The 144,179-nt window shown below is 37.7% G+C and overlaps 5 protein-coding genes and 2 pseudogenes across 5 annotated transcripts; 2 read left to right on the top strand and 5 right to left on the bottom strand.

The window, feature by feature from the left end:
• Positions 1-7,626: 7,626 nt before the first annotated feature.
• On the bottom strand, positions 7,627-8,565 carry LOC103230954 (olfactory receptor 2L8). Its single transcript, XM_007990099.3, is given in 1 exon segment — positions 7,627-8,565. A coding segment is annotated over 1 exon segment (939 nt).
• Positions 8,566-29,966: 21,401 nt separating this feature from the next.
• On the bottom strand, positions 29,967-30,905 carry LOC119622882 (olfactory receptor 2L2). Its single transcript, XM_037995556.2, has one exon. It carries the CDS (start codon positions 30,903-30,905, stop codon positions 29,967-29,969), a length of 939 nt encoding a protein of 312 aa, XP_037851484.2.
• A 9,649-nt stretch (positions 30,906-40,554) lies between these two features.
• LOC103230955 (olfactory receptor 2L5) lies at positions 40,555-52,780 on the bottom strand. The gene is made up of 2 exons (XM_073011441.1): positions 52,702-52,780; positions 40,555-42,882 (listed from the first exon to the last, which is right to left on the bottom strand). Exon 2 carries the CDS (start codon positions 42,859-42,861, stop codon positions 41,923-41,925), a length of 939 nt encoding a protein of 312 aa, XP_072867542.1. The 5' UTR covers positions 42,862-42,882; positions 52,702-52,780; the 3' UTR covers positions 40,555-41,922.
• A 20,526-nt stretch (positions 52,781-73,306) lies between these two features.
• LOC103230957 (olfactory receptor 2L13-like) lies at positions 73,307-75,222 on the top strand (annotated as a pseudogene).
• Positions 75,223-83,163: 7,941 nt separating this feature from the next.
• LOC103230958 (olfactory receptor 2L13-like) lies at positions 83,164-84,244 on the top strand. The gene has a single exon (XM_037986133.2). It carries the CDS (start codon positions 83,188-83,190, stop codon positions 84,124-84,126), a length of 939 nt encoding a protein of 312 aa, XP_037842061.1. The 5' UTR covers positions 83,164-83,187; the 3' UTR covers positions 84,127-84,244.
• Positions 84,245-102,806: 18,562 nt separating this feature from the next.
• On the bottom strand, positions 102,807-103,887 carry LOC103230959 (olfactory receptor 2L8-like). Its single transcript, XM_007990102.3, has one exon. The coding sequence runs from the start codon at positions 103,743-103,745 to the stop codon at positions 102,807-102,809; it is 939 nt and encodes a 312-aa protein (XP_007988293.2). The 5' UTR covers positions 103,746-103,887.
• A 21,565-nt stretch (positions 103,888-125,452) lies between these two features.
• LOC103230960 (bromodomain-containing protein 2-like) lies at positions 125,453-129,046 on the bottom strand (annotated as a pseudogene).
• Positions 129,047-144,179: the final 15,133 nt, after the last annotated feature.

Here is a 144,179-nt window from a genome sequence, read left to right as displayed (position 1 = left end):
ATTTATTATTATTAAACTTCAAGTTGTAGGGTACATGTGCATAACGTGCAGATTTGTTACATATGTATACTTGTGCCATGTTGGTGTGCTGCACCCATCAACTCGTCATGTACATCAGGTATAACTCCCAGTGCAATCCCTCCCCCCTCCCCCCTCCCCATGATAGGCCCCGGTGTGTGATGTTCCCCTTCCCGAGTCCAAGTGATCTCATTGTTCAGTCCCACCTATTAGTGAGAACATGCGGTGTTTGGTTTTCTGTTCTTGTGATAGTTTGCTAAGAATGAGGGTTTCCAGCTGCATCCATGTCCCTACAAAGGACACAAACTCATCCTATTTTATGGCTGCATAGTATTCCATGGTGTATATGTGCCACATTTTCTTAATCCAATCTGTCACTGATGGACATTTGGGTTGATTCCAAGTCTTTGCTATTGTGAATAGTGCTGTGATAAACATACGTGTGCATGTGTTCTTTATAGCAGCATAATTTATAATCCTTTGGGTATATACCCAGTAATGGGATGGCTGGGTCATATGGTGCATCTAGTTCTAGATCCTTGAGGAATCGCCATACTGTTTTCCATAATGGTTGAACTAGTTTACAATCCCACCAACAGTGTAAAAGTGTTCCTATTTCTCCACATCCTCTCCAGCACCTGTTGTTTCCTGACTTTTGAATGATCGCCATTCTAACTGGTGTGAGATGGTATCTCATTGTGGTTTTGATTTGCATTTCTCTGATGGCCAGTGATGATCAGCATTTTTTCATGTGTCTGTTGGCTGTATGAATGTCTTCTTTTGAGAAATGTCTGTTCATATCCTTTGCCCACTTTTTGATGGGGTTGTTTTTTTCTTGTAAATTTGTTTGAGTTCTTTGTAGGTTCTGGATATTAGCCCTTTGTCAGATGAGTATATTGCAAAAATTTTCTCCCATTCTGTAGGTTGCCTGTTCACTCTGATGGTAGTTTCTTTTGCTGTGCAGAAGCTCTTTAGTTTAATGAGATCCCATTTGTCAATTTTGGCTTTTGCTGCTGTTGCTTTTGGTGTTTTAGACATGAAGTCTTTGCCCATGCCTATGTCCTGAATGGTACTACCTAGGTTTTCCTCTAGGATTTTTATGGTATTAGGTCTAACATTTAAGTCTCTAATCCATCTTGAATTAATTTTCGTATAAGGAGTAAGGAAAGGATCCAGTTTCAGCTTTCTACTTATGGCTAGCCAATTATCCCAGCACCATTTATTAAATAGGGAATCCTTTCCCCATTTCTTGTTTCTCTCAGGTTTGTCAAAGATCAGATGGCTGTAGATGTGTGGTATTATTTCTGAGGACTCTGTTCTGTTCCATTGGTCTATATCTCTGTTTTGGTACCAGTACCATGCTGTTTTGGTTACTGTAGCCTTGTAGTATAGTTTGAAGTCAGGTAGCGTGATGCCTCCAGCTTTGTTCTTTTGACTTAGGATTCTCTTGGAGTTGCGGGCTCTTTTTTGGTTCCATATGAACTTTAAAGCAGTTTTTTCCAATTCTGTGAAGAAGCTCATTGGTAGCTTGATGGGAATGGCATTGAATCTATAAATTACCTTGGGCAGTATGGCCATTTTCACGATATTGATTCTTCCTATCCATGAGCATGGTATGTTCTTCCATTTGTTTGTGTCCTCTTTTATTTCACTGAGCAGCGGTTTGTAGTTCTCCTTGAAGAGGTCCTTTACATCCCTTGTAAGTTGGATTCCTAGGTATTTTATTCTCTTTGAAGCAATTGTGAATGGAAGTTCATTCCTGATTTGGCTCTCTGTTTGTCTGTTACTGGTGTATAAGAATGCTTGTAATTTTTGCACATTAATTTTGTATCCTGAGACTTTGCTGAAGTTGCTTATCAGCTTAAGGAGATTTTGGGCTGAGACAATGGGGTTTTCTAAATAAACAATCATGTCATCTGCAAACAGGGACAATTTGACTTCTTCTTTTCCTAACTGAATCCCCTTGATTTCCTTCTCTTGCCTGATTGCCCTAGCCAGAAATTCCAACACTATATTGAATAGGAGTGGTGAGAGAGGGCATCCCTGTCTTGTGCCAGTTTTCAAAGGGAATTTTTCCAGTTTTTGCCCATTCAGTATGATATTGGCTGTGGGTTTGTCATAAATAGCTCTTATGATTTTGAGGTACGTTCCATCAATACCGAATTTATTGAGCGTTTTTAGCATGAAGGGCTGTTGAATTTTGTCAAAAGCCTTTTCTGCATCTATTGAGATAATGATGTGGTTCTTGTCTTTGGTTCTGTTTATATGCTGGATTATGTTTATTGATTTGCGAATGTTGAACCAGCCTTGCATCCCAGGGATGAAGCCCACTTGATCATGGTGGATAAGCTTTTTGATGTGTTGCTGAATCCGGTTTGCCAGTATTTTATTGAGGATTTTTGCATCGATGTTCATCAGGGATATTGGTCTAAAATTCTCTTTTTTTGTTGTGTCTCTGCCAGGCTTTGGTATCAGGATGATGTTGGCCTCATAAAATGAGTTAGGGAGGATTCCCTCTTTTTCTATTGATTGGAATAGTTTCAGAAGGAATGGTACCAACTCCTCCTTGTACATCTGGTAGAATTCAGCTGTGAATCCATCTGGTCCTGGACTTTTTTTGGTTGGTAGGCTATTAATTATTGCCTCAATTTCAGAGCCTGCTATTGGTCTATTCAGGGATTCAACTTCTTCCTGGTTTAGTCTTGGGAGAGTGTAAGTGTCCAGGAAATTATCCATTTCTTCTAGATTTTCCAGTTTATTTGCGTAGAGGTGTTTATAGTATTCTCTGATGGTAGTTTGTATTTCTGTGGGGTCGGTGGTGATATCCCCTTTATCATTTTTAATTGCGTCGATTTGATTCTTCTCTCTTTTCTTCTTTATTAGTCTTGCTAGTGGTCTGTCAATTTTGTTGATCTTTTCAAAAAACCAACTCCTGGATTCATTGATTTTTTGGAGGGTTTTTTGTGTCTCTATCTCCTTCAGTTCTGCTCTGATCTTAGTTATTTCTTGCCTTCTGCTAGCTTTCGAATGTGTTTGCTCTTGCTTCTCTAGTTCTTTTAATTGCGATGTTAGAGTGTCAATTTTAGATCTTTCCTGCTTTCTCTTGTGGGCATTTAGTGCTATAAATTTCCCTCTACACACTGCTTTAAATGTGTCCCAGAGATTCTGGTATGTTGTATCTTTGTTCTCATTGGTTTCAAAGAACATCTTTATTTCTGCCTTCATTTCGTTATGTACCCAGTAGTCATTCAGGAGCAGGTTGTTCAGTTTCCATGTAGTTGAGCGGTTTTGATTGAGTTTCTTAGTCCTGAGTTCTAGTTTGATTGCACTGTGGTCTGAGAGACAGTTTGTTATAATTTCTGTTCTTGTACATTTGCTGAGGAGTGCTTTACTTCCAATTACGTGGTCAATTTTGGAGTAAGTACGATGTGGTACTGAGAAGAATGTATATTCTGTTGATTTGGGGTGGAGAGTTCTATAGATGTCTATTAGGTCTGCTTGCTGCAGAGATGAGTTCAATTCCTGGATATCCTTGTTAACTTTCTGTCTCGTTGATCTATCTAATGTTGACAGTGGAGTGTTGAAGTCTCCCATTATTATTATATGGGAGTCTAAGTCTCTTTGTAAGTCTCTAAGGACTTGCTTTATGAATCTGGGTGCTCCTGTATTGGGTGCATATATATTTAGGATAGTTAGCTCTTCCTGTTGAATTGATCCCTTTACCATTATGTAATGGCCTTCTTTGTCTCTTTTGATCTTTGATGGTTTAAAGTCTGTTTTATCAGAGACTAGTATTGCAACCCCCGCTTTTTTTTGTTCTCCATTTGCTTGGTAAATCTTCCTCCATCCCTTTATTTTGAGCCTATGTATGTCTCTACGTGTGAGGTGGGTCTCCTGAATACAGCAGACTGATGGGTCTTGACTCTTTATCCAGCTTGCCAGTCTGTGTCTTTTAATTGGAGCATTTAGTCCATTTACATTTAAGGTTAAGATTGTTATATGTGAACTTGATCCTGCCATTATGATATTAACTGGTTATTTTGCTTGTTAGTTGATGCAGTTTCTTCCTAGCCTTGATAGTCTTTACATTTTGGCATGTTTTTGCAATGGCTGGTACCGGTTGTTCCTTTCCATGTTTAGTGCTTCCTTCAGGGTCTCTTGTAAGGCAGGCCTAGTGGTGACAAAATCTCTAAGCATTTGCTTATCTGTAAAGGATTTTATTTCTCCTTCACTTATGAAACTTAGTTTGGCTGGATATAAAATTCTGGGTTTAAAATTCTTTTCTTTAAGAATGTTGAATATTGGCCCCCACTCTCTTCTGGCTTGAAGAGTTTCTGCCGAGAGATCTGCTGTTAGTCTGATGGGCTTCCCTTTGTGGGTAACCCGACCTTTCTCTCTGGCTGCCCTTAAGATATTTTCCTTCATTTCAACTTTGGTGAATCTGGCAATTATGTGTCTTGGAGTTGCTCTTCTCGAGGAGTATCTTTGTGGCGTTCTCTGTATTTCCTGGATTTGAATGTTGGCCTGCCCTACTAGGTTGAGGAAGTTCTCCTGGATGATATCCTGAAGAGTGTTTTCCAACTTGGTTCCATTTTCCCCCTCACTTTCAGGCATCCCAATCAGACGTAGATTTGGTCTTTTTACATAATCCCATACTTCTTGCAGGCTTTGTTCATTTCTTTTTCTTCCTTTTTCTTTTGGTTTCTCTTCTCGCTTCATTTCATTCATTTGATCCTCAATCGCTGACATTCTTTCTTCCAGTTGATCGAGTCGGTTACTGAAGCTTGTGCATTTGTCACGTATTTCTCGTGCCATGGTTTTCGTCTCTTTCATTTTGTTTGTGAGCTTCTCTGCACTAATTACTCTAGCCATCAATTCTTCCACTTTTTTTTCAAGATTTTTAGTTTCTTTGCGCTGGGTACGTAATTCCTCCTTTAGCTCTGAGAAATTTGATGGACTGAAGCCTTCTTCTCTCATCTCGTCGAAGTCATTCTCCGTCCAGCTTTGATCCGTTGCTGGCGATGAGCTGCGCTCCTTTGCCGGGGGAGATGCGCTCTTATTTCTTGAATTTCCAGCTTTTCTGCCCTGCTTTTTCCCCATCTTTGTGGTTTTATCTGCCTCTGGTCTTTGATGATGGTGATGTACTGATGGGGTTTTGGTGTAGGTGTCCTTCCTGTTTGATAGTTTTCCTTCTAACAGTCAGGACCCTCAGCTGTAGGTCTGTTGGAGATTGCTTGAGGTCCACTCCAGACCCTGTTTGCCTGGGTATCAGCAGCAGAGGCTGCAGAAGATAGAATATTTCTGAACAGCGAGTGTACCTGTCTGATTCTTGCTTTGGAAGCTTCCTCTCAGGGGTGTACTCCACCCTGTGAGGTGTGGGGTGTCAGACTGTCCCTAGTGGGGGATGTCTACTAGTTAGGCTACTCCGGGGTCAGGGACCCACTTGAGCAGGGAGTCTGTCCCTTCTCAGATCTCAACCTCCGTGTTGGGAGATCCACTGCTCTCTTCAAAGCTGTCAGACAGAGTCGTTTGCGTCTGCAGAGCTTTCTGCTGCGTTTGTTATTGTTTACTGTGCCCTGTCCCCAGAGGCGGAGTCTACAGAGACAGGCAGGTTTCCTTGAGCTGCTGTGAGCTCCACCCAGTTCGAGCTTCCCAGCAGCTTTGTTTAGCTACTTAAGCCTCAGCAATGGCGGGTGCCCCTCCCCCAGCCTCGCTGCTGCCTTGCTGGTAGATCACAGACTGCTGTGCTAGCATTGAGGGAGGCCCCGTGGGTGTGGGACCCTCCCAGCCAGGTGTGGGATATGATCTCCTGGTGTGCCTGTTTGCTTAAAGCGCAGTATTGGGGTGGGAGTTGCCCGATTTTCCAGGTGTTGTGTGTCTCAGTTCCCCTGGCTAGGAAAAGGGATTCCCTTCCCCCTTTCGCTTTCCAGGTGAGGCAATGCCTCGCCCTGCTTCAGCTCTCGCTGGTTGGGCTGCAGCAGCTGACCAGCACCGATCCTCTGGCACTCCCCAGTGAGATGAACCCAGTACCTCAGTTGAAAATGCAGAAATCACCGGTCTTCTGTGTTGCTCGCGCTGGGAGTTGGAGACTCTATTAAAGATTTCTATCGAACTATTGTATGGAACCCAAATAGTCAAAGCATTCTAGAATGAAAAGAAAAAAACTGGAACCATAATAGTACCAAACTTCAACTATACTACAAACAAGTAATAACCAAAACAGAATGGCAATGGCATAAAAACAGACACATAAAACAGTGAAACAGAACAGAGAACGCAGAAATAAATCCATGTATCTACAGCTAACTGTTTTTTTTATTTTAATTACTGTGGATACTTAATAGTAATACATAATTTTGGAGTATATGTGATGTTTTGATAAAGACATACAATGCATAATGATCAAATTGGGGTAATTATGGTAACCACCTCAAATATGTCTTGTTTCTTTGTGTTGGGAACATTCTAATTGCACACTTTCAGTTATTATTTAATACGTACAATAAATTCTACAATAAATTATTGTTTACTATAGTTACTCTATTGTGCTACCAAATACTGATTCTTATTCATTCTATCTAATTATATTTTTGCAACTATAACCATCCCCACTTTATCACCCCTCACCTGTACCGTTCCTACCCTCTGGTGACCATCAGTCTTTTATCTATTTCCACTAGTTCAATTTTTTACAATTTTAGATCCCTCATAGGAGTGAGAACACACAAAACCTTTCTGTGTAACTGATTTTTGACAGCAGTACCAAGAACATTCATTGGGAAAAAGACAGTGTCTTCAATATACGGTGCTGGGAAAACTGGATATTTTTAGACAGAAAAATGAAACTAAACTCCCCGTCCTTACACTATACCAAAATCAACCCAAAACAGGTTAAAGGCCTAAAGGTAACCATTTTTATTACTGCTGGCACATTCCAGTCCTTGTTGTTGATCAAAATATACCTAATGTTAAATCATTTCCCGGGATTCATTCCCCTATAAAGAACATAATCTTGTCATAGGCCATCCAGAGTGGTATCAGGACTTAAGAATCCCTGATGAGCTCTCTGCTAAATTGTGTAAAAACAACTCTAAATTGAAAGAATGGGTAACTGGTATGTTAAGTGTCTAAGATAAGAAAGATAAGACATCTTACAGCTTTCAATTAGATACACCAAGTCAAGAGACTTATTTTTTGTTTTGTTTTAGACATAAACAAAAAAGTAAATTTAAAATTACTGGAAAACAAATTGACCATAATGAAATTGTTATGCTGAGTGCCAAATTTAGACAAATTTCATTTCCATTTCTGCATGACCAAAACCAAAAATTCTCATTGACAACATATTAGCAAAAGTAGGTGCTTTCAAAATTTATGGAAACAATGCCATGAAGAAAAAAGGTTGTTTAGAATTATGTGTGTGTGTGTGTGTGTGTGTGTGTGTGTGTGTGTGTGTATAACAATTTTGTCCAGAAATCAGTGATTTTTTTTTCTCTTACCTTGATTACTTTTAGCTCCTGAACTCTAGGATTGAAATAATGTTTTAATTACTATACACTGCTGGATGGATGTGTATCTGAGTCCTGGAGCCTTAAATAGAAAATGTTTCTACATTTTCACAGAGCAGAGTCTCTGACTCACTCGTGTCAGGGCCCCCATCACCTCCTTGTTTCTCAGGCTGTAGATGATGGGGTTGAGCATTGGGGTGAGGATGGTGTAGAAAACAGCCAGAACCTTGTCCTCTGTTGGAGATCACAGGGATCTTGGACGCAGATAGGTGTAGAGAAAAGGTGCATAGTAGAAAGTTACTACAGTGAGGTGGGTGCTGCAGGTCAGGTAGGCCTTCTTCCTCCCTTCTGCAGATTTCATGCGGTAGACAGCAAGGAGAACCCGGCCATAGGAACATGAAATACCAATGAAGGGAAACACCAGAAAGATGGTGGTGCTCAGAAACACTGTGCCCTCATAGACCCAGGTGTCCATGCAGGCCAGAGTCACCATGGCTGGGACATCACAGAAGAAATGATTGATGGCCCTGGATCGGCAATAAGGAATATGGAGAATATATACAGTGTGAGCACAAGCATTGATAGAGCCTATGATCCAAGATCCTGTTATCATCAGCGCACACACTCTTTTGCTCATGCGGATGAGATAGTGAAGAGGAAAGCAAATAGCAATGTAACGATCATAGGCCATAGATGCCAAAAGTAGTGCTTCTGCACCTCCTAATGCCAAGAAGAAGAAACTCTGAATCCCACACCCAGTGAAGGAGATGGACTTGTTTCCATGCAGAAAATCAGAAGCCATCTTAGGAACAATGGTGGAGATGTAACTTAGGTCAATGAGGGAGAGCTGACTAAGTAGGAAATACATGGGTGTGTGGAGGTGGGTGTCCAAGGAGATGAGAAGAATCATGGATAGGTTTCCAAATAGAGCCATTAGGAAAATGAGAACAATGACGATGAAGAGCAAAAGGCCAATTCTTGATGGCGGGAACAACCCCAATAAGATGAAATCAGTTGATGTTTGATTGTAATTTTCCATGGGGTTTTCATATGCTCTTTCCTGAAGGGAGACACAAGGGTAAGTTAAGCACAGAAATCCATCTTTATCTGCAGGGGATGCATTTGAAGCCCCCCAGTAAATTCTTGAGACTGGGGTTGACACTGAGCCCTATATATATTATTTTGTGTCCATACATACTTCTGATAAAGTTTAATTTTTAAATAAGACAAGTAAGAGATAAACAAGAGTAACTTATAATAAAATAGAACGAGTATACAGTATAGTATAATACAAATTATCTGAATACGGTCTCTTTCTCTCTCAAAATGTTTTATTGTACTCAGCCTTCTTTGATCTGATTTTATACCTGTTTTGAAAAAGAAATCTTGTTTTTTTACCTAGAGTTTCACATTTGATGAGACCAACATTTGTTACCAGATTTTTTTTCTGAGAAATATATAAACTTATAAGAAAGATATCTCAATTACAACTTCAATAGAATAATGTTTTACGGCCTGACACTAACTCAGATATAATCAGTCAGATGTTATATTGAATACATATGCATAGAAAGTCAATATAAATGCATACATTTAGATTTATATTTGAAAAAAATAGTATTATCTTTATAGGAAGATCTCTTATCTTTCCATATTTATACTTTTATTTTTTTGAGTGACAGGGTCTCTCTCTGTTACCCAGGCAGGAGTGAAGTGGCAATACCATTGCTCACTGCATCCTTGACATTCTGGCTCAAGCGATCCACCTGCCTCAGCCTCCTGAGTAGCTGAGACTACAACCATGTGCCACCATACCTAGTTTTTTTTTTTTTTTTTTTTTTTTTGTAGACATGAAGTCTTGCTATGTTGCCCAGGCTGGTTTTGAACTCTTGGCCTCACCAATACTCCTGTCTCGGCCTTGCAAATGCTGGGAGTGCAATCATGAGCTGCCCCACCCAACCCATGTTTATTCTGCCAGATTTACTTCTAAAACTGCAGCAGCCTCTCTATCATTTTGAGAAACTTGAATGATGTTTGTACAATAATGCCAGTTATCAATTATTTCATCAGTTATCATTATTTGGTTCATTTATTTAGAAATCCAGAATAAATCCTTATTGCTATGTCCTTTTAACCAAAGCCATGTTAATTCACACTCTTGATTTTCAACATTCATCATTATCCATTTTCTTTTGCCTCCTTGCCTAATTTCAAAATTCTCTAGTGAAAGCAGACCCCTTACCAAATAGGTTACACATTTTGTCTTTTCCTTCTCTAGTGCTTAGATAACATTATAGATTGCTTTATGGACCCTTCAAAAGAATGAATTTTGAGGAAAGTTCTATCTCCTAAATAAAAAGAGAAACTAGAATTCTGGCAAACTTCTGGATAGAGGTGTGCTAGAAACTCTACTCCAGATAGAAGACATCAGAGAACAACTTTGCACAGTATGCCTAAAAGGACTGGAGATTTTTAGCTTAAATATTAGTCTAGAGTCAAATACCACCAGAATTTTGAGCTAGGATAGCCACATATACGACTAACATTCACACAGCATGCATATGCATGGAAATATGCATAATCACACATGATCATACTCATAAATACACTGAGATTATGATTTAAAAATGCAGAATTGTTGTGATCAGAATTCATTATCTTCAGAGACGTATGATATGTTATGAAATCCATGAAATAAATATCATTTGCTATCTAAAAGGATGCAACAGGTAACAATAAAGGACCGTTGAAAAGTAAAAATATAATAATTGATTAAAAAAATTAAGTGAAAGTTTCAAAAGGCAAAGTAAGAAAAATCTGTTAGAAGGTAAACAAAAGCAACAACAATATGAAAATATTGTTATTTGCAAACAGGGACAATTTGACTTCTTCTTTTCCTAACTGAATCCCCTTGATTTCTTTCTCTTGCCTGATTGCCCTAGTCAGAACTTCCAACACTATGTTGAATAGGAGTGGTGAGAGAGGGCATCCCTGTCTTGTGCCTGTTTTCAAAGGGAATTTTTCCAGTTTTTGCCCATTCAGTATGATATTGGCTGTGGGTTTGTCATAAATAGCTCTTATAATTTTGAGGTACGTTCCATCAATACCGAATTTATTGAGCGTTTTTAGCATGAAGGGCTGTTGAATTTTGTCAAAAGCCTTTTCTGCATCTATTGAGATAATGATGTGGTTCTTGTCTTTGGTTCTGTTTATATGCTGGATTATGTTTATTGATTTGCGAATGTTGAACCAGCCTTGCATCCCAGGGATGAAGCCCACTTGATCATGCTGGATAAGCTTTTTGATGTGTTGCTGAATCCGGTTTGCCAGTATTTTATTGAGGATTTTTGCATCGATGTTCATCAGGGATATTGGTCTAAAATTCTCTTTTTTTGTTGTGTCTCTGCCAGGCTTTGGTTTCAGGATGATGTTGGCCTCATAAAATGAGTTAGGGAGGATTCCCTCTTTTTCTATTGATTGGAATAGTTTCAGAAGGAATGGTACCAACTCCTCCTTGTACCTCTGGTAGAATTCAGCTGTGAATCCATCTGGTCCTGGACTTTTTTTGGTTGGTAGGCTATTAATTATTGCCTCAATTTCAGAGCCTGCTATTGTCGGGAAGGGGAACATCACACACCGGGGCCTATCATGGGGAGGGGGGAGGGGGGAGGGATTGCATTGGGAGTTATACCTGATGTAAATGACGAGTTGATGGGTGCTGACGAGTTGATGGGTGCAGCACAGCAACATGGCACAAGTATACACATGTAACAACCCTGCACGTTATGCACATGTACCCTACAACTTAAAGTATAATAATAATAAATAAATTAAAAAAAAAAAAAGAAAATATTGTTATTGACGAAAGATTTTAAAAAGTAGGGAAATCATATTAGAGGAACAATAGGTGCTTAAGGACTTTCTTAGAAATGCATACAGTAAAATAAGTTAATATTCTTAAAAAATTTTCTCTGAAATGAAATATGTTAACTATCATATTCAAATGGCATGCAAATTCACAAAAATAAGTGAGAAATACTTTCCTGAAAAATATTATTTAAAAATTCTATTTCCTTGGAAAAATTTCCTAAAAATTCTAAATATTACACACAAGACAAAATTCTAAAGCTTTTGAAATGAAAGTAATAAATATTAGAAGAAATATAGATAGATATAGATTTATCTATATATATCTCAAACAAGGTTTTACAGTAGTTTATATTTTTTTGTATTGTAGCAATAAATTCTATAAGATGAAATGATGTTGTCAACCCCTCAGTGCAGACATAAAGTGGAATGCAGTTCTGCTGTGACAGTGGGAGGAGTGTAAGGAACCTGGGGGTGATGATGGAGGAGGGAGCAGGCCACTATCCGTGGGAGCTTGTATCATGGATCAAGGAATGGAATTTGAGATACAGAAAATCAAGCATTAGCAGATGAATGTATTGTCTGAAAATACATGGACAAATATGAGGGAAAACTGGAAAGATAATTTGATGTCCTTGTCTTTGGGGTCAGCAAGAGTTTGTTATGTTTCTAACATTTTACCCTGTGGTCTGTTGAGACCATGTCTATTCATTTGTTGCATAAAATATTAAAGTGATATAAAAATTATGTCACAGATGGGATTTTAACCCACAGCTTCATCATAATAATGAAAGGCTGGCAGCTTTGACTCTAAGATTTGCAACAAGATACGGAAGTCCACTTTCTCTGCATCTACTTAACACATTACTGAAAGTTCAGTCAAAACAATTAAACAAGAAAAGAAATAAAAATTATCTCAATTCAAAAGAAAGAACTAAAATTATTTCTATTTGCATATGACATAATTATATATGTAGAAAACTTAGGATAAATAATAAATAAAATTAGCAAAATTACAGGATGCAACATTAATAACCAGAACCTGTTGTAATTCTATACACTAACAAAGAATAATCTGAAAATTATACTCTGATTTTATTTACAGTAGTAACACAAAGAAATAAAACACTTAAGAATAAACCTAACCAAGGAGTTAAAAACTTTATACATTGAAAATGAGAAAATGCTGACTAGAGCTATTAAAGAAGACAAAAATAAATGGGAATGCATCCTATATATTTATCAATTGGAAGGCTTAATACTGCTAAGGTGTCAACAATGCCCAAAGTCACCCATCAGTGTGCTATATTCAAGAGACACGTCTCATGTGCAAAAACGCACATAGACTCGAAATAAAGGAATAGAGAAAAAGTTACCAAGCAAAAGGAAAAAAGGAAAAAGCAGGGGTAGCAATCCTAATTTCTGACAAAATAGACTTTAAACCAACAAAGGTCAAAAAAGACAAAGAAGGGTATTACATAATGTAAAAGAGTTCAATTCAACAAAAATTTCTAACCGTTGTAAGTATTTATGAAACCAATACAGAAGCATCCAGATTCATAAAACAAGTTCCTAGAGACCTACAAAGAGACTTAGACCCCCAAACAATAATAGTGGGAGACTTTAATACCCCACTATCACTATTAGACAGATAATTGAGACAGAAAATTAACAAAGATATTCAGGACTTGAACTCAGCTCTAGATCAGGTAGACTTGATAGATATCTACAGAACTCTCCATCCCAAAACAACAAAATACACATTTTTTCTTGGCATCATATGGCACTTACTCTAAAACTGATCACATAATTGGAAGTAAAACTCTCCTCAGCAAATACAAAAGAACTGAAATCATAACGAACAGTCTCTCCGACCATTCAAATTGTAACTCAAGGTTAAAGCCCCCTTAAGGCCAGGCAAGGTGGCTAATAACTGTAATCCCAGCACTTTGGGAGGCCGAGGTGGGCAGATTGCCTGAGCTCAGGAGTTTCTGACCAGCCTGGGCAACATGGTGAAACCCTGTGTCTACTAAAATCCAAAAAAATTTAGTCGAGCATGTTGGCGCGCACCTGCAGTCCCAGCTACTTGGGAGGCTGAGGCAGGAGAATTGCTTGAACCCAAGAGGCAGAGGTTCCAGAGAGGAACTCCAGCCATCAAAAAAAAAAAAAAAAAAAAAAAAAAAAAAAAAAAAAAAAAAGCCTCTCGAAACCACACAACTACAGGGAAATAGAACAACCTGCTCCTGAATGACTCCTGGATAAATAATGAAATTAAGGCAGAAATCAAGAAGTTCTTTGAGACCAAAGAAAGCAAACAGACAACTCATCAGAATCTCTGGGATGCAGATAAATCAATGTTAAGAGGGAACTTTATAGTACTAAAGGCACAAAGCAGAAAGCTAGAATGATCTCAAATTGACACCCTAACATCACAACTAAAAGAACTAGAGAAACAAGAGCAAACAAACCCAATAACTAACAGAAGATAAAAAATAACCAAGATTGGAGTGGAAATGAAGGAGATGGAGACTCAAAAAACCCTTCAAAAAATTAACGAATCCAGGAGCTGGTTTTTGAATAAAATTCAATAAGCTTGATAGACTGTTATCAAGAATAATAAAGGAGAAAAGAGAGAAGATTCCAATGAACACAATCAGAAACAATAAGGTAAATACTACTACTAACCCCACAGAAATATAAACAACCATCAGAGAATACTAACAGCACCTCTATGCAAATAAACTGGAAAATCTAGAAGAAATTGATAAATTTCTGGACACATAAACCCTCCCAAGACTGAACCAGGAAGAATTTGAAACCCTGGATAGACCAATAACAAATTCTGAAATTGAGGCAATAATAGCTTACCAACCCAAAAAAGCCCAGGCCCAGATGGATTACAGCTGAATTCTACCAGAGGTACAAAGTGGAGCTGTTACCATTTTTTCTGTAACTGTTCGAAACAATTGATGGCGATTCCTCAAGGATCTAGAACTAGATGTACCATATGACCCAGCCATCCCATTACTAGGTATATACCCAAAGGATTATAAATTATGCTGCTATAAAGACACATGCACACGTATGTTTATTGCAGCACTATTCACAATAGCAAAGACTTGGAATCAACCCAAATGTCCATCAGTGACAGATTGGATTAAGAAAATGTGGCACATATACACCATGGAATACTATGCAGCCATAAAAAAGGATGAGTTTGTGTCCTTTGTAGGGACATGGATGCAGCTGGAAACCATCATTCTCAGCAAACTATCACAAGAACAGAAAACCAAACACCGCATGTTCTCACTCATAGGCGGGAACTGAACAATGGGATCACTTGGACTAGGGAAGGGGAACATCACACACCGGGGCCTATCATGGGGAGGGGGGAGGGGGGAGGGATTGCATTGGGAGTTATACCTGATGTAAATGACGAGTTGATGGGTGCAGCACACCAACATGGCACAAGTATACATATGTAGCAAACCTGCACGTTGTGCACATGTACCCTACAACTTGAAGTTTAATAATAATAAATAAATTTAAAAAAAAAAAAAGTTCCAAACAATTGAAACAATTGGTGAAAAGGACTCCACCCTAACTCTTTTTTTTTTTTTCTTTTTTGAGATGGAGCCTCACTGTCACCCAGGCTGGAGTGCAGTGGCACAATCTCAGCTCGCTGCAACCTTCAAATCCCAGGTTGAAGTGATTCTCGTGCCTCAGCCTCCAGAGTAGCTGGGACAACAGGTGTGCAGCACCACACCTGGCTAACTTTTTGTACTTTTAGTAGAGATGGGGTTTCACCATGTTGCCCCGGCGGGTCTCAAACGCCTCACCTCTGGTGATCCACCTGCCTTGGCCTTCCAAAGTGCTGGGATTACAGATGTGAGACAACATGCCCAGCCTAGGCTAATTCATTGTATGAGGCCAGCATCATCCCGATACCAAAACCTGGCAGAGACACAAAAAAAGAAAACTTCCTGTAATATCCCTGATGAACAATGTGATGCAAACATACTCAATATAATACTGAAAAATTGCATCCAGCAGCACATCAAAAAGCTTATCCACCACAATCAAGTCAGCTTCATCCCCTGGATACAGAACTGGTTGTACATACAAAATCAATGAATGTAATCAATCACATAAACAGAACTAAAGACAAAAACTACATGATTATCTCAATAGACACAGAAAAGGCTTTGGATAAAATTCAACTTCCCTTCATGTTAAAAACTCTCAATAAACTAAGTATTGAAGGAACATACTTCAAAATAATAATAGCCAGTTATGACAAAGCCACAACCAATATCATACTGAATGGGCAAAAGCTGGAAACATTCCCTTTGAAAACTAGCACAAGACAAGGAGGCCATCTCTCATGACTGTTATTCAACGTAGTGTTGGAAGGTATGATCAGGGCAACCAATCGAGAAAAAAAGAAAGGGTATTCAATTAGGAAGAAAGGAAGTCAAATTATCTTTGTTTTCAGATGACATGATTCTATCCAGAAAACCCAATTGACTCTTCCCAAAGCCTTCTTAAGCTGATAAGCAAATTCATCAAACTCTCAGGATACAAAATCAATGTGCAGAAATCTCAAGCAATCCTACATTCCAGCAAGAGACAGACAGAAAGCCCAATCATGAATGGGCTACAAATCATTGCTCAAGGAAATCACAGAGGATACAAGCAGAAGGAAAAACATTCCATACTCATGGATAGGAAGAATCAATATTGTGAAAATGGCCATATTGCCCAAAGCAATTTAGAGATACAATGCTATTCCACTTAAACTACCATTGATATTCTCCACAAAATTAGGGAAAAAAATAACTATTTTAAAATGATATGGAACCAAAAAATGGCTTGCATAACCAAAGAACAAAGCTGGAGACATCAGGCTACCCGATTGCAAACTATACTACAAAGCTACAGTAACAGAAACATATGGTACTGGTACAAAAACAAGCACATAGACCTATGGAATAGAATGGAAAACTCAGAAATAAGACTGCACATCTACAACCATCTGATCTTCAACAAACCAGACAAAAACAAGCAATGGGGAAAGGATTCCCTATTTAATAAATGGTGCTGGGAGAACTTGCTAGCCATATGCAGAAAATTGAAACTGGATTCCTTCCTTACACATTATACAAAAATTAACTCAAGATGGATTAAAGACTGGAATGTAAAACTCAAAACTATAAAAGCCCTAAAAGAAAATATAGGCAATATCATCCGGGAAATAGGCATGGGCAAGGATTTTATGACAAACACTCTAAAAGCAATTGCAACAATAGCAAAAATTGACAAATGGGATCTAACTAAACTAAGGAGCTTCTACACAACAATCAAAGCTATCGCCAGAATGAACAACCTACAGAATGGGAGAAAATTATTATCTATCCATCTGACAATGGTCTAATATCCAGAATCTACAAGGAACTTAAGCAAATTTACAAGAAAAAAAAACCCATTAAAAAGTGAGGAAAGGATATGAGCAGACGCTTCTCAAAGACATATGTGCAGCCAACAAACATATTTTAAAAAGCACAACATCACTGATCATTAGAGAAATGCAAATTAAAACCATAATTAGATACCATCTCCTGCCAATCAGAATGTCAATTATTAAGAAGTCAAGAAACAACAGATGCTGGTGAGGCTTTGAAATAGGAATAGGAATGCTTTTACACTGTTGATGGGAATGTAAATTAGTTCACCTATCGTTGAAGACAGTGTGGCAATTCCTCAGAGACTTAGAACTGGAAATACCATTTGATCCAGCATTCCCATTACTGGGTGTATACCCAAAGGAATATAAATTATTCTATTATAAAGGTACCAGCATGTATATGTTCATTGCAGCACTATCCACAACAGCAAAAACATAGAATCATCCCAAATGCCCATTAATGATAGACTGGATAAAGAAACTGTGGTACATATACACAGCGGAATACTATATAGCCATAAAAAAGAACAATATCATGTCCTTTGCAAGGACCTGGATGAAACTGAAAGGCATTATCCTCAGCAAACTGATGCAGGAACAAAAAACTAAATATCGTGTATTTTCACACAGAAGTGGGAGCTGAACAATGAGAACACACTGACACAGGAAGGGAACAACACTTACTGGGGCCCATTGTGGAGGGCAGTGGAGGGGAGAGCATTAGGGTAAAGAGTTAATGCAAGCTGGGTTTAATACCTAGGTGATGGATTGATAGGTGCAGCAAACCACCATGGCACACGTTTACCCATGAAATAAAACTGCTCTTCCTGCACATATACCCTGGAACTTAAAAACAAACAATAAAATAATTATTAAAAATAATAATAAAGTACACAAAGCCAAAAACAAGTGGAATCTCTATCAAAATTAAAATGATAAATCTTTTTTTTTTTTTCAGAAACAGGAAAGCCCATTCTAAAATTTACATGAATCTTAAAGGATCTTCAGTAGTCAAAAAATCTTGATTTTTTTTGGAAAAAGAACAAAATTTAAAGACTCACACAATCTAATTTTTTTTTCTTTTGAGATGGAGTCTTGCTCTGTCACCCAGGCTAGAGTGCAGTGGCACCATCTCAGGTGACTGCAAGCTCCACCTCCCGGATTCACGCCATTCTCCTTCATCAGGCTCCTGAGTAGCTGGGACTACAGGCGCCCGCCACCATGCCCAGCTAAATTTTTTTGTACTTTTAGTAGAGACAGGGTTTCACCATGTTAGCCAGGATGGTCTCAATCTCCTTACTTCAGTATCTGCCCCCCTCGCCCTCCCAAAGTGCTGGGATTACGGGCGTGAGCCACTGCGCCCAGACATATACTTTCTGATTTTAAAACTTACTCAAAGCTATAGTAATCAAAACAATGTGGCAATGGCACAAAGCCAGACATATGCTCAACGGGATAAAACAGAGTCAAGAAATAACCTCTCACATACATGGTAACCTTTTTTCAAAAAGGAACTAAGTCCACTCAGTGGAGATGGAACAGTCTTTTCAATAAACGGTGTTTGGAAAAATGGATATTTACATGTAACATATTGAATTTGGATGTTTACTCTATACCATACTGAAAAATTAAGTCAAAATGAATAAAAAACCTAAATGCAAGAGATAGAACTATAAAGAATAGTTGGTGAAAATGTCAAATAATAAAGGCACTCTGGAAAATGAGTGCTTCTCAGTTTGCAGTGGAGTCTCACCTTTATAAACCCACCGTAAGTTGAAAAAATTGTAAGTAAAAATGCATTTAGTATCCGGAGAAACTCATCATAATGCATTTAGTATCTGGATAAATGCATTTAGTATCCGGATAAACTCATCATAATGTCAAAAATTGTAAGTCAAAGCATCGTATGTCCAGGTATTCCTCAACTTACAATGTGGTTATGTTCCTATAAACTCATCATAAAGTCAAAAATCATCAAATTATTGTAAACCTGGAACCAACTGCATAGTAATTCCTCCAAAATTTAAACAAAGAATGAGTTTAAACAATTTCAGTTCTGAATGAAATAAATAAAATAATAAATAAATTAATTAAATAAAAGCAGACACCTGAACAGATATTTTTGTTTTTGTTTTTGTTTTTATTCAGTAAGTACATTCGTGGTTTGTTACATGGATATCCTGTGTGATGCTGAGGTTTGGGCTTCTGTTGAATCCTTCTCCAAAATAATGAACACAGCGTAGATAGGTAGCTTTTCAACACTTGCCTCCTCCCTCACTCTCCTCTTTTGGAGTCCCCAGTGTCTACTGTTCCCATCTTTATGTCCGTGTGTACCCAATGTTTAGCTCCCACTTATACCTGAGAACATGCAGTATTTGTTATTCTGTTTTTGCATCAAACAAATATTTCTATTCCCACGTTCATAGCAACACTATTCACAATAGCCCAAAGGCAGACGCAAAGCAAGTGATCATCTACAGAGAAATCAATATAAATATAGTATGTATATAGTTTTTAAAAGCGAAGAAATTTTGACACAAGCTACATGGATGAAGCTTGAATACATTATGCTAAGAGAAATAAGCCCGTCACAAAAAGACAAATACTGTATGAATTCACTTACATGAAGTGTCCAGAATAGTGAAATTCACAGAGACAGAAGTGGAATGGTGGACTCCGGAGGATGGGGGAAGGGAGAGAAGGAGAGTAATTGTTTAACAAGAACAAAGTGTGAGTTGGAGACAATGAAATGGTTTTGGAGACAGGTTCATGGTAGTGATGGTTACACAACAATATATGTACTTAATGACACAGAACTCTACACTTAAAAAGGTTAAAATGGTGTTTCTCTTATGCATATTTAAATCGCTTAATAAAATCACCTAATAAAAAAACACTTAACATGTACTGAAACTATTCCAATTTGGATTTCCAAATAAATTTTTTAAACATCTTGGCAGGTTTCTAAGCCACAGCAGAGCAATTTATTTTCAATTATTTTATGACACTGGTAATTTCTGAAAGAAAATTTAGAAGAGCAAATTATTTTCATAAATGTCATTTGGAATCAAGAGGAGATTGGCATTAAGACTATTCCAATACTTAACAATTGGATTAAGACTAATCCAATACTCTGTAATTTATATTACTAGTGTAATTATTGGTAAGTAGAACATGTAATATTTGAAATTGTTAACACAATTAACATTTCAAACAATTGTATCATTTGTATTCTACATAGGACTCTCTATGACAAACTGTCCAAGAGATAGTTAACATAATATTCTAAAGAGAAGAAAAAATAACACAGAACAGCATAATAAATGGCACATCCGATCTGATAGTTAATGCCATGTTTTATGACTGCCAATGTATCATCTTTTTATTATCCATGTTCCAGGGTTCTAATATTCTAATGTCCCATTACATAATATTATTTAAATAAAATTAGAGGCTGGTTCCTGACAGGAAAGCAGCCTCAGCCATGATGTTCTTGTTTCAATAATGTGAAGAAGATATTTTTTCTTATGTAGAAATAAATACAAATGGATTATTTCTGGTTCTTTCATTTTTGTATTAACAGAAATAGCTATAAGGAAGGTATTTTAGCCTACTAAGAAACATCTTCACTTGCTTTTACTTATTTTTCCACTAAAAGTTCTGTATGCAGTCATCAGCATTAATGACAGAATACACAGGAGGAAAGAACAAGCAGAAAAAGTTCTGGTCAAGATTTCAGAGTTAATAGGACCCACAAACCTCAAACCTGAACTACGTCTCACATGAAAGGAAGGAGGGAGGCATGAACTTTCACGGACTATCTCCACACATTGGCACCTAGAATGTCACAGGATTCATTCCTTGATTCTGCTGGAGTTCATCAAACTAACTCTTCAGATTGGTATCACCACTGATATTTTATAGATGACAAAACTGAGATTCAGAGATTTTCAGTAAACTTCTCTAGATTCACAAACACACATACATATATGCATATATACATATGTACACACATATCTACGAATAAATGTGACATCTAGATAAATAAACATGCATTAATATAAGCCTTTTAAAAAATGTGTGGTGTAGTTCATTCCTCAAAAAATTTTGGCAGTAAATTTGAAATAAGGCTGGTTCAGTTTTTATTCCGCCAAGACAAAAATAAAAGAAAAAAATTAAATGTATTAAAACAAAAACTCCATATAAGTATTAAATAATTGAGAAAGTATAATAAATGTAAAACAAGTAGGATTTTGTGATGATTAATATTTACTCATTACAAATCTTTTTCTGTTTCCTCGTATTACTGTACTTTCACTTCACCTGGCAACTATTATGTAGATTCACAGAAAAAAATGGTTTCTCAGAAACTCTAAATGAAAGACATTTTCTATTTTGTTCCCAATGTAAAAGTTTCCCTACTGGAAGAATTCAGTTACCAAAAAACACCCATATAATCTCCTGTGTAAATCAATTTGAGGATGTACATATTCAGCATAATAATTACAATTCTCCAAATGCTGCCCACGTTTCAAATGAAGTACCTATGACTAACTATTGAAGTCAAAAAGCATCATTGCGTTGCATGGATCTCTTTCCTATCCTTCAATTTAGAGTTGAAAGTGAGATGAAGACAGTAGCCTAATTTAGTGATTCATATATTCAGAGGAGACAAAGACTTTTCAAACATAGTCTCATTATCACAAGGAAGAAAAGCTGAATCACAAGATTTGAAGACAGTTATTCATGACGGTGTAACGACCTAGTGACGGACTTGGGAACCAAGGAGGACGGTCCTCTTGAGTCCAGATGCTGCAGTTTTCCACAGAGGCACAGATTTTACTCCCTATACTTTCCTCAGCTTTGATCAAAGCTATTCTCAAACAAAAATTATTATTCATCACAAAATAAGGCTGGTCTCCTTAAAGTTGGTATGATCATTTGCATAGATGCAGAAAACGTGAAGATTTACCAAAAGAAAAGAGAGAGGAAAGAAAAGAAAAAGCTGGGGAGGTAGGAGCACAAGTTGGCTTTGCTTGAAGTTTTATAAGAAATCAGATTGAAGTTTTAAAAGTCTCCAATATCCAAGATATTCTTTATGGAGTTTCCCAGAATCTGGATTACTTCCTCTCTTCTGAAGCGATATCTGAAATATACTAAAGTTCTGAATCTCTGAAAATTCCAGAAAGTGATCTCCCTTACACATAGGGCTGGGAAACAGTAAAACAAGTGACAGGGTCAGTTTCACTGCAACGGCTGAGAACTCATTGACTCCATGAGTCAGCCTGAATTCCCTAACACAAGCTGTCTGTACCTGAATCTGCAGGTCTATAGTAAGAATTATTTCACATTGATAACACTTGTGTAGAATGTCAATCAGATGACACAGAAGAGTGTCCTCTGGGGTCTAAACAAGGACGGCTCTCCACAGCATCCTGACATGGAATCCTAAAGGAGATTCCTCCTTCCTTCAAGTTCCTCCACAATGGATTCTCCTAAGAAGAGACACAGTACATAATGTTGTACTTAACTGACTTAGGAATAACTGATCTTATTTAATATTTACACAATGTGTATTTGTAATTGTTGAGAAGGGTATGAAGTTGGAGAACCAGAACTCTTTGAGGTGTAAAGGAGTAAAGAATGTAAAGTGAATATTTGCTTGTGTGTACGTGTGCTTCCAAGTCACAACCTGCCATTGAGGTCCACGATGGTGCATCAGCTCTCATAGATAGATACACAGGTAAATGGGCAGACAGACATTTCCGTGGCTAGATAGAAAGTGAATATGAAAGTGAGGATGAAGTATCCTTTGACAGTTGTTTTGGAATGAGGATGTGCTTACTCTGCTTCACTGTGTAAGTTCAAGGGACAGAGGCTCCATTTAAAAGTAAATCGAATTCTACCTCTTACAATTACTAGAAATGTAAGCTGTTGTTGATGAACATCTGGCCCTGTATGTTATAATTACAACAGGGAGAAGAATCCATGGGTTGTTAGGAGCTGTCTGTGAGACAGTGACTGTGTATTACTTGACTGGGTGTATCACTGAAGAGAACCTGCAGGTTTCAGCATCTTCATCATTGTCATTTCCCTCATCATCAACATAATCACTATCGCTTACAGTCACACACTTGGTATCCGCCATGACTGTAGAGTAGTACAGCCTGCACATTGTTTCCACATACTATGCTCATTGGCTTCTCACAAAAACTCTGCATGGTTGTTCAGGCAGATAGGTCTATAATTTCACTGGAAGTTTACCTTGTGTCCTGAGAGAAAATAAATACACTGTGAAAGTTAAAAGCACAAAAAACTACAATTTGACACAAATTGGCTGTAAAAACAAAATCTGGATAACCACAGCACAGCTACTAATCATACGGTTACCTTCATTATTGCTTTCCAGAAGAACGTCCTCCTTTTAAAAAAATATATCATTGCACTGCAGACCAGTGATTTTTTTTTTAAATTATACTTTATGTTCTAGGGTACATGAGCACAACGTGCGGGTTTGTTACATATGTATACATGTGCCATGCTGGTGTGCTGCACCCGTTAACTCGTCATTTACGTTAGGTGTATCTCCTAATGCGATCCCTCCCCCCTCCCCCTCCCCGCAACAGGCCCAGGTGTGTGATGTTCCCCTTACCAGACCAGTGATTTTAACCATTCTCGTTGTACCTTTACTTTAATGCCCCTTTAACATTTTTAGGCAAAAACAACACTAATACTTTCCAGGTATTTCATTAGAAAGATTGGATTCATGTAAGGTAAAATACCAAGTGAGAAGCAGCAATAGGATTATAATGAGCGTCATATAATCACTCATCATTCATGGCAAAAGATATCAAACCAAAATAGCACAAGACACCAGCCAAGTAGGAACGAGGAAATGCTGCCTCCTACGATCATTATTGTGAATGTGGATTCTTTAATTTCACTGGAGCCCATAAAAGCATAGTCTAATATAATCTATCCCTGTCTCTTCCATTGACCATCATTTCCCTTCCCATCCAGAAAACACATTTATGAATTAGCTTCAAAATCACTTTTGGTTGTCTGCATTTCATACTCCAAGATTTCTGCTGAATGGTGTTACAGAAAGTACAGTCATTAGTGCTGAAATTCACCTCAATTCTATTTCTGAACAACGTTCTCTCAAGCACTTGCCAGAGTTCCTTCTTCCCTGTTATCAATAAAAATTTTAAAATACAGTTATAATTAGTACCTTTATTATTTCCTCATTTCCAAATATTCACTGCCTTTGCTTAGCTGACAGCAGTCCTACAGTCATCATAGAAACAAATTCATGGTTTTTAAAGAAATGTATACGCTGGTTTTTCATCCCTACACGTGAGATTGCAGAGACCTCCATGGGGATTCAGCAGTAATCATGCATCCACTCCTTCTTTACCTGGAGAGTGAGATTAACAGTTGTTTTGCTGGTATTCACTGGGGACTGTCCAGTGAGACTTTGGACATTCTAGGCTGAGTCACTGATACAGAGGATGGCCTTAGTCCAACGTTCAGAAATGAATTCTGATCATGTATTTAGATGTTTCAATGCATGTCAAAGGTAAACTCAGTGGAGAAGGAAACAAATATATTTATTCACATTATGTCAATGTTATTGTGTTTCTAAATTTTATGAAACCCTAAAGTTTGAATGTTGCTATTCAGGCATCGACAATAACAATGTGTCTGCCTACATTAATTTCTTTCTCAGTTTGGTTTATATTGGGAATTAGATTTAAACCGCTAAAATAGAATGAGGTTAATTTAATAGAAACACGTAAGTGGTAATTATTAAAATATCACATACATGGCAGGTATCTTTTAACATATTTTGGGTAATTATACATGTTTGAATTGTTTCTTTTCATTTGGAAATGCTCATTAAATTATAAAGCTATTTTATCCTATTAGATGACCTAATGATATTACTACTGTTTTTTAATATTTAGAAAATATTTATTAATTGAATTTTTATTCAGTAGAGTGCTTTAAATGTTCTCAAATTTCTTATGGTTTCTAGCAAATGAATTAATTATACCATCTACCTGAGAAAAGTGATATTGGTTCGTTTTAATTTTTTTGAGTTTTAAAAATATTTTTTAAAACATGTATTAATTGATAAATTATACTTTGACATATATTGATATATATTTTGTCTTATATTTATTGTGATATATATTTTGATATGTATAGGCTAGTCAGGTGAAGCAGTGGGAGTGGAGAAAGAACCAAGAAACCTGTAACTGGTTGTGATCAATTAGTTGTAAACACCACTACACTCCGACCAGACAATTTAATTTACTGATGCATGTATATGTATTATAATTATCCAATCAGCATAGTTAGTGTACAGTCCTGGCAAAGACAATTTCCTGAAAGTCAAAATGTGCAGATGTTTCAATATTCCTGCATTTGAAAAGCTGAAGAATTCCTTTGTTAAGTTTACAACCATGACTTTTAACATAATAGTAGGAGCCATATCTAGTGCAAGCAGGGAACTGTTTTAACATCTTCAAAAGACAGAAGACAAAACTTATTTGTGCTGAAAGAGGAGGTAACACTCCTTATTTGATGTGGTAAGACAGACTTCAAGGGAATTTCTGTGAAAGGAAAGACTTTTAGGTTTACCTGAAAACTACCCACTAGGGTCAAGTACGCAAATATGGTGGATGTGAGTCAGCAACGTCCTCTTGAAATACCCCAGATCTCCCTGAGCGTGTTCTGGAAGCAGGAACTGACTATTTCACACTTCTCCAGTAGAAAGCACAAAACCAAGCGTAGAGTAGGTCAAAACTTGGTTATTCTGAAAGAAGAGATTAGAATGAGGAACGTAAATAAAACTGAGCTGCTTATTTTACATTTTTAAATGTCTGTGTTCAGCATATTTGAATTATTCATGAAATCACATAGATCTTTAATTTCATAATCATATTTACTTAATAAGAAGCCCCATTCTATGTCCCAAAGATACAAGATTCAGATGATAACCATTTATGTCAAATCTTTTGTAGAAGAGCAAGAGACAGTGGCAGAGGCCTGTAATTCCACCTATGGGGAGACTGAGGCAGGAGGACTGTCACAGGCCCACAGGGTTCAATTGCCCATGGAGTGTTATCAGACCAAAACACCAAAACAGCAGGGGTTGCAGCAGAGAAAGTTAATAATCATAGGTCAGCTGAAGGAGGAAGAGAAAGGGAGCCTCAAATCAGCCTTCTGGAGACGCTTCGGGATGGCATTTTTAAGGGGTCTGGATGCGTGATGAGCTAAAGTGTGGGGCTTGCTGATCGGTGGAGAAGTGGGTGGCGACGTCATGACAGAGGGAGATGAGGACGCTGCATCCTGTGCTGAGTCCGTTTCTTAGACAAGTTAACTTTGAGCAACCACCGTTCTACTCTCTGTTTCTATGTATTCCGTTTATTTTTAGGCCCAATATATAGGTGAGATCAGGTAGTATTTTTCTTTTTGTGTCTGAAAGCCAGTCTGGATTGAAGGACAGAAAAAAGAGAAACTGAGATTTGCACTGGGAGGCTACAATCTTGGTAACATAATTATTGTCCACTCGTTTTGTCAGAGGCTTTTGAACCACAGCGACTCCACCTTGAGGGAGGGCTGGAAAATTAGCCTGGGACTTGCTGGGCTGCATTCCCAGAAAGATTGGGATTCCTAGAAAGTTTGGGATTCCTAGAAAGTTTGGTATTTCTGGCCTCTAGATGTTTACAGTTAAAGAAACAGGTTGACAATGTTTACTAAACAGACCCAGACTTGGGAGTGTCCAGATATCCCGATATCTTAAGAAAGAAGGCATTCTTAATTTTTCTTTAAAGATAATAATATTGATTCTTGAAAAATATACTAATTAAGAAAATTAATCCTTTAACACAAACCCTTGTAGCAGAGCGCATCTTCCCATGATATTTTTTATTCTGTATTTAAACAAGTATTGTACCTAGGGTGGACACGTTCCTCCTCTTACTTTCGGGAATGCCCTACTCTGTCTATGGCATTGCTGTTCTTTCACCACTTTTCCTTCTTAATAAACTTGTTTTTGCTTTGCCCTGCGGACCTGCCCTGAATTCTTCCTGGCGCGAATTCCACGAACCTTCTTTTGGGGTCTGGATCGGGACCCCTTTGCAGCAAGTTTCACTCTTCATGGAAGAGTTTCTTCCATGTCAAGTCTATCTGCCTCTCTTGAGACTCCATTCAATGTCTGTCCAAATAGGGCCACTGGAATTTGTTAGCCTACTTGAGAAATACAAAACAAATCATGTCTACTCTTTTCTTCTCCCCTGGATATTTCTCAAAGTATCATGCATATAACAAACTTCTCACATATTCTATATCTCCTTCATATTGGCCCATGTAAAGAGATAAAACTGTGGCTGTGAGACTGTTGGCTCAACATATAGTGTAGAATTTATTTACCCTTCTTTATGTATCTGAACTCTCTTTTGACATGCCTCAGAGAGCAAACATTTCACTGTCTCTGCTAGAACTCAAACACTTACTTCCCTACCTGACTTTCAGCTATGGCTACAGTATATAGGTGGAGAGTCTACATTGGATTTTTTGATCCCAGATTTTAACATGGGAATGGGTAGCTCAAAGCAGCAGGGCAGGTGCAAATCCTGTAAGGCTACAAAGACACCACAGAAACAAATTCACTGAGTTTGTAGGGCTGTGAATGGCACCCAGAAGGAGCAAGAGTCGTGACCTCACAGAACTCATTATCAAGCACATTGGAAACTGCTCATGCTGGCAGATTTTCAGACCTTACTCATGTCCATTTTTTTGGAGATTTGGCAATGCTTCACTTTTTAAAAAAATACTGTATTTTCAGTTTAAATTACACTGATTTTGTTGTTTTTAGTTAAGAATCTTAGCCAGTAATATCAAATTTCAAATTCTATTTTGATTTAATTTGAAAAACTTTAGTGAAGAGAAGATGAGGAGCTGGAGTAAGGTGGTGATTATAATATATGGGAAAGAGAGCTTTAAAATATTAATGTGGACAAGATTGATAAAATATTATGATTAGTTGTATTCATTACAATAAAAGAACAAAAGGCCTAAGTTAACTTGCAGTTGCCATATTGTCTCATCATTTTATGTGACATGTGATTGTCTGTGTCCCTCACAGTGGAGTAAGTGCTTGGTAAGTACTTATCTTTTATTTTATTTTATTTTATTTATGTGACATTAGGAAAATCTTTCAACATCAGGCAACTACTACCCTTTCTCATATTATTATGACATTCTCATGCAGTCCTAATGATGAGAAAATTCTACTTAATTTAAATTAGGGGAGAAGAAAAGTCATATACATTTGCCATTCTGTAAGTCAAAATGTAAATTATTCAGTACTCCAGTAAACTTTAAATGCTTAATTGGTATGAGTATATCCAGATCCATATTTGTACCTCCTATTCAAATGTTAATGTTCTTGTTTGAAAATGATTATTCCAATTGTAATACAGATGACTCTAGGACAACATAGAAATTAGGGTCACTGACCCCCAGGCAGTAGAATATGCATATAAATTTGAACTTCCCAAAACTTAACTACTGATATCCTACTGTTGACAGGAAGCCTTATAAATAACATAAACATTCAATTAACTCATATTTTGTATCTTATATGTCTTATATACTCTATTCTTACAGTAAAGTGAGCTAGAAAAAGAATATCTTATTGAGAAAATCATCAGAAAGAGAAAATATGTTTACTATTTATTTAGGGAAAGAGGTTTGTCATAAAGTTCTTCATCATTGTTGTCTTCACGTTGAGTGGGCTGAGGAGGAGGAAGAGGAGGAGAGGTTGTTCTTCTTGTCTCAGGAGTGGTGGAGGCAGAACAAAATCCACAAGTAAGTGGACCTGCACAGTTCAAATCTGTGTTTCTCAAGGACCAACTGCATATCAGTCATTCACCACTGCTATCACTTGGATAATATGAGGCTCTTCTTACTTGCTCATTCTACCTTCCTTCTTGCCTCTTCTCCTCAAAGACAAAAGAGTTTCTCAGGAATGGGCTCTTCTGGAGAGCAATGGCCTTTCACTCAGAGAATGGACCTAAGCAGGTAACCTTTATGAAATAATGGTGATCCTTTTAGGCACATGCCTAAGCAGGTATAAAAATAGTGGAGCAGAGAAGCTGATCCCAATTCAAGCTGAATAGTCCTGTTGATTTATGAGAAGAGTAAGTGGAAATAAAATTGTACAGAAGACAATGTCTTGTACGAAAATACCCATGGCTACAGAGGAGGCAAATCTTGAGTGTGTTGTGATGTGACTGGGGAATGGTTCAAATAACCTACTCTACAATCAACTAAGTCAATTATAGTCTAAGAGGGTCTATAGACTGTAACTTCTATAGAATTTCTTATAGAGAAACTCTTGTTTTTCTAAAGCCAAACTGGCTGCTCCGCAAACATAATTATTTATCCTCAGGTAAACTTATTAGTAAAACATTAGGAAAAAGAAGACATACACACCAGTTGAGAGTAAATAAAGACTACTTGATATTCAATGAGATTCAGTGATCGTAAATAATTTGTTATATTTGTCTTTTAATAATAAGGAGATTAACAACTATTATATAATTATTATGCTGAATAATATGATTAGTTTGGATCTTTATTGTTTTGATTTCTACATGTTAATGAAACCCTGTTGCCCACATTTGGTAGAAAATATATGACCTATATTTGATTAAAAAAAAAAAAAAAAAAGCAGGGCGTGGTGGCTCATGCCTGTAATCCCAACTGACTCAGGAGTTTAGGCAGGAGAGTTGCTTGAGCCCGGGAGGCGGAAGTTGTGGTGAGCTGAGATTGCGCCATTGCACTCAAGCCTGAGAAACAAGAGCCAAAACCCATTAAAAACAAACAAATAAAGAAACCAAAAAAACACACAAACAAAATCAAAAATAGATGTCTTAGAATATGCATTATAATGTGGTCAAGACTAAATTAAAAGACAAATGTTCTAGATTAATCTCTGTTTGATACACTGGGCATGTAATAATGTTTTTCTTCACTGCTGTACATGGCTAAGTTGATATGAACCTTGTGCTTTGACTCTAAGACAGAACGTTTCTCTATATTTTCATGGAGAAGATTTTCTGAATCATTTGTGTCAGGGCCCCCATCACCTCCTTGTTTCTCAGGCTGTAGATGATGGGGTTGAGCACTGGGGTGAGGATGGTGTAGAAGACAGCCAGAACTTTGTCCTCTGTTGGAGATCGCAGGGATCTTGGACGTAGATAGGTATAAGCAAAGGGTGCATAGTAGAAAGTCACTACAGTGAGGTGGGTGCTGCAGGTCGAATAGGCCTTCTTCCTCCCTTCTGCAGAGTGCATGCGGTAGACAGCGAGGAGAATTCGGCCATAGGAACACATAATACCAATGAAAGGAAACACAAGAAAGATGGTGCTGCTCAAAAACACTGTGCACTCATAGACCCAGGTATCCGTGCAGGCTAGGGTCAACATAGCTGGAACATCACAGAAAAAATGATTGATGGCTCTGGACTTGCAATATGGGATATGGAGAGCATATACCGTGTGACCACAAGAGTTGATGGAGCCTATCATCCAAGATCCTGTTATCATCAGCACACATACTCTTTTGCTCATACGGATGGGATAGTGGAGAGGAAAGGAAATAGCCACATAACGATCGTAGGCCATTGATGTCAGGAGTAGCGCTTCTGCAACTGCTAAAGTCAAGAAGAAGAAACTCTGAATCCCACATCCAATGAAGGAGATAGACATGTTTCCATACAGAAAATCAGAAACCATCTTAGGAACAATGGTAGAGATGTAATTTAGGTCAATGAGTGAGAGCTGACTAAGTAGGAAATACATGGGTGTGTGGAGATGGGTGTCCAAAAAGATGAGAAGAATCATGGATAGGTTTCCAATTAGAGCCATTAGGAAAATGAGAACAATGAGGATGAAGAGGAAAAGGCCAATTCTTGATGGTGGGAACAGCCCCAACAAGATGAAATCAGTTGATGTTTGATTGTAATTTTCCATAGGGCATTCCTACAATCCATCCTGAAGGGAGACACAAGGGTAAATTAAGTACAGTAATTCACTTTTATCCACAGCAGTGCATTCCAAGACCCCCAGTGGGTGCCTGAAACTGGAGTTGATACTGAACCCTATATACACTATTTTTATATCCATAAATATGTATTATACACTTTAATTTATAAATTAGGCAAGGAAGAGATTAACAAAAATCACTACAAATAAAATAGAAAAATTATAACTATATAATGTAATAAAACTTATGTGAATGCAATCTGTATTTTTCTTTCAAACCATCTTATTGAAAAAGTGTTCATTTTTCTTGTGATGACAAAATGCTTCATGGGAAGACAAAATGTCTACATGATGAGATACAGTGAGGGGAATAATGTAGGCACTGTGATGCAACATTGGGCTATGATTGAAAACCAATTTAAAATTTATGAACTGTTCATTTGTGGACTTTTCCATGCAATATTGTCAGACCGCATTTGATCACAGGAGAAACCATGGAAAGAAAAACAGTGGATAAGAGGGGACTACTTACAGAATAGTAAGCCAATTGTTTTTAAAAATCCTTACTTTAGTTAGACTGTGAATTACTTATACAATTTTATAACTCTTAAATGATGAACTAATCTTTCCTTTTAGAAAATAATCGTATTTTCTATCCAGAGATTAATATTTGATGAGACAAATATTTATAACCAAAATTTTTTCTAAGAAATATATACATTTATAGGAAAAATCATTTGTCTTACAACTTCAAAAGGATATGAATGTTTGATGCCCAACACAAACTCAGATGCCATTAAGATCATATGCTATGCTTAAAACATACACATGGAAAGGTAAATTAAATGCATATGCTATGGATCTGTATTATGAATAAATTAGCATTACTTTTTCTGGATGATTGGTTTTTCTAAATTTATTCTTTAAGACTTACTTCTGAAACTGCTGTATCCTATGACTCATTTGGAGAAACTTATGTTTCCTTCTTGAATTGTCTTTGCATAATTCCAAGCCAAACTTTCTCAAAGTCAGACATCATTATTTGGTTCTTCTATTTGAAAATGTAGAATGAATTGTTATTTTAAGTACCTTTTTCATGAAATGTAATTCATAGCCTTGATTTTGAATGTCCACCACCATCAAATGTCCATTTTCTTTTGCCTCCTCATCCAATTTCTGAATTCTCAAGTTAATGTAGACACTCTATCTCAATATCTATATGCCAAGTTCATTTTAGCTTCCATGTCTCTGCTCAAGGTCTCCCTAGATATGATGTATATTCTGTGTCTTTGCTTCCCTCATGCTTAGATTACGTAGACTTTATGGATCCTCCCATTCATATGAAGGGATTATATTTATCAATTTTTTGGAAGGATCCATAAAGTGTAATGTAATCTAAGCATTAGGGAAGCAAAGACAATAAATCACTTTATGTCTTCAAAAGACAGGATTTGGAGAAATGACCATCCACTGAAATGGAAAAAAGGAAACAGCAACCTGACAGTTTTCTGGGTAGAGGTGGTTCGAGCATTCTTCTCCAGATAGAAGACATCAGTGGACAACTTTGCACAGAATGCATAAGAGGAATGAAGTTTTTAGGCTTGAAAAATATTTTAGAGCCAAAAGTCAGCAGACCTTTGAGGAAGTGTAACAATATGAAAGAGTAAGAGCCACACAGTGTGCAAACTCACATCTATACACGCACACACAAAGATGCACACTCACTTAAGGATCAATACACATATATGCACACTGAGTTAAAACTATCACAAACCTGCAAAAAGAATGAGTTTTTAAAATTAAGAATTCCTATCTTCAGGAATGAAGATGTCTATGATATGTTATAAAATCCACCAAATAAATATCATTTGCTATATACAAGGATGTGAAAAGCAACAATAAACGACTCTTGGAAATTAAAGATACAATAATTCTACCTATCCGTTAGCATGATATGTGTTTCCATAGGTTTGTTTCGTCTATGATTTCTTTCAGCAGTGTTTTGTAGTTTTCCTTACAGAGTTCTCTTACCTCCTTGGTTAGGTATATTCCTAAGTGGTTTAATATTTGCAGCTGATTTGTGTACATTAATTTTGTATCATGAAATTTTGCTGAATTATTTTATCAGTTTTAGAAGTTTTCTGGAGAAAGCTTTAGAGTTTTCTAGGTAAACAATCATATAATCAGCAAAGAGGGACAGTTTGGCTTCCTCTTTACTGATGTGGATAACTTTATTTCTTTCTCTTTCTGATGGCTCTAGCCAGGACTTCAGATACTATGTTGAAGAGGTGAGAATGGGCATTCTTGAATTTTTCCAATTCCAAAAACTACAGAAATCAAAACAGTATGGCATTGGTATAAAGCCAGACATGTATACCAATAGAAGAAAGAGAGGACAGGTGTGGTGGCTCACACCTGTAATCCCAGCACTTCAGGAGGTTGAGGCAGGCAGATTTTTTGAGCTCAGAACATCGAGACCAGCCAGTGAAACATGGTAAAATTCTGTCTCTACAAAAAAAAAAAAAAAAATTAGCCAGGTGTGGTGGCTCGCACCAGTAGTCCCATCTACTTGGGGTCTTGAGGTGGGAGGGTTGCTTGAGCCCAGGAGGCAGAGGTTGCAGTGAGCCAAGATCACACCAGCACATTCCAAGCTGTGTGACAGAGTGAGACCCTGTTTCAAAAAAAAAGGAAGGACAAGAAGAAGAAAGAGGAAACAGAGTAACAGAGTCAAGAAATAGACTGTCATATACACAGCAGTATTTTTTTTGGCAAGCAAACCAAGTTTACTCAATGTGGAAAGGACAGTCTTTTCAATAAACAGAGTTTGAAAAACTAGATATCTACATTCGAAATGTTGAAATTGGATGCTCATTTTACACCATATAGAAAAATTAAGTCAAAATAAATCAAAGACCTAAGTGTAAGAGGTAAAACCATGAAAGTATAGTCAGCGGCAAAATGAGATTGTACAGACTCTGTGGAAAATGATTGAGAGGCTTCTCGATTTATGATGGGTTTCATCCTGAAAAACCCATTATGAGTTGAAAATATTGTAAGTAAAATAGACATTTACTATCGTGAAAAAGTCATCTCAATGTTAAAATATTGTTTAAGTCAAACCATTGTAATTTCAGATGCTCCTTGACTTACAATAGAGTTTTATGTTTTTATAAATGCATAGTAAAGACAAAAAATGGTCAAATTATTGTGTTTCTGGACCATCTGTATAGTAATTTCTTCAAAAATTAAACAGAATTAGTATAGGTTCCAACTATTTCACTTCTGAACATGAACTCAAAGAAACGAGACACACAAAAATCTACTTTTATGCCCACGTTCACAGCAGCAGTATTCATAACACCCCAGTGGCAGAGACAACGTCAGTGTCCATCCACAGAGAAATCAATAAAAAATGTAGTGAGTACATACAATGGAATATTATTCAGTTTTTAAAATGAAAGAAATTTTGACATATGCCACAACATAGACGAAACTTGATTACATTATGCAAAGTGAAATAAGCCAGAAACAGGCAAATATTGCATGAATTTACTTTCATGAAGTACCCAGAGTAGTCAAATTCACAGAGACAGAAAGTGGAATGCTGGACCCCGGGGGATGGGGGAAGGGAGTCAAGGAGAATAACTGTGTAGAGAACAAAATTTTAGTTGGAGACAATGAAACTATTCTGGAGGTGAATGGTGGGGATGGTTGCAGAACAATATAAATATACTTAGTGCCACAGACCTGAACAGTTAAAATAGTTTAAATGGTGCAGTTTATCTTATATATATTTAATACATGAGATAATATGTAGTATCTCATGTATGAAATAAGAAATAAAAATAATAAAAACATTTAAATGTACTGAAATTATTTCATATTTGGATGTCCAAATACATTTTAAGAAAATTCTGGCAAGTTTCTGAGCCACTACAGAGCAATTTATTTTCAATTATTTTATGACCTCTGCTTATTTGTGAAGGACAATTTAGAAGGACAAATTATTTTTTATATGTATCATTTGGAAACAAGATGAGACCAGCATTAAGACTGATGCAACAGTTTGTAATTTACATTAGTAGTTTAAGTATTGGCAATTAGAACATGTACCATTTGAAATTACTAACACAATTAACATTCCAAACATTTCTATTATTTGTATTTTATATAGGGCAGTCAATGATAAACTTTCTGTGAGAGTTATTATCCTAATTTTAAAAAGAAGAAAAGTGACATACATCAGAATATTAAATGGCACATCAGATCTCATATGTGATGCCATGTTGTAACTGAGTACCCTATTTTTAAAAAAGAAATGTAACAAATTTATTTTTCCAATCTCCCCCTACCTTCTGCTTAACCGTTTAGGAATGGAAATCTATCCTTTACACTCTCCACCAGACACGTTCTACAAGGCAAGCTTATATGACTTTGTGTTTACTTAAAAGTTCTAGAGAAGGAGCCTTGAAGAAAATCAGGCACCCCCAAAACTCCCTCCCACTAGGAGCTTGCCTCAATTTACAACCAAACTCTGCCTGAGACGGTGCCAGCCAGACCACTGGATAGAAAACACATCAGAAGCAAGTCACTGGACCCCCCATCTCCTCACCCCCTGCATGCCATTCAAGCCAACATCCCTTTAAAAGACCCTGTCTACTGCCCTGAAAGGGGAAGCACTTCCCATTCAATCAGAAGCTTGTCCTGCTTCCCCTCAGCTAAGCTTGGAATAAAAAGTCTCTTTCTTTCTACCAGACCTTGCTCTTGTTAATAGGACTTCACAAGTGGTGAGGGGCAGGAGATGTGTTCTCTGATGTTACAATATCTCATGAACACCAATGTAGCATCTCTGATTATTCATTTTCCAGGGTTCTAATTCTATCATATATTGTTTAAAAAAAAAAATAGAGCCCTGTCCCTAACGAGAAAGCAGTCTCAGCCGTTATATATCTGTTTCAGTAATGTGAAGAGGATATGTTTTTCTTATGCAAAAATAAATCCACGTGGGTTCTGTCCCTTAGTTTTTTATCCACCCAAATAGCAATAAATATTTTAAGCCTATTTAAAAACATTTCCACTTGCTTTTATTTTTGTAACTCTCCTAAAATATATACACCTAGGCATGAGCATTAATGGTGTTATACACAGGAGGAAAACGTGAGCAGAAAAATTTCTGATGATATGTTCATTGCAAGTAGAAAAACCAACCTTCAACCCCAGTGATGTACTGCATGAAAGGAAGGATACCAGCATGAACTTTTATTAACTATCTCCATACACTGGCACTTGCAATATGTCGGGATTTGTCCTGTGATTCCATTGGTTTTAATCCTAGTAAAAAGCTCTTTACCTGGACATCACCACCAGCATCTTAGATGACAAACATTGAGATTCAGAGGTTGTAAGTGAACTTCTCTAGATCACAAAGTAAGAAGCAGCATTAAGATTATAATGAGCATCATACAATCACTTGTCACTCATGGCAAAATAAATCAAAGCAAAACAAAACAAAACACCAACCAAGTAGGTACAAGGAAATGTTGCCCCCTACAATCATTATTGTGAATTTGGGTTCTTTAATTTCACTGGAGCCCATAAAAGCATAGTCTAATATAATCTATCCCTGTCTCCTCCATTGACCATCATTTCCCTTCCCGACCAGAAAACACATTTATGAATTAACTGCAAAACCACTTTAGGTTGTCTGCATTTCATACTCCAAGATTTCCACTGAATAGTGTTACAGAAAGCACAGTCACTCGTGCTCAGATTCACCTCAATTCTATGTCTGAAACAAAGTCCTCTTAAGCCCTTGCCAGAGTCCCTTCTTCCCTGTGATCAATAAAAATTTTAAAATACAATTATGATTAGTACCTTTCTTATTTCCTCATTTCCAAACACTCACGACCTTTGCTTAGCTGACAGCAGTCCTACAGTCATCATAGAAACAAATTCATTTTTCTGAGTAAGCCTAAAGAATATTGTTTAAAGAAATGCATATATTCGTTTTTCTTCCCTACAGGAGATTTCAGAGACCTTCATGCGGATTCAGTAGCAACCATGATTCCACTCCTTCTTTACCTGGAGAATGAGATTAACAGTTGTTTTGCTGGTATTCACTAGGGATTGTCCACTGAGACTTTGAACATTCTAGGCTGAGTCACTAATAACAGAGGATGGCCTTAGTCCAAGGGTCAGAAATTAGTTCTGATTATGTATTTAGATGTTTCAAGGCATGTCAAAGGTAAACTCAATGGAGGAAGAAACAAACAGATTTATTCAGATTATGTAAATGTTTTTATGTTTCTAAACTTTATGAAAACCTATAGTTTGAATGTTGTTATTCAGGCATCCACAGTAATAATGAATCTGCATACATTAATTTCTTTCTGAGTTTGATTTATATTGGCAATAAGATTTAAGCCACTAAAATAGAATGAGGTTAATTTAATAAAAACACATAAGTAGAAATTATTAAGCTATCACATACATGGGAGTTATCTTTTAACATATTTTAGGTGCTATGCATGTTCACATTGGTTCTTTACATTTGGAAATGCTCATTAAATTATACAGGGATTTTCTCCCATTAAAACAGATAATAAAATGTTGTTACTACTCTCTTTGGTTTATTAATATTTAGAAAATATTTATATTTAATTTAAGTAATTTAACTAAATTTTTATTCAGTAGAGTGCTTTAAATGTTATCAAATTTATTTTTTTACTAAATGAATTAATAATACAATCTACCTGAGAAAACTAATATTTCTTCATTTTTAATTCTGTTGAGTTTTAAAAGTATTTGAATTTTTCCACGTGTATTTGATAAATTATTATTTGACACATTTTGATATGTATTTTTATTTATATTTATTTTGATATATTTTGATAGGTATAGACTAGTTAGATGAAGCAGTGGGAGTGGAGAAGGAACCAAGAAACATGTAACTGGTTGTGATCAATTAGTTGTAAACATTACTGCACTTGGACCAGCCAATTTGATCTGATGTATATGTGTGTTGTATAATGATCCAGTCAGGGTAGTCAGTGTACATTCCTGGCAAGGACAGTTTCCTGAAAGTCCAAGTGTAGAGATGTTTCAATATCCCTGCATTTGAAAAGCTGAAGAATTTTTTTGTCAAGTTTAAAACTTTGGCTGTTAACATAATAGTAGGTGCCATGTCTAGTGCAACCAGGGAACTGTTTTCACATCTTCAAAAGACAGAAGACAAAACCTATTTGAGCTGAAAGATGAGGTAACACTCCTTATTTGATGTGGGAAGACAGACTTCAAGGGAATTTCTGTAAAAGAGAAAGACTTTTAGATATACCTCAAAACTACCCACTAGGGTCACATCACATATGCAAACATGGGGGATATGAGTCAACAACTTACTCCTGAAATACTCCAGATCTCCTGAGAGTTTTCGTGATGTAGAAATTGACTATTTCACACTTCTGCAATAGAAACGACAAAACTAAGCAGATAGTAGGCCACGACTTGGTTTATTCTGAAAGAAGAGATTAGAATAAGAAATATAAATAAAACTGAGCTGCTTATTTTACATTTTTCCATGTCTGTATTCAGTCCATTTGAATTATTCATTAAATCCATACTCATATTTACTTAATAAGAAACCCCACTCTATATCCCAAAGATACAAGATTCAGATGATAACCATTTATGTCAAATCTTTTGTAAAAGAGCAAGAGACAGTGGCAGAGGCCTGTAATTCCACCTATGGGGAGACTGAGGCAGGAGGATTGTCACAGGCCCACAGGGTTCAATTGCCCATGGAGTGTTATCAGACCAAAACACCAAAACAGTGGGAGTTGCAGGAGAGAAGGTTTAATAATCGTAGGCCAGCTGAAGGAGGAAGAGAAAGGGAGCCTCAAATCAGCCTTCTGGAGAGACTTGGGGATGGTGTTTTTTTTTTTAATTTTTTTTTATTTTTTATTTTTTATTTTTTATTATACTTTAAGTTCTAGGGTACATGTGCATAACGTGCAGGTTTGTTACATATGTATATTTGTGCCATCTTGCTGTGCTGCACCCATCAACTCGTCATTTACATCAGGTATAACTCCCAATGCAATCCCTCCCCCCTCCCCCCTCCCCATGATAGGCCCCGGTGTGTGATGTTCCCCTTCCCGAGTCCAAGTGATCCCATTGTTCAGTTCCCGCCTATGAGTGAGAACATGCGGTGTTTGGTTTTCTGTTCTTGTGATAGTTTGCTAAGAATGATGGTTTCCAGCTGCATCCATGTCCCTACAAAGGACACAAACTCATCCTTTTTTATGGCTGCATAGTATTCCATGGTGTATATGTGCCACATTTTCTTAATCCAATCTGTCACTGATGGACATTTGGGTTGATTCCAAGTCTTTGCTATTGTGAATAGTGCTGCAATAAACATACATGTGCATGTGTCCTTATAGCAGCATAATTTATAATCCTTTGGGTATATACCCAGTAATGGGATGGCTGGGTCATATGGTACATCTAGTTCTAGATCCTTGAGGAATCGCCATACTGTTTTCCATAATGGTTGAACTAGTTTACAATCCCACCAACAGTGTAAAAGTGTTCCTATTTCTCCACATCCTCTCCAGCACCTGTTGTTTCCTGACTTTTTAATGATTGCCATTCTAACTGGTGTGAGATGGTATCTCATTGTGGTTTTGATTTGCATTTCTCTGATGGCCAGTGATGATGAGCATTTTTTCATGTGTCTGTTGGCTGTATGAATGTTTTTAAGGAGTCTGGTTGCCTGACGAGCTAACGTGTGGCGATTGCTGATTGGTGGAGAGTGAGTGGTGACCTCATGAGACAGTGAGATGACGACACTGCATCCTGCACCGAGTCAGTTTCTCAGACAAGCTAACTTTGAGTAACCACCATTCTACTCTCTGTTTCTCTGTATTCAGTTTATTTTTAGGCCCAATATATAAGTGAGATCATGAAGTATTTTTCTTTTTGTGTCTGAAAGCCAGTCTGGATTGAAGGACAGAAAGAAATGAAACTGGGACTTTCACTGGAAGGCTACAATCATAGTAACATAATCATTCCCAGTTTTTCGCAGCTTGTGAGAACCAATGTGAACCATGCTTGGGATTCTCTTCAGGAAAGTTCTATGTGAAAAATATGAAACATTCAGGACCTTTGAATGACCTTCGAAGAGGAGGAGAGGTTGATCTTGCTGTCTCAGGAGTGGCGGAGGCAGAAGGAAATCCATGTGTAAGTGGCCTGCACAGTTCAAGTCTGCATTGTTCAAGGGTCAACTGCAGATCAGGCATTCATCACTGCTGTGGTTTGGACAATCTGGGGCTTTTCTTTTTAAAACAATGTTAGATTTACAGAGGTAAACACGTTTATAATCTACTTTTTACATAGACACACTTATATTTGTCAAGTGACTTTTAATGGATACACAGTGTATTTTAAGAAAAATGCATTTTATAAAAGTAAAGACAAAACATAGTTTTATATTATTTACAATGAAAAGTTCAATGTTGTAAATATTGAATACATATTTTCTTGTATTTAACAGTCATTTTACACTATCATCTATTTTATTTTACATTGCTATAATAGCATTTTAGATACATAATATTAAAGCCTACAGTTTTCTTTTTCAAATCGGATATAAAATTTTCTACATTGAGATTTTAATGGCTATCATTACAAATTCTTGGGCAAGGGGAGGGAGAGCATTAGGACAAATACCTAAAGCATACGGGGCTTAAAACCTACATGATGGGTTGACAGGTGCAGCAAAGCACAACGGCACGTGTAAACCTATGTAACAAACCTGCATGTTCTGCTCACATATGCCAGAACTTAAAGTAACATAAAAAATAAACAAAATAAATAAATAAAATTAATACTAAATGAAAATATATTTTCTGATCACGTGATGTTACTCTTCAAATAAATACTTTTTATGCATTTTAATTATATTTCCAGAGTGAAGATTATTCTACTTGAGAGCAACAGAAAGAACTTTGGAAAAGTAATTACAGAAAAATGTTACACTATGGAAACTTGTAAAATGCAGGGCTTTTCTCTTACTTGCTCATTCTATCTTCCTTCTTGCCTCCTCTCCTCAGAGATTAAAGAGTTTCTCAGGAATGGGCTCTTCTGGAGAGTCATGACTTTTCACTCAGAGAATGGACCTAAGCAGAGAACTTTTATGAAAATAATGTTGATCCTTTTAGGCACATGCCTAAGCAGGTATAAAAATAGTGGAGCAGAGGAGCTGATCCCAATCCAAGATCTACAGACTTGTTGATTTAGAAGAAGAGTAAGTAGAAAAAAATTTGTTCAGGAGAGAATGTCTTGCATGAGAATACCCGTGGCTACACAGGAGACAAACGTTGAGTGTGTTGTGATGTGACTGGGGAATGGTTCAAATAACCTACTCCACACTTGACTAAGTCTAAGTCAACTGTAATCTAAGAGGTTCTAGAGAAGGTAACTTCTGTAGAATCTCTTATAAAGAAATTGTTGTTTTACTAAAGCCAAATTGGCTTCACCCCAGACATAAGTATTTATCCTGAGGTAAATTTCTTTATAAATCATTACTTTAGCAAAAAGAGGAATACATACACACCAGTTGAGAGTAAATATTATTTGATATTCAATTAGATTCAGTAATCTTAATTTATTATTTTGTCTTATTTTAATAATAATGGGAAATAATCAACATATAACTATTATGCTCAATGATATGATTCCTTTGGACAGATATTGTTTTGATTTCTACATGATAATGAAATTCTATGCCCTTACAATTTAGTGGAAAATATATGATCTGTCTTTTGATAAAAAGAAACATAAACAAAAACAAAATAAATGTCTTAGAATATGCAACTATAATGTCAAGACTAAATTAAAAGACAAATCTAGATTAACCTCGGTTTGACACACTGGACATGTAATAATGTTTTTCTTAACTGCTGTACATAGCTAAGATGATTTGACTCTAAGACAGAACATATGTCTACATTTTCACAGAAAAGATTTTCCAAATCACTCGTGTCAGGGCCCCCATCACCTCCTTGTTTCTCAGGCTGTAGATGATGGGGTTGAACATTGGGGTGAGGATGGTGTAGAAGACAGCCAGAACCTTGTCCTCTGTCGGAGATTGCAGGGATCTTGGACGTAGATAGGTATAAGCAAAGGGTGCATAGTAGAAAGTCACTACAGTGAGGTGGGTGCTGCAGGTCGAATAGGCCTTCTTCCTCCCTTCTGCAGAATGCATGCGGTAGACAGCGAGGAGAACTCGGCCATAGGAACATGCAATGCCAGTGAAGGGAAACACAAGAAACATGGTGCTGCTCAGAAACACTGTATACTCATAGACCCAGGTGTCTGTACAGGCTAATGTCAACATAGTTGGAACATCACAGAAAAAATGATTGATGGCTCTGGACTTGCAATATGGGATACGGAGTGCATATACTGTGTGAGCACAAGAGTTGATGGAGCCTATCATCCAAGATCCTGTTATCATCAGCACACACATTCTTTTGCTCATACGGATGGGATAGTGGAGAGGAAGACAAATGGCCACATAACGATCATAGGCCATTGATGTCAGGAGCAGTGCTTCTGCACCTGCGAAAGTCATGAAGAAGAAACTCTGAGTCCCACACCCAATGAAGGAGATAGATTTGTTTCTACGCAGAAAATCAGAAGCCATCTTAGGAACAATGGTGGAGATGTAATTTAGGTCAATGAGTGAGAGCTGACTAAGTAGGAAATACATGGGTGTGTGGAGATGGGTGTCCAAGAAGATGAGAAGAATCATGGATAGGTTTCCAATTACAGCCATTAGGAAAATGAGGACAATGAGAATGAAGAGGAAGAGGCCAAATTTCGCTGGTGGAAACAGCCCCAATAAGACGAAATCAGTTAACGTTTGATTGTAATTTTCCATGGGACATTCATATGATCCTTCCTGAAGGGAGATACAAGGGTAAGTCAAGTACAGTAGTTCCCCCATTATACGCAGGGGCTGCATTCCAAGGCCCCTCATGAATGCCTGAAATTGCAGTTGACACTGAATCCTATATACACTATTTTTATATCCATCAATACATGTTATAAATTTTAATTTATAAATTAGACGAGATTAACAAAAATAACTACAAATAAAATAGAACAATTATAACTATATACTGTAATAAAAGTTATGCAAATGCAGTTCCTTTCTTTTTCTCAAAATACCTCGTTGTACTGTGCTCATTTTTCTTGTGATGACAAAATACTTCATGGGAAGACAAAATGTCTACATGATGAAATAAAGTGAGGGGAACAATGTAGGCACTATGAGGCAACACTGGGCTATGACTGAAAACCAATTTATAATTTACGAAGTGTTCATTTGTGGCATTTTCCACACAATATTTTCAGACTGCAGTTGATCACAGGAGAAATCATGGAAAGCAAAACAGTGGATAAGAGGGGACTGCTTATAGAATAGCAAGCCAATTGTTTTTTAAAATCCTTAGTTTAGTTAGACTGTGAATTATTTATACAACTTTATAACTCTTAAATGACAAACTAATCTTTCGTATTTAGAAAAAAAAAATCGTATTTTCTATCCAGAGATTAATATTTGATGAGACAAATATTTATAACCAAATTTTTTTCTAGGAAATATATACATTTATGGGAAAAATCATTTGTCTTACAACTTCAAAAGGATAGGAATGTTTGATGTCGAACACAGACTCAGATGTAATCAAGATTATATGTTATGCTTAAAACAAATGCATGGAAAGGTAAGTTAAATGCATATGTTTGGATCTTATTATGAATAAACTAGCATTACGTTTTCTGAATGATATTTTTCTACACTTATTGTGTAAGACTTACTTCTAAAGCTGCAGCAGCCTATCACTCATTTGGAGGAACTTTTATTTCCTTCTTGAATTGTCTTTGCATAATAATTCCAAGTCAAACTTTCTCTAAGTCAGACATCATTATTTGGTTCTTCTATTTTGAAATGTAGAATGAATTATTATTTTAGGTACCTTTTTCACAAAATGTAACTCACAGTCTTGGCTTTTAATGTGTGCCACCACTAAATGTTCATTCTTTTTTGCCTCTTCATTCAGTTTCACAATTCCCAAGTTACCGTGGACCCTAGATATAGATATCTGAATATCTATATGCCAATTTCATTTTACCTTCCATGCATCTGCTCAAGCTCTCACCAGTAGGATGTGTATTCTGTGTCTTTGCTTCCCTAATGCTTAGAATATCTGCTTGGCTGCTGTTGGTAAATAGGAGAGCTACTGATTTATGTAAATTAATTTTGTATCCTGAAACTTGGCTGAATTCCTTTATTAGTTCTAGGAGCTATCTGGGGAAGTCTTTAGGGTTTTCTAGGTAAACAATCATATCATCAGCAAACAGCAACAGTTTGACTTCCTATTTACCAATATGGATGCCCTTTATTTCTTTCTCTTGTCTGATTGCTCTGGCTAGGACTTCCAGTACTATGTGGAAGAGGAATGGTAAGAGTGCGCATCCTTGTCTTGTTCCACTTCCAAAATCTACAGTAATCAACACAGTATGGCCTTGTTAAAAAACCAGGCATGTATACCAATAGAAGAAAGGGGAGGTCAAGTGTGTTTGTTCACACCTGTAATCCCCAGCTTGTTGGGAGGCTGAGGCAGGCAGATTGAGCTCACAACATTGAGACCAACCAAAATGGAAAAATCCTGTTTCTACAAAAAATACAAAAATTAGCTAGGGGTGGTGGTTCACACCAGTAGTCCCAGCTACTTGGGGAGACTGAGGTGGGAGGATTGCTTGAGCCAGGGAGGCAAGGTTGCAGTGAGCCAAGATTGTAGCCCCACATTCCCACTTGGGTGACAGAGTGAGACTGTGTCTCAAACAAAAAGAAGAGGAGGAAGAGGAAGAGGAAGAAGAAAGGAAAAGAAGAAGAAGAAGAAGGAGGAGGAGGAGGAGGAGGAGAGGAGGAGGAAGAAAATAGAGTCAAGAAATAGACTCTCCTATAAACAGCAATATATTTTTTGGAAAGGGAACCGAGTTTACTCAATTGGGAAGGGACAGTGTTTTCAATAAACAGTGTTTGAAAAACTGGATAACTACATTCAAAACATTGAAATTGGATGCTTACTTTACAGCACATAGAAAAATTAAGTCAAAATAAATCAATGACCTAAGTGTAAGAGCTAAAATGATAAAAGTATAGCCAGAGCCAAAATGAAATTGTATAGCCTCTGAGGAAAATGATTGAGAGGCTTCTCAATTTATGATGGGTTTCAGCCTGATGAAATCATTATGAGTCGAAAATATCATAAGTAAAAAATACATTTACTATCCTGAAAAAGTCATCTCAATGTTAAAATGTTGTAAGTCAAACCATTGTAATTCCAGATGCTCCTTGACTTACAATAGGATTATATGTTCCTATAAATGCATATTAAAGTCAAAAAGTCATCAAAATATTGTGTTTCTGGACCATCTGTATAGTAATTTCTTCGAAAATTAAACAGAATTAGTATATGCTCCAGCTATTTCACTTCGGAATGTGGACCCAAAGAAATAAGACCCTCAAGGGTTTTTATGGTATTAGGTCTAACATTTAAGTCTCTAATCCATCTTGAATTAATTTTCGTATAAGGAGTAAGGAAAGGATACAGTTTCAGCTTTCTACTTATGGCTAGCCAATTTTCCCAGCAACATTTATTAAATAGGGAATCCTTTCCCCATTTCTTGTTTTTCTCAGGTTTGTCAAAGATCAGATGGCTGTAGATGTGTGGTATTATTTCTGAGGACTCTGTTCTGTTCCCTTGGTTTATATCTCTGTTTTGCTACCAGTACCATGCTGTTTCGGTTACTGTAGTCTTGTAGTAAAGTTTGAAGTCAGGTAGCATGATGCCTCCAGCTTTGTTCTTTTGACTTAGGATTGTCTTGGCAATGCGGGCTCTTTTTTGGTTCCATATGAACTTTAAAGCAGTTTTTTCCAATTCTGTAAAGAAAGTCATTGGTAGCTTGATGGGGATGGCATTGAATCTATAAATTACCTTGGGCAGTATGGCCATTTTCATGATATTGATTTTTCCTATCCATGAGCATGGTATGTTCTTCCATTTGTTTGTGTCCTCTTTTGGTTTGTAGTTCTCCTTAAAGAAGTCCTTTACATCCCTTGTAAGTTGGATTCCTAGGTATTTCATTATCTTTGAAGCAATTGTAAATGGAAGTTCATTCATGATTTGGCTCTCTGTCTGTTACTGGTGTATAAGAATGCTTGTGATTTTTGCACATTAATTTTGTATCCTGAGACTTTGCTGAAGTTGCTTATCAGCTTAAGGAGATTTTGGGCTGAGATGATGGGGTTTTCTAAATATACAATCATGTCATCTGCAAACAGGGACAATTTGACTTCTTCTTTTCCTAACTGAATACCCAATGGCATCTAATTAAACTAAAGAGCTTCTGCACAGCAAAAGAAACTACCATCAGAGTGAACAGGCAACTTACAGAATGGGAGAAAATTTTTGCAATCTACTCATCTGACAAAGGACTAATATCCAGAACCTACAAAGAACTCAAATACATTTACAAGAAAAAAACAAACAACCCCATCAAAAAGTGGGCAAAGGATATGAACAGACATTTCTAAAAAGAAGACATGCATACAGCCAACAGACACATGAAGAAATGCTCATCATCACTGGCCATCAGAGAAATGCAAATCAAAACCACAATGAGATACCATCTCACACCAGCTAGAATGGCAATCATTAAAAAGTCAGGAAACAACAGGTGCTGGAGAGGATGTGGAGAAATAGGAACACTTTTACACTGTTGGTGGGATTGTAAACTAGTTCAACCATTATGGAAAACAGTGTGGCAATTCCTCAAGGATCTAGAACTAGAAATACCATTTGACCCAGCTATCCCATTACTGGGGATATACCCAAAGGATTATAAGTCATGCTGCTATAAAGACACATGCACACGTATGTTCATTGCGGCACTATTCACTATAGCAAAGACTTGGAATCAACCCAAATGTCCATCAGTGACAGACTGGATTAAGAAAATGTGGCACATATACACCATGGAATACTATGCAGCCATAAAAAAGGATGAGTTTGTGTCCTTTGTAGGGACATGGATGCAGCTGGAAACCTTCATTCTCAGCAAACTATCGCATGAACAGAAAACCAAACACCGCATGTTCTCACTCATAGGCGGGAACTGAACAATGAGATCACTTGGACTCGGGAAGGGGAACATCACACACAGGGACCTATTATGGGGAGCGGGGAGAGGGAAGGGATGGCATTGGGAGTTATACCTGATGTAAATGATGAGTTGATGGGTGCTGACGAGTTGATGGGTGCAGCACACCAACATGGCACAAGTATACATATGTAACAAACCTGCACATTGTGCACATGTACCCTAGAACTTAAAGTATAATAATAAAAATTAAAATTAATAATTAAAAAAGAGAGAGAAAAAAAAGAAATAAGACCGTCAAAAGATACTTATATGCCCACGTTCACAGCAGCAGTATTCACAACACCCCAAAGGCAGAAACATCTTAAGCGTCGGTCCACAGAGAAATCAATAAAAAATGTAGTGAGTACATACAATGGACTATTATTCATTTTAATCATGAAATAAATTGCGACACATGCTACAGCATAGATGAACTTTGATTACATTATGCAAAGTGAAATAAGCCACAAAGAGACAAATATTGTATGAATTCACCTACATGAAGTACCCAGAGCAGTCAAATTCACAAAGACAGAAAGGGGGATGCTGGAGCCCAGGGGACCGGCGAATGGAGACAAGGAGAATAATGGTGTGGAGAACATAATTTTAGTTGGAGACGATGAAACTGTTCTGGGGATGCATGGTGGGGGCGGTTGCACAACAATATAAATGTCCTTAATGCCACAAAACTGTACACTTAAAAGAGTTAAAATGACGCAGTTTATCTTAAGTATATTCACCCTAATTAAAAACATTTAAATGTACTGAAATTATTCCCTATTTGGAATTCCAAATACATTTTAAGAAAATTCCTACAAGTTTCTGGGCCTCTACAGAGCAATTATTTTATGGCCTCGGGTAATTTGTGAAGGCCAATATAGAGGAATATATTATTTTCATGTAAGTCATTTGGAAACAGTATGGGATCAGCACGAAGACTGAGCAATAGTATACAATTTGTATTAGTAATTTAATTATTGGCAGATAGAGTAAGTACTATTTGTAATTACTAACACAACATTCCAAACATTTCTATCATTTGTATTTTATATAGGGCAATCTATGATAAACTTTCCATGAGACTTTTTTTTTTTTTTTTTTTTTTTTTTTTTTTTTTTTTTTTTGAGACGGAGTCTCGCTCTGTCGCCCAGGCTGGAGTGCAGTGGCCGGATCTCAGCTCACTGCAAGCTCCGCCTCCCGGGTTCCCGCCATTCTCCTGCCTCAGCCTCCCGAGTAGCTGGGACTACAGGCGCCGCCACCTCGCCCGGCTAATATATATATATTTAATTTTAGTAGAGGTGGGGTTTCACAGTGTTAGCCAGGATGGTCTCCATACGAATTTATTTTTTCCTTCTCCCTCACCTCCTTCTTAGCCGGTTAGGAATGCAAATATAGCCTTTACTCTCTCCACCAGACACATTCTACAAGGCAACTTTGTACGACTTTGTGTTTACCTAGAAGTTCTAGAGAAGGAATCTTGAAGCAAATCAGGCACCCACAGAACTCCCTTCCACTAGGAGATTGCCTCAATTTACAACCCAGCTCTGCCTGTGGTGGTGCCAGCCAGACCACCGGGTAGAAAAGACATCAGAAGCAAGTCATTGGACCCCCATCTCCTCACCCCCTGCATGTCATTACTGCCAAGACCCCCTTAAAAGACCCTGTCTACTGCCCTGAAAGAGGAGGGACTTCCCATTAAGACAGAAGCCTATCCCGCTTCCCCTCAGCTAAGCTTGGAAGAAGTCTTTCTACCAGACCTTGCTCTTGGTAATAGGACTTTCCAAGTAGTGAGTGGCAGGATATGTTCTGTGACGTTACAATATCTCTTGAACACCAGTGTAGCATCTCTTTGATTATTCATGTTCCAAGGTTCTAATCCATCACATAACATTATTTAAATAAAATTAGATCTCTGTCTCTAATGAGGAAGCAGTCTCAGTCATTATACATCTGTTTCAGTAATGTGAAGAGGCCATTTTTTTCTTATGTAAAAATAAATCCAAACAGGTTACTTGTGTCCCTTAATTTTTTATCAACAGAATTAGCTGTAAATATTTTAAGCCCATTTAAAAACATTTCCACTTGCTTTTATTTTTATAACTCTTCTAAAATGTGTATACCTGGGCATCAGTATTAATGCTGTCATACAAATGAGGAAAAAGCAAGGAGAAAAAATTCCGATGATCATTTCACAGCAATTAGGAAAACTAAACCTTCAATCAGGTGGCATCCTACATGAAAGGAACAATAACAGCATGAACTTTTTTTATTGGCTATCTCCACACACTGGCACTTGCAATTTGTCAGGATTTCTTCCGTGATTCCATTAGATTTAGTCCTAATAACAAGCTCTTCACATTGACATCACCACCGACATTTTATAGATGACAAAATTGAGATTCAGAGGTTTTAAATGAACTTCTCTAGATCACACACATACACAAACACATATGCACATATATACACAAACACACACATACATACATAAGTTTATATACACACACAAACCTGTGCAAACGTAAATAAATATATATGTTACATATATAAATATACATTTATATACATGTTTTTAAAAATGTGTGGTTTAGTTTATCCAAATATTTTTAGGCAGTACACCTGAAATAAGGCTGACTCACTTTTTAATTATCCAAAACAAAAATAAAAGCCAGAGGTTCAATTTATGGAAATACATAATCATTATAAAAGCTAAATAAATGAGAAATAATAAGATTTTTTATATCATAAATAAGATTATTTTAATGGCTAAAATTTAATCATTTAAACTTCTTCTGTTTCCTCATATTATCTGGTTTTACTGTACTTTCAGTTGACCTGGCAACAATCATACATATTTTCACAGAAAGAAGATTTCTCAGAAAATCTAAAAGAAATGCAATTTCTACCATGTTCCCAACATAAAAGTTCACCTATTGGAATAATTCACTTACCAAAAAAACCCCGTACAATCTCCTGTGTAAATCAAGTTGAGGATGTACATATTCAGCATAATAATTATAATTCTACAAATAGTGCCCAATTTCCAAATGAATTACATATGACTATCTTCTGAAGTCAAAATGCATCATTAAATTACATAGATCTTTTTCCTATCCTTCAATTTAGAATTGACCATGAGCTAAGGAAAATAGCCTAATTTAAGTAATTCAGATATTCACAGAAGACAGAGTTTTTCAATGATAGTCTCATTATCACAAGGAAGAACAGCGGAATCACAGGATTTGAAGAGAGTTAGTTACTCATGACTGTCCAGTGACCTAGTGACAGACTTGGGAACCAAGGAGGACGGTTCTCTTGAGTCTAGATACTGCAGTTTTCCCTTGGGGCACTGATTTATTTTCCCTATACTTTCCTCAGATTTGATTTCTCAAAGAGAAATCATTATTCATTACAAAATATGGCTGATCCTCTTAAAGTTGGTCTGATCATTTGCATAGCTCCAGAGAATGTGTGAATTCACCAAAAAAAAAAAAAAAAAAAAAAAAAAAAGAAAGAAAGGGAGATAAGGGCACAAGTTGGCTTTGCTGGAAGTTTTATAAGAAATCAGATTGAACTTTTAAAAGCCTCCAACACCCAAGCCACCCTTTACCAGGTTTTGCAAAAATCTGGGTTGCTTCCTGTCTTCTGAAGTGATACTTGAAATATTCTAAAGTTCTGAAACTCTGAAACTTCCAGAAAGTGATCTTTCTTACTAACAGATAAGGCTAGGAAATGGTAAAACAGGTGACAGGGTCAGTTTCACTGGAACGGCTGTGAAGTCATTGACTTAATAAGTCAGCCTGAATTCCTTAACACAAGCTGTCTGTACCTAATTGTGCATGTCTATAGTAAGAATTATCTCACATTGCCAACACTTGTGTAGAATGTCAATCAGAGGACACAGAAGAGAGTCCTCAGGAGTCTAGACAAGGACGGCTCTCCACAGCATCCTGACATGGAATCCTATAGGAGATTCCTCCTTCCTTCAAGTTCCTCCACAATAGATTCTCCTAAGAAGAGACACAGTACCTAATGTTATATTTAACCGACATAGGAATAACTGATCTTATGTAATATTTACACAATATGTATTTGTAATTGTTGAGAAGGGTATGAAGTTGGAAAACCATAACTCTTTAAGGTGTAAAGGAGTAAAGACTATAAAGTGAATATTTGCTTGTGTGTATGTGTGCTTCCAAGTCACAACCTGCCATTGAGGTGTATCTCTCATAGATAGATACACAGGTAAGCAGGCAGACAGACATTTTCGTGGGTAGACAGAAAGTGAGTATGAAGTATTCTTTGACTGCTATTTTGGAATGAGGATGTGCTTACTTGGCTTCACTGTGTAAGTTCACGGGAGAGAGACTCAGTTTAGTACTAAATCGAATCCTAGCTCTTACAATTACTTGAAATGTAAGCTTTTGTTGATGAATGTCTGAGCCTATATTTTATAATTACAACAGGGGGGAATAATCCATGGGTTGTTAGGAGTTGTCTGTGACATAGAGACCATGTATTACTAGACTGGGTGTCTCATTGAAGAGAACCAGCAGGTTTCAGCATCTTCATCATTATCATTGCACTCATCATCAACATAATCACTATCACTGACATTCATGCACTTGTTTCCCACTATGACTGTAGAGTAATATAGCCTTCACATTGTTTCCACATACTATGCTCATTTGCTTCTCACAAAACCACTACATGACTCTTAAAGCAGAAATAATATTTCTATTGTTTCACTGGAAGTTTATCTTGTGTACCAAAAGAAAAAATAAATATATTGCAAAATTTAAAAGCACAAAGCATGACGATTTGTCGCAAATTGGGGGTAAAAACAAAATTTGGATACCCATAGCACAGCTACTAATCATATGGTTTCCTTTATTTATGAGTGTCCTTTATTTTAAAAACTCTATCGTTGCTCTACAGACTGGCAATTTTAACCACTCTCATTTTGTCTTAACTTTAACTGCCTTTTAATACTTTTAAACAACACAAGTTGTTTCTAGGTATTTCCTTGGAAAGACTGGACTCATATAAGGTGAAATAGCAAGTAAGAAACAGCAGTAAGATTACTATAAGCATCATATAATTAATCATCACTTGTGGCAAAAGAAATCAAACCAAAACCAACAAAACACCAACCAAGTATGAATGAGGAAATGCTGCCCTCTATGATAATTATTGTGAATATGGGTTTTTTTTAACTTCACTTGAGCCCAAAACAGCATCGTTTAATATAATTTAGCCCCATCTCTTCCAGTGATCATCATTTCCCTTCCAATCCGGGAAACACTTTATGAATTAGCAGCAAAAAACACTTTTGGTTGTCTGTATTCTATACTCCAAAATTTCTGCTGAATTTTCCTAACAGAAAGTACAGTTACTAGTGCTTAAACTTCACTTGAGTTCGATTTCTGAAATAAAGTTCTCTTAAGCACTTGCCAGAGTCCCTTCTTCCCTATGATCAATAAAAGCTTTAAAATACAAATATAATCAGTACCTTTTATTAACTCCTCAATTTCAAACATGCACCGCCTTGGTTGGCTGCCAGCAGCCTTACAGCCATCATATGAACAAAGTCATTTTTCTCGGCAAGATTTCTGAATGGTTTTTAAAGAAATGTATATATTCATTGATCACCCCTACACATGAGATTTCAGAGACCTTCATGGGGATTCCATAGAAACCATGAATCCAGTCCTTCTTTACTTGGAGAACGAGATTACCACTTGTTTTGCTGGTATTCACTGGGGATTGTCCACTGAGACTTTGGACATTTTAGGCTGAGTCACTAATAAGAGAGGATGGCCTTAGTCCAAGGTTCAGAAATGAGTTCTCATCATGTATTTAGATGTTTCAAGGGATGTCAAGGGGAAACTCAGTGGTGAAAGAAATAAGTATATTTATTCAGATTGTGCGAATGCAATTGTATCTCTAATACTTTATGAAATCCTACACTTTTTATGTTGTTTTTCACCACATTTATAGCAAGGATGTGTCTGTATATATTAATTTCTTTCCCAATATAGCTTATTTTAGCAATAAATTTTAGAACATGAAAATGGAACAAGGTTAATTTAATTAAAACATGTAAGTAAAAGTTATTAAAATATCACATATTGGAGTTATATTTAATATATTTTAAGTATATGTTTTATTGTTTCTTCTGGAAATACTCATTAAATTTTAAAACAATTTTCTCTTATGAAAATAGATAATAAAAATGATGTTACTACTGACTGTGGTATAATACTATCTAGAATATATTCAATAATTAAATTTTTATGTGAAAGAGTACCTTAAAAGTATGCAAATTTTTCATGGTTCCCAGTAAATAAAATATGCCTTCTGTCTTGAAAAAGTAGCATTAGTTCATTTAAAATATTTGGAGGTTTTGGCATTTGAGTGAAGGGGGCGGAGCAAGATGGCCGAATAGGAACAGCTCCAGTCTCCAACTCCCAGCGCGAGCGACACAGAAGACCGGTGATTTCTGCATTTTCAACTGAGGTACTGGGTTCATCTCACTGGGGAGTGCCAGACGATCGGTGCTGGTCAGCTGCTGCAGCCCGACCAGCGAGAGCTGAAGCAGGGTGAGGCATTGCCTCAACTGGAAAGCGAAAGGGGGAAGGGAATCCCTTTTCCTAGCCAGGAGAACTGAGACACACAACACCTGGAAAATCGGGTAACTCCCACCCCAATACTGCGCTTTAAGCAGACAGGCACACCAGGAGATCATATCCCACACCTGGCCGGGAGTGTCCCACACCCACGGAGCCTCCCTCATTGCTAGCACAGCAGTCTGTGATCTACCTGCAAGGCAGCAGCGAGGCTGGGGGAGGGGCGCCCGCCATTGCTGAGGCTTAAGTAGGTAAACAAAGCTGCTGGGAAGCTCGAACTAGGTGGAGCTCACCGCAGCTCAAGGAAACCTGCCTGTCTCTGTAGACTCCACCTCTGGGGACAGGGCACAGTAAATAATAACAAACGCAGCAGCTCTGCAGACGCAAACGACTCTGTCTGACAGCTTTGAAGAGAGCAGTGGATCTCCCAACACGGAGGTTGAGATCTGAGAAGGGACAGACTCCCTGCTCAAGTGGGTCCCTGACCCCTGAGTAGCCTAACTGGGAGACATCCCCCACTAGGGGCAGTCTGACACACCACACCTCACAGGGTGGAGTACACCCCTGAGAGGAAGCTTCCAAAGCAAGAATCAGACAGGTACACTCGCTGTTCAGAAATATTCTCTCTTCTGCAGCCTCTGCTGCTGATACCCAGGCAAACAGGGTCTGGAGTGGACCTCAAGCAATCTCCTACAGCTACAACCTACAGCTGAGGATCCTGACTATTAGAAGGAAAGCTATCAAACAGGAAGGACACCTACACCAAAACCCCATCAGTACATCACCATCATCAAAGACCAGAGGCAGATAAAACCACAAAGATGGGGAAAAAGCAGGGAAGAAAAGCTGGAAATTCAAAAAATAAGAGCGCATCTCCCCCGGCAAAGGAGCGCAGCTCATCGCCAGCAACGGATCAAAGCTGGACGGAGAATGACTTTGACGAGATGAGAGAAGAAGGCTTCAGTCCATCAAATTTCTCAGAGCTAAAGGAGGAATTACGTACCCAGCGCAAAGAAACTAAAAATCTTGGAAAAAAAGTGGAAGAATTGATGGCTAGAGTAATTAATGCAGAGAAGCTCACAAACGAAATGAAAGAGACGAAAACCATGGCACGACAAATACGTGACAAATGCACAAGCTTCAGTAACCGTCTCGATCAACTGGAAGAAAGAATGTCAGCGATGGAGGATCAAATGAATGAAATGAAGCGAGAAGAGAAACCAAAAGAAAAAAGAAGAAAAAGAAATGAACAAAGCCTGCAAGAAGTATGGGATTATGTAAAAAGACCAAATCTACGTCTGATTGGGGTGCCTGAAAGTGAGGGGGAAAATGGAACCAAGTTGGAAAACACTCTTCAGGATATCATCCAGGAGAACTTCCCCAACCTAGTAGGGCAGGCCAACATTCAAATCCAGGAAATACAGAGAACGCCACAAAGATACTCCTCGAGAAGACCAACTCCAAGACACATAATTGCCAGATTCACCAAAGTTGAAATGAAGGAAAAAATCTTAAGGGCAGCCAGAGAGAAAGGTCGGGTTACCCACAAAGGGAAGCCCATCAGACTAACAGCAGATCTCTCGGCAGAAACTCTTCAAGCCAGAAGACAGTGGGGGCCAATATTCAACATTCTTAAAGAAAAGAATTTTAAACCCAGAATTTTATATCCAGCCAAACTAAGTTTCATAAGTGAAGGAGAAATAAAATCCTTTACAGATAAGCAAATGCTTAGAGATTTTGTCACCACTAGGCCTGCCTTACAAGAGACCCTGAAGGAAGCACTAAACATGGAAAGGAACAACCGGTACCAGCCATTGCAAAAACATGCCAAAATGTAAAGACCATCAAGGCTAGGAAGAAACTGCATCAACTAACGAGCAAAATAACCAGTTAATATCATAATGGCAGGATCAAGTTCACACATAACAATCTTAACCTTAAATGTAAATGGACTAAATGCTCCAATTAAAAGACACAGACTGGCAAACTGGATAAAGAGTCAAGACCCATCAGTCTCCTGCATTCAGGAGACCCATCTCACACGCAGAGACATACATAGGCTCAAAATAAAGGGATGGAGGAAGATTTACCAAGCAAATGGAGAACAAAAAAAAGCGGGGGTTGCAATACTAGTCTCTGATAAAACAGACTTTAAACCATCAAAGATCAAAAGAGACAAAGAAGGCCATTACATAATGGTAAAGGGATCAATTCAACAGGAAGAGCTAACTATCCTAAATATATATGCACCCAATACAGGAGCACCCAGATTCATAAAGCAAGTCCTTAGAGACTTACAAAGAGACTTAGACTCCCATACAATAATAATGGGAGACTTCAACACTCCACTGTCAACATTAGACAGATCAACGAGACAGAAAGTTAACAAGGATATCCAGGAATTGAACTCATCTCTGCAGCAAGCAGACCTAATAGACATCTATAGAACTCTCCACCCCAAATCAACAGAATATACATTCTTCTCAGCACCACATCGTACTTACTCCAAAATTGACCACGTAATTGGAAGTAAAGCACTCCTCAGCAAATGTACAAGAACAGAAATTATAACAAACTGTCTCTCAGACCACAGTGCAATCAAATTAGAACTCAGGACTAAGAAACTCAATCAAAACCGCTCAACTACATGGAAACTGAACAACCTGCTCCTGAATGACTACTGGGTACATAACGAAATGAAGGCAGAAATAAAGATGTTCTTTGAAACCAATGAGAACAAAGATACAACATACCAGAATCTCTGGGACACATTTAAAGCAGTGTGTAGAGGGAAATTTATAGCACTAAATGCCCACAAGAGAAAGCAGGAAAGATCTAAAATTGACACTCTAACATCGCAATTAAAAGAACTAGAGAAGCAAGAGCAAACACATTCGAAAGCTAGCAGAAGGCAAGAAATAACTAAGATCAGAGCAGAACTGAAGGAGATAGAGACACAAAAAACCCTCCAAAAAATCAATGAATCCAGGAGTTGGTTTTTTGAAAAGATCAACAAAATTGACAGACCACTAGCAAGACTAATAAAGAAGAAAAGAGAGAAGAATCAAATCGACGCAATTAAAAATGATAAAGGGGATATCACCACCGACCCCACAGAAATACAAACTACCATCAGAGACTACTATAAACACCTCTACGCAAATAAACTGGAAAATCTAGAAGAAATGGATAATTTCCTGGACACTTACACTCTTCCAAGACTAAACCAGGAAGAAGTTGAATCCCTGAATAGACCAATAGTAGGCTCTGAAATTGAGGCAATAATTAATAGCTTACCAACCAAAAAAAGTCCAGGACCAGATGGATTCACAGCTGAATTCTACCAGAGGTACAAGGAGGAGCTGGTACCATTCCTTCTGAAACTATTCCAATCAATAGAAAAAGAGGGAATCCTCCCTAACTCATTTTATGAGGCCAACATCATCCTGATACCAAAGCCTGGCAGAGACACAACAAAAAAAGAGAATTTTAGACCAATATCCCTGATGAACATCGATGCAAAAATCCTCAATAAAATACTGGCAAACCGGATTCAGCAGCACATCAAAAAGCTTATCCACCATGATCAAGTGGGCTTCATCCCTGGGATGCAAGGCTGGTTCAACATTCGCAAATCAATAAACATAATCCAGCATATAAACAGAACCAAAGACAAGAACCACATCATTATCTCAATAGATGCAGAAAAGGCTTTTGACAAAATTCAACAGCCCTTCATGCTAAAAACGCTCAATAAATTCGGTATTGATGGAACGTACCTCAAAATCATAAGAGCTATTTATGACAAACCCACAGCCAATATCATACTGAATGGGCAAAAACTGGAAAAATTCCCTTTGAAAACTGGCACAAGACAGGGATGCCCTCTCTCACCACTCCTATTCAACATAGTGTTGGAAGTTCTGGCTAGGGCAATCAGGCAAGAGAAAGAAATCAAGGGGATTCAGTTAGGAAAAGAAGAAGTCAAATTGTCCCTGTTTGCAGACGACATGATTGTATATTTAGAAAACCCCATTGTCTCAGCCCAAAATCTCCTTAAGCTGATCAGCAACTTCAGCAAAGTCTCAGGATACAAAATTAATGTGCAAAAATCACAAGCATTCTTATACACCAGTGACAGTCAAACAGAGAGCCAAATCAGGAATGAACTTCCATTCACAGTTGCTTCAAAGAGAATAAAATACCTAGGAATCCAACTTACAAGGGATGTAAAGGACCTCTTCAAGGAGAACTACAAACCACTGCTCAGTGAAATCAAAGAGGACACAAACAAATGGAAGAACATACCATGCTCATGGATAGGAAGAATCAATATCGTGAAAATGGCCATACTGCCCAAGGTAATTTATAGATTCAATGCCATCCCCATCAAGCTACCAATGAGCTTCTTCACAGAATTGGAAAAAACTGCTTTAAAGTTCATATGGAACCAAAAAAGAGCCCGCATCTCCAAGACAATCCTAAGTCAAAAGAACAAAGCTGGAGGCATCACGCTACCTGACTTCAAACTATACTACAAGGCTACAGTAACCAAAACAGCATGGTACTGGTACCAAAACAGAGATATAGACCAATGGAACAGAACAGAGTCCTCAGAAATAATACCACACATCTACAGCCATCTGATCTTTGACAAACCTGAGAGAAACAAGAAATGGGGAAAGGATTCCCTATTTAATAAATGGTGCTGGGAAAACTGGCTAGCCATAAGTAGAAAGCTGAAACTGGATCCTTTCCTTACTCCTTATACGAAAATTAATTCAAGATGGATTAGAGACTTAAATGTTAGACCTAATACCATAAAAATCCTAGAGGAAAACCTAGGTAGTACCATTCAGGACATAGGCATGGGCAAAGACTTCATGTCTAAAACACCAAAAGCAACGGCAACAAAAGCCAAAATTGACAAATGGGATCTCATCAAACTAAAGAGCTTCTGCACAGCAAAAGAAACTACCATCAGAGTGAGCAGGCAACCTACAGAATGGGAGAAAATTTTTGCAATCTACTCATCTGACAAAGGGCTAATATCCAGAACCTACAAAGAACTCAAACAAATTTACAAGAAAAAAACAAACAACCCCATCCAAAAGTGGCCAAAGGATATGAACAGACATTTCTCAAAAGAAGACATTCATACAGCCAACAGACACATGAAAAAATGCTCATCATCACTGGCCATCAGAGAAATGCAAATCAAAACCACAATGAGATACCATCTCACACCAGTTAGAATGGCGATCATTCAAAAGTCAGGAAACAACAGGTGCTGGAGAGGATGTGGAGAAATAGGAACACTTTTACACTGTTGGTGGGATTGTAAACTAGTTCAACCATTATGGAAAACAGTATGGCCATTCCTCAAGGATCTATAACTAGATGTACCATATGACCCAGCCATCCCATTACTGGGTATATACCCAAAGGATTATAAATTATGCTGCTATAAGGACACATGCACACGTATGTTTATTGCAGCACTATTCACAATAGCAAAGACTTGGAATCAACCCAAATGTCCATCAGTGACAGATTGGATTAAGAAAATGTGGCACATATACACCATGGAATACTATGCAGCCATAAAAAAGGATGAGTTCGTGTCCTTTGTAGGGACATGGATGCAGCTGGAAACCATCATTCTTAGCAAACTATCACAAGAACAGAAAACCAAACACCGCATGTTCTCACTCGTAGGTGGGAACTGAACAATGAGATCACTTGGACTCGGGAAGGGGAACATCACACACCGGGGCCTATCATGGGGAGGGGGGAGGGGGGAGGGATTGCATTGGGAGTTATACCTGATGTAAATGACGAGTTGATGGGTGCAGCACACCAACATGGCACAAGTATACATATGTAGCAAACCTGCACGTTGTGCACATGTACCCTACAACTTGAAGTTTAATAATAATAAATAAATTTAAAAAAAAAATGTAAAAAAAAAAAAAAAAAAAAAGCAAAAAAAAAAATAAATAAAATAAAATATTTGGAGGTTTATACATGTTTAAATGTTTTTAATAATTATTTATTTATTTAATTGACACATTGTTACTGTACGTATTTCTGGGTTTCAATTTAATGTTTTTATTTAAGTGAATGTTGCATAATGATCTACTCAGTTACGTAAGAAAAAGATATTTAGAGATTTAATGTACAACAGAAGGACTATGGTCATATTTTATTATATATTGCAAATTTGCTGAGTGTAACTAGATTATGTGTGTTTTTATCCCAACAAAGTAAACTGCAGGCAGTGATGGATATGTTAAACGGCTAGCATGCAGTAATTATTTCACTTTAGATATCTATATCAAAACATGTTGTACATCTTGAATTTATACAAGTAAAAAAAACTTAATGACCAATCTGGACTTATTTATTTTAATGTTTATTTAAAATATTTCATTCTGGGGGCGGAGCAAGATGGCCGAATAGGAACAGCTCCAGTCTCCAACTCCCAGCGCGAGCGACACAGAAGACCGGTGATTTCTGCATTTTCAACTGAGGTACTGGGTTCATCTCACTGGGGAGTGCCAGACGATCGGTGCTGGTCAGCTGCTGCAGCCCGACCAGCCCAGCGAGAGCTGAAGCAGGGCGAGGCATTGCCTCACCTGGAAAGCGAAAGGGGGAAGGGAATCCCTTTTCCTAGCCAGGGGAACTGAGACACACAACACCTGGAAAATCGGGTAACTCCCACCCCAATACTGCGCTTTAAGCAAACAGGCACACCAGGAGATCATATCCCACACCTGGCTGGGAGGGTCCCACACCCACGGAGCCTCCCTCATTGCTAGCACAGCAGTCTGTGATCTACCGGCAATGCAGCAGCGAGGCTGGGGGAGGGGCGCCCGCCATTGCTGAGGCTTAAGTAGGTAAACAAAGCTGCTGGGAAGCTCGAACTGGGTGGAGTTCACAGCAGCTCAAGGAAACCTGCCTGTCTCTGTAGACTCCACCTCTGGGGACAGGGCACAGTAAACAATAACAAACGCAGCAGCTCTGCAGACGAAAACGACTCTGTCTGACAGCTTTGAAGAGAGCAGTGGATCTCCCAACACGGAGGTTGAGATCTGAGAAGGGACAGACTCCCTGCTCAAGTGGGTCCCTGACCCCTGAGTAGCCTAACTGGGAGACATCCCCCACTAGGGGCAGTCTGACACCCCACACCTCACAGGGTGGAGTACAACCCTGAGAGGAAGCTTCCAAAGCAAGAATCAGACAGGTACACTCGCTGTTCAGAAATATTCTATCTTCTGCAGCCTCTGCTGCTGATACCCAGGCAAACAGGGTCTGGAGTGGACCTCAAGCAATCTCCTACAGCTACAACCTACAGCTGAGGATCCTGACTATTAGAAGGAAACCTATCAAACAGGAAGGACACCTACACCAAAACCCCATCAGTACATCACCATCATCAAAGACCAGAGGCAGATAAAACCACAAAGATGGGGGAAAAGCAGGGCAGAAAAGCTGGAAATTCAAAAAATAAGAGCGCATCTCCCCCGGCAAAGGAGCGCAGCTCATCGCCAGCAACGGATCAAAGCTGGACAGAGAATGACTTCGACGAGATGAGAGAAGAAGGCTTCAGTCCATCAAATTTCTCAGAGCTAAAGGAGGAATTATGTACCCAGTGCAAAGAAACTAAAAATCTTGAAAAAAAAGTGGAAGAATTGATGGCTAGAGTAATTAATGCAGAGAAGCTCACAAACGAAATGAAAGAGACGAAAACCATGGCACGAGAAATACGTGACAAATGCACAAGCTTCAGTAACCGACTCGATCAACTGGAAGAAAGAATGTCAGCGATGGAGGATCAAATGAATGAAATGAAGCGAGAAGAGAAACCAAAAGAAAAAAGGAGAAAAAGAAATGAACAAAGCCTGCAAGAAGTATGGGATTATGTAAAAAGACCAAATCTACATCTGATTGGGGTGCCTGAAAGTGAGGGGGAAAATGGAACCAAGTTGGAAAACACTCTTCAGGATATCATCCAGGAGAACTTCCCCAACCTAGTAGGGCAGGCCAACATTCAAATCCAGGAAATACAGAGAACGCCACAAAGATACTCCTCGAGAAGAGCAACTCCAAGACACATAATTGCCAGATTCACCAAAGTTGAAATGAAGGAAAAAATCTTAAGGGCAGCCAGAGAGAAAGGTCGGGTTACCCACAAAGGGAAGCCCATCAGACTAACAGCAGATCTCTCGGCAGAAACCCTTCAAGCCAGAAGAGAGTGGGGGCCAATATTCAACATTCTTAAAGAAAAGAATTTTAAACCCAGAATTTTATATCCAGCCAAACTAAGTTTCATAAGTGAAGGAGAAATAAAATCCTTTACAGATAAGCAAATGCTTAGAGATTTTGTCACCACTAGGCCTGCCTTACAAGAGACCCTGAAGGAAGCACTAAACATGGAAAGGAACAACCGGTACCAGCCATTGCAAAAACATGCCAAAATATAAAGACCATCAAGGCTAGGAAGAAACTGCATCAACTAAAGCAGTTAATATCATAATGGCAGGATCAAGTTCACACATAACAATCTTAACCTTAAATGTAAATGGACTAAATGCTCCAATTAAAAGACACAGACTGGCAAACTGGATAAAGAGTCAAGATCCATCAGTCTGCTGTATTCAGGAGACCCATCTCACATGCAGAGACATACATAGGCTCAAAATAAAGGGATGGAGGAAGATTTACCAAGCAAATGGAGAACAAAAAAAAGCGGGGGTTGCAATACTAGTCTCTTATAAAACAGACTTTAAACCATCAAAGATCAAAAGAGACAAAGAAGGCCATTACATAATGGTAAAGGGATCAATTCAACAGGAAGAGCTAACTATCCTAAATATATATGCACCCAATACAGGAGCACCCAGATTCATAAAGCAAGTCCTTAGAGACTTACAAAGAGACTTAGACTCCCATACAATAATAATGGGAGACTTCAACACTCCACTGACAACATTAGACAGATCAACGAGACAGAAAGTTAACAAGGATATCCAGGAATTGAACTCATCTCTGCAGCAAGCAGACCTAATAGACATCTATAGAACTCTCCACCCCAAATCAACAGAATATACATTCTTCTCAGCACCACATCGTACTTACTCCAAAATTGACCACGTAATTGGAAGTAAAGCACTCCTCAGCAAATGTACAAGAACAGAAATTATAACAAACTGTCTCTCAGACCACAGTGCAATCAAATTAGAACTCAGGACTAAGAAACTCAATCAAAACCGCTCAACTACATGGAAACTGAACAACCTGCTCCTGAATGACTACTGGGTACATAACGAAATGAAGGCAGAAATAAAGATGTTCTTTGAAACCAATGAGAACAAAGATACAACATACCAGAATCTCTGGGACACATTTAAAGCAGTGTGTAGAGGGAAATTTATAGCACTAAATGCCCACAAGAGAAAGCAGGAAAGATCTAAAATTGACACTCTAACATCGCAATTAAAAGAACTAGAGAAGCAAGAGCAAACATATTCGAAAGCTAGCAGAAGGCAAGAAATAACTAAGATCAGAGCAGAACTGAAGGAGATAGAGACACAAAAAACCCTCCAAAAAATCAATGAATCCAGGAGTTGGTTTTTTGAAAAGATCAACAAAATTGACAGACCACTAGCAAGACTAATAAAGAAGAAAAGAGAGAAGAATCAAATCGACGCAATTGAAAATGATAAAGGGGATATCACCACCGACCCCACAGAAATACAAACTGCCATCAGAGAATACTATAAACACCTCTATGCAAATAAACTGGAAAATCTAGAAGAAATGGATAATTTCCTGGACACTTACACTCTTCCAAGACTAAACCAGGAAGAAGTTGAATCCCTGAATAGACCAATAGTAGGCTCTGAAATTGAGGCAATAATTAATAGCCTACCAACCAAAAAAAGTCCAGGACCAGATGGATTCACAGCTGAATTCTACCAGAGGTACAAGGAGGAGCTGGTACCATTCCTTCTGAAACTATTCCAATCAATAGAAAAAGAGGGAATCCTTCCCAACTCATTTTATGAGGCCAACATCATCCTGAAACCAAAGCCTGGCAGAGACACAACAAAAAAAGAGAATTTTAGACCAATATCCCTGATGAACATCGATGCAAAAATCCTCAATAAAATACTGGCAAACCGGATTCAGCAGCACATCAAAAAGCTTATCCACCATGATCAAGTGGGCTTCATCCCTGGGATGCAAGGCTGGTTCAACATTCGCAAATCAATAAACATAATCCAGCATATAAACAGAACCAAAGACAAGAACCACATCATTATCTCAATAGATGTAGAAAAGGCTTTTGACAAAATTCAACAGCCCTTCATGCTAAAAACACTCAATAAATTCGGTATTGATGGAACGTACCTCAAAATAATAAGAGCTATTTATGACAAACCCACAGCCAATATCATACTGAATGGGCAAAAACTGGAAAAATTCCCTTTGAAAACTGGCACAAGACAGGGATGCCCTCTCTCACCACTCCTATTCAACATAGTGTTGGAGGTTCTGGCTAGGGCAATCAGGCAAGAGAAAGAAATCAAGGGGATTCAGTTAGGAAAAGAAGAAGTCAAATTGTCCCTGTTTGCAGATGACATGATTGTATATTTAGAAAACCCCATTGTCTCAGCCCAAAATCTCCTTAAGCTGATAAGCAACTTCAGCAAAGTCTCAGGATACAAAATTAATGTGCAAAAATCACAAGCATTCTTATACACCAGTGACAGTCAAACAGAGAGCCAAATCAGGAATGAACTTCCATTCACAATTGCTTCAAAGAGAATAAAATACCTAGGAATCCAACTTACAAGGGATGTAAAGGACCTCTTCAAGGAGAACTACAAACCACTGCTCAGTGCAATAAAAGAGGACACAAACAAATGGAAGAACATACCATGCTCATGGATAGGAAGAATCAATATCGTGAAAATGGCCATACTGCCCAAGGTAATTTATAGATTCAATGCCATCCCCATCAAGCTACCAATGAGCTTCTTCACAGAATTGGAAAAAACTGCTTAAAGTTCATATGGAACCAAAAAAGAGCCCGCATCTCCAAGACAATCCTAAGTCAAAAGAACAAAGCTGGAGGCATCACGCTACCTGACTTCAAACTATACTACAAGGCTACAGTAACCAAAACAGCATGGTACTGGTACCAAAACAGAGATATAGACCAATGGAACAGAACAGAGTCCTCAGAAATAATACCACACATCTACAGCCATCTGATCTTTGACAAACCTGAGAGAAACAAGAAATGGGGAAAGGATTCCCTATTTAATAAATGGTGCTGGGAAAATTGGCTAGCCATAAGTAGAAAGCTGAAACTGGATCCTTTCCTTACTCCTTATATGAAAATTAATTCAAGATGGATTAGAAACTTAAATGTTAGACCTAATACCATAAAAATCCTAGAGGAAAACCTAGGTAGTACCATTCAGGACATAGGCATGGGCAAAGACTTCATGTCTAAAACACCAAAAGCAACGGCAGCAAAAGCCAAAATTGACAAATGGGATCTCATTAAACTAAAGAGCTTCTGCACAGCAAAAGAAACTACCATCAGAGTGAACAGGCAACCTACAGAATGGGAGAAAATTTTTGCAATCTACTCATCTGACAAAGGGCTAATATCCAGAACCTACAAAGAACTCAAACAAATTTACAAGAAAAAAACAAACAACCCCATCAAAAAGTGGGCAAAGGATATGAACAGACATTTCTCAAAAGAAGACATTCATACAGCCAACAGACACATGAAAAAATGCTCATCATCACTGGCCATCAGAGAAATGCAAATCAAAACCACAATGCATACCATCTCACACCAGCTAGAATGTTAATCATTAAAAAGTCAGGAAACAACAGGTGCTGGACAGGATGTGGAGAAATAGGAACACTTTTACACTGTTGGTGGGATTGTAAAGTAGTTCAACCATTATGGAAAACAGTATGGCGATTCCTCAAGGATCTAGAACTAGATGTACCATATGACCCAGCCATCCCATTACTGGGTATATACCCAAAGGATTCTAAATCATGCTGCTATAAAGACACATGCACATGTATGTTTATTGCGGCACTATTCACAATAGCAAAGACTTGGAATCAACCCAAATGTCCATCAGTGACAGACTGGATTAAGAAAATGTGGCACATATACACCATGGAATACTATGCAGCCATAAAAAAGCATGAGTTTGTGTCCTTTGTAGGGACATGGATGCAGCTGGAAACCATCATTCGTAGCAAACTATCACAAGAACAGAAAACCAAACACCGCATGTTCTCACTCATAGGCAGGAACTGAACAATGAGATCACTTGGACTCGGGAAGGGGAACATCACACACCGGGGCCTATCATGGGGAGGGGGGAGGGGGGAGGGATTGCATTGGGAGTTATACCTGATGTAAATGACGAGTTGATGGGTGCAGCACACCAACATGGCACAAGTATACATATGTAGCAAACCTGCACGTTGTGCACATGTACCCTACAACTTGAAGTTTAATAATAATAAATAAATTAAAAAAAAAAAAAAAAAAAGGGTCAAGACCCATCAGTTTACTGTATTCAGGAGACCCATCTCACACGCAGAGACACACACAGGTTCAAATAAAGGAATGGAGGAAGATCTACCAAGCAAATGGAAAACAAAAAAGGCAAGGGTTGCAATCCTAGTCTCTGATAAAACAGACTTTAAACCATCAAAGATCAAAAGAGACAAAGAAGGTCATTACATAATGGTAAAGGGATCAATTCAACAGGAAGAGATAACTATCCTAAATATATATTGCACCCAATAGAGGAGCACCCAGATCCATAAAGCAAGTCCTTAGAGACCTACAAAGAGACTTAGACTCGCACACAATAATAATGGGAGAATTTAACACCCCACTGTCAACATTAGACAGATCAACGAGACAGAAAGTTAAGAAAGATATCCAGGAATTGAACTCATCTCTACACCAAGCAGACCTAATAGACATCTACAGAACTCTCCACCCCAAATCAACAGAATATACATTCTTCTCAGCACCACATTACACTTATTCCAAAATTGACCACATAGTTGGAAGTAAAGCACTCCTCAGCAAATATAAAAGAACAGAAATTATAACAAACTGTCTCTCAGACCACAGTGCAATCAAACTAGAACTCAGGACTAAGAAACTCAATCAAAACCGCTCAACTATGTGGAAACTGAACAACCTCCTCCTGAATGACTGCTGGTTACATAACAAAATGAAGGCAGAAATAAGATGTTCTTTGAAATGAGTGAGAACAAAGATACGACATACCAGAATCTCTGGGACACATTTAAAACTGTGTGTAGAGGGAAATTTACAGCATTAAATGCCCACAAGAGAAACCAGGAAAGATCTAAAATTGACACCTTAACATCACAATTAAAAGAACTAGAGAAGCAAGAGCAAACACATTCAAAAGCTAGCAGAAGGCAAGAAATAGCTAAGATCAGAGCAGAACTGAAGGAGATAGAGACACAAAAAACCCTCCAAAAAATCAATGAATCCAGGAGTTGGTTTTTTGAAAAGATCAACAAAATTGATAGACTGCTAGCAAGACTAATAAAGAAGAAAAGAGAGAAGAATCAAATAGATGCAATAAAAAATGATAAAGGGGATATCATCACCGACCCCACAGAAATACAAACTACCATCAGAGAATACTATAAACACCTCTATGCAAAAAAATAGAAAACCTAGAAGAAATGGATAATTTTCTGGACACTGACACTCTTCCCAGACTAAACCAGGAAGAAGTTGAATCCCTGAATAGACCAACAGCAGGCTCTGAAATTGAGGCAATAATTAACAGCCTACCAACCAAAAAAAGGCCAGGACCAGACGGATGCACAATCGAATTCTACCAGAGGTACAAGGAGGAGCTGGTACCATTCCTTCTGAAATTATTCCAATAAATAAAAAAAGAGGGAATCCTCCCTAATTCATTTTATGAGGCCAACATCATCCTGATACCAAAGCCTGGCAGAGACACAACAAAAAAAAGAGAATTTTAGACCAATATCCCTGATGAATATCGATGCAAAAATCCTCAATAAAATACTGGCAAACTGAATCCAGCACACATGAAAAAGCTTAGCCACCACGATCAAGTTGGCTTCATCCCTGGGATGCAAGGCTGGTTCAACATACACAAATCAATAAACGTAATCCAGCATATAAACAGAACCAAAGACAAAAACCACATGATTATCTCAATAGAAGCAGAAAGGCCTTTGACAAAATTCAACAGCCCTTCAGGCTAAAAACTCTCAATAAATTCGGTATTGATGGAATGTATCTCAAAATAATAAGAGCTATTTATGACAAACCCAGGGCCAATATCATACTGAATGGGAAAAAACTGGAAGCATTTCCTTTGAAAACTGGCACAAGACAGGGATCCTCTCTCTCACCACTCCTATTCAACATAATGTTTCAAGTTCTGGCTAGGGCAATCAGGCAAGAGAAAGAAAGCAAGGGTAGGAAAAGAAGAACTCAAATTGTCCCTGTTTGCAGATGACATGATTGTATATTTAGAAAACCTCATTGTTTCAGCCCAAAATCTCCTTAAGCTGATAAGCAACTTCAGCAAAGTCTCAGGATACAAAATAAATGTGCAAAAATCACAAGTATTTTCATACACCAGTTACAGACAAACAGAGAGTCAAATCATGAATGAACTTCCAATCACATTTGCTTCAAAGAGAATAAAATACCTAGGAATCCAACTTACAAGGGATGTAAAGGACCTCTTCAAGGAGAACTACAAACCACTGCTCAGTGAAATAAAAGAGGACACAAACAAATGGAAGAACATACCATGCTCACGGATAGAAAGAATCAATATCGTGAAAATGGCCATACTGCCCAAGGCAATTTATAGATTCAATGCCATCCTCATCAAGCTACCAATGACTTCCTTCACAGAATTGGAAAAAAAAATGCTTTAAAGTTCATATGGAACCAAAAAAGAGCCTGCATTGTAAACACAATCCTAAGTCAAAAGAACAAAGCTGGAGGCATCATGCTACCTGACTTCAAACTATACTACAAGGCTACAGTAACCAAAACAGCATGTACTGGTACCAAAACAGAGATATAGACCAATGGAACAGAACACAGCCCTCAGAAATAATACCACACATCTACAGCCATCTGATCTTTGACAAACCTGACAAAAACAAGAAATGGGGGAAGGATTCCCTATTTAATAAATGCTGCTCGGAAAACTGGCTAGCCATAAGTAGAAAGCTGAAACTGGATCCTTTCCTTACTCCTTATATGAAAATTAATTCAAGATGGATTAGAAACTTAAATGTTAGACCTAATACCATAAAAATCCTAGAGGAAAACCTAGGTAATACCATTCAGGACATAGGCATGGGCAAGGACTTCATGTCTAAAACACCAAAAGCAACGGCAACAAAAGCCAAAATTGACAAACGGGATCTCATTAAACTAAAGCGCTTCTGCACAGCAAAAGAAACTACCATCAGAGTGAACAGGCAACCTACAGAATGGGAGAAAATTTTTGCAATCAACTCATCTGACAAAGGGCTAATATCCAGAACCTACAAAGAACTCAAACAAATTTATAAGAGAAAAACAAACAACCCCATCAAAAAGTGGGCAAAGGATATGAACAGACATTTCTCAAAAGAAGACATTCATACAGCCAACAGACACATGAAAAAATGCTCATCATCACTGGCCATCAGAGAAATGCAAATCAAAACCACAATGGATACCATCTCACACCAGCTAGAATGTTAATCATTAAAAAGTCAGGAAACAACAGGTGCTGGAGAGGATGTGGAGAAATAGGAACACTTTTACGCTGCTGGTGGGACTGTTAACTAGTTTAACCACTGTGGAAAACAGTATGGCGATTCCTCAAGGATCTAGAACTAGAAATACCATTTGACCCAGCCATCCCATTACTGGGGATATACCCAAAGTATTATAAGTCATGCTGCTATAAAGACACATGCACACATATGTTTACTGCGGCACTATTCATGATAGCAAAGACTTGGAATCAACCCAAATGTCTATCAGTGACAGACTGGATTAAGAAAATGTGGCACATATACACCATGGAATACTATGCAGCCATAAAAAAGCATGAGTTTGTGTCCTTTGTAGGGACATGGATGCAGCTGGAAACCATCATTCTCAGCAAACTATCGCAAGAACAGAAAACCAAATACCGCATGTTCTCACTCATAGGTGGAAACTGAACAATGAGATCAGTTGGACTCGGGAAGGGGAACATCACACACTGGGGCCTATTATGGGGAGGGGGGAGGGGGGAGGGATTGCATTGGGAGTTATACCTGATGTAAATGACGAGTTGATGGGTGCTGACGAGTTGATGGGTGCAGCACAGCAACATGGCACAAGTATACATATGTAACAAACCTGCACGTTATGCACATGTACCCTAGAACTTAAAGAATAATAATAAAAAAAAAAAAGAAAGAAACTTGGGTCTCTTCTTTGTTCTCCAGGGCACTTCCCAAGGAAGTGTTTCTGGGCTGCAGTCCAGAAACATTGGCCCAAATTAACTTTCTGCATTAATTTTGCCTCAATGTCATTCTCTAAGTCAACAAGAATGACCAAGGCAGTTACTAATCTTAGACTCACCTGGCAGCCACAGGAACAATATTTTCCCGGCTATAATGTAACCGACAGAGTGATGCTTCATGTAATTCTGCTGCATTAAATAAGGTCCGATGTCTAACAAAGAAAGCTGCTGGACATCAATGGAAATAGATCCTATACTCAAATTACAATGTCCCATGACCTAAACGCTTCCAGTCCCAGGTTCACAGGACCCTAAAAGTAGCTATTCTCTTCCACTGTCTAACAACATGCCAGGTTTCCATTTTTGGAAATAAAACCATTATTGTAGTAACTACGATAAAACAATCTTTATAATACTCTGAGCTGTGGTCTGTGCCAGAAAGAATCAAAATGTCTGCCTTCAAAACAACTCCAGGATGTCACACATAAACTTAGACCCAAGTCAGCCTGTTCAGGGCTTAGTATCAGACACACCTCATGGGATCCTGCCGTCACATTTCTTCCCCTGGATTTAAACCTGGATTAAGCAAAGGAATTCAGAAAGTACTCCAAAAGGCTTTTCCAATTTCCAGGGCATGTTGGGGATCCCCTAAGGCCTGGGCACATCAGGACAGTTGGTCACCCACTTGGGGATGTGACAGCACCTGATGAATTATTCTATCTCCACTGCCTCACTCAGTGACTACTGCATAGAAGACTCTCAACACATTAATCTGATAAAATGAATCAAATATTTGTTTGGAACTAAATGAGTAGGATAGTTCTTACTGATAAACTGTGGCCAGATCAGTTACAAAGTCAATCTTTATCATACATGGCCTGGAAATTAGAAAAGTATTTTGTAGTACTTTCTGAATCTCTTTGTTTAGTCCAATGATCCTTCTGCTTCTTTAGTTTTCTTTAGAATTCTAATTACTACACAACATCAAACACCATGTTTGAGTTTGTTGGTCTATTTTTTGTATAATCAACTACATTTTAATTACATATTGTAAAATCTTTTGTGTTTTAATCATCAAAGCATGCCAGTAGCTAGTAGCACTGTCATAAAACAGAAACTCATTGAACATTTTTTGAAGAAATGAATGTATCATAATGATGGTTTTTAGATGTTCTAGCTGATCAGTTTTTATTTCTAAAGATCTACAAGAAGCAGAGGATGCCTGTGATCCCATCTGGCATCCATATCCAATGCTACAGTGCACCTGTCATGTACCCGGCTTTTCACTGTGACTGTGCCTTAGGCAGCCATAAAAATACATTTGCATTTTTCTGTGGCAGGCTCTCTTTCACAATTGTATTAATGCTACTCAAGCTTATATGGAGTAAAAGTTGAGTTTCAGTTACTACATGTAAATCATGGCAACAAACTAATAATTTCTTTTTTATGTAAAAGTTGAAAAATAAGTAACCCAAGATGTCTATCCAAATCAATATGCTGAGCAGGATGTGGCATCAATAGCTCCCTCAGACAGAAGATCACTCACAAAACATGACATTTCACCCCAAGCCTAAGTAAAGGAAGAAGTCACCCAGATATTGGGAATATAAGAATTGCCACAATAATAATTAATTCCACTTGGAAGACTGCATGATGAAAAAAACAAATTGCTAGATTTGAGGTGGTGTAAAGCGACAGAGACTATAAAAGTTTGAGCCATAAATTAAAATCCCAAGGAAAGGCCTAGGCATAAAAAGCTAGACAAACTTTCCAGAAAGGGAACATTATTTATTTTTGGCCTTTTGATTTCTTTATTCTCAATTATTAACATTTAACCTGAATTTGTTGTTTTACTTAATTAAATAGGAAGAAATATTTAAGCCATAAATCACAAATGTCCTAGTGCTCACACTTGCTTTTCCTGTTGAATAGTTTGCAGGTGCTTGACTCTGCGGTCATCTACAGTAATGAAAATCAAACCACAAGAACAGAAAGTGAACATCCTCTCTAATCTCTGTATACTTCAAACAAGTCTGAAAATTGAAGTAGGCTTGATCTTTTGCAGAAGAGCAACAATTACACAATTTAAGTTGAATAAGATATTGTACACACAGGAAGGCATTTACCAAATAACTACTAAACTAGTGGTATCAAAATGACTAGAAATTTGAAGCAGCTACAAGTGTTCACAATCTTATTCCATCACCAACAGTATTAGAGAAGGTTATTCTTTACATCTCTAAATACTATTTTAAATATTTGAAAAAATGAAGATTCTAATGCCTGAGTGATGAGTCCAGCTCAGTCGGGGAGACCCTAACCCAGCAGCGCTAGAGGAGTTAAAGACAAACACACAGAAATACAGTGGTGTGAAGTGGGGAAATCAGGGGTCTCACAGTCTTCAGAGCTGAGAGCCCCGAACAGAGATTTACCCACCTATTTATTAACAGCAAACCAGTCATTAGCATTGTTTCTATAGATATTAAATTAACTAAAAGTATCCCTTATGGGAAACGAAGGGATGGGCCAAATTAAATGAATAGGTTGGGCTAGTTAACTGCAGCAGGAACATGCCCTTAATGCATAAGTCGCTCATGCTATTGTTTGTGACTTAAGAATGTCTTTAAGTGGTTTTCTGCCCTGGGCGGGCCAGGTGTTCCTTGCCCTCATTCCTGTAAACCCACAACCTTCCAGCTTGGGCATTAGGGACATTATGAACATGTTACAGTGCTGCAAAGATTTTGTTTATGGCCAGTCTTGGGGCCAGATTATGGCCAGATTTTGGGGGGCTTGCTCCCAACACCTAAATATGTAGAATTTGTTTTGTGGAAATATTATAATAAATAATGTAAAGAACAGTTGGAATAATTCGTGGCACCTTAAAGACTCCTATATATAGTATAGATAGATAGATAATGGGTAGATATGTACATACACACACATAAGTAATTGTATAATAGTTATTCATCTTTTACATTTCCATTATGATACTAGTTATTGCTTGCAGTTGTGGCAAACACAATTTTTTTAAAAAACCTATTTTTAATCTGTGACCTTTATTATGTATAATTTATTTACTTGAAGGAAAGAATATTGTATGCAAATATCTGTGCATTTGATTTTGAGTTCTGTAGGCCTTCAAATCTGAAAACATTATTAGGAAACAATATTTAAATAATATTTTATAATGAACATGGATCTTATCAGACATACCAAACACTTACAGTTCAAAAGGTGATTTGACTGGTGGGCACATTTTCAGGAAAGGCATAGAAGTGCCTGTCAGGAACACGAAAGGCAGAGTATCAATGGGAGAATCAAGGTTTATCTGGCCGTAGTAGTGTCAGCTGGGGAGGAAAGATGAGAAATTAAAGATGAAGAAGAGGGCTAGTAATTCCGTACTTATAATTTAAGCCTATAGAAAGTTTCTGAGTCACACATCCCCGCTTCTATTGTAATTATGCCCTATTAAATTAAAACATTGTGGAATGTAGGTATTCCTGTCTTCCTCAGTTCCTGTGACTTGTTGATAACTCATGCTTGATTTGGCTGGCCAGGAGTTATCTAGAAAGTAATACTTTAGTTACTGTCTTAATCTTTGCTGCCTACAGAGCTAGACTTTGTACTGAAAAAACTCACATGCATCTATGACTTCCAGAGAGGCTTACCAGAAACAATTGGAAAGGTAACATTGCATTCAGATGTAGAAGTCGATTCAACAAAACCTGCAGTGTTAGAGGAGAAACAACTTATTCTAAACAAACATTCATAAAGTCAGTTCCTTTTTTTCTGTTGTGTTTCATTTTGTGTTTTGTGCTTTGCTTTTGTTTTTATTTCTCTTTCAACACAGTTACAGCAGAAAGTTTTCATGGAGAAATGGAATCACACTTCAAATGATTTCATTTTGTTGGGTCTTCTTCCCCCAAATCAAACTGGAATATTCCTCTTGTGCCTTATCATCCTCATGTTCTTTCAGGCCTCAGTGGGTAACTCGGCCATGATTCACCTTATCCACATAGATCCTCGTCTCCACACACCGATGTACTTTCTTCTCAGCCAGGTCTCCCTCATGGACCTGATGTACATCTCCATCACCATCCCCAAGATGGCGTACCACTTCCTGTCCGGCCAGAAAGGCATCTCCTTCCTGGAATGTGGTGTGCAAAGTTTCTTCTTCCTGACCATAGTGGGTTCTGAAGGCTTACTGCTGACCTCCATGGCCTACAACCATTACGTGGCCATCTGCCACCCTCTCCATTATCACATCTACATGAGTAAAATGATGTGTGGAAAGATTATCCTAGGTTTTTGAACACTGGCATCCATCAACTCCTTGGCACACACAGTCTGTGCCCTCCATATTCCTTACTGCAGGTCTAGGGCCATTGATCATTTCTTCTGCGATGTCCCAGCCATGTTGCTTATTGCCTGTATGGATACTTGGGTCTATGAATATATGGTTTTTGTAAGTACAAGCTTCTTTCTCCTCTTTCCTTTTGTTGGTGTCACTGCTTCCTATGGCCGAGTCCTATTTGCTGTTTATCATATGCACTCAAAGGAGGGGAGAAAAAAGGCCTTCACCACCATTTCAACACATTTAACTGTTGTGATATTTTACGACATATCTTCTGCCTACACCTATCTTTGGCCCAGGAATCTCGGCTCACCAACTGAAGACAAGATCCTGGCAGTCTTACCCCCATGCTCAATCCCATTATCTACAGCCTGAGGAATAAAGAAGTCCTGAGGGCCGAGACAAGAGTGTTTGGGATACTCTCTTTCATGAAAGAATAATAATGGCCGTCCCAATTCCCTTTTTTTCTTTCCTCTTTCCAAGTTGATTTGAACACCCTAGTGCAGGACTGCCCAATAGAAACATAACATAATTAAAAATTTTCTAGCAGGTACCTTCTTTTCTAGTAGGTACATTCATTTCTAGTAGGTACACTCTTTAAAAAAATTGTAAAGCTCCCACTTGAACCCCAATTTTCTGGTCCTCCTTACTCTGCTTCGTTTTCACATTTTTGTTTACCACTTTTCACTTTCTAGTACATGAAATAATAAGCACATTGGTTGTATTTACTGTTTATTTTCATTCTATGACAAAATTTTCACTTCACAATGAGAGATGCTTGTTCTGCTCACTGGTGTAATCAACTGTATGGAACACAGCCTAGTGCATAGCAGTTGCTCAATAATGCTGGTTGAATATTTGAGTGAAATAATGAACCATGGAACTTAATTTTCTGTCTAAGGCTTTTATTAATTAGATTAAACTTACAGAAAATAAATGTATAATTCTAAGACTTTCAAAAATAATAATTAATGAAATATTGTCACAAACTCAATATGTCTGTAATTTAAAATGCTATATTTTAAATGTAAAAATAGAAGTATCATTTAGTCAACATCAATCATGTGTCTTTAAGGATATATTTTACATTTACCTGTTTTGGTAACTTGTAGAAATTCAATTATAATTTATTAATTCTATTTGTGGGGAATAGTAAGTGTTGATCTTATTTATTTATATTTTGATAGTGGTTTTTAAATGGTTACAATATAGTTATTTGTGCACCTCTTTTATGTGTAAAATTTCCCTCAACATAAATACATACATATATACATGCAAAGATTAATATGTAAATTATAAAATTTATGAATACATCAGTCCAGGTTTCTGTCTTTCAATAAACAGAATGATCATCAAAACAAATAACAAACATTGAAAACTTATTTTCTATCTTATTAACAACTACTTAAGTTTGAATAAAATGAGCTAAGATTTTCCCTTTTGTAAAATAAATGTAAAAGTATGTCATTGACAAAATATAAATGATTTTTTATTTTAATATTTGTGAATATTGAGATTCTTCATAAATAAAATAAGAGATCCTTTAATCTTATTTTAATTCCTTTGAATAACAACAGTGGTGTGCTATGACTTTAACAGTTAGAAAAGATAAGAACCTTAATGAGGTTTACAGATGTATGTGTAATTAGTCCTATCTGGGTTTTTTTTTAGTTTTTGAGACAGAGACTTGCTCTGTCGCCCAGGATGGAGTGCTGGGGCACGATCTCAGCTCACTGCAACCTCGGCCTCCCAGGTTCAAGCAATTCTCAAGCTTCAGCCTCCACGTAGCTGATACTACAGGTGCTACTACCACGTTAGGCTAATTTTTGTATTTTATTAGAGGCGGGGTTTCACCATGTTTGTCAGGCTGGTCTTGAGCTCCTGACTTCAAGTGATCTGCCCACCTCAGACTCCCAAAGTGCAGGGATTACAAGCGTGAGCCACCCCATCTGGCCAGTCTTGACTGCTTTGATCCATGGTCTTGTAAAATTTCATGGCACACATAGATTCAGACTTAAGGTCAGTGGTGCCTTGCATGAGCTGATCATAAATAAATGTACAAAATCAATAAATATTGCTGACAACTCAAAATCAACATGTGTGTATCTGAAGTTTTAACTTTTGCCCACTCTCTGGAGTCATATCATTCTTCTGGTTTTGTTCTTTTAATTAATTACTTGCTTTATTATTTTAATCCCATGTCCTACTGAATCCTCAATTCTTAGCAGACCTCCTGGCCCATTTTAGGTCTCATTAATTACTTTTTATAAGAATTATTTCTTTTTTTAGTGGCCTTTGATGTAAAAATATTTTCAACTATGCACAAATTATCTTTCTCCGTTTTTCATACTGGCTTTTAGATTTTTGAAAGTTCATATCATCTACACAATAATACCTATATTTTTTCTTCAGAAATTTGAAGCAATCCACAATTTATGTCTTACCTCCCTCATCATCTTACTTCTAATGCCTTATGTCCACTATCATGAAGCACCTGAAATTTCTGCAACTCTTCTTAATGTCTCTTGGCCAATACTCCCATGATGATGGAATGATTATAGAAAGTATGTCTTCTAATTTACCCAGGGGTATTTCAATCTTGGGTGAAATCTGCCATTGTATGCAAACAGAAATGCTCTAGTAATGAGCTTCTCAATTCCGTGTTTGAAAGTGGAGAAAACACGTGTCACCTATCCTGTAGCTTGTTCCCCACATATGCAGCTCTTTGCCAAGGTAAAGTTCATTTCTCACCCATCTAGCTCCAATGATACCTTGTTAAGAATGCTAAATGTTGGCGAAAAAAATGTAACATACACTCTACATCCATCTCTTTTCTATAAGCTTGAAGATTAATCAGAGACCATACTGTCCTCAGGATTTTGTCTTAAGGCTTTCAGTTTTTTGGATCTGTAGATTTTAGAAAATTCTTATGTTTTCCAAAAATCATTCACATGTTTATACATACTTAAAGTTTTATCATTTGGAAGAAGCAGTCACGTAGTCCAGCCTAAAATTTAACCAGTAGACATTATACTTCATGTAAACTGAGCATAAGAGAGCCAATCTGATTTGAGGAAACACAAGTTATGATTATAGAGAAAGAAATACAGAGTGACACCAGCATAAATCATGCATTTAATTTCCTACTAAGTTTAACACAAACAAAAGAATAGACCGCATTTTTTTCCAGATACATCATACTTCTTTCAAATGATAACTATCTGTGATTAAATGTCTGTGTGTGGGTGTGGGCATGTGTGTTTGAGACCTTAACATGTCTAAAAATGTCTTCATTTAGGAACAATCATTTAGGTTTCTTAAATTATTTAGCCAATTATTCTCTAACTTACAAAAAGCAGGTGCTAAATATTCTGAGTAGAAAAAGAATTCTCTAACTTACAAAATGAGATAATTTCCATAAACATAATTTAACATCTCTTACAGTTCTGAGGTCATGTTCTGGAATATTAAATACACCCCTCTTCAGTCTGATTCTTAGTAACAGCTGAATGCAGCAAAGTTGATTGGGTTGGTTGATTTGCCCTAATTCATAACTGAGTTGATCCTGAAATCAGCAAAGTGAAGTGAAGTGACCAAGGTTTTGGCCCCCATGGACTTGGACACTGGAGATCAATTAGAGGAGAAAGAGGACTATCTAAGGGTTAGTGACTTAAGGTTCTACATATGAAGTATAGTAGTTCATCCTTCTGTCTTCTGACGGTAGAACCTGAGGAAATTAAGTATAAAATGTCTTATTCTGTTTTCACTGAAACGAGGTAATAGAAAAGGAAGAGGTCATATCTAAGCACTACTTATGCAAACAGGAAAATGTTTCACAAGAGTTGGTGAAGCTGTTTTCTGATTTCACCGTAGAGAGGATGACTAGCTGCAGGAGCTGTAAGGAACGAATATTATAAAGTGTTATCTGCTATTTCTTCCTCATAAATTTTGGCACATAAAGAAGAGATTCTCATTTCAGAAAGAGTTCTGGTTTAATGCAGGGACTATTGATCAGTGACATAATGTTATTGAAAGTCTGACAGACTATCAGAACACAGTTTGATGTTTACATGTTTTCTGTAATATATGGAATGTTAGCAGAGGATGGTGTCACTATAAAGCTGCTTTTTCTCCCACTATACAAACTGAAGAACTTTGGACAAGGTGAGTCATAGTAATAGAATTGATATGAGTTGATTTGGGTTTGTTTTAACCTAGAAAGCTATTTTGGAAATGTTGTTTTCCCATCATAAGGAAACTCTCTGCTGCATAGGGAATAGACAGTTCCACAACAAATTGGAAAAGCAAATGTAAATGTAAAAATGTAAAACAAGGTAACATGTACTTCTTAGTGTTGCACTATGTGTAGCTCTCAAACAATGTGACATTAATAAAGACAATTTCTCTGGGTCTGAGGACTCTCCATAGTTTACACAGGGACTGGGCAAATCACAGTGACACTAAGGACCTGCTATGTGCTGAACACACAGAACTCTGAATTCTCTTTACAGCTGCCCTATACATTGTTGACGTTGAGGTAGCTGAGTCTATGACAATATGCTATTGGTCTCCTGCTGATTCTCTAAAGGAGTTTTTAAAATGTTATGAGTTAACTATTCATAACATTTGCAAAATAAATTCAGGACCCTACAGTTGCTACATTTATGCTATTAGTTCCTATGAAATGAGGGCTTTTTTTTAACTCTATAAATTTCATCAATGTATCTTTTAGAATGAGAAAGAAAAAAATTTTTTTTCCTGAGGAATGCAAGCCCCCTTTAAACTATCAGGCCCAGAGAGACATTGAAAATGTGGCCGCAGTCACATCTCACTCTTCCTTGAGCAAGGTAATCGTCTCCTGAAGCTACGTGCTATGGGGGCTGTAGACTGACTTGTGTCCACTAGCCATGAATTAACCTATCAATGCCCTATACCACATATCCTATAGTTAAATAATGCATAACCAATCACTGATCAATGTTGTTTCTGAAATCAGTGAGATTTTCTAACAAGTTTAGAATTTGTCCCCTCTCCTGATTCCTCCCTTTCTTTACCTTAGAAACTTGGGTCTCTTCTTTGTTCTCCAGGGTACTTCCCAAGGAAGTGTTTCTGGGCTGCAGCCCTCAAACTTGGCCCAGATGCACTTTCTATATTAATTTGTCTCAGTGCCATTCTTTAAATCAACAAGAACGACCAAGGCAGTCACTAATCTTAGACTCACCTGGTAGCTACAGGAACAATATTTACCCGGCAATAATGTAACCAACAGAGTGATGCGTGCTGTAATTCCGTTGCATTAAATAAGGTCCCATGTCTAACAAGGAAAGCTGCTGGACAACAATGGAAATAGATCCTAAACTCAAACTCCAATATTTCATGACCTAAAAGTTTCAAGTTCTAGATTCACAGGATCCTAAAAGTAGCTACTCTCTTCCATTGCCCAACAACATGCCACTTTTCCATTTTTGGAAACAAAATCGTTATCGTAGTAAGTGCCATTAAACAATCTTTATCATACTCGGAGGCTGTGGTCTATGCAAGAAAGAATCAAAATGTCTCCCTTCAAAACAACTCCAGGATGCTACACATAAACTGAGACCCAAGTCAGCCTGTTCAGGGCTTGGTATTGGACACACCTCATGGGATCCTGCTGCCACATTTCTTCCCCTGGATTTAAACCTGGATTAAGTAAAGGAATTCAGAAAGGAAGACATACTTAAGTCACAAATCACAAATGTCCTCCTACTCACACTGGCGTTTCCAGTTGAATAGATTTGCAGGTGCTTGACTCTACTGTCACCTATGGTACTGAAAATCAGACTACAAGAACAAAGAGTGAACATCCTCTCTAATCTCCGTATGCTTCAAACAAGTCTGAAAATTTAAGTAGGCTTGATCTTTTGCAGCACAGCAATAATTACAGAATTTAAGTTGACTGAAGTGTTTTACACACAGGAAAGGCATTTACCAAATAATTACTAAATTGGGGGTACTGAAATGACTGAAAATTTGAAGCTGCTACACAGGATCAAAATGTGATTCTATCACTAACAGTATTTGAGAAGGTTATTGTTTACATCTACAAATACGACTTTAAATACTTGAAAACTGAAGATAAAATGCCTAAATTCACAGAATTTATGTTGTGGAAAGGTTGTAATAAATAACGTGAAGAAGAGTTGAAATAATTTATGGTACCTCAAAGACTCCTATATATGGTATAGATAAATAGACAATAGATAGGTAGATATGTACATACACACATACATGTGTATATGTGTGTGTGTATATATATATATTTTTATATAATTTACTGATCTGTTATATTTCCATTATGACACTACTTTTTGCTTCCAGCTGTGGCAAATACAATTTAAAAAAAAATAAAATAAACCTACTATGCGATCTGTGAGGTTTACTATGTATAATTTACTTACATGAAGAAAAGAATATTGTATGCGAATATCCATGCATTTGATATTGAGTTCTGTAGGTCTTCAACATCTGAAAACCTTATTAGGGAAGAGAGAATGTTTAAATAATATTTTAAAATTAATGTGAATCTTATCAGACTTACAAAACCTTTATAGTTCAAGGAGCGATTTGCATTGTGGGTACATTTTCAGGAAAGGCACAGAAGTGCCTGTCAGGAACATGAAAAGCAGAGTATCAAGGAGAGGACTGAGATTTATCTTGCTAGAATAGTGTCAGCTGGGGAGGAATGACCAGAAATTAAAGATGAAGAAGAGGGCTAGGTAATTCAGTACTTATAATTTAAGCATATAGAAAGTTTCTGAGTCATACATGACAGTTTCTATTGTAATTACGCCCTATTAGATAAAAACATTGGGGAATGTAGGTATTCCTGCCTTCCTCAGTTCCTGTGACTTGCCGATAACTCATAAGTGATGTGACTGGTTGTTGCGGAAAGTCAGGGACCCCGAACAGAGGGACCGGCTGAAGCCATGGCAGAAGAACATAAATTGTGAAGATTTCATGGACATTTATCAGTTCCCCAAATTAATACTTTTATAATTTCTTACACCTGTCTTTAATGCAATCTCTGAACATAAATTGTGAAGATTTCATGGACATTTATCAGTTCCCCAAATTAATACTTTTATAATTTCTTACACCTGTCTTTAATGCAATCTCTGAACATAAATTGTGAAGATTTCATGGACATTTATCATTTCCCCAGTCAATACTCTTGTGATTTCCTATGCCTGTCTTTAATTTCTTAATCCCGTCATCTTTGTAAGCTGAGAATGTATGTCACCTCAGGATCCCGTGAAGATTGTGTTAACTGCACAAATTGTTCATAAAGCCTGTATGTTTAAACAATATGAAATATGGGCACACCTTGAAAAAAGAACAGGATAACAGCGATGTTCAGGGAACAAGGGAGATAACCATTAGGTCTGAATGCCTGAGAGCCGGGCGGAACAGAGCCATATTTCTCTTCTTACAAAAGTGAATAGGAGAAATATCACTGAATTCTTTTTCTCAGCAAGGAAGAGCCCTGAGAAAGAGAATGCATTCCTAGGGGGAGGTCTCTAAAATGTCCACTCTAGGTATGTCTGTCTTTTATGGTTGCAGATAAGAGATGAAATAAGCCCCAGTCTCCTGTAGCACTCCCAGGCCTATTCAGATGAGGAAATTCCTGCCTAGTAAATTTTAGTCAGACAGGTTGTCTGCTCTCAAACCCTGTCTCCTGATAAGATGTTATCAATGACAATGCATTCCCAAAACTTAATTAGCAATTTTAATTTCACCCCAGTACTGTGATCTCGCTCTGCCCCCATTTGCTTTGTGATATTTTATTGCCTTGTGAAGCATGTGATCTCTGTGACCCACACCCTATTTGTACACTCCCTTCCCTTTGAAAATCACTAATAAAAACTTGCTGGTTTTGTGGCTTGAGGGGCATCACACAACCTGCCGACATGTGGTGTCTCCCCGGACACCCAGCTTTAAAATTTCTCTCTTTTGTACTCTTTCCCTTTATTTCTCAGACCAGCTGACACTTAGGGAAAATAGAAAAGAAGCTATGTTGAATTATTGGGGGTGGTTCCTCCAATAATTGGCGAGGAGTTATCTAGAAAGGACTGCTTTAATTATCTTCTTTATCTTGCCGCCTACAGGGCTAGACTTTCTACTGAAAGACCTCACATGTATCTGTGACTTGCTGAGATGCTTACCAGAAACAATTGGGTAGGGAACATTCCATTCAGATATAAAAATTGATTCAACAAAACCTGCAGTGTTTGTGGAGAAACAATGCATTCTAAACAAACATTGATAAACTCAGTTCCTTCTTGTTTTTCTGTTGTGTTTCATTTCATGTTTTCTGCTTTGCTTTTGTTTCTATTTCTCTTTCAACACAGTTACAGCAGAAAGTTTTCATGGAGAAATGGAATCACACTTCAAATGATTTCATTTTGTTGGGTCTGCTTCCCCCAAATCAAACTGGCATATTCCTCTTGTGCCTTATCATCCTCATATTCTTTCTGGCCTTGGTGGGTAACTCGGCCATGATTCACCTCATCCAGGTGGATCCTCGTCTCCACACACCCATGTACTTTCTTCTCAGCCAGCTCTCCCTCATGGACCTGATGTACATCTCCACCACCGTCCCCAAGATGGCGTACAACTTCCTCTCTGGCCAGAAAGGCATCTCCTTCCTGGGATGTGGTGTGCAAAGCTTCTTCTTCCTCACCATGGCAGGTTCTGAAGGCTTACTACTGACCTCCATGGCCTATGACCGTTATGTGGCCATCTGCCACCCTCTCCATTATCCCATCCGCATGAGTAAAATGATGTGTGTAAAGACGATCATAGGCTCTTGGACCCTGGGGTCCATCACCTCTTTGGCACACACAGTCTCTACCCTCCATATTCCCTACTGCAGGACTAGGGCCATTGACCATTTCTTCTGCGATGTCCCAGCCATGTTGCTTATTGCCTGTACAGATACTTGGGTCTATGAATATATGGTTTTTGTAAGTACAAGCCTCTATCTGCTCTTTCCTTTCATTGGCATCACTGCTTCTTACGGCCGAGTCCTATTTGCTGTCTATCATATGCGCTCAAAGGAGGGAAGAAAAAAGGCCTTAAGTACCATTTCGACACATTTAACTGTTGTGATCTTTTACTATGCACCTTTTGTCTACACCTATCTTCGGCCAAGGAATCTCCGCTCACCAGCTGAAGACAAGATCCTGGCAGTTTTCTACACCATCCTTACCCCCATGCTCAATCCCATTATCTACAGCCTCAGGAATAAGGAAGTCCTGGGGGCCATGACAAGAGTGTTTGGGATATTCTCTTTCCTGAAAGAATAATCATGGCCTTCCCTACTCCCTTCGTATTTCCTCTTTCCAAGCTGATTTGAACACCCTAGAGCAGGGTTGTCCAATAGAAATATAACATAATTTAAAATTTTCTAATAGGTACATTTAAGCAGTCAAATAAATTTAAATAATATATTTAATTCAAAACAATGCTATAATTAATATTAATTTTAACATAGATGTTAATTACATAGCATACATTGTTAGTATGTTATATGCAATGTTATAGTACATGTCTGTACATATATTACCATTAATGTAATAATGCTTATACTCATATATTGACATAATTTCTACATGTAACAACACAAAATAATTAATGTGCTTTCACTTTGTTTTCATTCCAAGTCTTCAAAGTCTTGTGTTTATTTTATACTAGAGTGCAGCACAGCGTGGGCAAAACACATTTGAAATGCCCAGTAGTCACATGGCGTCAGTGTCTACAGTGTTGGACAGCATGGCCTTAGAGTATCCAAACAAAAGTTTTCAGAGTTTTTTTTATATGTGTGTGTGTGTGTGCATATGGTGTATAAAAATGTATCTTTGGTATATACAATTTTGCTGATGGGCTGAAAAGTAACAAGCACAACTCACATGCTAAAGTAGTGGTTATGTGTTTCTCTACCTGTTGGCTCATTTTCAGAATGTACACATTTATTGTAATTGCCATCTGGAGTCCATTTTATCCTAACATCCTTTAATAAAACTATTCAGGGAGACCTTATCTAAGTTATGATTTTACTGATTTCAATAAAAATATTGAGATCAAATAATCTGAAGAAGAATATAGGAACAGTTTACATTCATGTATACATACCAATTAATAAAATTATTTAAATAAAGTTATCAAAGTTATTTGTACTTAAATTATTTACATAAAGGCAAGGAGACAATGACAGGGTAGAGACAACATGCAACATATAAAATGGAAATTGGGATGTCAGGCTTCAGCTATGATTTGTAAAATATATACATGACTTTGCACAGGATGAAATCCTATGTTACTGTATCAAACATTGTGTTTAACAAAAGTTTTACTACTGTTATTTTACTAATTCACTTAAGTTACTTCAAGTCTATCAATGGTTGGGGTTATGGAGGGGTTTTATTTTTGTGGAAAAATTGAGACTTATAGTAATACATCCCTCTCATTTATTGCCCAAATTCAAGCTCCTAATATCTTTCTCTAATTTCTGACTACCTTCTTAAGTGTTTTCATGTCTTGAGTCCAGTTCTTACTTAGAATATAATCTACTCATTGTCATTTGAGTTATTTGTCTAAACATAGAGTTGATCTTGTCATTCTATAATCTATGATTCCTGATGGATTATCTAAATTTTGGAACCTTACTTTTTTAATCTCATATCCTATGTTTTTAAAGTGTGCATTGTGTCTCCCTTTACCTGTTTCTAGGACTCACACTCACTACCACAGTCACTCTATACCTCCTGCATTTCTCTGTAGCCCTCTATTTCCCTGCCTATCTGAACCTTATCACAGAGCATTTCTCACTTCTGGAAAGTTCTATTTTACGTAGCTTATGACTATCAATCTGAATCCCATATAATCAGTAAACATAATTCAAAATTTACATCCCATCTTCTCTTATGCATAGCTGATATCTCTTCCCCCACACTTCTACTCCTGTTGTGCTTATAACATTTTATTAACACTTACTCATTTCTGTTTGTGTCTTCTTTTAAATTGAAGCTCATGGAATATTTTAAAATTATAATAATTAGGATTAGAAGGCCAACTAATATTTAATTACTGTAAATGCATTTCCTGCATATATAACTTAATCTTCACAACACTATGGGGTTCTGATATTAGTTCCATGTTGAGTGAGCACTTCGAGGCTTGGTGAGGCAAAACAAAGAAACAAGAAAAATCCTGCCTTAGGTCAGAGAACTTGGAAGGGAAGAACACAACTTAGAAACCAGTTTTCTTTGAATCAGAGATGAGGCTACCCATGTCACCCAGTCTCTGCATGAACAAGACCCTCGTCATTCTGGTCTGAATATTCCCACAGAATGAAGCACTATGACATGCAATGAGGGGTGCATTTATTTGTGGTATGTTATTTATGTTTATTGGTATGCAACGCAAGTTTAAAGGACTTGTGATCATGCCACCTTACAGATCTAGGAAAAATATAAACAGATAGTTTCTCTACACAGAGTTAGAGTTCATTATTTCGAATTTCCTTTCACTCGAATTTTCCTTTTACTTCTTCAAATGGGTTATACATTCAGGGAGATACATTCCTCACTCCGTGATACATCTTACTCCTTTTTTCTAAATTCAAGAAGAAAACCTAAATTTTTCTGCTCTGAATATGACCGCTAGGAATAATTTTTGTGTTTTGATTTTGACTTTTTTTTTGGAGATTCTACCACTGCTTTGATGTTAAAGAATCACCAATGTTATAAGTCCTTATTTAGTAAAAAGTATAATATATCCTCATGTATTCTGGAGAAATTAAACAGTTTGATCAGGCTTTGTACAAAAACATATAATAAACCACAATTGTGATATAACACTGAGCATAAAAAATGGCTCCAGAATTTCTGCAAGAAAAGGCAAATGGAAGAATTTCTTCAAGCAAAAGCAATTGGAAGGCTGCTGAAGTTCATTCAAGTTAATTAACAAGAACCATATCACATAGGAAGGGTTCAGTATGTACAGTATATTATACTATTATATATAGTATACAATATTATATACCACTATATTATATAGTACATAATATTAATTTATTATATTAAAATAATAATTCAATTAATAATTTATTTGATTAATTTATTGTTAATTAATTAATTAATAAGGTATATATTGGACCCTTCCTATGTAATTTGGTTCTCGTTCCATCAGGTAAAATGATGGACAAACAGGTATAGTCTTTTACCTTGTGGAGACCACATGCTGATGTGAGCCATAAAAACATTAGTATATATTATCTGGTCAAACTGGGCAGTGATGAATTCAGGGAGAAAAGTAGTAAATGAGTTATTACACGGAGTCATCAGGTCCCTCTAACATGATGAAGGGGCTGGCCATGTCAACCTGATGGATAAAACCCACAAAACCCTCCGATGATTGAGATAGGAGGCAGTAAGCAGAAAGGAGTAGAAGACATAGATCAGGGCCTTCTCAGGGCCAGGTGAAGGCAAATAATCTGGATTTTATTCTAAATGTAGGAGAAAGCCTTGCAGGGAAATATTTTCTCAAATACTAACATCCACAGCTACTTGGCCAGTCACTTGGTGTGAACTCTGGGAAAATATCTGAACACATGGCAAAATGGGCAACATCACAGCCAATACTTCCAAACAGACACTCTGAGTTTTAAAGGAGTCATTTGTTTTATATCAAGGTTTAGTTTGATTCTTGGAGAGATATTAAACCTGAGGTGGCTCTAAAGAACCACGATTATTTACATCTGTAATTGTTCTCGGCATGTTTTTCTATGGCATGGGAGGATAACTAGAGTGAACAATAACGTATTGCATATTTCAAAATTGCTAGAAGAGAGTTTTGAATATTCTCATCACAAATAAATGATAAATGTTTAAGGTGATGAATATACTAATCATCCTGACTTGATCATTACGCAATGTATATGAATATCAAAACATTACATTGTCTTCCACAAATATGGTGACTGGTATTCAATGCCAGTTTAAGTCAATTGTGATTATGCCACATTTCAGAGCCAGGAAAAATATAAGCAGATACTGTCTCTACACAGAGACATAAATAACAATTTTAAAGTGAATAAATAAAAGAAGCTCTTCCTGGGAGGAGTCCAGATGCTACACTTTTCTGTTATTGTTCTTTCTCGATTCCCCTTCCAATTCCAAGAACAGATCAGTGGCATAATCACAGAGGGAAACAGGAATGGGATCTTATCATGACACATCTTAATGAAGTGGCCAATGACATTGAGGTTGTGAGTTTCTTTCAACTAAAAGATCCTAGCCTAGGACAGAAAAATGATGTTGAAAAATTGCATTCTGACTTCTCCCAGAGCAGAAACTATCACAAGAAAATGTTTGAAGTTTTTTGAATTGACCAATAATTTTACATATATTGGGGGTACAATATGATGTTTTATATATGTTTTTAATGTAAAATGATTATGTTAGGCTAATCAACAATCCCATTACTTCCCATATTTTTGTGTGTGTGTGCAGTAAAAACTTTTAAAATCCACTTTGAGTAATATTGAAATATATAATGCACTATTATTCATTATAGGCATCATGCTGTACAATAGATCAATAACACTTATTCCTCCTGTCTAACTAAAACTTTATATTCTTTGATCAACAACTCTTTTCCCATACACTCTTATCCTCTGCCTCTTGTAACCAACATTCTACTCTCAACTTTTCTAGATTCCACATGTAAGTGGGATCACTTAGTATTTGTCTTTTTTGAGCCTAGTTTATCGACATAGTATTTTGTTGTTCGGGTTGATCCATGTTGTCAAAAATGACAAGGTTTCCCCCATTTCTGAGGGCTGAATGAAATTCCATTGTGAATACTTGCTATATTTTCTATATCCATTCATCTTAAGATGGATATCTAGGTTTCTTCATATCCTTACTAATGTAAACAACACTGCAGTGAACATAGGAGTGCAGATATCTCTTCAACATACTGATTTCAATTTCTTTGGTTATGGAAATTGTATGGTAATACTACTTATAATTTTCTGAGGAATCGCCTTAGCTTTAGCTTACATCACAACCAACAGTGCACAAGGGTTTCTTTTCCTCCACCCCTTCACCAACATTTGTTATGTTATATCTTTCTGAAAATACCCATTATGACAATTGTGAGGTGATATCTCATTGTAGCTTTAATTTGTGTTTTCCTGATGATCAGTGATATGAGCGTTTTCTCGTATATCTGGTGGTCATTTGAATGCCTTCTGTTGAGAAGTGTCTATTTAAGTCCTTCGACTTTTTTTTGATTGTATTATTTGTTTTCTTGCTTTTGAGCTGTGTGAGTTCCTAACATATTTTGGATAATAAACCCTTAAATATTAAAATATTAAAATAAATTTGCAAACATGTCCTCCCAATCTGTGGGTTGCCTCTTCACTCTATTGTCTCTTTTGCTGTGTGAAGCTTTTTAGTTTGACACAATCCCTTTTGGTTTGTTTTTGCTTTTGCCACCTGTGCTTTGGGGGCCATATCCAGGAAATCACTGTCCAAATCAATTCTGTGGAGTATTTCCCCTATGTTTTATTCTAGTGGTTTTATAGTTTCAGGTCTTACACTCCAATCTTTAATCCATATTGAGTTGATGTTTGTATATGGTGTGAGATGATGATTCAATTCTATTTTTCCGCATGTGGATATACAATTTTCCCAACACCATTTGTTGAAGAGGCTATTCTTCCTCCATTGTGTTTTTGGTACCTTTGTCAATAATCAAGTGATCACAAGTGTGTGGGTTTATACAATACATTATAATAGGCATGTGAGACTTTTTATAATAGGTTGTGGACCAAAGTGACCATGAGTCTCTGAAGGAGAAGTCCACTCATTCAAAGCACATGGAAGTGGGCCCATTCAACATTATTATTTCTCATGTAAGTTTAACCAAAAAGTGTTGTAGCTCCCTGAAGAGATAACAATTTTCACACATTCCCTTTGCTCAGGTTTTTTATTGCCATCTTCTTAAAGAGACATTCTTAAGCTAACTCCTGAAAGAGGCAATCACTCCTCACATCCGCATTTCATACCTATCTTAACTGCATTAATTTTTCACAAGACGCATTTATCTTTCCAACACACTGTATTTGTTACCACTTTATTATCTATTTTTCCCATAACTTTTATTCATCGTTTTTTCACCAGTGCTTGCATCTGGCAAAGAGGATGAACTCAATAAAATAGTTAATGAATCACATCATTCTGATCCAAGTAATTAACTGATAAATGGGCATATAGCCCACTTGACTAATGGTTATGATCATCAGGGGTTCTGACGTTGGGAAATACATATGGTCAACGCCAGGTTGCTGATAAGGGAAAATAGCAAGAGCTTTTTGAAGAACTGAGGTGAAAGGGGATAATCAGAGTTAAGACACATATATATTTAAGTACATGAAATAAAGGTTGGCCGGGCACCATGGGTTACACCTGTTATCCCAGCACTTTGGGAGGCAAAGGCAGGTGGATCAGTGGAGTCCAGAAGTCTGAGACCAGCCTGGGCGACCTGGCAAGACATGATGTATTAGTCCGTTCTCACACTGCTATAAAGAACTTTCCTGAGACTGGGTAATTTATAAAGGAAGAAGGTTTAACTGCCTCACGGTTCTGCATGCTGGCAGAAGGTGAAGGGGAAGGAAGCACCTTCTTTACAAAGCAGCGAGAGAGAGAGAGAGAGAGTGAAGGGGAAAGAGACCATTATAAAACCAGCAGACCTCATGAGAACTCATTCACTATCATGAGAACAGCCTGGGGAAACTGCCCCTATGATCCAATCCAATCACCTCCCACAAGGTCCTTCCCTCAACATCTGGGGATTACAATTCGAGATGAGATTTGGGTGGGCACACAAGGCCAAAACATATTATAGGTCTCTACCACAAAAAAAAAAAAAAAGATTAGCTAGGCACGTTGGTGCACGTCTGTAGTCCCAGCAACTCAAGAGACAGAGGTGGGAGGATCAGCTGAACCTGGGAGGTCAAAGCTGCAGTGAACAGTGATTGAGCCATTGGACACCAGCCTGGGAAAGAGAGTCAGACCATGTCACTAAAAAAGGAAAAGAAAAAAACTAAAAAGAAAGAAAAAGAAAAACAAAGGAAGAAAACTTGATATGATGCTAGAAGAAAGCTATTGCTGATGAGGATATGTGTGGTAATTAATGAGGCATTTTTTAAATTATATGTGTTAATATAGTGAATATGAATAAATTTGATTTAAAATTAAAAGTTATTTTAAAAATTAAATCAGATTCCCAAATAGATGCAATAAAAAATGATAAAGGGGATATCACCACTGATCCCACAGAAATACAAACTACCATCAGAGAATACTATAAATACCTCTACGCAAATAAACTAGAAAACCTAGAAAAAAAGGATAATTCCCTGGACACTTACACTCTCCCAAGACTAAACCAGGAAGAAGTTGAATCCCTGAATAGACCAATAGCAGGCTCTGAAATTGAGGCAATAATTAATAGCCTACCAACCAAAAAAAGTCCAGGACCAGACGGATTCACAGCCAAATTCTACCAGAGGTACAAGGAGGAGTTGGTACCAATCCTTCTGAAATTATTCCAATCAATAGAAAAAGAGGGAATCCTCCCTAACTCATTTTACGAGGCCAACATCATCCTGATACCAAAGCCTGACAGAAACACACACAAAAAGAGAATTTTAGATCAATATCCCTGATGAACATTGATGCAAAAATCCTCAATAAAATACTGGCAAACCAGATTCAGCAGCATATCAAAAAGCTTAGCCACCATGATCAAGAAGGCTTCATCCCACTTGGGATGCAAGGCTTGTCCAACATACGCAAATCAATAAATGTAATCCAGCATATAAACAGAACCAAAGACAAAAACCACATGATTATCTCAACAGATGCAGAAAAGGCCTTTGACAAAATTCAACAGCCCTCCAGGCTAAAAACTCTCAATAAATTCGGTATTGATGGAACATATTTCAAAATAATAAGAGCTATTTATGACAAACCCACAGCCAATATCATACTGAATGGGCAAAAACTGGAAGCATTCCCTTTGAAAAGTGGCACAAGACAGGGATGCCCTCTCTCACCACTCCTATTCAACACAGTGTTGCAAGTTCTGACTAGGGCAATCAGGCAAGAGAAAGAAATAAACGGTATTCAATTAGGAAAAGAGGAAGTAAAATTGTCCGTGTTTGCAGATGACATGATTGTATACTTAGAAAACCCCATTGTCTCAGCACACAAACTCCTTAAGCTGATAAGAAACTTCAGCAAAGTCTCAGGATACAAAATCAATGTGCAAAAATCACAAGCATTCCTATACACCAATAACAGACAGAGAGCCAAATCATGAATGAACTCCCATTCACAATAGCTTCAAAGAGAATAAAATACCTAGGAATCCAACTTACAAGGGATGTAAAGGACCTCTTCAAGGAGAACTACAAACCACTGCTCAGTGAAATAAAAGAGGACACAAACAAATGGAAGAACATACCATGCTCATGGAAAGGAAGAATCAATATTGTGAAAATGGCCATACTGCCCAAGGTAATTTATAGATTCAATGCCATCCCTATCAAGCTACCAATGACTTCCTTCACAGAATTGGAAAAAAAAATGCTTTAAAGTTCATATGGAACCAAAAAAGACCCCGCACTGCCATGACAATCCTAAGCCTAAAGAGCAAAGCTGGAGGCATCACGCTACCTGACTTCAAACTACACTACAAGGCTAAAGTAACCAAAACAGCATGGTACTGGTACCAAAACAGAGATATAGACCAATGGAACAGAACAGAGTCCTCAGAAATAATACCACACATCTACAGCCATCTGATCTTTGACAAACCTGACAAAAACAAGAAATGGGGAAAGGATTCCCTATTTAATAAATGCTGCTGGGAAAATTGGCTAGCCATAAGTAGAAAGCTGAAACTGGATCCTTTCCTTACTCCTTATACGAAAATTAATTCAAGATGGATTAGAGACTTAAATGTTAGACCTAATACCATAAAAATCCTAGAAGAAAACCTAGGTAATACCATTCAGGACATAGGCATGGGCAAGGACTTCATGTCTAAAACACCAAAAGCAATGGCAACAAAAGCCAAAATTGACAAATGGGATCTCATTAAACTAAAGAGCTTCTGCACAGCAAAAGAAACTACCATCAGAGTGAACAGGCAACCTACAGAATGGGAGAAAAGTTTTGCAATCTACTCATCTGACAAAGGGCTAATATCCAGAACCTATAAAGAACTCAAACAAATTTACAAGAAAAAAACAAACAACCCCATTAAAAAGTGGGCAAAGGATATGAACAGACACTTCTCAAAAGAAGACATTCATACAGCCTACAGATAAATGAAAAAATGCTCTTTATCACTCGCCATCAAAGAAATGCAAATCAAAACCACAATGAGATACCATCTCACACCAATTAGAATGGCAATCATTAAAAAAATCAGGAAACAACAGGTGCTGGAGAGGATGTGGAGAAATAGGAACACTTCCACACTGTTGGTGGGACTGTAAACTAGTTCAACCATTGAGGAAGACAGTGTGGCGATTCCTCAAGGATCTAGAACTAGAAATACCATTTGACCCAGCCATCCCATTACTGGGTATATACCCAAAGGATTATAAGTCATGCTGCTATAAAGACACATGCACACGTATGTTTATTGCGGCACTATTCACAATAGCAAAGACTTGGAATCAACCCAAATGTCCATCAGTGACAGACTGGATTAAGAAAATGTGGCACGTATACACCATGGAATACTATACAGCTATAAAAAAGGATGAGTTCGTGTCCTTAGTAGGGACATGGATGCAGCTGGAAACCAACATTCTCAGCAAACTATCGCAAGAACAGAAAACCAAATACCACATGTTCCGTCTCATTTATGCAAATATAAGTGGCATTCAGAAATATATATTCACTTATATATTTGGCAACTATCTACATGTTTAGAGCACACAGTGTTTTTCGGTACAAAATGGCAAACACATTCTCACATACTGTTACTGGGATGTAAATTTTTATAACTTTTTGGAATAATTACCTAATGTATAGACAGATTATATATGCACACATACATGAGATAACTTAAATTATATGTAAGTATATGTACATATACATATATAATACTTCAATATACTTACATATAGTAATACAAATACATGTAAATATATATTTACATACACTTATTTAAGTATATGTGAATGATATCTACTCATAGTTACATATCTTAAATACACATATATTTTATATGCACTTATCTATAAACATATTAATTATGTGTATTTATTTATGAATATTATATAAAATATAGGTAATTTCTATATACACTTCTATATATTATAAATTACATATATGTTGATATATAACATGTATGCTTGAGTAAGTGTACAGCAATACATATACACATATATACATATATACATACAAACCTATAAAAAAGATAAAAGTTTAAGCACATGTATCATAGATGTGTAGAAGAAAATTCATACCAGCATTACTCAAAATACTCAGAAACTGAAAATGTCCCAAAGTAGAATGGATTAATGAAGTATGCTATGTTAATATAGAGTATTAAATATTACTCTAAAAACCAGAGAAATGTAAAGTAATACTACCATGCAATGTTACTACATGTATCAGAATTGTGAAACTTTAAAAATAATAAAAGAAATGCACAGAAAAATTGTGTGGATGATAAATTTGATCACTATGACCTCCAAAGTCTTCCTATAGAGTGCAAATTTCATACTCTTTGGAAGTAGTGTGGTATTTTCTAGCAAATTTGGAAATTTACTTGTGCTATAACCCAGGAATTCCTGGGTTATAGTTATATATAGTTATATTCAGTTATATAGTTATAATCAGTTAGAGCCCTTGCACAGAAAGACCAGCAGATTTCTATAGCAATCTCCATTACAGCATCAGATGTGATAGAATCCAAATAGGTGCCCATCAACCCTGAAATAGCTAAATACATTGTAATACGATGATATAATGAAATACTATATGTTAATTAAAAATGAGAGACAGGAATGTGTCCTGCAAACATAAAACTCACTGGAGGCCAAACTCAGTAGAATAAGTGGTTTAAAATTAACGTATGCTGTTTACAGATTTCTGTAGAACTTACAAATAAATGAAAGTATGAACAGTATTACTACCAGAGAAGATAGTAATTACATTCAGGTGGAAGGAGGACTTTTTGTTTGGAAATGGAAATGCAAAGGGCTTTTGAGAGTGCTGACATTGGTCTGTATCCTAAACTGGCAAGTGGTCACACAGGTGTTCAATTTATAATACCTTGTTTCCTTGTGGTTATCTTGCCTATGGCTTTGTGTATGTGTTTTAAATTTTACCATAACAACATTTTTAAAAGTAAGAGGCAGAATAGAATAGTTATTAATAAAAATATTATATGGTCACATATGTATCTACCTGTGGAAAGATACACAATGAACTGGAAACCCTTTTTATACTAGAGAGAAGACAGAGAATGTATATGAGGAATGGGGACTGTAAAGAAAACCAGCCTAAACTCTAAATGTTTTCCTAAGTTTATGCTTATGTTATTGTCATATATTACTTATACCTATGATAAAATTAACTAAAACATAGACATAAGAAAAAGGCATATCTCAATTATACTAAAAATCTGAAATCTGGAGCTTCAACCCAAGCATGTGTGTTTTTTAAAATGCCCTTGAATATTCCGAGACAGGAATTCAGCTGGACTTGTTTCACAAGATACAAGTAACAAAGACTCCACTGATAAAACAGGATGTGGTAAATAAGCTGACCGAAACCTACCAAAACCATCATGGCAATGAAACCCACCTCCGGTGGTCCTCACTGCTCACTACAATTAGAATACATTAGCATACCAAAGGAAACTCCCACCAGCACCATGACAGTTTACAAATGCCATGGCAAGGTCCAGAAGTTACCCTATATCGTCTGAAAAGGTGAAGACCCCTCAGTTCCTGGAACTCCCATCACCTTTCCCAGAAAACTCATGAAGAATTCACTCCTTGTTGAGCATATAATCAAGAAATAACAACCCCAAGTATGTGGTAAGCTCCTGCTGCTATTCTGCCTATGGGGGAGGCACCTTTTTATTCCTTGACTTTTCAATAGACTTGCTTTCACTTTACTCTGTTGGCTTGCTCTTGAATTCCTTCCTGCATGAAGGCAAGAACCCACATGGCATCCCGGGCTAAGCCCCAATTTTGCGGTTTGCCCTGTGATAATCTGACTAGAACATTTGCAAGTCCAAAATTATCTATTTCTTCAATTTGTTGTATATTGAACTTTGGGTCTTATTCTAAAAAAAAAAAAAAAGAAAATACAAGTATTATTTAGAAATTAAAGAAAAATAATTTACAAGAATAATATGAGCAAGGAATTGCACCAAATATTTTTATCATATTTAGGAGTATTTTTCTGGATTTCTTTAAAACATGCAGCTATCTAGGAACAATTAAATTTGGCGATTCATAGAAAGTCAGTTAAAACTACCTGGGAAGATACAATGCAACTATATTTCTAACAAAAGTTTATTAGGAGGCCAAAAAGACGTGTTAGTTGATAATAGTAAAAGTAGACATTTCTGCTATAATATGATACTTAGATTTTCAAAAAAGCTTTATGCTGGTAAAACTGCACATTGAAAAGGTAAAATTTATAGGGCAAATAGGGATAAACCATTCAATACTTATGAGATAATCAGGTCACTAACTCTAACTTGTGATAAAATTAGTAGCCCTAATGAATTTCTTCTTGCATTTTCAATCAGTGCCACACAGCCCGTGTCTGCTTCCTGACATTAAGCCCTTCTCCTCCTCCTGGAGTTAATGCTTTCTTCTGTGGCTGGTAGATACTTGTATTCACTTACTTTCGATAAAGTCTATTGACTCAGTAGTTAGCATCTGATCCCTGCTAGCTATCTCCACTAATGAAGTTTTAGCACCAGGGAAATATCTTTGCAACTAGCTAATTGGCACTTCTAATTTCACCAGACAGCTTACAATTATAGAATGCATAGAGGATACTGAAGGTAAATAACCCATTACTTCTGGTAAAGGCAAAACTTCTAAGAAATTTTTAAGTTCCCTTAGTATATTTATATATTTCTTAGACTTTCTCCTGTGGGCCAAAGCAAAAAAAAAATGGATTCCATTCTGAAAATCCTGAAATCTGAGATGGAGGAGGGGAGAGTTCATACCAACACACTGGAAGCATGGACGAAAATAGGTTCTCCCTGACCAATCGGCCCCCTTCCAATACCCGTTCTTATCTTTACAAGTAAGATTCTGAATTTTTGATGAGTCACTATGGCCTTCGCCAAAGTGTGTAATACTGAGCTCTGCTAGCTACCAAATATCTAAATATGTAAACTGCATTTTATCCATGAACGTATTTAAACACTGTCCAGAAAGACACCCCAAAGTTCTACCCAGTCATTGCCTCCCAACAAAAACACAGGCAGTCCTCCTCTTCAGGTCCAGACATGGCTTCTTTCTCTGGCTGTGGATCCTGATCTTGGGGCAAATTTCTGGCCCAATATTGTCCATGACCCCTGAATCTACTAGGAGATTTGTCCTTGTATATTACCATCAATGGTCCATCTGAACCGGACATTGGAGTCTTTGCCTTCCTTGAATCCGGGCAGTTCAATTAGCCTGCTTCCCAGAGGGCACCTTACCTTACCATCACAAGCCTTACAAACAGGCTTGTAGATTACTTATTATATTGCCATCCTTTCTCATCCATCTGCTGCAAGTCAATTGCATGAGCCATAGCCCACATGCCCAGTTCCTTCCTAGACCCAATTCTCAATAATATTTTCTTCCAAGTAATTCCTCAAACCTATGCAATGTGATCTTCCTTGAGGTTACTCGATCTGACAGTCCTAGGCTGGAAATTATGCCCGTTTATCTACTCCGTGTTCTGGTGATGTCTGGAATTTATTCCAGGCTCATACTGGGCATTGTGCATAATGTGTGTTTACCAAGCCTGATTCTTCTGTGTTTCTGAAGATTTATGGGCCAATAGATTTTTAAAAATATGTTTCTTTTATGTCTCAACAAAAATAATTTTTCTATTTCACTTTCAATTAAGGACTTCAATTGATACAATCAGATTTTTAATGTCAGTTTAAATTTAACTAGAAAATTCTATGAAAAGTAAGGGCAGTGATCACAGGGATTTAGGAATATAAATGTATTTAAAAATATTTAGCAGACAAAATTAAAAGGATCTTATGTTGAATTTGTGGTAAAGAGACAAAATGGCAGAGATTAAGTCCCAAATGTCAAATTGACCTCCATCCAATCTGTGGAATCCATGTATATATCTTTGCATTTTCTTACCATGCTATAATTACTGAATAATTATTCAGTGATTAAAAAGATATTTAGCCTTTAAAGTCATTGTCTATTTTTTTTTCAGATTTTAAAGGCAAGTAAAAAAATTAGTACTGGTCATTGACATAAATCTTACGAAAGGAAGTTACTTATTCTGTGAAAACATGAGGGATTACCTCCACCTCACCCATTTTATTCCTTATGTGAGCTTTTTGCCCAGGTCTAGGAAATAAATTGATACAAGATGGAATAATAAGGGAAAAGCATATAAGTTTTATGCATTTCACATGTACATGGGAATCCTCACAAGAGTGTGAAATCTAAATAAATTGTCAAAGCAAGATGTTTTTATACTTTTAGAAAAAGAATGATAAATTGCAGAAAAAATTACAAAAAAAAAAAAAAGAGAGAGAAACTGGCTCGAAGCCATAAATTCCAGGGGAGTCCCTAGGAGGTATATGGGGGTGTAAAGATAGTGAAAAACAAGAGTTAATTCTGGTAGTGTATTTATTCAGGTTCACTGCATTCCCCCAATTCCCAGGCTCTAGTGATAAGGGCTATTTTCTGTTCCATTACAGGGAGGGTACAGAAGAGTATCCGAATGTACCAAAGATTCCTGGAGGAATCTTTAGAGCTTGCTGCATGCTGAAAAAGACAAGTCAGATAACCTTTCCCTCTACTGTTAGCCAAAATGTCTTCAATGTTTTCAGTTCAAACTAATAAATATGCCAACTCAGCATATTTGTCAATGGCATATCATTCATTCCTTCAATTTACTCTATTTCACTATTGAACCACAACTTCTTGTGATGAGAAAGATACTCATCCTTTAAAATAGAAAGAATACTCACGTCCTTTTCCATAAATCGAATTTTGCTAATGTAACACATAAGAAATCTCTAAATGCACACAGTCTATGTTATGAAAGCCATATAGATAGCATGTGACATAAAATTTGCATCTCGTAATCTAAGGGCATGAAACACAGAATGACTGTGAAGTGCAAAATAATAACCACAGCATAACATTTGGAGGGAAAGAAAAATGACTAAAACCAGGCACAATGAACAGTGAGCCAAGGACTCTGTGAGGTAATGAATTCGTTAATTTCCCCACCAAAGGAATTATTATCCAACTTTCAAAATTATCTGTAGTACATTCTCATAAACAATGTAGCAATTGACAGATTTGAATAATTGTACTTCTTTTTATGTTGTTCTTCTTAATGACCTTAAGGGGAAAGGAGTGGCCTCAAAGTGCAGACAGCATGTCAGAGGGGTGACCTCTTTATCTCCAATCCCAGGGTCATTGACATGAAAAAATCCCAGGGTCATTGGCAAGGATTCACCTTGCCTCTACAGGAATGTCAGCAGGTGGGACTTCAATGATGCCATTTACTGATAAGGTACAAGCCATCCATATTGTTTTTCAGTAAACTAACTTCAGAGAGATGGAATGATTTCCCCAAGGCCATGGTATGTCACAGAAAATCATAGAGCTAGGTCTCCTGCTTCCCTCCATGAATCACTACCTGGAATGGGTAAAGGGTCTGAACTGGGCACCACTGCTCAATTCAGTCCACCCTCAGGCTCTTTCCAGTAATAACAACTAACAAAAACAGCAGACATTCCATCTTAGTGTATTCAAGCTGCTATGAAAAAATATCTTAAACTGGATGAATTATAAACAAGACAAATGTATTTTTCAGAGCTGTGGAAGCTGGGAAGCCCAAGACAAGGTGCCTGAAGATTCAGTGTCTAGAGAAACGTTGCTTTCTGGTTCACAGACGGTGGCTTCTATGACACCATAGATGGCACCATCTGCTGTGACCCCACACGGTAGAAGGGACAAACAAGTTCTCTTGAGTCTCCTTTAGAAAGGCATTCATCTTATTCAAGAGGGTGCTACCCTCATGACCTAATCATTTCCCAAAAGGTCCCTACTCCTAATACTCTCATTTTAGGGGTTTAGATTTAAGTATGTAGATTTGGGGAGGATACAAACACTCAGACCATCGCACATTCCCACCACTAGCCCAGACTGCATGATATCATTCACTTCCTGTCCACTCTTTCCATCCTTCTCAGGATGGCCCTGTGGGCATATGCACAGGGTTCCACACTCAAAGGGCTCCATGCGTGGTTTTCATGCTCTGCTGTTGTCATTGAAATATTTTATAATTTCATCTCTGAGTACGAATGTGATAGAGGAGCTAGACAGGCTGGCAGCATGTGCACACAGTTTGGGTCTACTGGTAGTGACTACACAAGTGGGCTCAGGCAAGAACCACGTGGGGCAACTGGCCTGGTCTTCTCATGCGCGCGCGCACACACACACACACACACACACACACACACACACATCTTATAATACTTCCCAGCACCACAGGACCCAAGCAGTGTCTGGGGTATGACTGGGCTCATGCTGGTGGTGATGACAGAAGCAGCAGCGCAGGTGGCAGTAGGGTATGAGTGTCCCTAGCTTGGAAGAGAGGAGGTGCTTGCCCTGGCAGCAGCAAGTGACTGCTGATGGGATGCCTATTTCCCTCTGTCCCAGAGCCTATGCCTGTTGTGTTCACTGAATATCAGAAAAGGAAAAGCCAGGAAGATTAGGCAATAAACATTGTTAGCAAATTATTACAAAATAAAAATATACACTGCTCATTGCAACAAAGCACAAAAAGGAGTTACTCTGATTCATAAAACAAGTTCAAAATGTATGTTTTAACTGCATCGACATGGAAAACAAATATTCACAGGCTTCGAAATAGAAATGATATTAAAGAGCATTTCAAGAATTTTAACTGTGTAATACTTTACTGTTAACTTTAGTCATGGAAGAGAACAATTGAATTTATTTGTACAAAATACTGATGAAAGGAAATGAAGAATACAAACAAATGGAAAGACATCCAATGCTTGTGAATTGGAAGAATTAATATTATTTAAATGACCAAACCTCAGATTCAATGCAATGTCTGTCAAAATACCAATGGCATTCTGCACATAAATAGTAAAAACAATTCTATGATTTGTATGGAATTATGAAAGACCCCAAATAGCCAGATCATTCCTGAAAAAAAGAGCAAAGCTGGAGGCATAACAGTAGCAAACTTCAAACTATACTACAAAGATGTAGTAATCAAAACAGAATAGTACTAGCATAAAAACAGACACATAGAACAATGACACAGAACAGAGAATCCAGAAATAAATCCACATATCCATAGCTAACTGATTTAATTTTTTTATTTTTCATCACTATGGATACATAATAGTAATATATAATTATAGAGTGTATGTGATGTTTTGATAAAGACCAGCACCCCAAATATGTATCATTTCTTTCTGTTGGGAGCATTCCAGTTCCAAACTTTCAGTTATTTTTTAATATATACAATATATTCTACAATGAATTATTGTTTACTACAGTCACTCTATTGTGCTACCAAATACTGGCTTTTATTCATTCTACCTATATTTTTGCAACCATTAACCATCCCCACTTTATCCCCCCTCCCCTATACCCTTCTGACCCTCTGGTGACCATCATTCTATTATCTATTTCTATTAGTTCAATTTTTAAAAACTTTAGCTCCTAGGTAGGAGTGAGAACATGCAAAATCTGTCTTTCTGTGCCTGACATAGTTAACCGATATTTGACAACAGTGCCAAGAGCATTTATTGGGAAACTGACAGTCTCTTCAATGCAAGGTGCCTGTAAAAGTGGATACCCATATGTAGAAAAATGAAACTAAATTCCCAATTCTTACGCTACACCAAAATCAACATAAAATGGGTTAAAGACCTAAGTGTAATAATTCTTGATCACTGATGGCACCTTCCAGTCTTTGTTATTGATCTAAAATTTACCTGATGTTAAATCATTTCTCTGGGTTTCATTTCAGTACAAAAAGCATAAACTTGTCATAGGCCAACCAGAGTGATAACAGGACTTAAGAACCACTGATAAGCCCTCTGCTAAATCTCAGTAATAGTAAGTCCCCCTAAATTGAAAGAAAGAGTAACTGGTACGTTAAGTGTCTAAGATAAGAAAGAGAAAACATCTTACAGAATTAGACCCACCAAGTCAAGAGATTTTAGTTTTTGTTTTAGACATAACCAAAAACAATTTAATCACTGGAAAATAAATTGACAATAATAAAATTGTTATGCTGAGTGCCAACTTCAGTTATGCCATTTTCATTTTCATTTCTGCATGAACAAAAAAAAATTCTACTTAACAACATATCAGCAAAAATATGTACATTCAAAATTTATGGAAAAATGTCATGAACAAAAAAGGTTGTTTAGAATTTTATATATCTAATATATGCATTTGTAAAATATATATTTGTAAAAATATATATATTTTATACATATTTTATACATATATATATGTGTGTGTGTGTAAAACAATTTTGTCCAGACATCAGTGATTTTCTTCTTCCCTTGGTTACTTTTACTCCTGCACTCTAGGAATGAAATAATATTTTATTACTATACACTGCTGAATGGATGTGTATATGAGCCCTGGGGCCTTAAACAGAAAGTGTGTCTATATTTTCACAGAGCAGATTCTCTGACTCACTCGTGTCAGGGCCCCCATCACCTCCTTGTTTCTCAGGCTGTAGATGATGGGGTTGAGCATTGGGGTGAGGATGGTGTAGAAGACAGCCAGAACCTTGTCCTCTGTTGGAGATCGCAGGGATCTTGGACGTAGATTAGTGTAGAGAAAAGGTGCATAGTAGAAAGTTACTACAGTGAGGTGGGTGCTGCAGGTCAGGTAGGCCTTCTTCCTCCCTTCTGCAGATTTCATGCGGTAGACAGCAAGGAGAACCCGGCCATAGGAACATGAAATACCAATGAAGGGAAACACCAGAAAGATGGTGGTGCTCAAAAACACTGTGCCCTCATAGACCCAGGTGTCCGTGCAGGCCAGAGTCACCATGGCTGGGACATCACAGAAGAAATGATTGATGGCCCTGGATCGGCAATAAGGAATATGGAGAATATATACAGTGTGAGCACAAGCATTGATAGAGCCTATGATCCAAGATCCTGTTACCATCAGCGCACACACTCTTTTGCTCATGCAGATGGGATAGTGGAGAGGAAAGCAAACAGCAATGTAACGATCATAGGCCATAGATGCCAAAAGCAGTGCTTCTGCACCTCCTAATGCCAAGAAGAAGAAACTCTGAATCCCACACCCAGTGAAGGAGATGGACTTGTTTCCATGCAGAAAATCAGAAGCCATCTTAGGAACAATGGTGGAGATGTAACTTAGGTCAATGAGGGAGAGCTGACTAAGTAGGAAATACATGGGTGTGTGGAGGTGGGTGTCCAAGGAGATGAGAAGAATCATGGATAGGTTTCCAATTAGAGCCATTAGGAAAATGAAAACAATGAGGATGAAGAGGAAAAGGCCAATTCTTGATTGTGGGAACAGCCCCAACAAGATGAAATCAGTTGATGTTTGATTGTAATTTTCCATGGGGCTTTCCTACAATCCATCCTGAAGGGAGACAGAAGGGTAAGTTAAGTACAGTAATTTGCTCTTATCTGCAGGGGATGCATTCCAAGTCGACCAGTGGATGTTTGAAACTGCGGTTGATACTGAACCCTAAATACACTATTATTTTGTGTCTATACAAACTTCTGATAAAGTTTAATTTATAAATTAGGCAAGTAAGAGATTAACAAGAGTAACTGATGATCAAATAAAACAATTATACAGTATACTATAATACAAATATGTGAATATGATCTCTATCTCAAAATCTTTTATTGTACTGTGCTCAGACTTCTTTGTTCTGATTTTTACCTATTTTGGAAAAGAAATCTTATTTTCTTACCCAGAGTTTCACATTTGATGAGATCAACATTTGTTACCAGATTTTTTTCTAAGAAATATGCAAATTTATAAGAAAGATATCTCTATTACAACTTCAACAGAATATGAATGTTTTACTGCCTGACACAAACTCAGATATAATCAAAGTCAGATGTTATATTGAATACCTATGCATAGAAAGTCAATATAAATGCATACATTACAGATTTGTATTTGAATAAATTAGTCTTTATAGAATGATTTGTTATATTTCCACATGTATTCTTTTTCTTTTTTTTTAAGTGACAGGGTCTCTCTCTGTTACCCAGGATGGAGTGCAGTGGCAAGATCATAGCTCACTGCAGCCTTGAACTTCTGGGCTTAAGTGATCCTTCTGCCTCAGCCTCCTGAGTAGCTGAGAAAGCAGTCACGTGCCACCATGCCTAGTTAAATTTATATCTTTGTAGACATGAAGTGTCACTGTGTTGCTCAGGCTGGTTTTGAACTCTTGGCATCAGTAATCCCCATCTCGGCCCTGCAAAGTGCTGCGATTGCAGGCATGAGCTCCCCACCCAACCCATGTTTATTCTGTCAGATTTACTTCTAAAACTGCAGCAGCTTGTCTCTCATTTTGAGAAACTTGAATGATCTTTGTACAATAACACCAAGTCAAACTTCTTTTGTTAGTTATCATAATTTGGTCCTCCTACTCAGAAACCTAGAATAAATCCTTATTGCTATGTCCCTTTTATGGAATGTCATATTAATTCACACTCTTGATTTTCAATATTCATCATCATCCATTCTCTTTTGCCTCCTTGCCTAATTTCAGAATACTCTATTTAAGGCGGACCCCTTACCAAATAGGTTACAGATTTTGTCTTTTGCCTCTCTAGTGCTTAGATAACATTATATGTTGCTCTATGAATCCTTCAAAAGAATGCACTTGGAGGAATGTTCAATTCCCTAAATAACAAAAAGAAGCTAAAATCCCGACAGACTTCTAAGTAGAGGTGTGTTAAAAATACCACTCCAGATGTAAGACATCAGTAAACAGCTTGGCACAGTATGCCTAAAAGAAACAGAGTTTTTAGGCTTAAATATTAGTCTAGAGCCAAAGATCACCAGAATTTGGAGCAAGTATAACATGCACGAGGAAGATTCCCAGTGTGCAAACACACACAAATATGCACAATCACACACAGTCATATGCATAAATACAATGACTTTAAAAATGACCAAAACATGCAGAAACAATAATTTTTTGTGATCAAAATTTGTATCTTCAGAGATGTATAAGTATGAAATCCATAAAATAAATATCATTTCCTATATGAAAGGATGTGAAAGGTAACATTAAAGGACTTTTGAAAACTAAAATTATAGTAATTGATAAAACTATGTAGTGGAAGTTTCAAAAGACAAAGTAAGAAAACTCTATTTGAAGGTAAACAAAAGCAACAACAACATGAAAAGACTGCTATTTAGGAAAGATAGAAAAACTAGGGAATTCATACAGGAGGGCCAATATGTGCTTAAGGACATTCCTAGAGAGGGATATAGCAAAATAATAGTGAAGTTAATATTCTTAAAAAAATTTCTCTCAACTGAGATATATTAACTATCATGTTCAAATGCAATAGTTTTTTTTTTCTTTGTATTGCAGCAATAAATTCTATAAGATGAAATGATGTTGTCAACTCCTCATTGCAGACATAAAGTGGAATGTAATTCTGCTGCGACAGTGGGAGAAGAGTAAGGAACCTGGGGGTGATTATGGAGGAGGGAGCAGGTCACTATCCATGTTAGCCTATATCATGGGTCAAGGAATGGTATTTGGGATATAGAAATCAGGCATTAGCAGATGAATGTATTGTCTAAAAATATATGGGCAAATACGGAGAAAAACTGGAAAGATAAATTGAAATCCTTGACTTTGGGGTCAGCAAGAGTTTATGTTTCTATCATTTTACCCTGCTGAGACCATGTCTATGGATTACTTGAATAAAACATTAAAGTGATGTAAAAATTATGTCACAATTGAGAATTTAACCTGCAGCTTCATCATAATAATGAAAGACTGGTAGCTTTTACTCTGAGATTTGGAACAAGACCCTAAAGTCCACCTTCACTGCATCTACTCAACAAATTACTGGAAGTTCAGTCAACACAATCAGATAAGAAAAGAAATAAAAATATCTTAATTCAAAAGAAAAGTAAAATTATTTCTGTTTGCATATGACATAATTATATATGTAGAAAACTTAGGATAAGTAATAAACAAAATCAGGAAAATTATGGGATGCAACATCAACAACAGCCAAAACCTGTTGTACTTCTATACACTAACAATAGACAATCTGAAAATTGCACTCTGATTTTATTAACAATAGTATCAAAAACAAATGAAACATCTAGAATAAACCAAATCAAGGAGGTGAAAACTTTACACATTGAAAATGGCAAAATACTGATTAGAGTGATTAAAGAAGACACAAATAAATGGAAATGCATCCTACATATTTATTTATTGGAAGGCTGACACTGTTAAGATGTCAACAATACCCAAAGTCACCCATTGGTGTGCTGTATTCAAGAGACACATCTCATGTGCAAAAATGCACATAGACTCAAAGTAAAGGGATAGAGGAAAATTTACCAAGAAAATGGAAAGAAAGAAAAAGCAGGGGTAGCAATCCTAGTTTCTGACAAAATAGAGTTCAAACCAACAAAGGTCAAAAAAGACAAAGAAGGGCATTAGGTAATGTTAAAGAATTCAATTCAACAAGAACTAACCATTTTAAATGTATATGCACCCAATCCAGGAGCACCTGAATTCATAAAACAAGTTCCTAGAGACATACAAAGAGACTTAGATCCCCATACAATAATAGTGGGAGACTTTAATACCCCACTGTCACTATTAGATCTTGAGACAGAGAATTAACAAAGATATTCAGCTCTAGTTCAGCTTGAACTCAGCTCTAGACAAAGTGGACCTGATAGATATCTACAGAACTCTTCATCCAAAAACAATATACATTTTTTTCACCACCATAAGGCACTTATTCCAAAACTGTCACATAATTGGAAGTAAAACACTCCTCAGCAAATACAAAATAAATGAAACCATAACAAATAGTCTCTCAGACCACAGCCCAATCAAATTAGAACTCAAGATTAAAATCTTCCCCCAAACCACACAACTACATGGAAATTGAACAACCTGCTCCTGAGTGACTCCTGGGTAAATAATAAAATTAAAGCGAAATCAAGAAGTTCTTTGAAACTAATGTAAACAAAGAGACAACTTATCAGAATCTCTGGGATGCAGCTAAATCAGTGTTAAAGGGAAATTTATAGCACTAAATGCCCACAGCAAAAAGCTAAAAAGATCTCAAATCGACACCCTAACATCATAACTAAAAGAACTGGAGAACCAAGAGCAAACAAACCCCAGAGCTAGCAAAACTCAAGAAATAAACAAGATCAGAGAGAAATTGAAGGAGATGGAGACACAAAAAAACCCTTCAAAAACTTAATGGATCCAGGAGCTGGTTTTTGAAAAAAAAAATCAATAAAATAGATAGAACATTAGCAAGACAAATACAGAAGAAAATAGATAATATTCAAATAAACACAATCAGAAACCATAAGGGAAATATCACTGTTGATCCCACAGAAATACAATCATCAGAGAATACTAATATTAATTATTCTGTTATAAAGGTACATGCACATGTATCTTCATTGCAGCACTATGCTCAATAGCAAAGATGTGGAATCAACACAAACGCCCATTAATGATAGACTGGATAAAGACACTGTGGTACATATACACCATGGAATACTGTGCAGCCATACAAAGGAACAATATCATGTCCTTTGCAGGGACATGGATGAAGCTAGAAGTCATTATCCTCAGCAAACTAATGCAAAAACAGAAAACTAAACACTGCATGTTCTCACTTGTAAGTGGGTGCTGAACAATGAGAAGACATTGACATAGGGAGGAAAACCACACTTACTGGGGCCTGTCAGGGGAGGACAGTTTGCGGGAGAGCATTAGGGAAAAGAGCTAATGCATGCTGGGCCTAATAAATAGGTGAAGAATTAACAAGTGCAGCAAACCACCATGCCACACGGTTACCTATGTAACAAAACTGCACATTCTGCACATGTACCCTGAAACTTAAAAATAAACAATAAAATCATTGTCAAAATAATAATAAAGTGTACAAAGCAAAAAAAAAATTCAATGGAGTCTCCATCAAAATTCAAATAAATATTTTTTCTCCCAAACAGAAAGCCCATCCTGAAATTTATAGGAATCTTACAGGATGCTCAACAGTCAAAAAATTTTGACTCTTTTTGAAAAAGAACAAAATTTAAAGACTCATACTTTCTGATTTTAAAACTTACTCAAAGCTATAGTCATCAAAACAATGTGGCACTGGCACAAAGCCAAACATATAGCCCAACAGAGGAAAACAGAGTCAAGAAATAGACTCTCATATACATGGCAACCTTTTTTCAAAAAGGGGACTAAGTCCACTCAGTGGTAAAGGGACAGTCTTTTCAATAAACGGTGTTTGGAAAAGTGGATATCTACATTCAAGATATTGAAGTTGGATGTTTATAATACATAGAAAAATTAAGTCAAAATGAATCAAAAATCTAAATGAAAGAGATAAAATTATAAAAGAATAGCTAGAGGGAAATGTCAAATAATAAAGGCACTGTGGAAAATGATACAGATGCTTCTCAACTTACAGTGGAGTTTCACCCTGATAAACCCATCACAAGTTGAAAATACTGTAAGTAAAAAGTTAACATCCTTATAAAATCATCATAACATCAAAAGTTGCAAGTCAAACCATCATATGTCCAGGTGCTCCTCAAATTACACTGGGGTTATGTTTCTATAAATTCATCATAAAGTCAAAAAACATCAAATTATTGTAAATCTGGAACCGCATGTGTAGGAATTCCTCAAAATTTGAACATAGAGTTAGTATACAATCCAATGATTTCAGTTCTGAATGTGTACCCAATAAATAAAAGCAGATACCTGAACAGATATTTTTGGATTTTTTTTTATTCAGGGAGTACATTTGTGGTTTGTTACATGGTTATATTGTGTGATGCTGAGGTTTGGGCTTCTGTTGAACCCTTCACCGAAATAATGAACATAGTACAACTAAGTAGCTTTTCAACCCTTGCCTCCTCCCTCACTCCCCTCTTTTGGAGTTCCCAGTGTCTACTATTCCTATCTTTATGTCTATATGTACCCAATGTTTAGCTCCCACTTATACCTGAGAACATGTAGCATTTGTTATTCTGTTTTTGCATCAAACAAATATTTCTATGTCAATGTTTATAGCAACATTATTCACAATAGCCCAAAGGCAAAAAGAAAGAAAGTGTTCATCTACAGCGGAATCAATAAAAATGTATGTATATATAGTTTTAAAAATAGAAGACATTTTGACACATGATACAACATGGATGAACCTTGAATATATTATGCTAAGTGAAATAAGTCTGTCACAAAAAGACAAATATTGTATGAATTCACGTACAAAGTACCCAGAGTAGTGAAATTCACAGAGAGAGGAAGTGGAATGGTGGACCCCAGGGAATCCGGGAAAGGAGAGAAGGAGAGTAATTGTTTATTAAGAACAAAGTGCTAGTTGGAGACAATCAAACTGTTTTGGATATGCATGATAGGGATGACTGCACAACAACATAAATGTACTTAATGACACAGAACTCTACACTTAAAATGGTTAAAATGGTGTTTCTCTTATGTATATTTACCCTAATAAAAATCATTTAAATGCACTGAAGCTATTCCAATTTAATTTCCAAATACATTTTTTTTTAAATCCTGGCAAGTTTCTGCTCTCTGCAGAGCAATTTATTTTCAGTTACTTTATGACCTCTGGCAATTTTTAAAAGAAAATTTAGAAGAGCAAATTATTTTCATAAATATTAATAATCAATAAGAGATTGAGATTGACGATTCCAATATTATATAATTTATATTACTAGTTTAATTATTGGCAAATAGAACATGTAGTATTTGAAATAACTAACACAACAAACAATGCAAACATCTCTATCACTTGTATTTCACATAGGGCTCTCTATGACACACTCCAGGAGACAGTTAACACTACCCTAACTTTAAAGAGAGGAAAAAAGAACATAGAACAGCATAATAAATGGCACATCAGGTCTAATATTTAATACCATGTTTTATGACTGCCAATGTGGCATCTTTTTCATTGCCCATGTTCCAGGGTTCCAATATTCTAATATCCTATTAGATCATATTATTTAATAAAATTAGAGCCTGGTTCCTGATAGGAAAGCAGCATCAGCCATGATATTCCTGCTCCAATAAACAGGACATTTTTTCTCAGGTAGAAATAAAAATAAATAAATAAATAAATAAATAATAAATCCAAATGGATTATTTATGTCTCTTTTTTTATCCACAGAAATAGCTATAAGGAAGGTATTTTAGCCTACTAAGAAACATCTTCACCTGCTTTTACTTTTTTTTTCACTAAAAATTCTGTATGCAGGCATCAGCATTAGTGACATAACACACAGGAGGAAAGAACAAGCAGAAAAAGTTCCGGTCATTATTTCAGAGTGAGTAGGCCCCGCAAACCTTAACCCTGAACTATGTCTCACGTGAAAGGAAGGAGGGAGGCATGAACTTTCACAGACTCTTTTCACATGTTGGCACCTGGAATGTGACAGGATTCGTTCCGTGATTCTAATGGGTTTAATCAAAGTAACTCTTCAGATTAGTATCACCATTGATATTTTATAGATGACAAAACTCAGATTCAGGGATTTTCAGTAAACTTCTGTAGACCCACAAACACAAACACACACATACATATCTATGCATATGTGTGACACATATATAAATAAACATACATTAATATAGACCTTTTAAAACTGTGTGGTCTAGTTTATCCCTCAAAAATGTTTGGCAGTAAATCTGAAATAAGGGTGGCTCACTTTTTAATCACCCCAAACAAAAATAAAATTAAAAAGTAATTAAATTTAGTAATATAAAACTCCATATAAGTGGTAAATAATTGAGAAACTATAAAAATTTTTAAAACAACAAATAGAATTATTTTAATGATTAAAATTTACTCCTTACAAATCTTCTGTTTCCTTGTGTCACCTGGTTTTACTGTACCTTCACTTGACCTGGCAACAATTACATATCTTCACAGAAAAATGGTCTCTCAGAAACTCTAAATGAAAGACATTTTCTATCTTGCTTCCAATGTAAAAGTTTCCCTACTGGAGGAATTCACTTACAAGAAAAACCCATATAATCTGTGTAAATCCAACTGGGGATGTACATATTCAACACAATAATTAAAATTCTCCAAATGGTGCCCAAGTTTCAAATGAATTACCTATTACTATCTTTTGAAGTCTAAATGCATCATTGCATTGCATAGATCTCTTTTTCCTATCCTTCGATTTAGAGTTGAAAATGAGTTAATGAAAATAGCCTAATTTTGTGATTCATACAGTCACAGAAGACAAAGAGTTTTCAACTATAGTCTCATTATTAAAAGGAAGAATAACTGAATTACAGAGATTTGAAGAGAGTTATTCATGGCTGTGCAGTAACCTAGGACAGAGTCGGGAACCAAGGAGGACGGTCCTCTTGAGTCCAGAATCTGCCACTTTCCACTGAGGCACAGATTTATTAAACCTACACTTTCCTCAGTTTTGATCAAAACTATTCTTGAAGAAAAATCACTATTCATCACAACATAAGGCTGCTCTGCCTAAACTTTGTCAGAACATTGGCATAGGTGCAGAAAAAATTTGGATTTACCAAAAAAAAAAAAAAAAAAAAAAAAAAAAAAAAAAGCTGGGGAGGCAGGGGCACAAATTGACTATGCGGGAACTTTTATAAGAAATCAGATTGAACTTTGAAAAGTCACCAAAACTCAAGATATTATTTACAGGGTTTTACAGAAATCTGGATTACTTCCTCTCTTCTGAAGCAATATCTGAAATATACTAAAGTTCTGAACCTCTGAAACTTCCAGAAACTGATCTCTGTTACTTACATGTAGGGCTGGGAAATTGTAAAAAGACTGGATTCACATAAGGTAAAATAGCAAGTAAGAAGCAGGAGTAGGATTATAATGAGCATCATACAATCACTCATCACTCATGGCAAAATAACCAAACCAAACTAAAACAAAACACCAACCAAGTAGGAACGAGGGAAATGCTGCCTCCTACAATAATTTGTGTGAATGTGGGTTCTTTCATTTCAGCATAGTCTAATATAATTTATCCCTATCTCTTCCATTGACCATCATTTCCCTTTGTGTCCAGATAACACATTTATGAATTAGCTGCAAAACCACTTTTGGTTGTCTGCATTTCATACTCCTAGATTTCTGCTGAATGATGTTAGAGAAAGTACAGTCACTAGTGCTGAAATTCACCTCAATTCTATGTCTGAAACAAAGTTCTTTTAAGCACTTGCCAGAGTCCCTTCTTCCCTGTGATCAGTACAAATTTTAAAATACAATTATAAGTAGTACCTTTATTGTTTCCTCATTTCCAAACACTCACTGCCTTGCTTAGCTGACGGCAGTCCTACAGTCATCATAGGAACAAAGTCATTTTTCTGAGTAAGTGTTAAGAATACTTTTTAAGAAATGTATATATTCATTTTGCATCCTTACACATGAGATTTCAGAGACCTTCATGGGGATTCAGTAGCGACCATGATTCCACTCCTTCTTTACCTGGAGAATGAGATTAACAGTTGTTTTGCTGGTATTCACTGAGGACTTTCCACTGAGACTTTGGACATTCTAGGCTGAGTCACTAATAACAGAGGATGGCCTTAGTCCAAGGTTCAGAAATGAGTTCTGATCATGTGTTTAGATGTTTCAAGGCATGTCAAGGGTAAACTCAGTGGAGAAATATCTATTTATTTATTCACATTATGTCTATGTTATTGTGTTTCTAAACTTTATGAAAACCTATAGTTTGAATGTTGTTATTCAGGCATTCACAGTAACAATGAGTGTGCATAGATTAATTTCTTTCTGAGTTTCATTTACATTGGCAATAAGATTTAAACCACTAAAATAGATTGAGGTTAATTTAGTAAAAACACATAAGTAGAAATTATTAAGATATCACATACCTGTGAGTTATCTTTTAACGTATTTTAGGTATCATACATGTTCAAATTGTTTACATTTGGAAATGCTCATTAAATTATAAAGTGGTTTTCTCCTATTAAAACATAATGAAATGATGTTACTACTCTCTTTGGTTATTAATATTTAGAAAATATTTAGTAATTTAAGTTTTATTCAGTAGAGTGCTTTATATATTCTGAAATTTCTTATAGTTTCTACTAAATGAACTAATTGTACAATCTACCTGGGAAATGATATTGGTTCAGTTTTAATTTTGCTGAGTTTTAAAATTATTTGTATTTTTTACACATGTATTTAATTAATAATATTAATAATTAATAATTTTTGACACATTTTGATATATATTTTGACTCATTTATTGTGATATATATATATTAATATGTATAGGCTAGTAACATGAAGCAGTGGGAGTGGAAAAGGAACCAATAAACCTGTAACTGGTTGTGATCAATTAGTTGTAAACACCACTACACTCCGACCAGCTCATCTGATGAATTCATGCATGTATATGTTTTATGATCATCCAGTCACCGTAGTTAGTGCACAGTCCTGACAAGGACAAATTCCTGAAAGCCAAAGTGTACAGATGTTTCAATATTACTACATTTGAAAAGCTGATGGATTTTTTTTTCTCAAGTTTAAAACCTTGGTTTTTAACATAATAGTAGGTGCCATGTCTAATGCAACCAGGGAACTGTTTTCACATCTTCAAAAGACAAACCTAGTTGTGCCGAAATATGAAGTAAGAATATTTGATGTGGGAAGACAGACTTAAGGGAATTGCTGTAAAAAGAGAGACGTTTAGGTTTACCTGGAAACTACCCACTAGGGTCACATATGCAAATATGAGGGATATGTGAGTCAACAACTTCCTCCTGAAATACCCCAGGTCTCCTGAGAGTTTTCTGGAAGTAGAAATTGACTATTTCACCCTTCTGCAGTAGAAACCACAAAACCAAGCACAGAGTAGTCCACAACTTAGTTTACTCTGAAAGAAGAGACTAGAACAAGGAATATAAATAAAACTGCAGCCTTCTGGAGAGACCTTATTTTACATTTTTACATGCCTGTGTTCAGTGCGTTTGAATTATTCATTAAATCACACGGATCTTTAAATGTATAATCATATTTACTTAAAAAGAAGCCCCAATCTATATCCCAAAGAGACTCCAAGATTTCTGCTGAATTTTGTTAACGGCAAGTACAGTCATTAGTGCTAAAACTTCACTTCAATTATTTTTCTGAAATACAGTTCTATTAAGCACTTGCCAGAGTCCCTTCTTCCCTGTGATTAATAAAAATTTAAAAATACAAATACAATTAGTGCTTTTTATTATCTCCTCAATTTCAATCACTCGCTGCCTCGGTTAGCTGTCAGCAGTCCTACAGTCATCATATGAACAAAGTCATGTTTCTGAACAAGCTTTCTCAATGTTTTTTAAAGAAATTCCTGAAGGAGGAAGAGAAAGGAAGCCTCAAATCAGCCTTCTGGAGAGACCTGTGGATGACGTTTTTAAGGAGTCCGGATGGGTGATGAGCTACAGTGTAGGGATTGCTGATTGATGGAGAAGTGAGTAGTGAAGTCATGAGACAGAGAAGTGAGTGGTGAAGTCATGAGACAACATGAAGACGCTGCATCCTGCACTGAGTCAGTTTCTCAGATAAGCTGGGCAGCCCCACTGGTTCGGTGGACCCACTGCAATTCAGGATCTGGAAAACATTTTATGTAGAAAACTTGAGGTTTCCTAAAATTAAAGATGAAATCTAAAGAAGGAATTAAGGGAAATGAGGACCTTGGGACAGAGGCTGCATGACGTTTAAGCAGTAAGCAGTCATATGAAAGTGGGCTCTTGGGCAAGCTGGTTCATGCTTAGTGTATGCTTCTAGTAAAAGTTTATGCTTTTGGTTAAAAACCCAGAATGTTGTTTTATTCATTTTGTGAGGATGGTTCCGGGATGACTTGCACCCATGTGTTGGAGACCTGTCTGGGCAACTTATTCCACTTACTTTTAGGCCCAATATATAAGTGAGGTCATGTAGTATTTGCGTGTGTGTGTGTGTGTGTGTATCTGAAAGCCAGTCTGATTTGAAGGACAGAAAGAAAGGAAACCAAGACTGGTACTGGGAGGCTACAGTCATAGTAACATAATGATTCCCAGTTTTTACCAGTTTCTGAGACCAAATGGGAATTAATCATGATTGGGATTCTCACTAGGAAGGCTCCATGCCACAAAAACTGAAACATACAGAAACTTTAAGATGCAAAAGAGAACAAGAGACATTCCTGCATCCCTGCCACACATTGTGTTCATTAACGAAATGAAGAGACAGCCTTTCTACACAGCTCTGAGTCATACTCCATCACTAGGTTCTATAGGCACCAATGCTTGTCCATTGGTTTCACAAATTCTTTCACGACAAGGTCTCTCTTTCATGACAAGGTCTCTCTCTCTCTCTCTCTCTTTCTCTCTCTCTCTCTCTGTGTCTGTCTCTCCCCATTCAGCATCTGTCCAAATAGCACCACAGGAATTTGTTGGTTTAACTGAGGAATCAAGACCAAAACCTATCTACTTTTTTCATCTTCCATGTCTGTTTCTCCAAGTATCATGCATACAACAAACTTCTTACATATTCCATATCTCCTTTACAAGGACCATGTAAATAAATGAATGAGAGGCTTGGTAATACTGGTTCAGCAGAAAGTCTAGTATCCATTTACCATTCTTTATATATCTAAACTCTCTTTTGACATGCCTCAGAGAGCAAACCTTTCAATATCTATGATATAACCCAAATACTTACTCCTCTACCTGACTTACAAGTCTCCAAAATTAACAGCAACAAAATAAAATTGACAAGCAGGACCTAATTAAATGAAAGAACTTCTATGCAGCAAAAGAAACTATCAAGAGAGGAAACAGTCAACCTACACAATAGGAAATAATATTTGCAAACTAAGCATCTGACAAAGATCTAAAGTCCAGAATATACAGGGAAGTTAAATAAATCAACAAGCAAAAAACAACCCCATTAAAAAATGCACAAAGTACATGAACAGATACATCTCTGAAGAAGACACACAAGTGGCCAAAAAGCATATGAAAAAATACTCAGCATCACTAATCATCACAGAAATGCAAATCAAAACCACAATGAGATACCATTGCATACAAGTCACAATGACTATTACTAAAAATTCAAAAAAACGCAGATGTTGATGAAGCTGCAGAGAAAAGAGAATTCTTGTACGCTGTTGGTGGGAATGTAATTAGTCCAGCAGCTATGAAAAGCAGTCTGGAGATTTCTCAAAAAATTTAAAAAGAATACCATTTGACCCAGCAATTCCAATGCTCAGTACACACACACACACACACACACACACACACACACACACAAAATCATTCTATCAAAAAGGCACATGCATTCATATGTTCATTGCTGCATTATTCACAATAGCAAAGACATACATTCAACCTAGGTGCTCATCAACAGTGAATTGGATAAGGAAAATATGGTACATATACATTATGAAATACTACACAGCTATAAAAAAGGATGGGATCATGCTGTTTGCAATCAACCTGGATGGATGGAGCTGGAGGCCGTAAGTCTAAGTAAATTGACTCAGGAAAGGCAAACCCAATATAGAATATTCTCATTTATAATTGGGAACTAAGCATTGGCCCACATGAAGGGGTGGCCTGCCCCTCCACACCTGTGGGTATATCTCGTCAGGTGGGATGAGAGACTGAGAAAAGAAATAAGACACAGAGGCAAAGTATAGAGAAACAACAGTGGGCCCGGGAGACCGGCACTCAGCATACCAAGGACCTGCACTGGCACCGGTCTCTGAGTTCTCTCAATTTTTATTGATTATTATTTTCACTATCTCAGCAAGAGGAATGCGGTGGAGAAGCAGGGTGATAATAGGGAGAAGGTCAGCAAGAAAACATGTGAGCAAAAGAATCTATGTCATAATTAAGTTCAAGGGGAGGCACTATGCCTGGATGTGCACGAAGGCCAGATTTATGCTTCTCTCTGCCCACATGTCTCTCTGGCTGCCAACACGTCTCGCCTCCCGCCATAGGGCGGTTTTTCTCCTATCTCAGAATTGAACAAATGTACAATCAGGTTTTATACTGAGACATTCAGCTCCCAGGGGCAGGTGGAAGACAGTCGCCTTCCTGTATCTCAGCTGCAAGAGGCTTTCCTCTTTTACTAACCCACCTCAGCACAGACCACTTACGGGTGTCGGGCTGGGGGATGGTCAGATCTTTCTCATCCCACGAGGCCATATTTCAGACTATCACATGGGGAGAAACCTTGGACAACAGCCGGCTTTCCAAGGCAGAGGTCCCTGAGGCTTTTCGCAGTGCATTGTGCCCCTGGTTTATTGAGACTAGAGAATGGCGACGACTTTTACCAAGCATACTGCTTGTAAATATTTTGTTAATAAGGCACGTCCCGCACAGCCCTAGATCCCTTAAATCTTGATTTCATACAACACATGTTTCTGTGAGCACAAAGTGGCTGGGGTAAAGTTACAAATTAACAGCACCTCAGCAAAGCAATTTTTCAAGGTACAGGTCAAAATTGAATTTCTTACGTCTTCCCTTTATACATAGACACAGTAACAGTAACAGTCTTTCTTTCTAAAACTGCATCCAAAGGTCATCAGCCTCAAAGATCACAGGTAGATAAATCTAAGAAGATGAGGAAAAACCAGTGCAAATACACTGAAAATTCCAAAAACCAGATTGCCTCTTATCCTCCAAATGATCGCAACTTCTCTCCAGCAAGGGCACAAAACTAGATTGAGAATGAGTTTGAGAAATTGACAGAAGTAGGCTTCAGAAGATGAGTAATGACAAACTCCTCTGACTTAAAGGTTTATGTTCAAATCCAAAGCAAGAAAGCTAAGAACCTTGATAAAAGTTTATAGGAACTGCTAACTAGAATAATCAGTTTAGAGAGCAACATAAATGACCTGATGCAGCTGAAAAACACAGCACAAGAACTTCGTGAAGCGTACACAAGTATCAATGGCTGAATCGATCAAAGAAAGAAAGGGTATCAGAGGTTGAAGATCAACTTACTATAAAAAGGCATGAAGACAAGAGGTGATTAAACAAGAATGAAAAGCAGTGAGCAAAGCCTCCAAGAAATATGAGACTGTGTGAAAAGACCAAACCTACTATTGATTGGTGTACCTGAAAGTGATGGGGAGAATGGAACCAAGTTGGAAAACACACTTCAGGATATTATCTAGGAGAACTTCCCCAAACTAGAAAGACAGGCCAGCATTCAAATTCAGGAAATACGGAGAACACCACTAAGATACTCCTGGAGAAGACCAACCCCAAGACACATAATCATCAGATTTTCCAAGGTTGAAATGAGGGAAAATATGTTTAGGGCAGCCAGAGAGAAAGGTCAGGTTACCCACAAAGAGAAGCCTATCAGACTAAGGGCAGATCTCTCTGCAGAAACCCTACAAACCAGAAGACAGTGAGGGCCAATATTCAACATTCTTAAAAGAATTTTCAACCCAGAATTATATATCCAGGGAAACAAAGCTTCATAAGCAAAGGAGAAATAAAATCCTTTCCAGACAATCAAATGCTGAGGGATTTTGTCACCACCAGGCCTGCCTTAAAGGAGCTTCTGGAGGAAGCACTAAGTATGGAAAGGAAAAACCGGTACCAGTCATTGCAAAAACAAACCAAAATAAAAAGATCAATGACACTATGAAGAAACTGCATCAACTAATGGCAAAATAACCAGCTAGCATCATGATGACAGGATCAAATTCACACATAACAATATTAACCTTAAATGTAAATGAGCAAAATGCCCCCAATTAAAAGACACAGACTGGCAGATTAGATAACAAGGCAAGACCCATTGGTGTGCTGTATTCAGGAGACCCAACTCACATACAAAGACACACATAGGCTAAAAATATAGGGATGGAGGAACACTTACCAAGCAAATGGAAAGCAAAAAAAAAAAAAAAAGAAAAAATGCAAGGGTTGCCATCCCGTCTCTGATAAAACAGACTTTAAACCAGCAAGGATCAAAAAAGACGAAGAAGGTCATTACACAATGGCAAATGGATCAGCGCAACAAGTAGAGTTAACTATCCTATATATACATATATATATATATATATATGCACCTAATACAGGAACACCCCCCAGATTCATAAAACAAATTATAGAGACAAATGAAGAGAATTAAACTCCCACACAATAATAGAAAACTTTATCGACTGAATGTCAATATTAGACAGATCAACAAGACAGAATATTAGCAAGGATATTCAGGACTCGAACACATCTCTGGGACCAAGAAGACCTAATATGCAGCTACAAAACTCTCCACCCCAAATCAAAAGAATATACATTCTTCTCACCACTACATAGCACTTATTCTAAAATCGACCACATAATTGGAAGTAAAATAACCCTTGGCTAATGCAAAAGGATAGAAATCATCAACAGCCTCTCAGACAACAGTGCAATCACATTAAAACTCAGGATTAAGAAGCTCACTCAAAAGCACACGACGACATGGAAACTGAACAACCTGCTCCTGAATGACTACTGGGTTAACAGAGAAATGAAGGCAGAAATAAGGAAGTTCTTTGAAACCAATGAGAACAAAGAGACAACATACCAGACTCTGGGACACAGCTAAGGCAGTGTTAAGAGGGAAATTTATAGTGATAAATGCCCACAAGGAAAAGCAGGAAAGATCTAAAATTGACACTCTAACATCACAATTAAAAGAACTAGAGAAGCAAGAGCAAACAAATTGAAAAGCTAGCAGAAGACAAGAAATAACTAAAATCAGAGCAGAACTGAAGGAGAGAGACAAGAAAAAAAAAATTCAAAAAAATCAATGAATCCAGGAGCTTGTTTTTGAAAAGATTAACAAAATAGATAGACTGGAGCCAGAGTAATAAAGAACAAAAGAGAGAAGAATCAAATAAACTCAGTAAAGAAAATGATAAAGTGGATAACACCACTGATCACACAGAAATACAAACTAACATCAGAGAAATACTATAAACGCCTATATTCAAATAAATGAGAAAACCTAAAAACAATGGATAAATTTCTGGACACATACACCCTCCTAAGACTAAAACAGGAAGAAGTCAAATCCCTGAATAGACCAATAACAAGTTCTGAAATTGAGGCAGTAATTAATAGCCTACCCACCAAAAAAAAAAGCCCAGTACCAGATGGATTCACAGCAGAATTCTACCAGAGGTATAAAGAGGAGCTGGTACCATTCTTTCTGAAACGATTCCAAACACTTGAAAAAGAGAGACACTTCCCTAACTCCTATTGTGAGGCCAGCATCATCCTGATACCAAAACCTGTCAGAGACACACACAAAAAAGCAAATTTCAGGCCAATATCCCAAATGAACATCGATGCAAAAATTCTTAATAAAATACTGCCAAGCCAAATCCAGCAGCACATCAAAAAGCTTATGCACCACAATAAAGTCAGCTTCATCCCTGGGATGTAAGGCTGGTTCACCATATGCAAATCAATAAACATAATCCATCACATAAACAGAACCAATGACAAAAACCACATGATTATCTCAATATATGCAAAAAAGGCCATAGATAAAATTAAACACCCCTTCATTCTAAAACCTCTCAATAAAGTAGATATTCATGGAACTTATCTCAAAATAATGAGAGCTATCGATGACAAATCCACAGCCAATATCATACTGAAAAGGCAAAAGCTAGAATCATTCCCTTTGAAAATCGGCCCAAGACAAGGATGCCCTCTCTCATCATTCCTATTCAATATAGTATTGAAAGTTCTGGCAAGGGCAATCAGGAAACAGAAAGAAATAAAAGATATTCAAATAGGAAGACAGGAAGTCAAATTGTCTCTGTTTGAAGATGACATAATTGTATATTTAGAAAACCCCATCATCTCCACTCAAAAAATTCTTAGGCTGATAAGCAACCTCAGCAAAGTCTCAGGATACAAAATCAATGTGCAAAAATCACAAGCATTTCTACACACCAATAATAGACAAGCAGAGAGCCAAATCATGAGTGAACTCCCATTCACAGTTGCTACAAAGAAAATGAAATACGTGGACTACAACTTGCAAGGGACATGAAGGAACTCTTCAAGGAGAACTACAAACCACGGCTCAAGGAAATAAGAGAGGACACAAACAAATGGGAGGAAAAAAAATCCATTCTCATGGATAGGAAGAGTCAATATTGTGACACTGGCCATATTGCCCACAGTAATTTATAGATTCAATGCTATTCTCAACAGGCTACGGTTGACTTTCTTCGGATAATTATAAAAACATAGTTTAAATTTCATATGGAACCAAAAAAGAGCCCATTTAGCCAAGACAATCCTAGGCAAAAAGAACAAGACTGGAGGCATCATGCTACCTGACTTCAAACTGTACTACAAGCATACGGTAACCAAAACAGCATGGTACAGATACAAAAACAGATGTAATGTAACAGAACAGAGGCCTCAGAAATAACATGATACATCTGCAACCATCTGATCTTTGATAAACCTGACAAAAACAAGCAATGGGGAAAGGATTTCCTATTGAAAACTGGGTAGCCATATGCAGAAAACAGAAACTGGACCCCTTCCTTATACCTTACACAAAAATTAACTCCAGATAAATTAAAGACTTAAACATAGAACCTAAAACCATAAAAACCCTAGAAGAAAACCTAGGCAATACCATTCAGGACACAGGCATGGGCAAAGACTTCATGACTAAAACACCAAAAGCAATGGCAACAAAAGCCAAAATTGAAAAATGTGATCTAATTAAACTACAGAGTTTCTGCAAAGCAATAGAAACTATTATCATAGTGAACAGGCAACCTATGGAATGGAAGAATATTTTTGCAATCTATCCTTCTGATGGAGGTCTAATATCCACAATTTATGACGAACTTAAACAAATTTGCAAGAAAAAAACGAACAACTCCAACAAAATGTGGGTGAAAGATATGAACAGACACTTCTCAAAAGTAGACATTTATGTGGCCAACAAGCATATGAAAAAAAAAAAAAAGCTCATCATCACTAGTCATTAAAGAAATGCAATTCAAAACCACAATGAGATACTATCTCACACCAATTAGAAAGGCAATCATTAAAAAGTCAAGAAACAACAGATGCTGGTGAGGTTGTGGAGAAATAAGAACACTTTTACACTGTTGGTGGAAGTGTAAATTAGTTCAACCATTGTGGAAGACAGTGTGGCAATTCCTCAAGGATCTAGAATTAGAAATACCATTTGACCCAGCAAACCCATCGTTGGGTATGCACCCAAAGGATTATATATTATTCTACTATAAAGACACATGCACACGTATCTTTACTGCAGCACTATTTACAATAGCAAGGACTTGGAACAAACCCAAATGCCCAAAAATGATAGACTGGATAAAGAAAATGTGGCAAATATACACCACGGAATAGTATGCTGCCATATAAAAGAATTAGTTCATGTTCTTTGCAGAGACATGGAAGGAGTTGGCAGCCTTCATTTTCAGCAAACTAACAAAGGAACAGGGAAAAAAAATCACCAAATGTCCTCACTTATAAGTGGGAGATGAACAATGAGAACACATGGACACAGGGAGTGGAATATCAAACACTAGGGCCTGTCAGGATTGGGCAGCAAGGGGAGGGAGAACATTAGGACAAATGCTTAACATATGTGGGGCTTAAAACCTAGATGATAGATTAATAGGGCAGGAAACCACCATGGCACACATATATCTATGTAACAAACCTGCACATTCTGCATATATATTTCAAAACTTAAAGTAAAATTTAAAAAAAAAAAAAGAATTTTGTTTGTTTACTTTTTGCATTGCCATTGTTGAGTTGGTGCAGTTACTTATATACTCTGGATATTTATCCCATATCAGACACATGATTTTCTAATATTTTCCAAATCCAAGGGTTGTCTTTTCACTCTATTAAAAGTGTTCTTTGATGCACAAAATCTTTTAATTTTGATGAAGCACAACTTACCTATTTTTTCTGTTGTTACCTATAATTTTGGTGTCATATCCAATAAATCATTGCTAAAGCCAGTGCAATAAAGATTTTCCCCTATATTTCTGCAAGTAATTTTATAGTTTCAGCTGTTATATTTAGGTCTTTGATTCAGGTTCAGTTAATTGTTATTAATGATGTAGGCAATGGTTCAACCGAATTATTTTCATGCAGCTATGAAGTTCTCCCAGTATGCTTTGTTGAAAATACTGTCGTTTCCCCATGGAATGGTGATGGCTCTTTTTGGAAAATTATATAGTCATTCAGGAGAAGATTTTGTTTTTCTTTTTTTTTTCTGGGCTCTATATTCTACTCATTTGGTCTTCCTGTCATTTTGTCAGTACTACACTCTTGATTACTGTTGCTTTACAGTTCACTTTCAAATCAGGAAGGATGAGTCCTCCCACTTCTGTTTCAAGGAAGGCTATTTTAATGCTTCAAGTTTAATGAGATTTAATATTAATTTGGGAAGTGTTTTTCAATTTTTGCAAAAAAAAAAAAATACCATTGGAATTGTAATACGAATTACATTGAATCTGAAGAAGACTTCAAATAGTATGGTCATCTTAATACTATGAAGTCTTCCAATCCATGAATCCTGTTTGTGTTTCTATTAGTTTATGTCCTCTTTATTTCAACAATGTTTTGTAGATCTCATTATACAAAACATTCACCTCTTTGCTTTCCTACTCTGAAAAAGAAATTCCATTCTGTTACCCCAAATCAAAAGATGAGGTAGTAAGCATTTCCATACTAAAATATTTTTGTAAAAGATTCAAAAATGTTTTAAAAAGATTCTGGAGGCATCAAGTTACCTGACTTCAAACTATAATGCTACAGTAAACAATACAGCATGGTATTGGCACAAAGAGACACATATACCAATGGAACAGAACGGAGAGCCCAGAAATAAAGTCTCACAACTACAACAATCTGATCTTCAACAAAGTCAACAAAAACAAAAAATGGAAAAAGGACTCGCTATTCAATAAATAGTGCTGGGAAAACTGACTAGCCATATGTAGAAGATTAAAGCTGGACCTTTTCCTTACACAATATACAAAAACCAATTGAAGATGGATTAAACATTTAAATGTAAAACCTAAAACTATAAAAACCCTGGGAAAATATTTTTCCAAAATATTTGGACATAGGACTATTCTGGACATTGGCATGGGCAAAGATTTCATGATGAAGATGTCAGAAGCAATTGCAACAAAAACAAAAATTGACAAATGAGACCTGAATAAACTAAAGAGTTGCACAGCAAAGAAACTAATAGAATAAACAGACAACCTACATAATTGGAGGAAATATTTGCAAACTATTCATCCAACAAATATCTAATATCTTGAATCTATAAGAAACTTAAATTAACAGACAAAAAATAAAGAACCCCATTCAAAAGTGGGCAAATAACATGAATAGATGCTTTTCAAAAGAAGACATATATGTGGCCAACAAGCATATTAAAAAATGCTCAATATCACTAACCATTAGATAAACTCAAATAAAAACCTCAGTGAGATACCAACTCACCCCAGTCAGAATGCCTACTATTAAAAATTCTAAATATAACAGATGCTGGCAACGTTCCAGAGGAAAGGGATTGCTTATACACTGCTAGTGGGGATGTGAATTAGTCCAGACATTGTGTAAAGCTGTGTGGTAATTTATCAAAGAACTTAAAACAGAAGCAGCATTCAACCCAGCAATCCCATTATTGGCTATGTACCCAAAGAAATATAAATTTTTCTACCATAAAGACACATTACACATTTGTTCACTGCAGCATTATTCACAATAGCAAAGACATGGAATCAACCTAAATGCCCATCAATGGTAGACTGGATAAAGGAAATGTGGTATATATACACCATGTAATACTACGCAGCCATAAAAAAAGAAGAAGATAACGTCCTTTGCAGTAACATGGATAGACCTGGAGGCCACTATCCTGACTGAACTAATACAGGAACAGAAAGCCAAACACCACATGCTCTCACTTATAAGTGGTAGCTAATCATTTAGTACACAAGAACACAAGGAAGGGAACAGACACCAGGGCCTACTTGAGGGTGAAGGCTAGGAGAAGGGAGAGGATCAAAAGACTACCTATCAGGTGCTATGTTTATTACCTGAGTGATGATGTAGTCTGTACACCAAACCCCCATGACATACCCGTATAACAAACCTGCACATGTACCCATGAACCTGTATAACAAATCTGCAGATGTATTCATGAACCTAAAAGTTGAAAAAAATTAAAATTTGAAAAAAATGAACAAAAGAATATGTCCACACATATTTGAATGAATAGAGATGACTGCCTGCCCTTCATAATTCATGTCTCAATAATATTTAAAAATGTATTTGCCCCGCCCCAGTCATTTTGAATGGGGGCTCTATGTTCCAAGAGATCACTCCCCAGTGGGGCTGGGGATTCAATATTATTTTGTCCACGTCCCTCCTTCAGTAAATGTCCCTGCATCTCTCCCTGACTGCAGAGCCAGCTCTCCTAGTGGGGGGTAAGGGGGTGAGATGAAGAAGTGTCATAGCAAAGGAGGACAGGGGCGTGTGGGACAGGGTGGTCTAGGGGTCCCGTCCTGCGGAGCCTTCCTGCCCTATCTGACCTGACCCCTTAGCCTGAGTCTGAATCACTGGTGTCTGAAGAAGGGGACGATGAGGAGGAGGAGCTGGAATCTGAGCTTGAGCTAAGGCATGACACTGCTACTTGCTGTGCAGAGGATGACTCTGTTTTCTCACTCACTTTCTTTGGGGGACTTTTTAGGGGAATTGAGTTGTCTGCTGACATCTTGTAACCACTTTTCTAATTCCTGCTTTTTCTCCAAAGTGAGTTCCTCCTTTGTCTGTCCCACAGACTTCTTAATGGTATAGGGCCTCCGGGGTTTCTTACGTATGCAGGAAAGGACATAGAGCTCAAGCTTTCTAAGTGTGGATGGCTTGAGTGTTTCAGAACCAATCTCAATCTCTTCTGAGTTTCAACCACGTAAAGAGGGCTCCCTGGCTTGGATTATATGCACAACTCAGCCCAGCTTCTCCCCAGGTAATTCGCTGATGTCCAGGCTCAGCTGCCACTTCTCATTGTAAGTCATGGGACTGCTCTCTTCCTCCTCCTCTGAATCATAACCCTTAGGCAGGGCAGGTGGGGTTGACTTTGTGGCCTTTTTGGGGAGCTTGGTGCCACTTCCTCCAGAAGGTCCAAAGCCAGGAGGGCCTAAAGCAGCACTGCCACCCCCACTACCACTTGCTTTCTTGGACTTCTTGGGCTAAGGTGGGCGGGATGCCCAAGGGCCCTTGTCATCTTCATGAGCCCCAGCTCCGTCTCAATGCTTCCCTGCCTTTTGTTTCTTACTTTTCTCTTTTTTCTCTCTTTTGCTCTTGGGCTTGGATATTGGATCCTGACACAGACCAACCAGTTGTTCATGTACTGCCCAAAGCTGTTCCTGTAGTTCTGCTAAGCCATGAGCCCTTTCTTCCTTTAAGTCTGAGCTTTAGCTCTCTTCTTCTTCCTCCTCGTCCTCCTCATCTTCCTCCTCCTCTTCCTCAGAGGAGCTCTCACTGCTACTTTCCTCACTGGAGGACTCTGAAGATGATTTGGCCAAGCCAAGGGGCATGGCAGTAGAGACTGGTAAAGGCCCTGGTTCCAGTGGTTCATCTGGCATCTTGGCATAACGGAAACAAATACATCCTGTAGCTTTCGTGCCACTACCACAAAATCTGGGGGTGATCTGGGGGACTGTACTTATAGCAGTTGGAAAACATAAGCAGTACATCAGCAGCAAACTCCTGTGCATCTCGGTAATCAGGGTTCTCCATTTTCTGCCACACAAGGAGGCAGCATCAGAAGCTGCACAGGCAGGAAGACTCACCTTTCCCTGCTAACCTCAGACACCACAAAGAGGAGCCCTCTCTTGAGAGCACAGTGGGGATGACCTTAAGGATCTGTGCCCTGGGGTTCAAGTTTGAGGTCAAAGGAATTGGGGTGGGTTAAAGAAATATTTATGTCTAGAAAACGAAGTAATTTCTAAGCAACAAGGGGGGAGGGGAGGTCTATGACTGTTTTTCCACCCCATAACTTCCTTAACCCAACACTGCCACATCATTAGTACTTAATTGTAGATAGATAGTATTGTTCTCAAGACAAAGAAACCCCACCCTATTGTTTCAAACTCCAGGAAATATGAATTCTCAAACACCAGACCTTCTGTCCCACTACTATTTTATAAAAGTAAAATACCAAGAACCAAAGACTGCTGTGTGCCTACATGAGACTTACTGTTTTGCACCTAGGTTCCCATCACTGCCTGAGCATCCCATCTGCCCCATGCAGCGGGTACCTTGACATTGCTGAGGTCCATGGGGTGCCTCATGATGTCGTGGTAGTTATGCAGGCCAAGTGCAGAAGCATCCACTGGTTTATACAAAGGCCAAGCATAGGCTGCATGCTTCTTAGAGAGTAACTCCTTCAATATGCCATTGCAATGTTTTAATTGTTCTGAAAGCTTTCCTTTCTTAGAGCTCTGGTCTTGTTGCTGATATGTCAGGCAAGTCTTTGCGTGCAGGCTTGATGGGGGCATGCGGGAACCCGTGCTACCTTATGCTCAAGACTCCCAGGATGGCTAGCTGGGGAACCAGGAGCCAGGATGGCTGTAGGTGTAGGGGTGGTAGTAACTGCTTTCCGCTTTATACCTTTTTTCTTGGCAAGGGGTTGAGCTGGAGGAGCTGCAGTAACAGCAAGGAGAGGGGTTTCAGCAGAGTGCAGGGACTTGAAAAGTGGAGAGGAAATGACTGATGAGTGGGGAATGTTGAGGACCGTGGTAGGTATCTCAGGTGGGGGAGTATACAGGGCTGTGTGTGACACAGAAGAGATGGCAGACACCTGATGAGCACGAGTAACACTGTCCTGGAGTGCTGCCAACTTGGCCCCCTTCTTGTGGCTGTTATTAGGGATGGTCACCACCAGTTCTTGTTCTTCTTGTGGCATTGATGCAACTTTCTGTAGGAAGATCTTTTCCAGCGTTTGTGCCATTACGACAATATTATCAGTGGGCTTGTTGTAAATGTAACAGTTGGTGAACGTGGTATTTAAATCTTCCATACACTCTGAGGCAGCCCAATAATAACTGTTTTCAAGTCTCCTTTTAATAGTACCCACGTCCATAGGCTGTTTTATAATTTTGTGATAATCCTCTGGGGCTGGCTATCCATGGGCTGCATGAGGGAAAGGAAAAAGCTAAGAATTTTGGCCAGGTGGTCCTCTCCCAACCCAAGGTGGGAATTGGTAGACCCAGTTTGACAGCATCCACAGGCTTCCGGAACTGTGTGAACTGATGTTTCCACAGAGCCTCCATCACTACCTTGTGTAGGTATTGCAGCTGGTTGGTAACTCCTTCTGGCTTTTTGGGATTGGGCAAATCCTGGGGTAGTGGGTTGGCAGGGGTCAGTTGCAAAGCAGGTACCAAAGCTATTGTGTGGCTCTCAAATCATTCACACAAGAGGGAGAGTTTCCGAAACCTTTTCCCTGGTGCTACTGCTTCTGGGCCCAGCCCCAGCAACCCTCTTCCCCAGGGAGTTGGTTGTGGGGAGCCGTGTTTTGCAGCATCTTGACCGCAGGGAACCGGCGCTGCTCTCAGCCGTGGAACGTCTGGGTGGCCTCGACTTCCCTCACCGCAGCTCCAGCATAACCCGGTAAGCAGGGGGAGGCCGTTGCTCTTGGGCCTCCAAGCCACAAACCCCCTGCCCTGCCGGAACGAAAGCAGTCTCTTCCGGGACCTCCTGGAGAGCTCCGGGAAGGTTGGCTCTGCAGATGGCGGACAGCAAGAAAATGGCGGCGGCCTCAGCTGAGGAGGGCGACTAAGGAGGGACTGATTCTGCAAACCAAAAGACGGTCCCTGATCTCAGACACCGTCGTCAATATAGCCTGCTGTTGGTCTGCAGGGATCCCCTCTTCTTGTTGGGGACCCTACAGAGTGGAGGAGGTTCCGTTTAGATCTCGGACGGAGGCGGATGCACACGAAAACTGGTTTCAGAAGCCCCGGCCTCCATTTCTGAAATCCTCTTGTGGGCAGAGTAGACAGGGTGGACAGACTCCGAGGACTGGGTGGGCCCAAAACACGGGAGCTTAAAGGGCTTCTATGGGGTCTGTACTGTCCACTGGGAGCTGTCACAGGCCGGCAGGAAGGCCATTTCCAAGCAGATGGAAGGGGATTGCAGTGGCGCCCGGGACTACTCCAAGGCTCTGTATCCGTAGGCAGAATTCTCCAGCTCTCTCTAGAGGATGCTCCACTGCAGCGCGAAATGGCGCCCCGAGCCCCCTGCCAGCCCTTTATATATAAGCGGAGAGGAGGAGCTGCCCCTCATGCTACACCGGCCTCGAGATTTCCCCCATCCCCTCTGCGACCGCCGCTCGCTGGTGCGTTAAGAAGCTGAGTCTGAGGGGGAGGAACACCGCCCCACGGGAGCTTTTTCTATTGGCCAGCCACAGCGATGACGTCATAAACTTCATTTCCAAGGTGACAGTCCCCTGGCAGAAGAGTGCAACAGAGACCCACAGAGAAGTGCCAACCCGCCACATCTCCAAGCCAGTTGGCTGAGCTATGGTTCTGGACTCCAGGGCAAGAGGGCGGTTGGAAGGGGTGCAGAAGCCTCCAGCACCCTCTCCCCGCCTCCCCTTCCAACAAAGTCTTCCCAGGCTTCCATGCACAGGGCAACTGGAGACTGCCAAGCTTGGCCAAGTCGTTCCATTCGTAGCTCCTCTGTTGGCCAGACCAGTAGGGAAACGGGAGGGGTCAAGGTGGGGCCCCTACCTGGGGCCCGCCAGGGGTGTGGCTGCAAGACGCTGGGCTGGTGGTGGTTCTGGGAGGTAAGGCGGCTGCAGCAAAGAATTCTTAAATCTGGCCAGGCGTGGTCTCTCAAGCCTGTAATCCCAGCACTTTGGGAGGCAGAAGCGGGCAGATCACAAGGTCAGGAGATTGAGACCATCCTGGCTAACACGGTGAAACTCCCTCTCTACTAAAAATACAAAAAATTAGCCGGGCGTGGTGGCGGCACCTGTAGTCCCAGCTTCTCGGGAGGCTGAGGCAGGAGAACGGTGTGAACCCAGAAGGCGGAGCTTGCAGTGAGCCCAGACTGCACCACTGCACTCCAGGATGGGCGAAAGTGCAAGACTCCGTCTCAAAAAAAAAAAAAAAAAGAATTCCTAAGTCTTCCTCGTAATTTGGTTATCTAAATAAGGGTGCAGACTCTGGATCCTAAAGCCTTCCAGGGGGCCTCCAAAATTGCCCTCGGTTTGGTACTGGGTATGTAATCCCGGGTGTCAACCCCCCGCCCCAAAGCGAAGCCGTGTTGAGGGAGGGGGCATAGCCCCAGCCCCTCCCTTCCCGACTGAGCTAGGAGAATGGGGAGAGCATCGGGCGTGCGGCCACATCAGCAGCACCCAGACTGACTGGGGTCACGTCCCTGCTGCTCCTGCCCTTTCCCCCAGCTGGAGACCCAGTTTTCCAAACGTTCCTGAGGGTTGCTAAAGGGGCCAAGGGGGCCGCATGGCCCCAACCTATGTCCCAAAACCCAGAGCGCTAAAATGCTGCTGCTCCTCCATATCCCCAGCTTCCTATCCCACAGTCGTCACTCTGTCCCGCTACCTCACCTCTCCCTACCGGTTCAGCACGGCTGCTGTGGTGATCGTTTTTATCTAAAGAGAATAGAAAGTCCAGATGGGAAGAAATATCAGATGAAGAATTTCAGCACATTGTTTGATGATGGTATTTGGATGGTGGAATCGTTTTTCAATTAATGGGGGAAAGGTCTGGAAATCTTTAGAGCCCGTGGGAGTAAGAAGAAATTCTATTTTAAAGGAAGGTGTATCAGCAGACAAATTTCGACATCCTGCCACATCAGTGGGCTGTCAAATGTCCTGGTTTTCCATAACTAAAAGGGTTCCTGGAATATGGCTCTTTCAGTTTTAAGTCCAGAAAGGACAAACTTGAAGGAGCTAACTAGCCTATGACTCAAATAAAATGCTAAAGCCATCGGTTACTCGAATTTTAGGAAGGCACCATAAATGAGGATGAGATTCCAATTCACATATAGAAAACACTGAGGAAGAAAATGAAAAATATAGTTTAAAATAAGTAACATCTTCAGAGATACATTAGATATTAAATCCACAAAAGTAAGAAGTGCTGTTGCATATGAAAAGTTTTAGTTAATATAAATGATGCATTCAGAATGTTAAAAAACAAATATCAAAAAATGACCCAATAAGTATAATTGACCTTAACTAAAAGTCAAATAAGCAATAGAAAGTATAACCAAAAGTAAAAAAAAAAAGAAAAAAAAAAAACAGAGAGACATTAAGAAAGAAAAGATAGGAAACTGGGAAATTGAGGCAAGAATACCAATGTACGTTTAGGGTAGTTTCTACAAATATGTAGAAAAGATAGAGAACATGAAATTGTTAAATTATTTCTCAACAAGATAGAAAGCTAATAAGGATATCCAGGAATTGAATTCAACTCTGCAAAAAGCGGACCTAACAGACATCTACAGAACTCTCCACCCCAAATCAACAGAATATACATTCTTTTCAGCACCACATCAGACTTATTCCAAAATTGACCACATAGTTGGAAGTAAAGCACTCCTCAGCAAATATAAAAGAACAGAAATTATAACAAACTGTCTCTCAGACCACAGTGCAATCAAACTAGAACTCAGGACTAAGAAACTCAGTCAAAACCGCTCAACTATGTGGAAACTGAAAAACCTGCTACTGAATGACTACTGGGTACATAACGAAATGAAGGTAGAAATAAAGATGTTCTTTGAAACCAATGAGAACAAAGATACAACATACCAGAATCTCTGGGACACATTTAAAGCAGTGTGTAGAGGGAAATTTATAGCACTAAATGCCCACAAGAGAAAGCAGGAAACATCTAAAATTGACACCCTAACATCACAATTAAAAGAACTAGAGAAGCAAGTGCAAACACATTCATAAGCTAGCAGAAGGCAAGAAATAACTAAGATTAGAGCAGAACTGAAGGAGATAGAGACACAAAAAACCCTCCAAAAAATCAATGAATCCAGGAGCTGGTTTTTTGAAAAGATCAACAAAATTGATAGACCACTAGCAAGACTAATAAAGAAGAAAAGAGAGAAGAATCAAATCGACGCAATAAAAAATGATAAAGGGGATATTACCACCGACCCCACAGAAATACTACCATCAGAGAATACTATAAACACCTCCATGCAAATAAACTAGAAAACCTATAAGAAATGGATAATTTCCTGGACACTTACACTCTCCCAAGACTAAACCAGGAAGAAGTTGAATCCCTGAATAGACCAATAGCAGGCCCTGAAATTGAGGCAATAATTAATAGCCTACCACCAAAAAAAGTCCAGGACCAGATGGATTCCCAGCCGATTTCTACCAGAGGTACAAGGAGGAGTTGGTACCATTCCTTCTGAAACTATTCCAATCAACAGAAAAAGAGGGAATCCTCCCTAACTCATTTTATGAGGCCAACATCATCCTGATACCAAAGCCTGGCAGAGACACAACAAAAAAAGAGAATTTTAGACCAATATCCCTGATGAACAGCGATGCAAAAATACTCAATAAAATTCTGGCAAACCGAATCCAGCAGCACATCAAAAAGCTTATCCACCATGATCAAGTGGGCTTCATCCCTGGGATGCAAGACTGGTTCAACATACGCAAATCAATAAACGTAATCCAGCAAATGAACAGAACTAAAGACAAAAACCACAAGATTATCTCAATAGATGCAGAAAAGGCCTTTGGCAAAATTCAACAGCCTTCATGCTAAAACTGCTCAATAAATTCGGTATTGATGGAACGTATCTCAAAATAATAAGAGCTATTTATGACAAACCCACAGCCAATATCATACTGAATGGGCAAAAACTGGAAAAATTCCCTTTGAAAACTGGCACAAGACAGGGATGCCCTCTCACCACTCCTATTCAACACAGTGCTGGAAGTTCTGGCTAGGGCAATCAGGCAAGAGAAAGAAATCAAGGGGATTCAGTTAGGAAAAGAGGAAGTCAAATTGTCCCTGTTTGCAGATGACATGATTGTATATTTAGAAAACCCCATTGTCTCAGCCCAAAATCTCCTTAAGCTGATAAGCAACTTCAGCAAAGTCTCAGGATATAAAATCAATGTGCAAAAATCACAAGCATTCGTATACACCAGTAACAGACAAACAGAGAGCCAAATCATGAATGAACTCCCATTCACAATAGCTTCAAAGAGAATAAAATACCTAGGAATCCAACTTACAAGGGATGTAAAAGACTTCTTTAGGAGAACTACAAACCACACTCAATGAAATAAAAGAGGACACAAACAAATGGAAGAACATACCATGCTCATGGATAGGAAGAATCAATATTGTGAAAATGGCCATACTGCCCAAGGTAATTTATACATTCAATGCCATCCCCATTAAACTACCAATGACTTTCTTCACAGAATTGGAAAAAACCGCTTTAAAGTTCATATGGAACCAAACCGCATTGCCAAGACCATCTTAAGCCAAAAGAACAAAGCTAGAGGCATCATACTACCTGACTTCAAACTATACTACAAGGCTAAAGTAACCAAAGCAGCATGGTACTGGTACCAAAACAGAGATATAGACCAATGGAACAGAACAGAGCCCTCAGAAATAATACCATACATCTACAGCCATCTGATCTTTGACAAAACTGACAAAAACAAGAAATGGGGAAAGGATTCCCTATTTAATAAATGCTGCTGGGAAATTGGCTAGCCATAAGTAGAAAGCTGAAACTGGATCCATTCCTTACTCCTTATACGAAAATTAATTCAAGATGGATTAGAGACTTAAATGTTAGACCTAAAACCATAAAAACGCTAGAGGAAAACCTAGGTAATACCATTCAGGACACATGGGCAAGGACCTCATGTCTAAAACACCAAAAGCAACGGCAACAGAAGCCAAAATTGACAAATGGGATCTAATTAAACTAAAGAGCTTCTGCACAGCAAAATCACAGTGAACAGGCAACCTACAGAATGGGAGAAAATTTTTGCAATCTACTCATCTGACAAAGGGCTAATATCCAGAACCTATTAAGAACTCAATCATATTTATAAGAAAAAAACAAACAACCCCATCAAAAAGCAGGCAAAGTATATGAACAGACACTTCTCAAAAGAAGACATTCATACAGCCAACAGACACATGAAAAAATGCTCATCATCAGTCGCCATCAGAGAAATGCAAGTCAAAACCACAATGAGATACCATCTCACACCAGTTAGAATGGCAATCATTAAAAAGTCAGGAAGCAACAGGTGCTGGAGAGGATGTGGAGAAATAGGAACACTTTTACACTGTTGGTGGGACCGTAAACTAGTTCAACCATTGTGGAAAACAGTGTGGCGATTCCTCAAGGATCTAGAACTAGAAATACCATTTGACCCAGCCATCCCATTACTGGGGACATACCCAAAGGATTATAAGTCATGCTGCTATAAAGACACATGCACACGTATGTTCATTGCGGCACTATTCACAATAGCAAAGACTTGGAATCAACCCAAATGTCCATCAGTGACAGACTGGATTAAGAAAATGTGGCACATATACACCATGGAATACCGTGTAGCCATAAAAAAAGGATGAGTTCGTGTCCTCTGTAGGGACATGGATGCAGCTGGAAACCATCATTCTCAGCAAACTATCTCAAGAACAGAAAACCAAATACCGCATGTTCTCACTCATAGGTGGGAATTGAACAATGAGATCACTTGGACACTGTAAGGGGAACATCACACTTCAGGTCCTATTGTGGGGAGGGGGTGGGGAGGGATAGCATTAGGAGATATACCTAACGTAAATGACGCGTTAATGGGTGCAGCACACCAACATGGCACATGTATACATATGTAACAAACCTACACGTTGTGCACATGTACCCTAGAACTTAAAGTATAATAAAGAAAAAAAGAAAAGAAAAAAAAAGAAAAACAAACAAAGAAAAAACAACAATAACAAAAACCCCACAAAAACCTCATCCAAAATCCAGCAACCTCAAAGATCGAAGGTAGATAAGCCCACAAAGATGAGAAAGAATCAATGCAAAAACGCTGAAAACTCAAAAAGCCAGAGTGCCCCTTTTGCTCCAGATGACCACAGCACCTTTCCAGCAAGGGCTCAGAACTCAGCTGATTGTGAGGTGACTAAAATGTCAGAAGTAGGCTTCAGAAGGTGGGTAATAACAAACTTTACTGAGCTAAAGGATCATGTTATAACCCAATGCAAAGAAGCTAAGAATCATGATAAAATAGTACAGGAGCTGAGAGCCAAATAGCCAGTTTACAGAGGAACATAACCAACCCGTTAGAGCTGAAAAACACACTATAATAAATCCAAAATGCAATGACAAGTGTTAATGCAAATTAACAATGATATTCAGGACCTGAACTCAGCTCTGGATCAAGTGGACCTGATAGATATCTACAGAACTCTCCACCAGGAAACAAGAGAATATATATTCTTTTCATACATTCTGTTCATTAATAGCAGAATAGACTAAGTGGAGAAAAGAATCTTACAGCTTGAAGACTACTTTCTGAAATAAGACAGGCAGATGAGAATGGAGAAAAAAATGAAAAAAAAAAAACAAAAAAAAGTCTAAAAAATTAGGAATTATATAAAGAGACTGAATCTATGACTGATTTGGGTACCTGAAACATATGGGGAAAATGGAACCAAATTGAAAAACATATTTCAGGATATTATGCAGAAGAAATTCCCCAACCTCTCAAGACAGGCTAACATTCAAACTCAAGAAATGCAGAGAACTGCAGTATGATACTCCACAAGAAGAACATCCCCAAGATCACTTGGACATGGGAAGGGGAACATCACACACTGGGGCCTATTACGGGGAGTGGGGAGAGGGGAGGGATGGCATTGGGGGTTATAACTGATGTAAATGAGTTGATGGGTGCTGACGAGCTGATGGGTGCAGCACACCAACATGGCACATGTATACATATGTAACAAACCTGCACGTTGTGCACAGGTACCCTAGAACTTAAAGTATAAAAAAAGAAAAGAAAGAAAGAAAGAAAAAAAAAAAAGAACATCCCCAAGACACATAATCTTCAGATTCTACAAGGTCAAAATAAAAGAAAAAAAATGTTAAATGCAGCCAGAGAGAAAGGGCAGGTCACCTACAAAAAGAAACCCATTAGACTAACACTGGAACTCTCAGTGGAAACGCTACAAGCCAGAAGAGATTGGGAGCCAATGATCAACATTCTTAAAGAATTTCCAGCCCAGAATTTTATATCCTTCCAAACTAAGTTTCATAAGCGAAGGAGCAATAAGATCATTTTCAGACAAGCAAATGCTGAGCAAATTCTTTACCACCAGAACTGAATTGCAAGAGCTCCCAAAGAAAACACTAAATATGGAAAGGAAAAAAATGTTACAGCCTCTACAAAAACACACTGAAGTACACAAACCAGTGACACTACAGAGCAACCACATAAACAAGTCTACAAAGTAACTAGCTAGTGTCACGACGACAGGATCAATTTCACACATAACAATACTATCCTTAAATGTAAATGAGCTAAATGCTCCAATTAAAAGACATAATATGGCAAGCCAGATAAAGAGCCAAGACCCATCAGTATGTTGTCTTCCAGAGACCCCTTTCACATGCAAAGACACTCTTAGGCTCAAAATAAAGGAATGGAGGAAAATTAACCAAGCAAATGAAAAACAGAAAAAAAAAAGCAAGGGCTGAAATCCGAGTTTCTGACCAAACATACTTTAAATCGACAAAGACAAAGAAGGGCATTACATAATGGTAAAAGATTCAATTAACAAGAAGAGCTAACTATCCTAAATATCTATGCAACAAATAGGCACGAAGATTTATGAAGCAAGTACTTAGAGGCCTTCAAAGAGATGTAGACTCCCAGACAGTAATAGTGGGAGACTTTAACACCCCACTGACAATATTAGGCAGATCATGGAGACAGAAAATCAACAGGAGGTAGAGGTTGCAGTGAGCTGAGATCATGCCACTGCACTCTAGCATGGGCTGGGAGACAGAGTGAGACTGCATCTCAAAACAAAAACAAAAACAAAAAATAATACTGTAAATAGCTCTATGCACATAAGCTAGAAAATCTAGAAGAAACGGATAAAGAAAAGCCATTTTTTTACATGAGAAAACAAACTAGTATTAAATTATTTTACTACTTTTTTTTCTGTTTCTCACCACTGAAATAACAATTAACTTATGTATAGTCCATTTACCAAAGCTTCCCCCTGCAATACTTTCAGTCCTCTGTAAACATAAAGTATCAGCATTAATTTTACTACAAACAGGAAAAATTATAACAGAAAACTATTTGTTTACTGTTACTTAATGAGAGAGAGAAAGCAAGCATTGCTCCTGGGTCATTTTCATATAGGGGAGGCAGGATTCAGGTATAAACTTTGAGACACCAACTCCACCAGCATCCCAGACAGGCATCAGGAAGGGTGCCAACCTGACAAGTTCCTGAGGTTGGTATCACCATCTATACTTGATAAGTGACAAACCGACATTCACAAATTTTAAGGGGTTTCCCTGTACCTGGAGATTATACCATAATAACATACTCTTATTCTTCACTTCATGAGAAACGAATAGGCATTCAAAAAGTCTAATGGCCATTAGAAAAGTCATTTAAACATAAATTCTATTTAAAGTAGCTATTTAAACATAAATTCATTTATTTCATTATTTTCAAAATTTATTGTTAATATTATTTTTGATTTACAAATGTAGTTGTATACATTTATGGGATGCAATGTGATGTTTTGCTATATGCATACAATGTGAGGTGATTAAATAAAGCTAATTAACATATCTACTCTTGATTTATCCATCCTTTTTAAAGTTAATCATCTGAAATGTATTCTCTTAGTTATTTTGAAAAATACATTAATTATTGTCAATAGTCACCTAGGTATGCAATAGTCTCAAAAACTATTCCTTCTGTCTATCTGAAACTTTGTACCTTTGATCAACAACTCCCCGTTTTCTCCCTTTCTATAATCCCAGACTCGTAGCCATCATTCTACTTTCTACTTCTCTAGGTTAAACTTTATTGGATTCCACATGTAAGTGAGATCATGTGGAATTTGTGTTTCTGTCTGGCTGATTTCACTTGGCACAATGTCCTCCAGATTCATATGTTGTTGCAAATGACAGGATTTCCACCTCCCAACCTTTTAAAAGCTTTGTGATATTAATATTAGTATTCCATTGTGTCACTTCTTTATCCATTTGTCTATTGATGGTTTGTTTCCCTATCTTGGCTGTTGTGAATAATGCAGCAATGAACATGGGAGTGTGGATATCCCTAGGACATACTGGTTTCAGGTTCTTTGTATATATACTCAGAAGTGGATTACTGGATTGTATGGTAGGTCTATTCCTAGATTTTTGAGGAAGTTCCATTGTGTTTATCATCATGGCTGCACTAATTTACCACCAGCAACGCATAAGAGTTCCGTTTTCTAGATTTCATAAACATGAATTCTTTATTTACGCTAGATAGTAGATGGTGCAATTGTATTTGGAAGTTATTTTATGGTGCATGCAATACAATTGTTTTAGGACTTAAAGCTTACACAATTCAGCATCTTCTCCACAGAGTCATGTTTCCTAAGTTCTCCTGGTTTTGCTACGTTCTCAGTGTTTCCTTGCAGCAACCTAGTATTCCACATCCAACCTCTAAAAATTGGTGGAGAGGAGCCTTCGCCACATCATTCTCAGCTAAATAATAGTATTTCATGACTCATGGCCTCTAAATGAAGTTCAAATCATGTGTAGTTTTCAAAAGAGTGTCCCTATCTAGGAGGATGTGCAGGTGAATTTGCCCTCCCCCATGGACATTTGGCAATATCCACAGATAGTTTGGATTTTCACAACTGGGGGATGCTATCTGCATTTACTGGGTAGGAGCCAGGGATGCTGCTAAATATTCTACAGTGCACAGGAAAATATCCACAGAACAAAGAAATATCAATGTCAAAAATGTCCATTTTGCAGATGTTAAGAAACTCTTAATACTATGTTTTATTTTCTCCTTTTTTGGTCTTCATCATGTTTACATGCCCTGTCTTCATCTAATAAAATTAGAAAGTGGTAAAGTTTTCTTTAATTTTTTGTCACAAGTTGCCATTTGGTTCTCACAAGAGCACTGTGAGGTTCTCAGTGTAAATATCATTTTGCCTATTTCACTAAAGGTTTAGTGAGTGCACAAGGCAAAACAGCAAGTAAGAGCAAGAAGATAAAGCCTCGGGCATCACACAGCAACTTTCTTCTCATGGGCAAAACCATACATAGGAAAGAAACACACTGTCATCTTTATTGAGGACTTGACTCTCAGTGCTATCTTTGTTCTCCGGATCTTCTGAGCAACCCAGGTGACTTCAGTTCTCACACAGGTAAACCCTGCACAAACCTGTTCCAACAGGTCTCCTCCTGACCCTCACCTCTCCACTGGTTCAGAGATCATGTCTGCGCATTAGTTTGGAAAACAAACAAAATACACCCCGACTGTTGTCTGTGCTTCTCCTGCAGGCATTCTGCTGAACACTGCAGTAAATCAAGCAAGAGTCAGTCCCATCACCCCCCTTCTAATCTAATTTGAAATTCTACATATCTTCAAATTGACCACCTAAAGTACAGCATCATTTCCTTCCAGATTGACAGCCACACTGTCAGATGAGTAATTTAAAATGGAAGTAAAATGTCCATGACTATACAATTCACCTATATGGAAACATCTCCAGGTCTTAGAGCAGAAACTCCATTTGAAAAACACCAAGTTGTGAACATTCTCCAATTTGCTGCTACCTGCTCCTCTATTCAGAGATTCTGTAGCTGGCTCCTCACATGTTATACCATGTAAAAAAATCTCCTTTACCTCTAGTCCTGGAATTCCCTTTCCTGCGTAGTGCAATGCCTTAAACCCTATTTGTCTTTTAAGTCTCTTCTTGAATACACTGTGATACATAAATTTCCTTGATTGGGCCTAATAAACTCTTCTACCATTTGTGGTTCTACGTTATTTTAGCATTCATCACCCACTGTCAAGTTGAATATGTCTGTATTTCACGAATGTGGGACTATTAAGGGCAGATTCTGTCTTATTCCTCGTATTTCAGGTAAGAATTTCATTTTATGCCTCACATCAACCACTTCTAATACAGATGATTTTTTATTAGAAAACTTCTTAGATTTGAAGGCAAGGTATGTTTTAGGCACGAAGAAATATTTATGCTTTAAAAGGTTCACAAATGGCCATCTCATCCCTTATTTTTAAAGAACGGTATGTGACAATTTAGTGCATATTAAACACCAGTGGAGTGAATCAATGAGATGTGGAAATCATCAGTCACTTTTTCCAGTACTTGCTAAAAGGCAATACTTTATTAATTGTAATCAAAGTTCTACTAAAGCATTTGCATGTTTCTTCCTAAAAACAAAGTTAGATTCAATATCTCATCGACTTGCTAATCTCTGGGCAGTGTCACACGCCCCAGTCAGCAAGTTTGCAAGAGGACTTTCTGTAGAAAAGTGCACACTCACCCCTCAATACCGTACTGGATATTTCAGGCACATCAGTGGAGACACACCTGCACCCATGGTTCTAAGCTTCTCTATGTGGAGGTGAACTCCTGTATGTGTTGTTTGTGTTCACCTGGCAAAGCTCCCTGAGACTAGGGCAATAGAGGGAGAGTCAAAAATAGTACCGGACAGCCTAAGGCCAGCGTGGGGAGAGGTCTGGGGAACCTCCAGATATTTTCACGGATTTGGTCATCATCAGTTCATTGGGAAAAGAGTGGAATGCTATTTATTTGGACTCCTAAAAGTATCATTTTCTTGATGTGTTCTATATTTCTATATTGTGTAAAGTAATATTGAGCAAGTGCATAGTTACAATGTGCCTACAAATAGTATTCAATTTGCTAGTTTTTATTAATCCGCCTAACACATCTAATAAAATTAAATGGGATGAATTAAAGATACATACACACACATACCTATGTAACATACACGTACACATATCTAACTGATTTTTTTAATTTTTAATGTTTATATAATATATACATTATGGATTTGGCTGAAATATTTAACCTTTTGCACAATTTGAGTGGTATCTTTAAAAATTTTAGTATAAGGTATTATATCTTTTTCTCATTTTTCTGGAAATTTCTGATAAAAAATGTCTATTAACAAAAATGAGCATTATTCCCTACAATATGTGTCATTTTGAAAATGCATGCTAATAAAATATTTATTCCAGGTCATAACTCTTTGCTCTTACTGTCTACACATCCCCCATAATTGAATTAATGATAATGTGAACCTGTGTCAAAGTTTTGAAATAGAAAATGTTTCAGCTTTGTTCTTTTGACTTAGGATTGTCTTGGAGATGCGGGCTCTTTTTTGGTTCCATATGAACTTTAAAGCAGTTTTTTCCAATTCTGTGAAGAAGCTCATTGGTAGCTTGATGGGGGTGACATTGAATCTATAAATTCCTTGGGCAGTATGGCCATTTTCACGATATTGATTCTTCCTATCCATGAGCATGGTATGTTCTTCCATTTGTTTGTGTCCTCTTTGATTTCACTGAGCAGTGGTTTGTAGTTCTCCTTGAAGAGGTCCTTTACATCCCTTGTAAGTTGGATTCCTAGGTATTTTATTCTCTTTGAAGCAATTGTGAATGGAAGTTCATTCCTGATTTGGCTCTCTGTTTGTCTATTACTGGTGTATAAGAATGCTTGTGATTTTTGCACATTAATTTTGTATCCTGAGACTTTGCTGAAGTTGCTTATCAGCTTAAGGAGATTTTGGGCTGAGACAATGGGGTTTTCTAAATATACAATCATGTCATCTGCAAACAGGGACAATTTGACTTCTTCTTTTCCTAACTGAATCCCCTTGATTTCTTTCTCTTGCCTGATTGCCCTAGCCAGAACTTCCAACACTATGTTGAATAGGAGTGGTGAGAGAGGGCATCCCTGTCTTGTGCCTGTTTTCAAAGGAAATTTTTCCAGTTTTTGCCCATTCAGTATGATATTGGCTGTGGGTTTGTCATAAATAGCTCTTATGATTTTGAGATACGTTCCATCAATACCGAATTTATTGAGCGTTTTTAGCATGAAGGGCTGTTGAATTTTGTCAAAAGCCTTTTCTGCATCTATTGAGATAATCTTGTGGTTCTTGTCTTTGGTTCTGTTTATATGCTGGATTATGTTTATTGATTTGCGAATGTTGAACCAGCCTTGCATCCCAGGGATGAAGCCCACTTGATCATGGTGGATAAGCTTTTTGATGTGTTGCTGAATCCGGTTTGCCAGTATTTTATTGAGGATTTCTGCATCAATGTTCATCAGGGATATTGGTCTAAAATTCTCTTTTTCTGTTGTGTCTCTGCCAGGCTTTGGTATCAGGATGATGTTGGCCTCATAAAATGAGTTAGGGAGGATTCCCTCTTTTTCTATTGATTGGAATAGTTTCAGAAGGAATGGTACCAACTCCTCCTTGTACCTCTGGTAGAATTCAGCTGTGAATCCATCTGGTCCTGGACTTTTTTTGGTTGGTAGGCTATTAATTATTGCCTCAATTTCAGAGCCTGCTAATGGTCTATTCAGGGATTCAACTTCTTCCTGGTTTAGTCTTGGAAGAGTGTAAGTGTCCAGGAAATTATCCATTTCTTCTAGATTTTCCAGTTTATTTGCGTAGAGGTGTTTATAGTATTCTCTGATGGTAGTTTGTATTTCTGTGGGGTCGGTGGTGATATCCCCTTTATCATTTTTAATTGCGTCGATTTGATTCTTCTCTCTTTTCTTCTTTATTAGTCTTGCTAGTGGTCTGTCAATTTTGTTGATCTTTTCAAAAAACCAACTCCTGGATTCATTGATTTTTTGGAGGGTTTCTTGTGTCTCTATCTCCTTCAGTTCTGCTCTGATCTTAGTTATTTCTTGCCTTCTGCTAGCTTTCGAATGTGTTTGCTCTTGCTTCTCTAGTTCTTTTAATTGCGATGTTAGAGTGTCAATTTTAGATGTTTCCTGCTTTCTCTTGTGGGCATTTAGTGCTATAAATTTCCCTCTACACACTGCTTTAAATGTGTCCCAGAGATTCTGGTATGTTGTATCTTTGTTCTCATTGGTTTCAAAGAACATCTTTATTTCTGCCTTCATTTCGTTATGTACCCAGTAGTCATTCAGGAGCAGGTTGTTCAGTTTCCATGTAGTTGAGCGGTTCCTAAGTCAAAAGAACAAAGCTGGAGGCATCACGCTACCTGACTTCAAACTATACTACAAGGCTACAGTAACCAAAACAGCATGGTACTGGTACCAAAACAGAGATATAGACCAATGGAACAGAACAGAGTCCTCAGAAATAATACCACACATCTACAGCCATCTGATCTTTGACAAACCTGAGAGAAACAAGAAATGGGGAAAGGATTCCCTATTTAATAAATGCTGCTGGGAAAATTGGCTAGCCATAAGTAGAAAGCTGAAACTGGATCCTTTCCTTACTCCTTATACGAAAATTAATTCAAGATGGATTAGAGACTTAAATGTTAGACCTAATACCATAAAAATCCTAGAAGAAAACCTAGGTAGTACCATTCAGGA

The sequence above is a fragment of the Chlorocebus sabaeus genome, chromosome 25 (genome assembly GCF_047675955.1).
Source record: "Chlorocebus sabaeus isolate Y175 chromosome 25, mChlSab1.0.hap1, whole genome shotgun sequence".
In the NCBI taxonomy this organism is placed as follows: domain Eukaryota; kingdom Metazoa; phylum Chordata; class Mammalia; order Primates; family Cercopithecidae; genus Chlorocebus; species Chlorocebus sabaeus.
The sequence above is the reverse complement of the archived record's forward strand: the minus strand, read 5'-3'. Positions and strand labels throughout refer to the sequence as shown.

Bases quoted from the DNA above. Each gene is read 5' to 3' on its own strand.
- LOC103230959 (XM_007990102.3), bottom strand. From the start codon at position 103,745: ATGGAAAATTACAATCAAACATCAACTGATTTCATCTTGTTGGGGCTG.
- LOC103230958 (XM_037986133.2), top strand. From the start codon at position 83,188: ATGGAGAAATGGAATCACACTTCAAATGATTTCATTTTGTTGGGTCTG.
- LOC119622882 (XM_037995556.2), bottom strand. From the start codon at position 30,905: ATGGAAAATTACAATCAAACATCAACTGATTTCATCTTGTTGGGGCTG.
- LOC103230955 (XM_073011441.1), bottom strand. From the start codon at position 42,861: ATGGAAAATTACAATCAAACGTTAACTGATTTCGTCTTATTGGGGCTG.